The following is a 110,424-nucleotide window of genomic DNA, read 5'->3' as shown; positions in this document are numbered from 1 at the left end:
TACACCTAATAGCTTGTACCTCTTACTCCCCTACCCCTATCTTTCCCTTCCTCCTTTTCCTCTCCCCACTGGTCACCACTAGTTTGTTCTCTCTATCTGTGAGTCTGGTTTTTTTATGTTATATTCACTAGTTTGTTGTATTTTTTAGATCCCACATATAGGTGATATCACAGTATTTGTCTTTCTCTGTCTGACTTGTTTTACTTAGCATAATGCCCTCCAAGTCCATCCATGTTGTTGCATATGGCAACATTTTGTTCTTTTTTATGGCTGAGTAGTATCCATTGTATATATGTTCCACACCTTCTTTATCCATTCATCTGTTGTTGGACACTTAGATTGCTTCCACATCTTGGAAGCTGTAAATAATGCTGCAGTGAACGGTGGGTTGCACGTATCTTTTTGAATTAGTGTTTTGGGGGGTTTTTTGTATGTATACCCAGGAGTGGAATTCCTAGGCCATATGGTAGTTCAATTTTTAGTTTTTTGAGAAACCTCCATACTGTTTTCCACAGTGGCTGCTCCAGTTTACATTCCAACAGTGTACGAGGGTTCTCTTTTCTCTACATCCTCGCCAGTATTTATTATTTATGTTCTTTTTGATGATGGCCATTCTGACAGGTATGAGGTGATGTCTCATTGTGGTTTCGATGTGCATTTCCCTGATGATTGGTGATGTTGAGCGTCTTTTCATGTGCCTGTTGGCTATCTGTATGTCTTCTTTGGAAAAATGTCTATTCAGGTCTTCTGCCCGTTTTTTAATCAGGTGTTTTTTTTTTATGTTGAGTTGTATGAACTATATATTGATATTCTGGATATTAACCCCTCATTGGTCATATCGTTAGCAAATGTTTTCTCCCATTTAGTAGGATGTCTTTTCGTTTTGTTGATGATTTCCTTTGCTGTGCAAAAAGCTTTTAAGTTTAATTTAGGTCCCATTTGTTTGTTTTTGCTTTTATTTTCTTTGCTTTAGGAAACAGATCCAAAAAAATACTGCCACGATTTATGTCAAAGAGTGTTCTGCCTATGTTTTCTTCTGGGATTTTTATGGTTTCCGGTCTTAACATTTAGGTCTTTAATCCATTTTGAGTTTATTTTTGTATATGGTGTTAAGAGAGTGTTCCAATTTCATTCTTTATATGTAGCTGTCCAGTTTTCCCAGCACCACTTGTTAAAGAGACTGTCTTCTCCACTGTATATTCTTGCCTCCTTTGTTATAGATTAATTGGCCATAAGTGCACAAGTTTATTTGTGGGCTCTCTATTCTGTTCTATTGATCTATTTGTATGTTTTTGTGTCAGTACCTTAGTGTTTTGATTATTGTAGCTTTGTAGTACAGTCTGAAGTCAGGGAGCATGATTCCTTCAGCTCTGTTCTTCTTTTTTGAGACTGTTTTGTCTATTTTGTGTTTCCGTACAAATTTTAAAATTATTCTATTTCTGTGAAAAATGCCATTGGTATTTTGATTGGGATTGCACTGAATCTGTAGATTACCTTGGGTAGTATGGGCATTTTAACAATATCAATTCTTCCAGTCCAAGAAGACAGTGTATATTTCCATCTGTTTGTGTCATCTTCAATTTCTTTCATTAATGTCTTACAGTTTTCAGAGTACAGGTTTTTTCCCCTAGGTATTTTATTATTTTTGATGTGATGGTAAATAGGATTGTTCCTTGATTTCTCTTTCTGATAGTTCATTGTTAGTGATTACAGATGCAGCCAATTTTTGTATATTAATTTTGTATCCTCCAATTTTACCAAATTCACTGATGAGGTCTAGTAGTTTTCTGGTGGTATCTTTAGGATTTTCTATATATAGTATCATGTTATTTGCAAACAGTGATCATTTTACTTCTTTTCCAGTTTGGATTCCTTTTTCTTTTTATTGCCTAATTGCTGTGCCTAGGACTTCCAATACTATGTTGAATAAAAGTTGCGAGAGTGGGCATTCTTGTCCCTAATCTTAGAGGGAATGCTTTCAGTTTTTCACCATTGAGAATGATTTTAGCTGTGGGTTTGTCATATATGGCCTTTATTATGTTGAGGTATGTTCCTTCTATGCCCACTTTATGGAGAGTTTTTTTTTATCACAGTGGATGTGGAATTTTGTCAAAAGCTTTTTCTGCATTTATTGAGATGATCATTTGGTTTTTATTCTTCAGTTTGTAATTTGGTGTATCACATTGATTGATTTGCAGATATTGAAAAAATCCTTACATTCCTGGGATGTCCCACTTGATCATGGTGTATGATCCTTTTTTTTTTTTTTTTTTTCTTTTTGCTGTATGCGGGCCTCTCACTGCTGCGGCCTCTCCCGCCGCGGAGCACAGGCTCCGGACGCGCAGGCCCAGCGGCCATGGCTCACGGGCCCAGCCGCTCCGCGGCACATGGGATCCTCCCAGACCGGGGCACGAACCCGTATCCCCTGCATCGGCAGGCGGACTCCCAACCACTGCGCCACCAGGGAGGCCCTGTATGATCCTTTTAATGTACTGTTGGATTTGGTTTGCTAATATTTTTGAGGATTTTTGCATCTGTGTCATCAGTGATATTGGCCTGTAATTTTGTTTTTTGAGATATCTTTGTCTGGTTTTGGTATCAGGGTGATGCTTGCCTCATAGAATGTACTTGGAAGTGTTCCCTCCTCTGCAATTTTTGGAATAGTTGGAGGAGGATAGGTGTTAACTCTTTTCTAAATGTTTGATAGTATTCACCAGTGAAGCCATCTGGTCCTGGACTTTTGTTTGTTGGGAGTTTCTAAATTACTGATTTGTTTCATTACTGGTAATTGGTCTGTTCATATCTTCTACTTCTTCCTGGTTCAGTCTTGGGGGATTGTATATTTCTAAGAATTTGTCTATTTCTTCTAGGTTGTCCATTTTATTGGCGTAGAGTTGCTTGTAGTCTCTTAAGATCTTTTGTGTTTCTGTGGTGTCAGTTGTACTTCTTTTTCATTTCTGATTTTATTGATTTGGGCCTGCTCCCCCCCCCTTTTTTTTTCTTGGTAAGTCTGGCTAAAGGTTTATCAAATTTCTTTGTCTTTTCTAAGAACCAACTTTTAGTTTCAGCTTTTAGATCTTTTTCTTTTCTTTCTTTTTGTCTCTATTTTATTTATTTCTGCTCTGATCTTTACGACATCTTTCCTTCTACTAACTTGGGGTTTTGTTTGTTCTTCTTTTTGTGGTTCCTTCAGGGGTAAGGTTAGATTGTCTGAGATTTCTCTTGTTTCCTGAGGGAAGCTTGTATCACTATAAACTTCCCTCTTAGAACTGCCTTTGCTCTGTCCCATAGAGTTTGGAGCATCATTTTTTTTCATTTCCACTTGTCTCTAGGTATTTCTTTATTCCCTCTTTGATTTCTTCAGTGATCCATTGATTGTTCAGTAACATATTGTTTAGCCTCCACGTTTGTGTTTTTTGCAGTTTTTTCTTTATAGTTGATTTCTAGTTTCATAGCATTGTGGTTGGAAAAGCTGCTTGATATAATTTTAATTTTCTTAAGTTTACTGAAGCTTGTTTTGTGGCCCAGCATGTGATCTATCCTGGAGAATGTTCTGTGTGCACTTGAATTTGTATTCTGCTGCTTTCAGATGGAATGTTCTATGTATATCAGTTAAGTCCATCTGGTTTAATGTGTCATTTAAGTAAGGCCATTGTTTCCTTACTGATTTTCTGTCAATGGATGATCTGTCCACTGATGTAAGTGGGGTGTTAAAGTCCCTTACTATTATTGTTACTGTCAATTTCTTTCCTTATGTCTGTTAATGTTTTCCTTACATATTTTAGGTACTCCTGTGTTGTTTGCATATATATTTACAATTGTTATATTTTCTTCTTGGATTGATCCCTTGATCCTTCTTTGTAGTGACCTTCTTTGTCTCCTGTAACAACAGTCTTTATTTAAACTCTATTTTGGGGAATTCCCTGGTGGTCCAGTGGTTAGGACTCCACGCTTTCACTGCAGGAGGCCTGGGTTTGATCCCTCATCAGGGAAGGAACTATTAATCCCACAAGCTGCATGGCGTGGCCAAAAAAAAAAAAAAAAAAAAAAATCCTGAAGTCTACTTTGTCTGAAAAGTATTGCGACTCCAGCTTAGTTTTGATTTCCATTTGCATGGAATATCTTTTTCCATCCCCTCAATTTCAGTCTGTTATGTGTCTCTAAATCTGAAGTGAGTCTCTCATAGTCAACACATATGCAGGTCTTTTTTTTAATCAATTCCGCCACTCTGTCTTTTGATTGGATCATTCCATCTATTTATTTACATTTAAGGTAATTATTGATATGTATGTTTTTATTGCCATTTTGCTAATTGTTTGGGGGTTGTGTTTGTAGTTCTTTTTTTCCTTTCTTGTTCGTGATTTGATGACTGTCTTTAGTGTTGATTGTATTCCTTTTTCTTTTTGTATGTGTATCTGTTATAGATTTTTATGTTTTTTTGTTTTAATATTTTTACTGAAATATAGTTGATTTGCAGTGTTGTGTTAATTTCTGCTGTACAGCACAGCGACTCAGTTTTACACATATATACATTACTTTTAATATTCTTTTTCATTATAGTTTATCATAGGATATTGAATATAGTTCTCTGTGCTATACAGTAAAACCTTGTTGTTTATCCATTCTGTATATAAAAGCTTACATCTGCTAACCCCAGCCTCCCACTCCATCCCTCCCCCACCCACCTCCCCCTTGGCAACCACCAGTCTGTTCTCTATGTCTGTGATTCTGTTTCATAGATAGGTTCATTTGTGTCATATTTTAGATTTCATATATAAGTTATATCATTATGGTATTTGTCTTTGTCTGACTTCACTTAGTATGATAACCTCTAGTTGCATCCATGTTGCTGCAAATGGCATCATTTCATTTTCGTAGCTGAGTAGTATTCCACTGTATACGTATACCACATCTTCTTTATCCATTTATCTGTTGATGGACATTTAGGTTGTTTCCATGTCTTGGCTATTGTGAATAATGCTGCTACGAACATAGGGGTGCATATATCTTTTTGAATTATAGTTTTGTCTGGATATATGCCCAGGAGTGGAATTGCTTTATCATATGGTAATTCTACTTTTAGTTTCCTGAGAAACCTCCATACTATTTTCGACAATGGCTGCACCAACTTACATTCCCACCAATAGTGTTAGGAGGGTTCCCTTTTCTCCACATCCTCTCCAGCATTTATTACTTGTAGACTTTAATGATGGCCATTCTGACCAGTTTGAGGTGGTACCTCATTGTAGTTTTGATTTGCATTTCTCTAATAATTAGCAATATAGAGCACCTTTTCATGTGCCTATTGGCTATCTGAATGTCTTCTTTGGAGAAATGTCTATTTAGGTCTTCCGCCCATTTTTCGATTGGATTTTTTGTTGTTGTTGAGTTGTATGAGCTGTGTGTATATTTTGGAAATTAAGCCCTTGTTGGTTACATAGTTTGCAAATATTTACTCCTGTTCTGTAGGTTGTCTTTTTTTTTAATGGTTTCCTTTGTTGTGCAAAAGCTTGTAAGTTTGATAAGGTCCCATTTGTTTATTTTTGGTTTTATTGCCTTGGGAGACTGACTTAAGGAAACATTGGTACAATTTATGTCAGAGAATGTTTTGCCTATGATCTCTTCTAGGAGTTTTATGGTGTCATGTCTTATGTTTAAGTCTTTAAGCCATTTTGAGTTTATTTTTGTGTATGGTGAGTTTATTTTTGTGTATGGTGACGGTCTTTTCACCACTTGCTGAAGAGACTATCTTTTTCCATTGTATATTCTTGGCTTCTTTGTCAAAGATTAATTGACCATAAATGTGTGGGTTTATTTCTGGGCTCTCTATTCTGTTCCATTGATGCATATGTCTGTTTTTGTGCCAATACCACGCTGGTTTTTTTTTTTTTTTTTTTTTTTTTGCGGTATGTGGGCCTCTCACTGTTGTGGCCTCTCCCGTTGCGGAGCACAGGCTCCGGACGCGCAGGCTCAGCGGCCATGGCTCACGGGCCCAGCCTCTCCGTGGCATGTGGGATCCCCCCAGACCAGGGCACGAACCCGTGTCCCCTGCATCGGCAGGTGGACTCCCAACCACTGCACCACCAGGGAAGCCCTACCATGCTGTTTTGATTACTATAGGTTTGTAGTATTTTCTGAAGTCTGAGAGGGTTATGCCTCTGAGATTTTTGGTTTGTGGTTACCATGAGGTTTTTATGTAGCAGTCTATATATATACGTAATTGTTTTAAGTTGCCAACCTCTTAACTTCAGATGCATTTGAAATACCCTACATTTGTACCCTCCTCCCCTCACGATTACTGATTTTTTTATATAGTTATTTTTATTTATATTATCTATTTTGTTTTGGCTGCATTGGGTCTTCGTTGCTGCGCGCAGACTTTCTCTAGTTGCAGTGAGCAGGGGCTACTCTTCGTTGCTGTGTGCGGGCTTCTCATTGCAGTGGCTTCTCTTATTGCAGAGCATGGGCTCTAGGCACACAGGCTCAGTAGTTGTGGCTCGCGGGCTCTAGTGCGCTGGCTCAGTAGTTGTGGCGCACGGGCTTAGTTGTTCCGCGGCATGTGGCATCTTCCTGGATCAGGGCTCAAACCCATGTCCCATGCATTGGCAGGCAGATTCTTAACCACTGCACCACCAGGAAAGTCCCCAATTAATATTTTTGATATATTTTACATCTGATTATTTCGTGTATCCCTTAACTGCTTATTGTGGGTTTAGGTGGCCTTACTGCTACGTCTTTTAACCTTCCTACTAGCTTGGTGCGTGAATGATTTCCTACCTTTACTGTATGTTTGCCTTTACTGATGAGTTATTTCCTTTCATAATTTTCATGTTTTTAGTTGTGGCCTTTTCTTTTTTTTTTTTTTGGCAGCAGCTCTGTAACTTTATTGGACAGTCAGCAGTTAGTTCTCATCCACATTAACTGCCTGTAGGTTTTTGAAAGTGGTGACAGGTACACAGGTAACCAGCGCATAGAGCTTGTGTGCTGAGTCTTCCTCTTCTTTCCGTTTTCTGGGCAACCGCACACGGATACGGTATGGGACAGTCCTTATTCCCTTGGCCCAGACAGCTTTGTTGAGCCTGGTGTCAATGCGTACGTCTGGAATTCCCATCTCCTTCATGGCAAATTCCCGTATTTCTCTGAGTGCCCGAGGGGCACGCTTCTTGAAACCCACTCCAGGGATGCGCTTCTGAATGTAGGTGGTGTGTTGTTCTCTGGTCACCACCTCGTCGATGGTGGACCAGCCCTTCTACTTGCCGCCCTTATTTGCGGGAGCCATCGTGCCCGGCCGGGGTTAGAAAAAACTAGTTGTGGCCTTTTCTTGTTCACTTAGAGGTTTCTTTAACATTTGTTATAAAGCTTGTTTGGTGGTGCTGAACTCTTAGCTTTTGCTTGTCTGTAAAGCTTTGTTTCTCCACCCAGTCTGAACAAGAGCCTTGCTAGGCAGAGTCTTCTTGGCTGTAGGTTTTTCTCGTTCACTGTAAATATATCGTGCCACTCCCTTCTGGCCTGTAGGGGTTCGGCTGAAAAGTCAGCTGATAGCCTTGTGGGAGTTCCCTTGTATGTTGTTGTTTTTCCCTTGCTGCTTTTAATAATCTGTCTTTAATTTTTGCTGTTTTAATTACAGTGTGTCTTGGTGTGTTCCTCTTTGGGTTAATCCTGTGTTGGACTCTCTGTGCTTTCTGGACTTGGATGACTGTTTCCTTTTCCAGGTTAGGGAAGTTTTCAGCTATTATGTATTCAGATATGTTCTCAACCCCTTTCTCTCTCTTCTCCTTCTGGGACCCCTGTAATGAGAATATTAACATGCTTGATGTTGTCCCAGAGGTCTCTTAAACTGTCCTCTTTTCATTGTTTTTTCTCTCAGCATCAGTGGTTTCCACTACTCTTGTCTTCCAGCTCGTTGATCTGTTCCTCTGTATCATTTAGTCTACTGTTGATTCCTTCTAGTATATTTTTCATTTCAGTTATTTTTCATCTCTGGTGGTTCCTCATATTTTCTGTTAAAAACTCTAATTTCTTGCACTGTGCATCCATTCTCCTCCTGAGTTTTTTGATCATCGTTACAGTCACTACCCTGAACTCCTTCTCGGGTAGATTGCTTATCTCCACTTCCCTTAGTTCTTCTTCTGGGCTTTTATCTTGTTCCTTCATCTGGAACATGTGCCTGTCACACCTCATTTTGCCTAGGCTGCTGTTTGTATTTTTATGTATCTGGTAGGTTGCTTATGTTTCCCGACCTTGGGGAAGTGGCCTTTCGTAGATGTCCCATACATCCCAGCAGTGCACTCCCCTCGTCACCCCAGCTATATGCTCTAGGGTTTCCCCTGTGAAGGCGGCGTGGGTCTTTCTGTTGCGCCGGGCTATGTGGGCAGGCTCGCTTGGCCCTCGCCCAGTTGGTTGCCAGGCTCTGCCTTGCGTGGAAGCTGCTGGCTGCTGCTTGGCAGGGCCAGGTCACAAGGCGGCTGACGGCGGGGCCCCAGGGGGCCCCAGGGCTAGTGCTGGCTCACTGGTGGGTGGAGTCAGGGTCCAGGAGACTCCAGGGCGGTGGCTTGCCCACTGGTGGGTCCTGGGGTTAGTGCCAGACTACTGGCAGGCAGAGCCGGGTCCTAAGCCTGGTTGCAGGACCCAGAGGTCCCAGAGCTGGTGTAAGATCACTGGGCTGGGGGTGGTCAGGTTGTTCCTAACACAGTCAGGTGCGGGGTGTCCTGAAGCGTGTGCTGGCCTGCTAAGCGGCCAGGGCCTGGGCCCAGCTTGTCCCAGGGCAAGGTCTGGCGTGCCGTGGGCGGGCTGAGGGATTGTGGTTCTCTTGCATCTGGCGTGTGCCCCCTGGTGGGGGTGGCAGGGCCTGGGGCTGGTGCCTGCTCACTGGGGCCTGGAGCTGAGTCCTGGGCTGTCTGGTGGGCAGGGTTGTCTCCAGGCAGCCTGTCTGCTGCTGGGTGGGGCTGTGTCCCAAGCCAGCTGTTCGGCCGAGGGTTCCCAGCACCAGTGCCTACAGGCTGCTGGGTGGGGCCCAGTCTTGGCGCCAGAGGAGCCAGAGGGAGGATCCCACAGCTGTACCTGCCAGCACCAGCATATGCACGCAGGAGGCCCAGGAACGGCTGCTGCCAGCATCTGTGTCCCCAGGGCGAGCCGTAGCTGCTTCCCGCCTCTCCAGGAGACTTTCGAAGACCAGCAGGTAGGTCTGGCCCAAGATCCCAGGAAATTACAGCTTTTGCCCCGGGTCCCGGAGCGTGGGAGACTGTGCGTGCCCTGTAAGAGGGAGGTCTTTCTTTCCCCCAGCCCTGTGGAACTCCTGAAATTAAGCGCCACTGGCCTTCAAAGCCAAATGCTCTGGGGGTGCATTTTCCCAGGGTAGGACCCCTGAGCAGGGGGGCCTGATGTGGGGCTCGGAACTCTCCCTCCGGTGGGAGAACCTCTGCCACGTTAGTTTTTCTCCAGTATGTGGGTCACCCACCTGGGGATGTGGGCCCAACTGTATGGCAGGTCCACCCCTCTTAACTGTCTCGCTGTGGTTCCTTCTTCATGTCTTTAGTTGTAGAAGATCTTTTTGGTAGGTTCGGTCTCTTTCACCGACGACTGCTCTGTAGAGTTGTGATTTTGGTGTGCTCGTGGCGGGGGGGAGGTGAGCTCAGGGTCTTTGTACTCTGACACCTTGGCTGATCTCCAGCTCCAGTCTGGCCGAGAGAACTTTCTGCACTGATGGACGCAGGCCAGCCGAATACAGTAGCCCACTAACCTTGTCTGTTGACCACCAAAGACAGTCAGTGCAGCCAAGAAACTTTTCATTTCTTTTCAAATAGGCTCGTGTTTAAACAGCCACACGTGGCTCCTCCCTCCAGGATCTGCATCCCGACACCAAGCCCACCCCAGCCCTTGAAATGAACCACTCCAGACAACGGTACTTTTCCAATTATAGCTTTTTTTCTTTTCTTTTTTTTTTATGAAAAAGGTCACACAGAATTCGCCAACAAACAAAATTCCAAAAGAAACTTAAAAAAAAAAAAAAAAAAAAGGAAAACAATAATTCCCCCCAAAAACAAAACCGAAGTCTGGCTTTTCCTTCCCTTAAGATTGTCTGGACGAGGCCTCCGGTCCCCCGGAAGGCGCGGGGGCTGGTAAGTGCTTTCGTGGGCTGAGCAGGGCCGCAAGCTCGCCGGCTCCCTCTCCCCTCCCTCAGCCTCTGTCTCCCTAAGTCCTTCTCCATCCTGGGGGCGAGTACAGTACACCTGGGCCGGGGGGCGCATGGGGTGAGGTTGGGACAGGGGGCCCGTGAAGCTGGGTGCTAGACACGCTCATCTAACAGGAAATAAAAAATAATATTCTGCACGTCAGAATGTGTTCGCTTTTTTTTTTATAATTTCATAGCTATTTTTTTCACAGTTTTAAAAAGTTTATATTTATATATATTTATATATATTTATCTTTATATATATAATTAAAAAGCTGACTCCATTTGAAGGCGTATGATACAGGGGAGAGTCTCTTGGTACAATAAAACTGTACAGGTTAAGAACTGCCGCCTCCCTCCGGGTGTGGCCGGGACGAGGATTTCAGCACCATGGGGGTTGTCTGTAGTGTGAGGGTCTGGACCAGCGGGGTGGGCCCTCCCCGGGGCCTCGGGGCACGCTGCCCCCTCCCCCTGGCACCTGGCCGGTGCTCCTGGGCACCCCCCCGGCACCTGGCTCTGTTCCCCAAGTCCAGGCCGTCCTGAGAGGGTAGAGGCCGGGCCCTGGGCAGGCACCCCAGAACAGGCCTGGCCTGGTCGCTGAGGCTGGGGGGGCGTGGGAGCGCCCCCGTCCCACGGTGGGAGGCTCGGGACGGGCTCTGTGCCGAGGGGGCCGGGCACTGGGAGGACCCCCAAGCAGCGGGAACCCCTAAGCGAGCGTCAGGTGGGTTGCTCGGAAACCCCTGCCCACCAAATCCCCAGTTGGCACCGGCCTGAGGGCACCGGGACCTGGCCGAGCGCTTACAAGGTGCTGGGACCCCCTGAGGGGCCGGCAGAGCCCTACCCTGATCACGAGGAGCCCTCTCGTGGGGGCACCGAGGGGTCAGGAAGGGGGTCTGGACGTGTGCACATGTGCGCACACACGTGCATGCATACGGGCACACACATGTACACACTTACGCGCCAGGCTGTCCATGGGCACACTTGCATGCACACAACCAATGCACGAGGCCGCCGAGCCGTGGCAGTGATGGTGAGGGCCCCGCCGGGCCGGGCGCTCAGCAGAGCACAGGCACGCCGTCGGTAGAGAAGATCATGCCTGTGGTGGGCTCGTAGGTGCCCGCCAGGTAGTACAGGCCCTCGCTGTCCTGGTACTTCTTGGTCTTGAGCATCTGCTCGTACTGCTCCAGGCCCACCACCAGGCACTTGTGCGACACCGTCTGCACGTCGTTCTCGTCCACGTGGGAGGACTGGTACAGGGCGCGCTGTGGGCACACAGGCGGGCGTCAGGGGTAAGACCCCTCCCAGGCCCGAAGGACCAGAGAGATCCCCAGAGAGAACTCGAGAGACACAGTGGCGCTGAGGACGAGGATGGACAGAGACCAAGGGAGAGACCCAGAGACTAGGAGATCAAGAAACACAGGAACAGACACAGACCGAGACACAGAGACCTGCGGAGTAAGAGACCAAGGGTGACAGACCAGGAAACAGCAGCTCAGGGTCAGGGTCAGAGAGACGGGGCGGGGAGGCCGAGGGAGCCTGGCCCCTCCCGAGGCCGCGTGGGGAGGGTTCTCGGAGGCCCCACCAGCGCCGCGCACTCTCCTACCTCCATGAAGTCCTTCCTCTGGCTGGAGGCTCGCAGGGCTGCGGGGAGGCTGCGGCCGGACTTCTGGTCCCAGTGCTGTGAGCGCAGACCAGGGGCTGCGGTGAGCCCGGGCCCCGCCTCGCCTGACGCCTGACCCCGACCCCAGGGAAGGGACTGCCCCAGCCATCGCCCCCCAGCACGGCCCGATGCCGAGGCCCCGGCCCACCTGGCCCTCGTGGAGGCGCTTGCCCGGGCTGGTCTCCTCGGGGTGGTAGAACCACTTGACGCGGACCACCATGTTGCTGCCCCACGACTCCCACATGCTCTGGATGCGGCCGATGTAGGGCAGGTTGGGGCGGCCGGCGGACAGGAAGACGGCGCAGTCCCCGATGCGGATCATCTCCTTGCCGCGCACGATGGCCTTGTAGAAGAGCTTGCGGGCCTTGCCCTTCATGCCGCGGCGCTGTGGGCGGGCGAGTCGGCTCAGGGCACGTGCCCCGTCCCCGCCCCCGCCCCCCCCGACCCCGGGGTTCCGCAGCAGCGGCGCCAGGGGAGAAGCCCCCTCCCTGCTTGCTCTGATCGGGGAGCCCTCGCTCATCCCCTTGGCCGGCCGGGTTTCCAAGAGAGGCTCCACGTGAACTAAGGATCCTGCAGCTGGGAGCGACTTCCAACTCCCCGTTGCGGAGCCGTGTCGGCCAACGGTGCCGGCGGGGCCCCAGGGACGCCCCACACGCGAGCGTTCGTGCGGCAGACGCCACAGCCACTGCTGGGGCCCAGCAGGATCCCCGCTCCTCCCACTGGTCCTGACACCAGCCCTCGAGGCACAGCGGCCCCTGCTGGCCCCCAATTTCCACACAGGGACCGAGAGGTCCCGGGAGGGGACATGGCTGCGTCTCCGGACAGAGCACGTCGCCCCCCCCCCCCACGCTGCCCCGCACGTCGGGGCTACAACGAAGCACGTTCACACAACACCCCCCGGGGTCACGGAGCCGCTTGCTCACGGCACAGCCTCAGTCTCCACCACCCCGAGCAGCGCGGGGTCTCAGTACCAGTCAGCCCCGCAAGCGGCCGAGCAGAGGTGAGGGAGTGGGGCGTGGGCAGCGTCAACCCCACGCACGGCCGATTGCCCCGCCCCACTCCCCCACCCCCCGCCCATTTCCCCAGGAAAGCCACTAACAGATCAGAGCCCAGCCCGGCGGGATCCAGCACTGGGCCCACGTCTGCCGGACCCACACTGTGGCTGGATTTCTTTTTTTTTTTTTTTTTTTTTTTTTTTTTTTTTTTTTGCTGTACGCGGGCCTCTCACTGCTGTGGCCTCTCCCGTTGCGGAGCACAGGCTCCGGACACACAGGCTCCGCGGCCATGGCTCGCGGGCCCAGCCGCTCCGCGGCATGTGGGATCTTCCGGGATCGGGGCACGAACCCGTGTCCCCTGCATCGGCAGGCGGACTCTCAACCACTGCGCCACCAGGGAAGCCCTGGATTTCTTTTTTTAATTCACTCCACAAACATTTCCTGAAGCCGCCTCAGTGCCCCCGCCTGGCCTGGCACTGGGACACACAGATGGGCAGGCTCCAAGGAGGGAAGAGACCAGCCATCAGAATCCAAAACCCACCGCCAGGCAGCTCTGGGACCTGTCACTGTCCCCAGGCAAACACGGAGAAGCCAGGCCTACGCAAAGCTCCGCTCTGCCCTCCAGTGGAGCCAGCGCGCCTTCTCCTCGACTAACCTGTAAAACTCGTTTCCCTTCTCGGACTGGCCACTAGGCGGCGCCAAAGCGTTTTTTGCCTTTCTTTTTTTGACTAAACAAGAAAAAACCCACATGCTAATTTCCTACCTTATCCAGCTGTCCCTTTTCTACTTTTAATTCACTGGGATCCCTGGTGAGACTTTTTTTTTTGGCCGCATCACAGCAAGTGGGATCTTAGTTCCCCGACCAGGGATCGAACCCGTGCCCCCTGCAGTGGAAGCATGGAGTCCTAACCACTGGACTGCCAGGGAATTCTGTGACAGACATTTTAATGTCCAGGTTTCTTACGTGTTCTGTAAACTGCTCAAATTATTTTCAGCTCAAGGCATGGTACTGATTCAAGGTGACAAGGACGGCTAAGATCTCTAAACCAACGCATCTGACAGCAGGTATGGTAGGCATCCACGGCTACTCTCCTCACAGATCTCCCTTGGTCCACAGAGTCTGCAGTGGGGCTGATCCCACCCCTGTGGCCAGCACAAGACTTGGTCTGGCCAATGCAAACATCCCATCCTTCTCCTGGCCATTGTGATTGGCTCAAGGGTGCACTCGGGACCTAAGCCAAAGACGCGCCACCAACTTTAGCTTGAACCCTAAAAAAGACACCTCCTTCCTGCTGTTCACTTCTGAGCTGGTAGAAGGTCAGCTGAAAGCTGCTGGGGCTGCCTGTTGCCAACAGGAGAGGGGCTGCTGGAGAAGGAGACCAGTATAGAGGAAGGAAGGAGAAACTCAAGCCTGGAGCACGGGCCCGAGAGTGGGTCTGAAGACAGCCCTCAGGTCCCTGGAACCAGCTGTACCTGAAGCCGGGCACCGTAGACTTTTCTATTAAATGAGTTTGGCCCTGTGCTCTGACCTCTGCAGCAGCAAGTGCCCCCAGCAACACTGACACTGGAACGTGCAAATGGAAGATGCTAAGATAAGGAACTGGCCAGTCACCGTGGGGGCAGGCTCAGAAGCCATCACTCCTTGATATGGCCCTGGATAGAGTGCCTGCCGGGATCAGAGCTCCAGAGGGGCTGCTCTGGAAGGTCTGAGTGTGGCTCGTCAGGAAAGATTCTACAAGAACCTAACACATTCAAGTTTGCTGTCTCAAGTGGTGGCCTTGCTAAGAGAGGCTCTTTCAGCCTGGAGCCAGCAATCGGGGGGTGGGGGACGCGCGTAAAGTCCGACAACTCATGCCTTGCAGGGTCGGAGCAGCAGATCATCTGCCCCAGGTTCAAGGTGGTGCCGCAAAGGCAGGGCAACCAGAAGGAGAGCAGGAGCTGCGGGGGTTGGGGGAGGACCCTCCCCGACTTCCCACTCTGCAGCCCTTGCCTGACCAAGGCAGGGAGTTCCCCACCCTACTCTAAGGAGCTTTTGAGGGTGCAGCCTGTGGCAGGTGGAGTTGTCCACCCACCCACCCTCGGGGATTCAACTGACCCTGGGTGGCACAGTGGGGAGCCCTAAAAGGCTGCTAAGACAGAAACCCCCAAGCTAGTCTTGATTCAGAACATCCTCCAACTTCTCCGGCCTTGCTAACGCAGCCAGGGAGCTGATACAATGCAAACATGCCAGAAGCTTCTTAAGCGGTACACTGCCAGAGGCCCCGCAAGCTCATTGCTGTCAGCCCCCAACCCCTAAAACCTGCCTGGCGGCACCGGCATTAAAAAGGTCCAGACCCAGCCGGGTGCCTCCTCCGGGCCTGGCTCTGGTGTGGCCTCGGAGGACCGTGGACCAGGGCGGCAGACGCCGTGGGGAAACCCGACGGGCTGCACCCGTAGACAAGGAGCCTGGCTCATCCTGCCCAGGGGCATGGGATGGACTGGTGGCCTCCAGGCTGTTCCCCTTCTGCACACAGAAGCTTCTCGTGTGTGCGTGTATATGCAGGTGCGTGCACGTGTACGTGCATGCATTTGTGTGTGTACACGTGCGTCTGCTTGTGCCCAAGGCACAGGGAGGGCTCCTTCTGGAGAACAAACACCCACCTACTACAGGGGTGGCCACATGACTCAGACCCAGTCAACCAGAACGTTCTGCCTTGCGGGCCACACTGATTAGCTCAGGGGCAGGCAGTGACCCAGCCCGGCCAAGAGAGGGAAAGAAGTACCTTCTGCTGCGACTGCTAATTAGCCAGAAGCCCTGAGCCATTCGTTTTCAGCGGAAAATGAAGCAAAGGCAAAAAAAATCAGGCTGTGTGGCCCTGCGGCATGGCAACTAAAGGCCTGCACGGTAAGTGGGTCCTGCAGAGGCTGGCTCTGGGTCCCGGGGACCAGAGGCAGTGCTGCTGTGTGAGGGGCAGGACTCTGGTGGAGTCAGACGGACTCCACACCCGTCACCCCGACTCTCTGCCGTGGGGCTGCTGGGAGGCCAGAGAAAGACACGTGGGGACGACCCCGCCCCCAGATACCTGGGTGGGCTTGCCGAACCACTTCCAGAGCTGCCGGGCGGGCAGGAAGGCGGCGATCTTGGGCCGGTTCTCCACCGACGGCAGGCGCTGCCGCTTGGCCAGCTCCTTGGTGGTGGGGAGGTGGACGCCCTCCCTCTTCTTGGGCCGGCTCTTGGCCCCGGCCTGGGCCTTGGGCTGCACGGGCTGCGGGGGCTGCGGCGGGGGGGCCTGGGGCGTGGGCACGGGCGCCTTCTTGCCTGGAGAGTGGGCCGAGGAGCGGGCCTTGCCTGCCTGCTTGGGCGCCTTGCTGGCGAGGGCCGGCGGGGCAGAGGGCCCGGCTGCCGGGGCTGGGGCGGCCTCGTCGTCTGAGCTGCAGGAAGAATCGTCGGTGGTGGAAGAGGACGAGGACGAGGAGGACGAGGATGAGGACGAGGAGGAGGATGAGGACGAAGAGGAGGACGAGGAGGATGAGGACGAGGACGAGGACGAGGATGAGGACGACGAGGATGAGGACGACGAGGACGACGAGGACGAGGAGGAGGACGAGGACGAGGACGACGAGGACGAGGAGGCCCTCGAGCTGGAGGCGCCGCAGTGCCGGCCGCCGCCGCCCTGGCCGTCCTCCTCTCCCTCCGTCTCAGAACTGCTGCTGCCACTGTCGCTGCCGCTGCCGCCGCTCTCCGACTCCTCGGCCCCGTCCTGCTCGGCCTGGCCCTTGTCCGGGCTCTTGGGGCTCCCCAAGTCCTCGAACGTGAGCGCAGCCCCAGGCTCCTGGGCCAGGTCGCCATCCCCGGCCTTGGGCCGGGCCGCCTTGGGCTCGCTGCCGCTGGCCCCCGGGGGGTAGCTGCCCAGGCCCAGCAGGCCCTTGGGCTCCTGCCAGCCCCCCGCCCCAGCGTCCTCCCGCAGAAGCAGGGCCTCTTTGGCCTTCTTGCTTTTGGGCGACGTCACACCCTCACGGTCCAATTTGACGAGCAGCTCGGCCTCTTCCCCGGGCCTCCGGGCGCCCTTGGTGGCTGACTCCTCGGCAGCCCGGGCCTTCTTGGGCTTGGGGCGCGTGGCGGGCATGGTGATGGGCATGGCGACGAGGGTGGTGGGGGCCAGGGCCGCGGCGGGGGCCGGCAGCTCCCCAAAGGGCTCGGGGGCCGGGCAGCTGGTGAAGGCGGACGGCGCTGGGCTGGGCTGTCGGGGAGCTGGACGAGCCTTGGGGGCCTTGGCCCGCTTGTCCACGGATTCTGGGGGGCTCTTCTTGGAACCTGGGGTGCTGATGGGCTCCAGGGCCAACGGGGTACTGGGGACTTCATCCGTCGAGCCCCCCTCCTCCAGGACGGCAGCTCTGTCTAGAAGAGAGAAGGAAAAAGGCCAGTGAGGCCAGGACTTCGCGAGCCAGCGGGCCCGTCCCCATCCCGGCTCTGCCGGGTCCTGAGCAGGGCTGGGGCGGCAGCCTCTCGCGCCTTAGTTGTCCACATGCGGTGGCCCCAGAGTGGCCCCCGGGAGCCTGGGCTCTTAGCCCAAAGCACTTTGTTCTGGACTCTGGAGGGAACACAGCTGGCTGGATCTCAGCTCCGCCTCTGACAGGTCAACACGCCTCCCTGAGCCTCAGTTTCCTAATCTGTCACAGGCTCCAAATAGCCCTGCAGCGCCAAGTTCCCGCACAGGTGGGGAGCGGTGTCTGTGCAGAGACCCTGTGTGAGCAGCAGGGCCCAGGTCCCGGCGGCCCGGGCACGGCCAACGTACCGCTCTTGGCTTTGGTGCTGGGCTTCCGCCCGCGCCCCCGGGCCTTGGCGCCAGGCTCCTCGGACCCTGGCGCGGCCCCGTCTTTGCTCTCCCCGGTGTCTTTGCTGGTCTTCCGGCTGCGGCGCTTGGCACTCGGCACCAGGAGGGCGGGGGATGGCTCAGCACCTGTGGGGCAGGACAGACAGCGGCTCAGGCCCGGGTCTCCGCTCTCCCGGCCACAGGAGTGTCATCTGTCATAGGGGGGAGGCGGGGGGAGGAACCAGACGACACCGCGTGGCCGACCCCACTCAGCCTGCCCACCTAGGCTGCACGGTCGGGTGGGAGGCCCATCTGCAGGGACGTAGCTTGGGTGTCTGCACATGCACGCGATGGGGGCTCCTTGAATAAATGACCAGGGTGTGGCTGACCCTGTGGCTTTAATGATCCATTTGGAGGGTTCACGGAGACACTGGACGCCTGGAAGGCAGGCAGTCCTGGGTCCGAGTCCCGGCTCCGCCTCTGACCAGCTGAGGGACCCTGGATAAGTCATTTCACCTCTTAAACCCGAGGTTCGTACTGGCCAAAGGGGATGGTATTTCCAGCCACACAGGACCGGACAGAAATGAGCGCTGTCGCGGACACAGAGCCTGGAACCGTCCATGACAGTTACCGATCCCTCCCCGGCCTGCACTGCCCAGCCCGGGGCTGGTCTCACGAGTCTCGGGATGCAGATCTGGGGAGGCCTGGGATTCCCCCGTCCCGAGACCATTCTGGGAGCCCCCACCCACACTTTCTGCCATTTCCACCCCCTGTGGGTGCAAATGGTCCAAACAGCAGACAGAGCCCAGAGCCAGCCTGGAGGGGGTGGGCCCCCACCAAGCGGCAGGACCACCACTCACACTGGATCTTGTAGTCGGGGGGCAGGAGGCGGATGTGCGAGAGGGGGATCCTGCCGGTGTCTCCGTCATCGAACTCCACGGTGATCAGGTCCCCGTCGTCCTCGAGGCCCAGCAAGCCTGTGGGAGGAGGGGCAGAGTCAGGCAGCTGGGAAGCAGCCCCGGGAGCAGGATGCACGAGGGCGGGTACGCAGCGGGCAGGACGTGGGCTTCAGAGCCTGGCGGTCCCGGGAGCACAGGCTCCCAGTCCGGCCGAGCACATGGCTGTGTCCACTCATCCCGAGACCCTCCCCAGATCAACAAAGGATGGGGCTGGGGTCACCCCAGCCCCATTCCCAAGTGCTGGACACTGAGCCCAGAGCCCTGAGGCTGGAGCTGTGGGCTATCTGACGGGTGAAAAGCCACAGGTGCTGGTACTCAGTGACCCTAAACAAAACATCCCTCCCCCAACCATCAGGAGGCCCTGCCCACACACAGCTTCCAATCTGCTTGCTGAGGATCACCAGTGACGCAAGAACAGCCTCCAACAAAGGACAGCACAGAACAGAGAGGCACAGACACAGAGCCCACAGGGAGAGGAAGGGAAAGGCACAAGGAAAGGGAGCTGAAGAAACCTAAAATGGAAACAATATGTCCCCGGAAAAAAAAGGAATCCATGAAAACAAAAAGAGGTTATTTAATTAAAAAAAAAAAAAAGAATATTTAGACAATAAGAAAGAACTCTTAGGAATAGTATAAATGACAGCAGAAATATCAAAAATTCAACAGAACAGAAGGACCAGAAGGCAGAGGTGAGGAAATCTTCCAGAAAGTAGAACAAAAAGAGTTAAAAATGGGAAAAAAGATCCTAGTCTTAAGGGCCACCAGATGAGTGTGAGTTCCAGGAAAAAGAGGGTAAACGAGGGAAGGAAACTCTCCAAGAAGTAACATGAGAAAAATCTCTAGGAACAAAGGAAATCTGCTTCCGAATCAAAGCCCCCTTCCCCCAAATACCCAGCAACCCACACCCACACACATAGAGAGAGAGAGAGGCCACATGAAATTCCCGATCTAGGAATAATGAGAAGATTCTGAGTTTCCAGAGAGAGAAAAGTGGGTCTCCTATGAAGATTTGGGAATAATCCTGGTGTTGAACGCCTCTGACATCAGAATCTGGATGAACAGTGACTTTGAAAAGGTGAAGGAAGATTATTTCCAATGTAGAATTTATACCCAGCTCAACTATCTCTAAAGAACAGGAAAGGATAAGGAGACCTTGGGCACACGTGTACTTGAGGAATTTACCTCCCATGGACCCTTTTTCTCCGAAAGCTACGGAAAGGTCCTCTGCCACAAGGAGGGAGAGAGACAAGGAAGAGAAAGACACGGGCTGCAGCACAGGAGAGAGCGAAATGGACTTCTCAGAATGATGGTAAGGGGGACTCCCACGAGTGACAGCCGTGAGGTAGGCCTAGAAAGCCGTCAGCCCACAAGGCTCAGGGGCCAGAGAGCCCCAGGAGAGCTAAACGGAGGTGAACTGTTACCCTTGGAAGAGAACTTCCTGCCCAGCATCCCTGTTCCCATCTCCTGGGCATGTATGGATGATGTCCGGCGGCCGAGAGGTGGACTGTCTTTGGCGTCTGGCTTTGGCTGGGGGCTGTAACACACACCCAGATCCCCGGCTCCCCGATGTGTTGGTTCTGCAACAGCTAAGTATGCGCTGTCTGCCTGCCTGCCGGCTTTGTCTGTCTGGCATCCACACCCACATCTCCTGGGCGACCTGTTATTTTGTCTGCCCAGCTTCCAATCTCTTATTCTGCTAACAACGTCAACTTTCCTTGGGGAAGCGGCCTTCCCTTCTCAGTCCACAGGCAAAAATCAGGAAGCTGCCTTACTCGTTAGCAAGGACGAGCCTAAGACCTATGACCCACGTGAAATCCATGTGACCCAAAAGCCAGTTCAGTGGGACTCCATCCTAGAACCCAGATGGGAAAAGTGGGAGATTCTCTGATGACAGGATTTGTTCAGAAGGTGAGAGAGAGTCCCCAGGAGCGGGGGGTGATGACAGCACAGCTGAGCATGGCTGACGGACACTGGGAGCCTGAGTCCCGATGACGCTGTGGAACAGTGACTGGGTCCAACCATGCCCAAAGCCCTGTAAGTCTTCACTCAGACGAGCCGATAAAACTCGGTGCCTAAGACTGTCTGACTTGGGTTTCAGGAACCAAAGGGATCCTTGCCGACACGGTGGGAAACAGGGGTGCCGGGGAGGGTCTCGGGGGAGGGTCTCACCTCGGACCACGGTGCCCGGGTAGAGGCAGCGATACTGCTGGCTCCAGTAGGCTGCGATCCTGGTCCCTTGCGGCAAGAAGCGAGTGGAGGCCGGCCTCACGTCGATGATCTGGGAAGGCGAGGGGCTGAGCGCGGGCGGTGAGCAGGAGCAGCCCCGCGCCCGCCCCCCCAGCCCCGCCTCCCCCCCTCACCGCCTCCTGCAGCAGCTGCTCCAGACAGTAGATGTGGGGCCGGTTCCCGCGCTCGCCCTCCACCACCACGCGGTATCTGCGAGGCCAGGGCGGTGAGGTGTGAGGTCCTAGGGGAGCCGCCACGCCCCCGACTCCCAGCCCTCCCGCACCACGGGGACGTGCCGTCGGAGCCTGAGGGTCTGCTGACCGGTGGCATCAACTCGGGGCCGGTCTGTCCCCTCCGCGCCCCCGTTTCCTCGTCTGCACAACCAGGGCTCACAGATCCAGGAGAGCCCGGCGCGCCCTCTCCTGCTCCTTCCCGCTGAGCCCCACCTGGGGGGCCCGCCCACGCCCCCCTGGTCCTATGCGGGGAAGCCACGGCTCAGAGAGGCGAATCAACGCATCCACAGAGGCCCAGCAAGGCTCTGGGTGCAGGACTGGGCAAGGCTCTTAGGCTCTGAGCGGAGCTGCCCCGCCTGGCGCCCACCCGCACTCACATGTCGGGCGAGTGCACCGTCTGCACGTGCCCCGCATACAGCAGCTTGTCGTCCATGGGGATCAGCACGCGCAGGCCGTCCTTCAGCTCGTCCTTGTCGATGATGCAGGAGCGAGGGGCTGCGGGAGCGGGCTCGGGTGAGGTGGGGTGGGAGCGGGGTTGGGGGCGGGGGGGTCAGCCTGAGACCCTCCGTCCCGTCCCCTGTGCCCTGCCCCCCAGGCCCACCTGTCGCCCTGTCACCCCTCTCAGAGCGGAAGGCCCAGGGTGCCCACGGGCACACGTGCATCTGTGTGAGCAGCTGTGTGCCTGCAGATGGGCCTCGTGCAGGGCGGTGCATGCGTGCCAGGTGTGCACAGCCCCTCCCCTCCCAGCGTGTCCGCAAAGATCCCAGGCAGGTGGGAACCGGGGTGACACCCCGCAGGTGCTGCCCCCCCTCATCTGAAGACCACCCCTCTCTGAGCCCCAGCATGAGGCGATGCGTCATCAGAGCCCGTCACGCCCCTCAGCCAAAGCCCTGGGACCCCTTCACCAGCTCCTCCTCCACCTGGGATGCTATCTGTTCTGGTGGACACAATCCCCCACAGCTGGGCTGTCAGCGCTCCCCGCCCCGACCAGGCCTCTGCCCAAGGCTGCCACTCCCCATCACCGCCCCAGGCCACGTCCCCTCCTGGGACCCCCACCCCAGACTCTCCTCAGTTCTCCCCCTCCGGGCCCGACCACGCTGCTTCAGCCTCCTGGGCCTGCTCTTCTTCTGTATAGGACCTTGAACCTGGGCCCTCCCTGCCATTACCTCACACAGAGAAACCCAGATGGCTCGCTGGGGTGGACGGAATGACGGGCCCACTTCTTGGTCCCCGCCTACACCCACACCCCTGCCATGGCTTCACCATGGGTGGAGTGGACTTCCCACCTCTTGACCTTGGGCGTGGCCACGTGACCTGTTTTGGCCAATGGACGAGGGTCGAAGTGCTTGAATCTGAACCGAGCGAGGTCTCGGGAGGCCTCACTGGTTCCCACGCTCCCTCTCGAGCCTCTGGCAGCACAGCCATGAGAACAACACACCCTAACCAGCCCAGCGGTCCAGGTGGGGCACAGCTGTCCCTGCATTGGTGGACCCATAGCCATCCCGGTATCATGGGAGCAAGCCCAGCTAAGGTCACCCTGCTGTCCTGTTGACAACGTACTGCCACCCTCCACTGAGTCTGAGCATTTGGTTGTTACACAGCAATAGCTGACAGATACACTCCCAAGCAGGTGACAAAGCTCCTCAGGGCTGGCCCTGCTCCTCCTCTTGATCCATCCCCACCGCCACCTAATTCATGTCCTCAACCTCAAGCTCCAGACCCCCAGGTCCAAGTGCCTACTGGATGTCACCTGCCTGGGATGTCCTCCAAGCATCCCAGACTCCAGCCAGCAAAGCCCAGTTGCTCCCCTCTGAGACCCGTCTCGATGACAGCTTCTCCCCACCACCTGCCAATACCCACCCACACCCCTTCTCTTCCCCTCATCTGCTCACACAGCCCATGTACTCTCCCTCCTAACGCACTCAAACCGCCCCCATCTCCCTCCCAGCTGCCCACTCCCTGCCCCTCCCCATGCTAGCTCAGGCCCTAGTAACTGCCCCAGGAGAACCTCCTGCACCCCCATATTCCAGGCTCAAGCCAACACAGCATCGTGGGCACTCACCGGGAGTTAGTGGCCTCTCCACAGCCCCGCCTCGTGGCAGGTGCTCATCCTCAGAGAAGCTCGAGTCCTGGTTGGGCTCAAAGTCCTCCTCGGCAGCCATGCTCTCCATCAGCTTGCTCACGGCTCCCCCCTTCCCCCGGTTCTGGGGACAGACCAAGAAAGACCAACGGCTCAGGACCCGGCAGCCCAGTCCTGCCCGGCTAGGACCCGCCCTGGAATCCCAGGGTCACAGCCAGGCCACGGTGGAGTCTGCCACATGGGGGGCTGGGGTCCCAGCAGCGCCTCCAGCCACAAGAGGGTCTGGGGGCGTGGGGGTGGGGCACACCCAGGGACGCCTCCGTCTGTCAACCAAGCAACGCAATTCACCCGAGCCTGGGGCCCCATGGGAAGCCTCACCTCCTTCTTCACCTCCTTCCCTTTGGCTTTGGCCTTGCTCCTCTTGGCAGCGGCCGGAGAGCTGGAGTGAGGGGCCCGGGCCTCGGGGGGCAGGGCGGGCGCACGGGGAGGGGCCAGCGAGGCGGGTCCGGCCTCCTTCCCCTTCTTCTTCTGGGGAGGAAGCGACAGAATGGCCGTCAGAGGGCAGAGGGGGCCCAGGCCCCGCCGCTCACCGTCCAGAGAGAGGACACGACGCCCGCCCTCTCCTGGCAAGGATTTCTGGTTTCAATCTTGTTTTATTACTACTATATATTACTTGTAAAAAAAAAAAAAAAAAAAGACAACACCGAAGTGTATATATGTGAGCTCCTCTCCAACGATCCCACCAACCACAGAGGTAACGAAAGGGACTAATAACAGCATAGTGTGTCCTTCCAGAACTTTCCGCAAGCACACATAACCATGTAAACATGCGGGCTATGCAGATACATCTGTGCATACACAGTACTTTTTTTTTTTAAACACAGATGGGAATTTACCAAAAATTCTGCTTTGTAACTTTTTCCCTCTAGTATGTCTGGTAGACACGGAGGTGGTGGCCTCACTTTTTATTCTGAACAGCTGCCCAAGGTGCCTTGATGGGGGGACCCGAGATTCATCCGACCACCCACCTCTGTTTTTTCCTCTGCTGGATGGTGCCAAGAAAAACAACACTACCCATTAGTTCTACGGGTCTATTCCTGGAAGGAGCATTCAGAACCGTATACCCACTGCCCGACTGCTTCCAGAGGCCTGTGTTGCTTTCCTCTTGCCCCAGAAGTGTGGGGTGCCACATCCACACCAACTCAAAGCCCCCAGGGTGGCTCAGGGACGCTCCCCACGCTGGGGCAGCGGAAACTGGGCCAGCGTACGGGGACCATGCGTGACTCCACTTATCAGAGCACAGGAGTGGAAACAACCTAGGTATCCAGCAACCTGGTGTGTCCGTAGATACAGTTACAAGCTTTCATCACAGAGGCTGAGGGTCCTGTTCTGAGGAAGAGGTGGGCAGCACAGGAAATGGAAGTGGTGATACTTTGTACAAGAAGCAGGTTCAGGCTACAAAGGTGACGGGTGGTGGGGGCAGGGGTCACTGTATCGTTTCAAAAGCAACGTGCCTAACGACCAACGACCAAGTCACGGGGCCAGGGGAGATGGAAAATTAAGACACAGAAAAAAGGAAGACTGGGCGAATGTTACCAAGACAACAGCAGAAGTCACAGCTTCCACATCAGACAAGTGAAATCCAAACCCAACAGCATTCAAAGGAAAAAAGTGGGAAATGTTAGAGCGATCAAAGGTATTCATTTTAATCTCTATTTGGGGGGAGAAATAATGTATTTTTTATATATACACACACATTATATTTTCTTGTTTCTGGTGCATGTTTTAATCCTGTGCACATTTCTGAAATCAGATTGCATCTTGGGGGTTGAAGGACTGTTTGTCATGTGGTTATGTCTTCTCTTCCCCTGACTTCTGTTATTAAACAGACAGCTTGTCTTATGGGGCACATCTTTGAAGCTGTACACATAGTGGGGCAAGAGAAATTGACAGCAAAAAAAAAAGTTATCTCTGTATGGAATTTAATTTTCTTCCTTTTCTTTATCATGCAAATTACTGTTACAATCAGATAAAACTGGTAACTTTTTCTTTCCCACTGACCAGAAACCCCATTTCTGGGAAGTTTTTTTTTTTTTTTTAAATAAAAAACTCCAAAACTGACAAGTTCTGTACATAGAACAGAGATGTTCATTGCTGTGGTAATTACAATGGCAAAACACCATCATCAACCAAATCACCAATAGCTAGCATGGTTGATGGTGGGAGATGTTGAAAACCACAGGACAGCAAGATGGTGGAATGTTATTCAGCTATTTAGAGACAGTGATTTTTAAAAAAGTAAAATAAATGGTCATGCCATATGGGAATGCACAAGATCTAACGCCAAGTGTAAAAAGCAGGATACAAAAGTGTATCTCACAAAACTATGAACACTGGTTGTTCCTGGAGTGATTTCCTTGGTGTCTGACTTCTCCTTCGGCTGACAATTAATCTGTTCTGTTCCAGTCTCTGACTGTGTCATCAGAAGCCTTGGATCAGGTGAGCGAGCCCCTGGTCCCTCTCCCCAACAGAAGGTGCCATCTTGGGAAATGCCCAAAGAGGCCGGTTTGCCCTGTGGTTAAGGCCCAGGCTCTGGCGCTAGACCCCCAGTGTTGAAAGCTCAGCTCTGATGATCATTAGCTGCTGGGCTAACTGGGCAGGTTCCAGGACCACCTGTAAGGTGCAGTTAATATGAGTAAGTAACCTACCTCATATGGCTTTGTAAGCAGTCATCTGTGACGTCAAAAAAGAAATATATATTTGGTCCCTGCCCCTGTTCCTGACACAGAGCTCCTAAAACCCTTTGAATTTCCTGGGTCATAGGAGCGAGCGCCTTTTGTTCTAATAAGGTGACTCTTGGTGAGCCCCTATATGGCTTCAGGATGGGGCCTGGTCACCAGAAGGACCAGCCACAACTAAAAGCTTGAAACTTTCAGCCCCACCCGCATCCCCCAGGGAGGGGAGAGGGGCTGGAGGTTGAGTTACTAATGGATCATGCCTCTGTGATGAAGCCTCCATAAAAATCCCTCAACGACGGGGTTCAGAGAGCTCAAGGGTTGGTGAACACGCCGAGGAGGGCGGTGTGCCCGGAGGGGGCATGGGAGCTCTGCACCCCTTCCACCCACCTTGCTCTGTGCACCTCGTCCATCTGGCTGTTCCCGAGTTGCATCCTTTACAGTAAACCGTTAACAGTAAGTAAAGTGTTTTCCCGAGTTCTGTCATTCTGGTGAATTATCGACCGGAGGAGAGGGGTCATGAAAATCCTTGATCTATAGCCGGTTGGTCAAAAAGCACAGGTGACAACCTGGGACTTGCGACTTGCATCTGGAGTGGGGATGGGGTGGGGGCAGTCCTGTGGGACTGAGCCCTTCACTGTGGGGTCTGCACCAACCCCGGGGAGTTAGGGTCAGATGTGCTGTGAGCAGAGGCAACGCGTTTCCCTTTACCAACACATTAAGTATACATGGCAAAGTGGTTAGAACACGCCTGGCCCCTACCATGGGTCACCCTGTATAATCATCATCATTATGTATTATTGGAGCGCCTTCTCTCCATGGATCAGAAAAACCTGAGGTGGCTTCAGCCGTGAGAAAACAAGAATAAGAGATCCTTGCGGATGACACTGAAATGCAGTCCCTTCCTCACTACCACCCACTATCAGGAAATTGATGTGGAGTCTGGTCCCTTTTTGTGGCTTTGTCTAGAATGACACTGTTATTTGAGGGTTTGCCTTCCATCAGGGACATGGAGAAGAGAGGCCTGAGTCAGACACCACTGTCGCGAGCTGGCCATTAGGTCTGAATGCGACCACCTTAAGAGCAAACTACTGGCCGTGAGCTTCCTAGCAGCCAGTGCAAGAAGGTAACAGGTCTAAAAAAAAAAAAAAAAAAAAAAGAAGGGTAACAGGTCTAATCATCACTGAGTTCTTGAAAAGCAGGTGTTCTCAACCTGCGGTGTCTGTGGAGAGAATTCAGGGACCTCTGAACCTTGGATGGGGAAAAAGAAATCCCATCTCTATTTTCTCTAACCTCTCAAGAAATGAGGTTTTCCTTTGGGTGTGAGAGCTAAGACTCTGTCACCAACAGCAATCACTGTCATGTAGCGCATGACAGTTACGGCAGAGACCTTGAAATATCATCTGAGCTCATCAGTTCACACGACAGCACCTGCTAGCCCGGCTGCCAGGTGTCCTTATCAAAGACGCTCATCAAGGGGCACCCAGAGGAGTGCCCATCACAGAGGTCGTCGGTAGGTGGGTGACCGCGTTTCAGGGTCACCACCGCCCTTTGGGGTCCCTGCGCCTCGCCCAGGTCTGAGAACTCTACTCCGAGACAGGAGGTCCAAGGGGCCCCGCCCCGCGCCAGGCCCTACCTTCCTGGGGTCCTTCCTGTCCTTCGCGCGGCCGGCGTCCTTGCGCGGGCTGGGCGGGCCGGCCTTGCCGCAGCGGCCGGGCTTGGTGGCAGCGGGCGCCACACTGCTGGGCGTGGGCACGGCCGAGGCGTCGTGCAAGAAGATGCGCTCACTGCGCCGCCGCGTCCACAGGTCGTCATCGCTGGCCTCGGGCCCTGCCTCCAGACCAGGCTCCTTGGGGCCCCGCGGCTTGCGGGCCTTGCGCCCCTTCTCGGCCGCCAGCTTGGCCTTGTCGGGGCTGCCGGGGCCCCGGGTACCGGGCGCAGCCAGGGCAGGACCTGGCTCCCCCAGCCCCTTCTTGGGTCGCAGCAGCCCGGCAGGCGACCGCTTCCGCACCTTGACCTCGCTCTCCGAGTCTGTGTACTCGAACTCCGTGCCTGCACATGGGTGAGGGAGGGGCTGTGGACAGGGGCTCCCGGGCCCCCACTTCCCACCCACCCACCCAGCCGCCCTGGCCACCAGGAGAAAGGCCACAGCCCAGCCCTCCTGCAGGGGACCGTGTCACCGTGGGAGGTTTCAACCCGTCTCGGGGAAGGAACCTGAGGCCCAGAGGAGGAGGGCTTCCGGCTGCGCGCTTGTGAGCGGCAGACCCTGCTGGCCCCTCCCGTCCCAAACCCCTCCGGCTGCCCAGACTCTGCTCTGGACCCCTCACCCCAAGAGCATCGTCTGGGCACGTGAAGATTCCTGCCTGGGCACGTGTGAGCTTCCCCGCTCCTCCTGTGCCTCCACAGGAGTCCCAGAAGCCAGGGCAGGTGAGCCGGGGAGGGCCCACACCTGTAGGGGCGGCAGCTCTAAGGGAGGAAGGTGGGAAAGCCCGCACAAAATCCCCGAGCCCAGAGGGGCCTCCGCCCTGCTTCCTGGTGCCACTTCTCAGAGCTGGGAGGTCCCTGACACACGCTCCCCTTTCTAGAGGACAGGCTTCCCCAGAACCCACACAGCCCTGGGGCCCCGTCCCTTCCCACAGCCGGGGGCCCACTTCCCTCTGCCGCAGGGCGGCCCTGAGCCTAGGGCCCAGCTCCTGGGCTCCTTGAACGCACAACCTCTCACCAGGATCCGCTGTTCTCTATCCTTTTAAAGCCCCAGGTCTTCGCTCCTGCTGGCCCTCTGCCCAGAGCACCATCTCTGCCCTGACCTCTACCTGGACAGCTGCAGCCTCCTCTCTGAGAAGACCCCTCTGCGTCCTGGGGAGTCCTCTGGCCATCCCTCCATCACCACAGGCGCACAGCACACTGCAGAGGTCCCGTCTGTGTTTGTCTGCCTTGTCCTGCTCTGCCCCCAGCAATAGATCCCCGAGTTCTCCTGGAGCCCATAACACTGTACAGCTCAGAGCCTGGCCCAGAGCTGGTGGCCAGGGAAAGAGTCTAAACGAGGGGTTAATGGTGCTTCTCCCCGTGGGGAGAATGAGGAGGGCCTGCCTTCTCCAGGCAGACCCCGGGGATGAGATGTCCGTGACAGCCCTGGGCTGACCACCCCAGGCCTTCGGAGCCTTGAGCAGCCAGCAGCCTGGCCACAAAGGCTCCTGCGGGACGCCCAGCCCCATCACCCCAACAGATGCAGCCGCAGTATCAAGGGTGGGGCCGGGAGGAGGGCGCACTTGCAAAGCTTAATGATCCTGTTAATTAATCTTTTGTTAACAGAGCTGTGGGGGGAGAGGGCTGGGGGCTTTCGTGGCTGATTAGGGTGCAGGCCACAAGACACCACCGGCTTTGCCAGTCCTGCTTTTGGGTATGACAGATGACAGCCCCCTGCAGAAAACCTAGATGCACACAGAATAGTGCAAGCACCTGCAGAGGGAGCCAGGACAGGACAGTGCACAGAGCAGTGACCAGGAGTGGACGCTCGCTTGGAAGAGGGGAGGGCGGAGCCTCAAGGGTAAGATCGCGTCAGAAGACACATGTTTATGAGACCCATGGGCAGCACAAACACTGCGTGGCACAGAGGAAGCGGGCTCTGTCAGGGTCCTGCGGTGGCGACAAGCATGAGGCCCGGAGACAGGGACGGATGTGCCGTGGCCTCGCTGCGGGACAGGACGGAGCAGGGAGCAGAACCTGCGTCCTGTGCAAATGCCTCCTCCCCAAAGAAACAGGCAGCGAAAGAGGAACAAAGGAACAAAGAAACAGACCAAAAAAACTAGACAAAATATAATGAAGAAAAGAGTAAAGACCCAAACAGATGCAAAGTCAAGGGATAAAAAAAGACATACGACGTGAATAGAAACCAAGGAAGAGCTGTAGTGGGTACACAGACATACCTCACTTTACTGCACTTCGCGGATACCGCATCTTTCTACAAATTCAACATCTGTGGCAGCTCTGCATCGGGCAAGTCTATCAGCGCCATTTTTCCAACAGCGTTTATCCACTTCGTATCTCGTGTCACATTTTGGTAATCCTCACAATATTTCAAACTTTTTCATTATTATTATTATAGTATATTATTATATTTGTTATGTTATATCTGTCATCAGTTACCTCTGGTGTCACTACTAAGACTCACTGAAGGCTCAGATGATGGTTAGCAACTTTTAGCAATGAAGTATTTTTTAATTAAGGCATGTGCCTTTTCTTTTAAACATAATGCTACTGCACCCTTAAGACTACAGTATAGTGTAAACGTTAACTCTGATACGTACTGGGAAACTAAAACATTTGTGTGACTCGCTTTATTGTGATGTTGGCTCTATTGTGTTGGTCTAAACCCACAATTATCTCTGAGGTATGTCTATACTTTTATCCAACAAAACAGATTTTAAGGTAAAAATCTAGAGACAAAGAAGGACATTTTAAGATGATGAAACAGTCAATCCATCAGGAGAACATAAACAAATGTGAACATAATCCAGAAACATACAAAAAAGATTATACACCATGACCAAGTGGGATATATCCCAGGAATGCAAGGTTGGTTTGACGTTCTTTAAAAAAAAAAATCTTTAAATCATTAAAAAAAAAAATGTAATACACCATATTAATAGGATAAAGGATAAAAACCACATGAACACAATAACAGACACAGAAAAAGTAACTGACAAAATCTAACACCCTTTCATGATAAAATCACTCAACAAATGAGAAATAGAAGGAAACTTCCTCAACCTGACAAAGGACATTTATGAAAAACCCCACCAGTAACATCATACTTAATGGTAAAAGAATGACTGCTTTCTCCCTAAGATATCTAGAGGGCAGGAAAAAAACCCAAACAAGACAAAGATATCTATTCTCACCACTTCTATTCAATATTGCATGGGAGATTCTAGCCAGAGCAATTAGGCAAGAAAAATAAAAGGAATACACACTGGAAAGGCAGGCATAAAACTATCTCTATTTGTAAATGACATGATCTTGTATATCAGTGGTCCCCAACCTTTTTGGCACCAGGGACTGACTTCACGGAAGACAACTTTTCCACGGATTGGAGGGAGGGATGATTCAGCCGGTAATGCAAGCCATGGGGAGAGATGGGGAGCGGCAGATGAAGCTTCGCTCACTCACTCGCCCGCCACTCACCTCCTGCTATGCAGCCCAGTTCCTAACAGGTTGCGGACCAGTATCGGTCCACGGCCTGAGGGTTGGGGACCCCTGTTGTATATAGAAAATCCTAAGGAATCTACTAAAAAGCTGTTAGAATAAATGAGGTTAGCAAAGTTGCAAGACACAAGATTAATTTACAAAAATCAATTATATTTCTATACATTAGCAACGAATACTCCAAAAATGAAAAGAATTCCATTTATAATAGCATCAAAAAGAATAATTACTTAGAAATAAATTTAACAAGAGAAATGCACGACTCATACAATGAAAACTACAAAACATTGCTGAAAGAAATTAAAGACCCAAATAAATGGAAAGACATTCCATGTTCATGGACTGAAAAACTTATATCGTTGAGAAGTCGATACTCCCTAGTATTATCTACTAATTCAACACAATTCTTATCAGAATCCCAGATGGCTTTTCTGCAGAAATGGATAAACTGATCCTAAAATCCATACGGAAATGCAAGGGACTCTGAAGCACCGATCTTGAAAAAGAACAACAAAGATGGAGGACTCATATTTCCCAGTTTCAAAGCTTCCTACAATAATTCCCACAGTAATCAAGATAATGTGGTACTGGCATAAGGACATACAGATCAATGGAATAGAACTGAATGTCCAGAAATAATCCTTCATATTTATTTTCAACTGTTCAACTGATTTTTGACAGGGGCGCCAGGAGCATTTGATGAGGAAAGAACAGACTTTTCAACACATGATACGGAGGCAAATGGATCTCCACGTGCAAAAAACCCCTACGTCACTCGCACACAAAAATAACTCAAAATGGATCACAGACCTAAATGTAACTCTCAAACTATAAAACTCTTAGGAGAAAACAGGACTAAATCTTTGTGACCTTGAATCAGGCAATACTTTCTGACATATAACACCAGAAGTACAAGTGACATCAGAAGAAATAGATAAACTGGATTTCATCAAAATTAAAATTTTTTGTTTTAAACAACACTATCAAGAAAGTGAAACAGGGACTTCCTTGGTGGCACAGTGGTTAAGAATCCACCTGCCAGGGCTTCCCTGGTGGCACAGTGGTTGAGAGTCCGCCTGCCGATGCAAGGGATACGGGTTTGTGCCCCGGTCCGGGAAGATCCCACATGCCGCGGAGCGGCTGGGCCCATGAGCCATGGCCGCTGGGCCTGCGCATCCGGAGCCTGTGCTCCGCAACGGGAGAGGCCACAGCAGTGAGAGGCCCGCGTACCGCAAAAAAAATAAATAAATAAATAAAAATTTAAAAAAAAAAGAATCCACCTGCCAATGCAGGGGACACAGGTTTGATCCCTGGGCCAGGAAGATCCCACATGCCACGGAGCAACTAAGCCCGTGCACCGCAACTACTGAAGCCCACGCACCCTAGAGCCTGTGCGCAGCAACTACTGAGCCCACATGATGCAACTACTGAAGCCCGCACGCCCTAGGGCCTGTGTGCCGCAAGTACTGAGCCTGCATGATGCAACTACTGAAGCCCGTACGCCTAGAGCCCGAGCTCCGCAACAAGAAGCCACCGCAATGAGAAGCCCATGCACCGCAACGAAGAGTATCCCCGCTCGCCACGAACAGAGAAAGCCCAAGTGCAGCAATGAAGACCCAACACAGCCAAAAATAAACTTTAAATTTTAAAAATAAATAAATAAATAAATAGAATAAATGGGAAGTGGTTGTAAATTATACCCAAAGAAAAAGGAAGGAAATAACAAAGAGCTAAAATCAATAACTTCTAGCCACGCTGATCAAGAAACAAAGAGAGGAGAAACAAATTATCTGTATCAGCAATGAAAAAGGAAACATCACCACAGACCCTTAGGACACTGAAAGTATTAAAAGGGGAAATTCTGAACTCTCTGCCAATACATTTGACAACTTGGATGAAACGGATGTTTGGGGCAAGTGCAGAGGCCTGAAGGTTCTGGGATGGCTGATGCAAACAGGGGTGGGGTGGAGGCTGTGGACAGGATGATGCTGTCTGAGCAGCCACTCTGAGGGTGGAGGGTCAGACAGGTGCAATCTGTCCAGAGGGAAATGGGAGCCAGTCAGAGGTCCTACACAGAGAAGTGGCCTGGTCAAGTGTGAGCTTTGAGGAAAAGCCCTGCAGCTGCTTCTGTGTAGAGAACACCCAAGAGGGTAGGCCTGGATGGAGCCAGGGCGGAAGCCCCCAGGGGACAATGGCAGAACATGGGGGTAAGAGAGAGAGAAGGGGGAGGAAGGGGGCAGGGCAGGGCCTGGAGCCTGGTGTGGACTCCGGGGAGACAGTGAGATCACCCCAGAGATGGGGTCTCGGGAGGTGGTGCAGGCCACTGGGAATGGGCTTTGGTCCTGGAGCCTGTGGAGTGCATGAAGCCAGGACAGCTGGGGGAGGCCTGGGGGGCAGCAGGGTAGCACCCATGCCCATTTTCCTGGCCCCAGCCCCTGCCAGGAGGGCCTCACGTATACCGCTAAGGCTCAGAAAAGGGCAAGGAGGCTGGAGCAGCCAGGCCAAGGACCTGCCCCTACTGAGGCCGGGCGAGCTCACAGCCTGAACACATGCAGGACCACCTCAGTCGCAAACACCATCCCCAGGTGAAGGTGGGCTGGGTCCATGTTGGGAGAATTGGCCCTGTGAGAATGGGAGGGGGCCCAGGAGAGGGTCCCAAGACGTCTGTATATCCCAAGAAGGCAAGGATATGCTTGGAGATGCAGAAAGAGGAAGTGGGGCCAGGATAAGGCTGAGCCTCCTGCCTGAGTGTTAGTGCCGGCTGCCTGTCTGCCCATCCAGGCAGTGGGAAGGTAAGCCTGGCTCACAGCGACCCAGCACCTGCCCCCCCCACCCACTGATGACCTCCTCCAGGCTGCGACCCCAGGCCCCATGAGTCCTGCCCTGTCTGGGCCAGCACATCTCACTGAATGAAACCCCTCTACCGCCCCAAGTGTAAGGAGCTTCCCCTTCGTCCAAAAGGCTGCGTGGCCTGTTCCTTCCACCTGCACCTTGATTTCCTCTACATACGCTTAGCCACCTCCCACTTCTCCGTCATGGCTCAACTGGAGCATCGCCCACCTGGGGTGGCCTCCCTGACCCCCCAGCCTGGATCAGGGGCCTCCCATGGGCTCCCACAGCCCCGCGGGCCGCAGGTCTGAGGCCTCTGCTTCCTTGAGCTGCCTGACCCCGGGCACCTGAGGTGGGGGCATCAGGTGCTGTTCATTGGCAGCATCAACAGTGAAGGTCACCGCACAGTTCTGGAGACCCCTCACAGGGAGTGGCAGGCCACAGCCGCCATGCCCAGCGCCCTCTGCTAAGGACACGGCTGGCCCCGGAGGCGGGGCTCCCGGCTTATCTGAGCCTCGGATGCCTCATCTGTAGCCTGGGGCAGCGGTACCCGACTCCCTGCAGCCCACCTGCTGGTACTTACCCATCAGGCTCTGCCGCTCCTCCTTCTTGCGGGCCTTCTGCTTGGCCTCCAGCTGCACCACGGACAGGGACGGGCCCACGGTGGGGCTGGGGAGGGCGCTGGCTGCAAAGCGGGCCAGCAGGCCCAGCCCGCTCTCCTCCAGGCCTGGCGACAGGGCCCGCTCCCGGGCCCCCAGCCTATAGCCTCCGGCAGCCTCGGCCTCCTCCTCGTCCAGCTCGTCCTCCTCGTCCTCGTCCTCCTCCTCCTCGGAGCTCTCATCTGGCGTGCAGAAAACAGGGAGCGAGTCAGAGCCCTGGCCTGGGCCTGCGCCACCCCCCACTGCCCCCCCCCCAGCTGGAGCGCCAGCAAGGGGGCCTTGGCTCCAGCCCAGCTTCTCACTCCTCGCCAGCCCACAAGTCCCCCCGATGGCCCGGTGCCCCCATCAAAGCGAGCCCAAGACCTGGGCATCCTGGACAGCCCAGAGGTGGGCATCAGCTTTGGGAGTCGTGTGTTTCTGCAAGGGGAACACCAACATGCGCCTGTGCTGCAGGGAGGGGGACGGACACACGGACAAGGACTGGAGACAGCACTCTCCACGGTCTCACGCGCACGCACGCGCACACACACGCCCCGACGCACAACGTGAAGGCTGGGGAAGGGGGCAGGAGGGGAGAGGAGGAAAGAGGCGAAGGCGGGGCAGAGAGGGGAGGGCGGGACCTGGGGGCTCGGGCGGAGGCTCTGGACACAGGCGCCTGGGGGCAGTTTCACCAGCAGGAGGCCTGGCGGCTGGCAGCAGGAGAAGGTGGAGTTTGGTCTCTTTTTGGGGGGTGGGGGGCTCCCATGGTGGAAACCCTGAGCAGGCTCTGGGGTCCAAAGTTGACTCCCAGCAACTCGCCCGCACTGGGAAGCCTGGGGCAAATCCCCGGCCCTCTCTGAGCCCGCTAGCTTCTTATCTGTGAAAATCTCATCTCATCGCGACCCAGGGATCCACAAGCGGGACCCACGGGAGCAGGAAGGGGGCAGGGGGCAGGTCCACTCGGCTCCAGGAGGCCAGGCTCGGCACAGTCAGGGGCTCAGGCAGCACAGCAGGATTCGAACCCGGGGCGGGCTGGCTCATCACCCACAGTCTAGTGGAAAGAAAACTAAGGAAGCCTGTCTCCCCGGTTGAAGAGAGACAAGTTTCTCCCCAGAAACTGGCCTCTACCGCCCGAGGACCTGCAGCCCTGAGCCCAGCTAGGGCCATCGGGACAAAAGAGGGGCAAGCGGTGGGCTCGGTGGCCACAGCAGAGAGGATGACGTTCCCTGCATGTGAACTAAGCCCTCACCAAAAAGAGAGACCTTCTGGAGGTACAGGCTTGCTTCCTGCCTTTCCAGGGACACAGCCCAGCTAACCCCACAAGGGCGGCGTGTGGGGCGACACCCAGTACCTCTGTCAAGGAGCCACCGAGGGACACCTGCCAAGGGATGCCTGTCTGCCCAGGGCGCTGGGAGTGTGAAGGTGGCTCTGGGGCCGCTGGCCCAGGCCTGGGCCAGGCCAGGATGGAAACAACTCTCCAGCAAGAAGAGGCTGGAGGAAAATGAGCCGTCATCTCTCCGTGTCGTCTGGGGGCAGGGAGTCTGGGCCCAGAGGTGGACAGGCCCTGGACGATGGCCAACTCCACATTCTCCTGCCTACGCCCCGAGACGCCTGGCTGCTGGAGTGCAGCTAGCGGCCGAGAGCGGCGGCCCCAGCGGTGCCCGTGAGGACGGGGTTCCGTCTGCCCGTTCACCTGAGGGAGCCCTCAGTGAGGGACGCAGACAAGAGCTCAAGGAACGCCCGGAGGGAGTCGAGAGAGGAAGGAGGCAGAGAGAGAGGAGGTTTGTTAAGAGGAGTGAGAAGACGGAGACCCGGCTCCCAGAGCGATGGATGCAGCGGGATGGAGGCCAGCGGGGCGGGCAGGCGGCAGGCAGGCAGTGCACACTTGCGATCCATTCACATTGCGGACGTCACATGGCTCTGTCTCCGCCCAGTGGGCCACAGCGGCAAAGCAGGCTAAGTGTAGGCAGACTGTAGGCAGCGCCCGGGTCCCCCACCTCAGGCAGGCCCCCCCCGGGGCTGGCCGAGCTGAGCAGGGGGTGGGCGGGGGGCTGGCTGGGGTGGGGCACGGGGTTGGACACGGGGCCAGCTTTCCCTTCTAGAGGTGGCCTTCCCGGGGCTGCTCAGGTGTGGAGACTCCAGAACTCTCTCCTGCCCAGCATTCTCTGCCGGCGGGGTTGGGCTGGCTCTGGGTTTCTGGAAGTCTGGAATGTCCACATCGGACCCCAGAAAGCCAGCAGCGGCCCCCAACCCAACCCAGCACCCTGAGATGGAAGAACGGTTGGAAAGCAGAGGGCCGAGAAAAGGCGCGCCTTCCACGAAATGCTGATGCGGGCAATCGTGGTCTCCTGAGGCCCTCCCCGCCCCCTGCTCCCGAGAGCCTGACGGCCCACCAGGGCCGCCTCCGACAGCGGCTGGTCTGCTCAGGCCAGGGTCCGAGGGGTAGGGGCAGCGGAGGGGGTCTCAGGACCAGGAAGGCCTTTCTGGAGGTGTCCACACCTGAGGCGACAGAGTTTGCCAAGGGCAGGGGGAGAAAAAGTCCCAACAAAGAAACCCGCGGAAATGCAGAAAAACTTTTTTCCATAGAAAAAACTCTGGGTTCAGTACGTGGGGTTGGCTCTTGTCACTCAGTTTGGTTTTCCAAAACCCGATCCATAAATGCCAAAGCGATCCGCTGCTGCTATAGCCGATGGGGGCAAACCCCGAGGAGGGGGGGGCAGAGGGGACACAGAGAAAAGGGTTTTGCCTACCTACGGAGCAACGAGCCAGGCTCGGACCCAAGCTCAGTGACCCGCTGCGCCGTCTGCCCTACTCCCAGCCTTCGCTTTGCGTCCAGAGTGCAGCGTGAGAGCAAATGCAAGAGACCAAAACAGACATTCAAAGCATCATGGGTAGGGGTCAAGGGTGAAGGTATGGTCAAGCTGCTGGGGGAGAAAGCAGACACACTAGAAAAGCCAAGCCAATTAGGTGTTTTAGTACCAGATGTCAGTAAGGCCCTATTACCCAAATATCCCTTTCAAGACCTACCAGCGGTCTGGGTGCAGTGGGGACCCCCTCCCCTCGCCCCCTGCACGCCCCCTTATCTGGGCTCCGTCCACTGCTGTGTCTGGCCCTGGTTGGCTGGACCCTGGCTCCCTCTGCCCATCCTGAGCAAAGGGCCCCTCACTATGAGATCTGCGGGGCTGCCTGCTTCTCTATGGGGTCTGGGCTGGAGCACGAGAGCTCCAAAACTTGGAAGCTGGAACTCTGGCTTTAATAGGGGGGAGGAGGCATAGGGGGCCAGCCCAGAAGACGGGAAGAGGGGAATGGCGAACTAGCCAGACTGGTCCACAGAGGCCCAGGTTGGGGGAAGCCTCGGAAGACAAGGCTGGCTGGAGAGCTAGTGGCCCGGGTTGTATGAGCTCAGGCACGGCAGCAGCACCGGAGAACGAGAGCCCCCGGAGCACCCGGCCCCCGTCCATGTCGTCTCCAGGTCACCCAAAACGTATCCTAGCCAGAGCGTCAGGGTCTAGGCTCTGAACCCCAGGTGCTGCTACCCAGGCTCTGGGATCCCTAAAGGGGGTCCACCCTGAGGCAAATCCAAAAGCAGGGCGAGAAGCACTTAAGCATGGGCTGGCTGCCCTCCCCCCCCCCCGCCCCAGGACATTTGTGACTGGAGGTCCTGGAAGGCTGAGACACTTCCAACCCCAAAAGGTGAATTCTGACGTTAGGGAAATGAGAGTCAGGGCGCTTACAGAGGTCCCTGAGGCCAACCTCCTCTTTGTAAGTGAGTTTGAGAGCAGACGGGCCTGGGACTGAGCCTGGGACTCGCAGTGAGCTTTGCCCCCCAACACGGCAATGAAGCCTTTTGAATTTCACAACAAAACTCAGGGACAGCAAGTGGTCTTGACCCTACACTGCCTACATGCCCTTCGAAACAGAAACATGCGTTAGAAAATGAGTGTTTGCAAATATTTTTTAACCACTGTTGCGTAAGAATAGAGCTTTAAGAAAACAAAAGACAAACAAGCAGCTTAAAAAAAAAAAAGGATGAAGCTGGAAGTGAAAGCAGTTGACTTTAAACCTGAAAAATGAAAGGCATGCCAACAGCTACCAGGGATATTTGAATAATAGAGAGAGCGCAGACTGCATTATTCCATCCACCCCTCCTGGGGTAGGGGTGGGGAAGTGGGTGAGGCGGGCAGGAGGAACAAAATGAGGGAAGCGGCAACCTAATGGTCTAGTCAGGACACAGCAAGAGAGACAAGGCACACGGGTTTAGTTAAAAATGAACTCGATATGTTTAATAAAGCTTGGTATTACCAAAATCGCGGTACAAAACATCAAGTCACACGCCCACACGACAGAATTCCATTTACAAAATGTCCCCGAGGAGGGAGGCCTCCACGGGCCCCTCCGGGAGGACCCACCCAGGCCTGCGGTCCAGGGGGCAGGGGAGGCGACAAGAGAGGAAGACTAAAAACAGTCCATATAAAAGCTCAAAAAGAGCCAGCCAATGGTCTCATCACAATGATACGGGTACAAAAAAAAAAAAAAAAAAAAAAGACTTGGTCTGATACAGCAGGCTACGCTGCCAAGAACCAGACGGCCGCCCTGGCCGGCCATCCCGGCGGCGCCGCGGGCGCCCCCCCTCCCCCGCCTCGCTCGCGCTCGCTCTCGCACTCACTCTCTCGCTAGGAAACACGGGAGGTATTGTGTGTTTGGAGCTAGTAACCTTGGTCAAACGAGTCCTCCGAGGAATCGCTGAAGGAGGAACGGGCCTCGACCTCTTGAAGCAGCAAACAAAACGGCTGCTTCCTGCCGGCGGCCGGCTTGGGCTTCAGAGTCCGGGCGGCCGCCAGGCCCCTCTTGGTCAGCTTGGGGCCGCCGGCCGGCTTGCTGCTCTTTGCCACCATGCCGCACAGGATGGAAGATGTCAGTTTGGAGCTGGAGGGGCCTTGGGCAGCCCACTCGTCCTTCAGGAATTCCTCCTCTTCCTCTGAGTCCGTATCTGCAGTCAAAGTAGTTTTTAATAAAGATAAGTCACAGGGCGCGGGGGGAGGGAGGGGGCTGGTGTCTTTCTTCCATTATTCTCAGCGCTTTTGAGAACAATCTCCTGCTTGCCAGACAGAGAGGTCCAGATGCCTACCTGCCGTGGAACCAGCGGAGTTCCGCCGCCTGGAGCTCTCCTCCCAACCTGGGCCTCGCCTCTCACCCGCGAGGCCTCTGAGCTGCAGGCGTCTTCCGTGGGTTTGGACCCAGGCTCCTCCTCGGCCGGCTGCGGCCAAGCATCCCCCACCACCCGGCCACTCTCAGGAAGGTCTCTGCCCCGGGCACAGAGATCACCGCCAAGTCCTGTCTACCCCATGGGACTGCAGCCGGCCCAGAGGCCCCTTGTGGGGAGGGACGACGCCTAGGAGGGGAAGGGCTCAGTTAGAGCCATTCTTTCCCATACACCAGCTCCCAGCGGTGTGCAGGGCCAGCGGGCGCGGGCTCACGAGGGCGATCGTGCGCCCCCGTTCCCAGCCCCCTGCTCAGCAATGTCAGGACGGCGGCTTGAACAGTTACGCCAAAGAAACAGGCAAATGATGTTGCAATGATATCCGGGCTGCTGTCCCCCCACCCTTTCCCTATCGGAGAGCAGGGTTACCAGTACACTGCTGCCCGCTTCCCACAAGTCTCCAACCTTACTACACGGGGGAGGCTTTCCTGAGAGAGACCACCCAGCTCTGGGGAGGGGGGCTGTCAAACGGGCACAGCTCTGGCCCCTACCAATCCCACCCCGGACATATACCACTTTGACCCGTTTTACACGTGAAGCTGTTAAGCAAGACTCCGTTGGATGGAAAGGCTCTGCAGTCAAAGGCTGTGGTCCCTTGATCTGGTAAATCCACCCCAAACGTGGGCAACATTAATGGACGCAGCTACAGCTGTGGCACACCAGCTCCCTCCAAGTCCAAGAAAAACTGTGTGCGCGTGTGTGGTGTGTGTGCGTGTGTGGTGTGTGTGCATGTGTGGTGTGCTTGGGTGCGGTGTGTGTGTGCTGAGTATGTGTGTGCGGTGTGTGTGTGGGTGCGTCTGTGGTGTGTGGGTGTGGGTGTGGTGTGTGTGGTGTGTGGGTGTGGGTGTGTGCGTGGGTGTGGTGTGCGTGTGTGGTGTGCGCGTGTGTGTGGTGTGTGCGGGGGGGTTGTGTGCGTGTTCGGGGACAGGGGTCCTCTGGCTGCCTCCCCCTCCTCCTCCTCCTCCGTCTACGCTTTCCACTCTACAAGGAGGGAGCACACAGACGAGCCTCCGCCCGTGTGCTCCATCCTGTCCTTCCTGAGGCCACAACCCAGGCTGGAGACGTCCGAGCGTGAGGAGGACCAGCTTGGCTTCTCCCCAGAGCCCACCAAGCACGCCACCCGACCCCTACAACCCAACGTGGAAAAGCAAGAGAGCAGCGTGCTCTCTTCCCACCTCCTGCAGGCGCAGCACCTCTGCTGGAAGCACCCCGACCTCTTCGCCACCGTGCGTGCGCTCTCCACGACCGCGAACGGCGAAAAAGCCAACGTACGAGAGAGAGACACGCTCTCTCCACAGCCAGCTGCATATCATAGCCGCCAGCTAACTGGAGACAGGCCTTCCGACCTCCCTGTGGCAGTGACAACCCATTTCTCTCACGGGGACAGTGCAGTTTTAGACAAAGGCCTAACAGGTAGACCCGCACTTGGAACGCTGCCTTGCACGCATGCGCACATCCGCTGCAGTACACTCAGCGGCTCAGAGACCTCAGCTCCTCTCTGGCCTCTAGCCTGTACCCCGCCACACCCACCTGCGAGTGGGAGGAGTGGCGGATTCTTCCAGCAACTCGCCAGGCCACATCCATCGACCACTGTCCCCTGAAAGATCAAAGGAGCAGCAACCCTCCCCCACTCTCTATTCAATATTCCAAAATGAACAGAGGAAAGCCCTTCCCTCCTCCTTCAGGGCTGCAAGTCCCTAAAACTGGTCCACAGTGGCCAGGGGCCTGGGCCACGCTGCTCGACTCACACCCATCCAAACGCGAGGGCCGGGAAGCTTCGGCCATCGAACACGTCCTCAGTACCTAAGGCACCAAAGGAGCTGCTTGCCCCAACGCCTATCTGAGCATCAGCCCTGGAGACGCGGGGCAATCAAATCCGCGAACCTTAAAAATAAACCAAAAAATCCCCCAGCAGCAGCTTAATCTCATGCCAGGTGCCAGGTCCGGCTCTTCTCCCACGTGAGCTCACCTAGGGCTGCCAACAGCCCTCTGTATCTTAACTCCAAACCCATAAAGACATTCTCCACTTCTTCACTGTAACCTTAAAGAGATCCTTTTTGTTTTTTTCGGGTTTTTTTTTTTGCGGTACGCGGGCCTCTCACTGGTGTGGCCTCTCCTGTTGCGGAGCACAGGCTCCGGACGCGCAGGCTCAGCGGCCATGGCTCACGGGCCCAGCCGCTCCGCGGCATGTGGGATCCTCCCGGACCGGGGCACGAACCCGCGTCCCCTGCATCGGCAGGTGGACTCTCAACCACTGCGCCACCAGGGAAGCCCAAAGGGGTCCATTTTTTACACTTCACGTTCAACACCCCCAACCCCGTTAACTCGGCGGAGCCAGCCAAAGGCCCAGTCACACAGGTCCAGGCAGTCAACAATGAAAAAGCCTGCCACCCGCCTCACGGCCTGGGCTCGCCTCGGAACCAACCCCGCTGACAGGGGCCAGGAGGCAAGAAGCCCCTTCCTGGCCTTGCTGCAGCGGGCACGGCATCGACACCCACCCATCCTGGGCACTGCGCGTTCCGCCCACAAGTACTTATTGAGCACCTATTACATGCTAGACGGCGGGCTTTGGGCCACCAGAGGCCACAGAGAGCCGGCGGGGCGGCGGGGCTCGCGTGGGGGGCAAGGCTGCCCGGCTCCGGAAAACCATGCTCCCCGAGTTCCCAGAGAAAGCAGCTCCAATGCCACAGGCTCCGGTTAAAGCTCAGTCCCTCAGTCCCACCAGCTGTTACGTTTCAGGGGCCCGAAAGCCGCCTGGAGCCGGCGGCTGCTGTGCGGGCAGCGCCCAGGCCGCGCCCATGATGGCAGGACGTCTTGCACAGTTGAGGCGGACAGGCTGGGCCTGACCCCGGCCCGACCTCAGGATCTATCCTCGGGAACAACACGGGCTAACCACTTGGAGAACTGTCGCAGAGACAAAGGGAAATACGGCCCAGACAGCCCTGGCGTGCGCTCCATAGATGCTGTTCTCACTAGCACCGGGCCCAAGGACAGCCAGCCAGCCGCCTGCGGGCCATGGAGTCCGGGTTATCTCTAGGGTTCTCACGACCAGCCACTCCAGGCCCGAGAAGGGGCCAACGCTATGGTGCCCGGCCTCCACACCCACGGCTTTCGGGCACCGAAAGGGCGGGGGGGCTTTCCGTTCCCACCCGCCCGCCAATCACGAGCACCCACCAATCATAGGTGGCCGCCCAGCGGCACCCGCCAATCACAGGCACTTCCGCTTCTGGCCTGGGCGGGGCCCGCACAGAAGCGGAAAAGAGACCATCTCGCTTTCGAGGCCGAGAGAGGCGGAAGAGAGACGTTTCGAGCTTTCGAGGCTGAAAGAGGAGGAGGAGGAAAGAGAAGGAAGGAGAGAAAGAGCGGCCCTGAGGCGGCGCGGCCCGCTACTTACTGTAGGAGTAGCTGCTCACTTCCGAGGCGAACGGGGAGTGGGCCGACTTGGGCTGGCCTCTGGCCTTGAACCCCACCTCCATCTTCCTGGCTTTGGCGGCCCTTTTGTGTTTACCTTCTCGGGAGGCTTTCAGAGACAGGCTGAGGCCTTTGGCCAGCGCCTTCCTGTCCTTGCCCAGCAGGCTGTCGTAGGGCGTCAAGTACCTGCCGCAGACCCCACTCGTCTTTGACTTCCCCCCAGAAGTGTCCGAGAACTTGAAGGGCGACTTCAACTTGTCCTGCTTTGTGAGGGAGAGGGCTTTGTCCAGCTTGCTTGCCAACTGCTCTTGGTCGCTGGCCATCTTCTTCTTCTTAATCTTTAGCTGGAAAGGGAAGTTGGGAAGTCACAGGTTAAGACGGCTGACCAAACACTGGGTCTCCACGCACGAGCTCTGACGAACCCCAGCTCCTTCTCCCTGCCTCTGTGGCTTCTGGCAAGTCGCTTAACTCCTCTTAGCCTCAGTTCCTCTACTCTGTAAAATGGGGGTAATTACGCACAGGCCTCAGTGGGCTGTTCTGAAGACGAACTGAGAAAAGGCACATGAAGCACTTACTAAATAGCCGTCACTGTGGTCACAGTTCTCAGTGACACTGGCATTGCCACTGGCTCTCCACGGCGCTGCCTGGTGCCTCCTAGGGGAAGCGCTCGAAGCAAGCACCGCTGCCGCGGTGTGGGAGAAGGCGGCTGGATTAAGGGAGGAGGGATGAACCCAAGATGGAAAACCCAGATCACAGCACAGCTGATCTGCTTATCTCAATCGCCTAAAGCAGGTGATGAAGACGGCTGCACAGCACAGCCTGAATCAGCCCATCCAGCTAAATGGGCTAAAGCTGCCGAGAAAATGTCTTGAGTGTGCCCTGGATGCCTGAAGCAGAAAGAACGATTAGAGATTTCACAGATAAATTCCTGCTTGTGCGTCTCTCTCGTGGGCTGTAGTCCTTTGTTGTTGAAACCTGCCGTTTCAATGGCCCTCATTTGAACACTCTATCGCTATTTACTTTAATCAGGTAACAATTCATAAGGAGAGAAAAGCTGGGATAGCGTCAATTAAAGCACGAAAGTGTCCTTCACAATTCGAGAGTACAGAAGATCCTGATGTACAAGCTGGCTCCCTCCCCTGCGCCTGGACCCAGTCTCCCCTATGTGAGTCCTTCCCTCTGACTGCCGAGTCAACCAAAACAGCCCCCTCCCACAGGGCCTTTACTGGGAGGGATGACAAGGAACATAAGCATTTAGCAATGAGGGCCTTAAGTGGACGATTTCAATGCTCTGCAGAAAGAAGAAAAATCAAGGTGCTGGCTCTCACCCCCTTACCTCAGGACAGTTCACAGAGGAAATTACAACGGCATCAAGCCCTTGTTTCCTCGAACTACAGAGTGGTGAAGCTGCTCATTAAACTCATACTGCGAAACAACAGAGTAATTGCATTACTTGCTCAAGACCTTGCAGTCTCTCTTCTCGGCTTCAGCACCGGGTCACGGAGCACACACACAGGAAGTGGCACACACACAGCTCCACCTGAGGCTGTGTCACTGGTGGTCTCTGACCTCCCCTGAGCCTCACTTTCCCCCTCTGCACAATGAGGAACATTGGAGGAGAGTCGCTCTGGCCCTAGGGCAACCACCTCCACGGTTTCCGTGCAGCAGCAGGGCCAGCAGGCCTGCCAAGGGAGCGTGAACTCCGGCACCCCCTTCAGACCTTCCGCCCCAAGCCAGCATCACACCTGGAAGACGGGGCGGGGTCACTGACCTGACTCATGAAGTCCGAAGAGGCTTCGTGCTCGTCCCAAGGCTGGCTCCTCCCCCTGGCTTTCCCGGCCCCACCAAGGGCATCGTGGTCCTCCTCAGGCCCCTTGTGTCTCTTCCTCAACCCTGCTCCCAGCTCACAGTCGTCCGAGGTCAGCAGGGGCTTGCCGCTCAGCCTGAAACCCAGATGCACCAGCGGTCAGCGCCCTGGCCAGGCAGCACTCACGGGCTGGGGGCCCGCCCTCGTGGCCCTGAAGGGTGGGCTCTGGATGTCGACGCACAGACCGTGGTGACAAGAGTGCCGAGTCTGGGGAGACGGAGCGTCTAGCAGTATGGTGCTGGGATTCTGGGAGACTTGTGAAGGAGGCAGAATGAGAGTTTAGTGCGGAAAAAAGAAGAACTTCCTGAAAGCAGTGTATCCGCTGCTGGCCTCTTTCTCTCTCGTGCTCCTTCACATACACACTCATTACACGTATCTTTACACCGTCAGATACCTCTGTACCAAAACATGCCGAGAACAAGGATCGGGAATGCCGCGGAAATCCACCAGGACGGGAGGGGGATTAAGATCAAGAGCTTCTATGAAGGAAGAGCCGCTGGCTGGTCTCCTGTACCCCCAGGAGCATAAGCAGTCGGGCCACGGTCCTGGTTCGAAGGCCTCTTTTGCCTGCTTTAAGCTAAACCCTCGCAAGTAATAATAATAATAAATAATTTTTACTTGGTACTACGTGTCTTGTTCGACGTCTGTGCTTTATACTTGAACCACAAAACAATGCTGTGTTCTATACACTGCTTTTTATAGATGAGGGAACTCATCTATAAAAGCTGTCACCTGGCCCACGGTCACAATAAGAGGCAGACCTGGGACTCGGGCAGGAGTTGCATCCGCTTCCGGGGTCCACGCGTAACCCGCGGCTCTGCGTGTTAGCGGCCCCAGCCTCTGCTCTTGTCCCCAGGAGCCGCTCTCCCCCGCTGCTCGCCCCGTGTGGCTGCTGACAGGGTATTTCTCCCTCTCTCCGTCCTCTCCTCAGTCAGGAACAGCCAAGAAGGTTACATGCAAGATGAGGGGCCCCGGGCCTGTCTTCTCCTGAGAAGAGCTGTGGCCGCCCCACCGCGCCTCTCCTATGCCTTCGAAGGTACCCTGTGTGGCCCCTCTGCTTCCTCAACGAAGCCCTGGCGTCCGCCTGCCCCGCTGTCCCAGGCAGAGGTGCCCTCCAGCCCCTTCCCATTCAGCTCGTGCTACCCCGCGACGCCCTGGGAGGACGCAGCACCATTCCCACCCACACGCGGCCTGGAGGGGGCGCTCTCGCTCCAGCCGCACGTGGCTCCTGCTGCTCCCCAAGGGGCCTGTCCCCGAGTGCACGGAGACGGCGACCCCAGTCCCAGGGAGCCAGGAGAACGGGAGTGACGCCGTCCGGCACAGAGGGAACCAAGCAAGAGCAGAGCGCGGCCCTCCGCAGAGCGCGGCTCGGGAATCAGCCCCTAGCCATGGAGGAAGCAGGTGCGGCAGGGAGACGGGCCCAACGCCTGGGTGACACTCGACACGCTGGCTGGGGTGGGTCTGCCTGTCCATTCCACGCTCGCCCTCCTGGCCCGCCCGGGGCAGCGTGCCATGCTGCCCACGAGCCGCCGATGCAGGTGGGTCAGAGCCTGAGGGACGCGAGGTCCCCGGCGCCCACACAGGCCCCGCGCAGGCCCGGGATCCTCCCCTCCGAGCTCTGTGCCAGTCCCCGACCCACCGAGGGGCCAGCCTTACTTTCCGCTACGGATGCGGCTCTTCCCTCTCTTGCGGGGGGGCGACAGGGCGCTCAGGGCGTGGGTCCGTTTCCGCGGCCTGCCAGGGCCTCTGCGTGCCAAGCTTCTATGGGGGTCCTCGCGCCTGTCCCTTAAAGAGAATCACACGCTTGGCTGTGCACCCGGGGGGTGGCGGGGCGCGGAGAAGGGACGCACGGTGCGCACACGTCACTCGGGGCCACGCACACCTGGCGGCCTGCCTCAGCCGCCCTCCTGAGCGCGGCGCCTACAGAGCCCAGGCCGCGGGCCGGCGGGGCACACTCACTCGGAATCGCGGCGCCTCTGCAACTTCACCAGCTCGCGCTGCTTCTCCTTGTACTGGCGCTGCACCTCCGCCAGCCGCATCCGGAAGTCCAGCTCCATGGCGTCCATGCTCTCCAGGGAGGACTTCATGGCGTACATCTGCGGGGAGGGGCGGGTGAGGACGCCGCCCTCGGCCGGGGTGCGGGACCTCACAGCGGAGACCAGGGGCCCGGGTCACACCTGACTTCTACCCCTCACGAGCTGTGGCCTTGAGCAAAACGGACTGCCCGGCTGCACGCCAAGGACCGAAAAGCCAACTTCACAGGGCTGTGTCCAGGCCGAATTGGCCCGTAAGGACCGCTCAGCCAGAGCTGGCTGTTGGATCATCTGTCGCGGGCACAGGGAGACGAAGCCGCCTGCCCAAGGCCCACGGGCGGCAGGGGCGCAGCCAGGTCTGCTCTCTCTGAGCCCTCAAGCTGTCACCCACAGGATGCGCTCTTGACACGTGATTACATGATAAACCTGGACCCGGGAAGAGGAGACTTGCAAGGGACCACCCAGCAAACTGGTGGCAGAAGCTGGGTGCGGAACAGGCCCTTCCTAACACAAAGCCGGCCAAGGCCCGGGTGAGGTGGCCTCTCTGGGGGCACCCCGCGCCCGCCCCCAGCCCTCCAGGCCTGGCCCAGGACACCTCACCCGCTCGTCCTTCTTCTGCATCCAGCTGTACTTCTTGTTGGGGTTCAGTTCCCGTGGAAGCCGCAGGTTCTTCAGCGGGTCCACGAAGGGGCCGTCCAACACCTCCTTCAGCATGTGGCTGCTGGCCGCCAGCAGGCTCTCCAGCGAGGGCCGCACCGCTGGGCCCCGCTCCACACCTGCCGGAGGAGAGATGTGAGCCCGAGCCCCCGGGGGCCGGACTCACAGGCACCACGGCCCACCCCTCAGGCCCCCAGAGGGAAGAGGACGAGGCCCAGAGCAGACTCATGGATGGCCTGAGGCCACACAGGCCCCCCGGGATGCTGACGGCCCCGGGGCCTTTCCCAGACACCGGAAATGGGCGCTGAGTGAGAACAGGTAGGAGTGCGGGACACACGGTGCTGTCCCGTTCTTCACAACACACTTGTACACAGACTCACGGAGGAGAGTCAACAAAGGCCGGCAGAGCTGTTCTCTAGAACTGCGCTTCTCTTTTTGCTTATCTGTCCTTAAAACCTTCCATGAGGAATATGCGTGGTTTTCATGATCAGAAAAAAAGAGCCCCGGGACTTCCCTGGTGGCGCAGTGGTTAAGAATCTGCCTGCCAATGCAGGGGACAAGGGTTCGAGCCCTGGTCCGGGAAGATCCCACATGCCTTGGAGTGACTAGGCCCGTGTGCCACAACTACTAAGCCCACGTGCTACAACTACTGAAGCCCGCGCGCCTAGAGTCCGTGCTCTGCAACAAGAGAAGCCACCGCAATGAGAAGCCGGCGCACCACAATGAAGAGTAGCCCCCGCTTGCAGCAAGTAGAGAAAGCCCTGGTGCAACACAAAGACCCAATGCAGCGAGAAAAAAGAAGAAACAAGAAAAAAAGAGCCCCACAATAAGTTTTGTAAACTGTAAAAGTAACAAGTGCACATGATAAAAACCACAAACCAAGCCGAGGGTGTGACGAAACAAAAGCCTTTCTCCTCCCCAAAACACAGGTCCCTCCCTGGAGGTGCCTCTGCTGACAGTGTCTGGCAGGTGGTTCCAGAAACTTCTATACATATTCAAACATATGTAACACGCAGGCATCCTTTATAAATTTAAAAATGGCATCAATCAATAAATACCGTATCGCACTCTTTTTTCTACTTAAAGTCTCTTCACATTAGCACAAAAATACAAACGTGTTCACATTACAGCTTGAGCCTTACAAAAAGTGCCGTTTCTGTAAGTCGAAAACACTAGAGTATCAGCAATTTTATATGGCCAAAGGCAGCAACAGCAGGCTAGAGTTCTCTTGTATTGATGAGTTTTAGCGTATCTCCGTGATCCCCCACTGATGGCATTTAGGTGGCTCCTGAATTCTTTTGTAGGGAGCGGGCAGGCACCGTGTAGGACATACGCTGCCTGTGCAATTAACGTCATCAAGGTATATGTGTTTATCTCTGATAAACATTCCAGATGCCCTTCAAAGAGACTGAACCCAGATCAGGATCTCAGCAACGGTACCTGAGAGCCTGTTTCTCCACAATCTTCTACTAAAGTAACAGGAGCTTTCCTTGTTCAACTGATGTTTTTCTTTGTGATCTAACATATGATCCATTTTTGTGAATATCCTACATGTGCTGGAGGGAAAGATTGTATTCCTTACTACCAACTGCACAATTCCCTAAAATCGACAATGCAATTAACAATGGCACTGCCCAGATCAGGGCTTCTGAACCCTGGGGCCATTCACATTTCCATGACTGTTCTCTGCTGTGGGTGGCTGTCCTGGGCATCGTCGTAGGGTGTTAGCAGCGTCCCTCACCTTTACCCACTAGATGTCAGTAGTACTCCCCTCAAGCTGTCACAACCAAGTGTCACCGGTGGCCAGTTCAGTCACTGGTTTTTTTTTTTTTTTTTTTTTTTCTTTTTTTCTTTTTGCGGTATGCGGGCCTCTCACTGTTGTGGCCTCCCCCGTTGCGGAGCACAGGCTCCGGATGCGCAGGCTCAGCGGCCATGGCTCACGGGCCCAGCCGCTCCGCGGCATATGGGATCCTCCCAGACCGGGGCATGAACCCGTATCCCCTGCATCGGCAGGCGGACTCTCAACCACTTGCGCCACCAGGGAGGCCCCAGTCACTGGTTTTGCTTTTCTGTCTTTACGGACACTGAGGCCACAAAGCAGAGAACCCCCCCCCCCCCCGCCAAGGTCCTCCGAGCCGTAAGATCTCTTAGTTGCTGGGGGAGGGGGGCCTGCTCCATCACAGGGGGGACCAAAGAGCGACTCCGTCACCTCCTTCACCCTCTGACACACCAGCTTTGCAGGGGCCCCCCAGGACTGACAGCCCAAGGCAGCCTGATGACCCGAGGGCAGCAGCTGTGGGGTGGGTGAACTGTGTGCCCCCAAATCCACGTGTTTAAATCCTAACCCCGATACCCCAGAATGTAATGTCTTTAAAGACGGAATCAAGTTAAAGTGAGGTCTTTAGGGTGGGCCCTAACCCAACGTGACTGTGTCCTTATCAAAAGGGGACATTTGGATACAGAAACACGCAGAGGAAGGCCATGGGAGGACGCAGGGAGAGGCCGGCCAACCACAAGCCAACAAGGAGAGAGGCCTCAGAAGGAACCAACCCAACCTGCTGACACCTTGATCTAGAACTTCCAGCCTCCAGAACCATGAAACCACACACTTCTGTCATTCAAGACCCCCCCCACCGACCCCCGCCCTACCCCACCCCACCCTATCTGTAGTATTTGGTACAGTAGCCGGAGCTAATACACCAACCTTGTGGCTTTACCAATGTGAAGGTGCCAGACGCGCACTGGAACCCCCATGGGACCAGGCGTCAGTCACAGAGGCTACGGCGCTGCAGGGCGGGAAGGACGGCCAGCACGCCCGGGGACGCCCAGGTTCGCTGACTGTGGGCGGCTGTGCGCAGCAGGAGGGGCAGGGTGGGAGGGCCGGTGGGTCCAGGAAGCAACACGGGCTGTGGGAAAAACGCTAACGGGCCCAGGAGCCTTGGGCCTGCCGTACGAACCGGGACCACTCACGGCCCAGCTCCGTACAGAACGTGCAGGGGACTGATGCTCAGTGTCCGTCAGCGACCGTCAAAGGGGGAGGGCCACCGGGGCCCCCCTCGCCCCTGTGGTGCACACACCCCTGCACACTGGTGCCTCCAAGGGCACGTTCCCGCCCCGACGCTGCCCCCAGCCCTGGGGCCGCAGACTCCACCGCAGAGCGCTGAGGGCATCCCAGACATCCACCTCAAACGTCCGTGTCCACACAAGCTGCTGGGCTTTCCCCACACATGCTCCCCCGGCCCCACCTGCCCAGCTCAGAAACTGGAATTCTCGTCTTCCAGCGGCTCAGGCCACAACCCTTGGCATCGTCCTTTCACACCCACGCTCAGTCCACCAGCAAAGCCTGCTGGTCGCACCTCAGCTTCCACCCAGAACCCACGTGCTCCTCGGCTGTGCACCCCTCGCCACCCTGGGCCTGGATGGAGACGAGAGCCTCCGCCGGGGTCTCCCCGCCTCCGCCCTCACCCCTGCGTCAGCTCTCCACACAGCCCACAGAGGAACCGCACGTAAGTCTGATCCTATCAGCTCAACTCAAAACCACCTTCCTACGGCCTCTCATTTCACTCCAAGTGGAAGACCTCCCCGGGGTCATCCCTCACCCAAGTCATCCCAGGGGCCTCCTCACCACCACTCTCCCCTTCCGACGCTGCTCCTGCCCCTGGCCTCCTTGCCTTTGTTCTAACATGACACACACAGTCACCTCAGGGCCTTTGCACTTGCTGTTCCTTAGGCCTGGCTTGGTTTTCCCTAGAAGAATCTTCCTCTCCCACCCATCAACAGGGGCTTCCCTGGCCATGCGCTGTAGGAGACCACCCTTCCCACCCCTGCCCTGTCCCCTTCCCGGCCTTTTACCACCTGACAGTGCTGAGGGCTGCACGCAGATGGCCTGGTTCACCGCTGGCCCCCAGCACCAAAACGGTGCCAGGTACACAGTAGGAGCTGCATGACTAGGTGGATGAGGTAGGAGTGTGAAAAGGGGCCAGAGTGTGCAGAGACCCCCAGACCGGGGGACCCGTCCTCAGCCCCCTCCTCTCCAGATGCCCCTGGCCCTCTGTGGTCCCCACTGAAAACCCACCAGTTGGTAGGATCAAGAGGGTTTTTTTCATTTTCTTCTGGGAAAAAAAAAATTTTTTTTTGTACCAAACTATTTAAATGAGAGAAGAGAAACAATGAACTTTAGAACAACAACAAAACAACAGACGCCTGAGGGGCAGTGGGTGTCACTCATCCAAGCTTCCTGGAATGGGGCATTTGACCCTGAAAATGAAAGAACCTTGAAAATATGGCCTGGTTCTGGCCCAGCAATTCCACCCCTGGGAACAAATCCCTGGGAAAACAGAGGTGTGGACAAGGATTTTTCTTCAAGAGTACTCATCGCATCATTTACAGCAGCTAAGAAAGGAAGAAAAGGAGGGAGGGAGGGAGGGGAAGGAAGAGAGGGAGGGAGGGGGAGGGAGAGCGGGAATAAAAAAGAAGGCAGGGCTTCCCTGGTGGCGCAGTGGTTGAGAGCCCGCCTGCCGATGCAAGGGACATGGGTTCGAGCCCCGGTCTGGGAAGATCCCACATGCCACAGAGCAGCTGGGCCCGTGAACCATGGCCGCTGAGCCTGCGCGTCCGGAGCCTGTGCTCCGCAATGGGAGAGGCCACCACAGTGAGAGGCCCGTGTACTGGAAAAAAAAAAAAAAAAAAAAAAAGGAGGCAAATGAAAATGCCTGACAATCTAGGATTGGGTCATTGAAGGCTGGGGCCTCCACCAGGCAGAAAACTGTGTAATCCCTAAAAAAACAATGTTTAAGGGCTTCCCTGGTGGCGCAGTGGTTGAGAGCCCGCCTGCCGATGCAGGGGACATGGGTCCGTGCCCCGGTCCGGGAGGATCCCACATGCCGCGGAGCGGCTGGGCCCGTGAACCATGGCCGCTGAGCCTGCACGTCCGGAGCCTGTGCTCCACAACGGGAGAGGCCACAGACAGTGAGAGGCCCACATACCGCAAAAAAAAAAAATGTTTAAGAACACACAGCTTTGAGAAATGTTTAATAAAGCAGATACTAAGTGACAAAGGCAGGTTACAGAGCGCTGTTTACAAAATGACCTTGACTTTGGAACTGTGTGTCTGTGTAGAAGAAATTTTAGAGAAAATACACCGAAACGCCCAGCGCTATTATCTCCTCCCCAGCCAGGCCTGGGCCCCTCCTCCGTGCCGCTTCTGGTCCAAGCGTGGGCTCGCGAGGCTGTGCCTGACCCACACGTCTTGGAGCACCTCAATCTCTATGTCGAATGTCAGTGGTTTTGTGCCAGCCCAGAATTCATGGCCCCTTCTGCTGAAGGCACTCCATTCCCTCTGAGGACCGCCCCTCCCTACACCCTGGAAGTGGCTGCCCCCCCATCGAAGGCTGGGCATGATCAGCCTGGTCCATCCCATCTCCTGGGCCACAGGGTTTGCTTCTGCAAAAAGCATGAACCCCAGTCAGCCAATCATTGACAGTGCATCACAGCATCTTTGCCAGAGCTATGTGGAAAGAGGTGGCCTCTTCTGTGTGTCTACTGAGCTGAGCAGGACCATGGGCTTGGGAGAAAGTATCAGTGACCACCATAAAGGCAGTGGGCCCACCTTGAATGAAGCCAACAGAAAGAAGTGAAACAACGGGGGTGGGGAGAGACAGGGAAGAGGGAAAAGAAACTCCTTGGTTTGAGCACCTGGATCCAGCCATACCTGAAATATTACCTAATTACTGACATACTTCGGTTCCACAAGCCAATAAATTTCCCCTGACTTTTTCTAACCAGTTAAAACAGAAGTCTTGGTCCCTCACAACCCAAAGTATCCTGATACTAGAAACTCACCACTGACAGAACAAGCAGAAATTTCACCACTAAGAAACCCAAAAACTGGCTGCACAACGTGACTGTACATAACACCTCTGCCCTGTACACTTAAAAACGGTTAAGATGATAAAAGTTTACAACATGTATATTTCACCACAGTTTTTTTAAAGTGCACACGAATAAACCACATCCTGAAGATTTTGAAATTTTTTAAATCCTATTTTAAAAAATTTTCCTTAAAAGGGGGGAAGGCGGGAGTTCCCCGGCAGCCCAGTGGTTAGGATTCCAGGCTTTCACTGCCGTGGCCCAGGTTCAATCCCTGGTTGGGGAACTGAGATCCCGCAAGCCACGCGGCCTAAAAATAAATAAATAAAAAGGGAAAAAGCAAGCCACAGAGGCCCACCGCCCGGCATGACTCACCTGCCACCTCCTGGCTCCTCTTCTCGAGCTCCAGCTCGGCGATCTCGCTCAGCAGGGTGATGCCGTGCAGGAAGCTCGGCTCCAGCACAAGGCTCTGCACTGCCTCCAGCCTCTCCAGGGCTGGGGCTCCGGTGCCCGGGGAGGGCAGAGGCCTGGCCTGGGGCAACTCTGCCGCAGCCGCTAGGGCATTCATGCCAGCCAGCGGGTCCTCCAGGCTGGGCGGGAACTGATCGGAGCCCGCTTCCTCCAGGAAGCAGGCGCTGCCGGGCACAGGGGCGGCCTCCGGGGCCTCCAGACTCAGGCACTGTCCCTCCCCAGGGGGCACGTCACAGTCCGGCAGTTCCAGGCTGGGCCGGGGCTCACTCGGGGCCACCTGGGCCAGATCTTCCTCGGGAGCCGCCTCTGCCACGGGCACGTCCACGGGCACCTCCACTGGCTCCTCCTTAGCCTTGACCAGCGGCTCAGGCGTCAGCCGAGGCCCCAGGTCCGGGGCGGCCGCGCTGGACTCTGTCCGGCCCGGTGAATCAACCCGCGCCTCGGCCCCCTCGGCAAAGTCCGGGCACCCGGAGGGCTCCGCGGGCCCCTGGCCGCCAGCACTCAGCGCCTGGGCCTGGGCCTCCAGCAGGCCACCCGTGCAGCCGCCCGCCGGGCTCGGGGCCGCCAGGGCTTCCTCAGGGGGCAGCGTCAGCGGCGACTCGAGGGAGGGCAGCTCTGCGGGGCCTTCGTCCATGTCCTCCACCTCCGCCTTCACCTCCCGCTCCGCCAGCGGTTCTTCGTCCGGGACCTCCCGCAGCGGCTCTGGGATCTTGGATGGGGACAGGCGGATGGGCTTGTCCTCAGGCGAGAGCGCCAGGCGCTCGGGCCCGTCGGCCGGGAGCGGCACGTCGGGGGCCAGGCCGTCAGCATCGGCAGCCGCCGTGGGCTGCAGCAGGAATGGGTAGGGCCTCCCGTAGTGTGGTGGTAGGGCTTGAAACGGGTACCTGGGTGGGATGTCTGCCGAGGACACCAAGGGTCAGCGGGGGCCCCTTCTCCTGCCATGTCCGACACCCCCGTATGTCCCCATCAACACCCACCCACCAGCCACCCTCTCTGCTAGGCCAGCCTGCGGGGCGGGGATCCTTCCAGATGGCATCTGAGGAACCCCAGGGCCTTTCTGCATGTCTGGGCCACAGAGAGAAAAACTGGCCACCATCCTGTCCCCGAGGGTCTTCAGGTCTCAAAGGCTCTTTCTCTGGTCCCTCCAGCCTCAGCACTCAGCACAAGGCTGGGCCAGAAGCACATGCTCAGTAAGACCCCAAATGGTCCCCACCAAGCCGGTGCCGACTTTGCCCTCCGTCCCACAAGAACCCACCCACCCCATGCCGTTAAAGCAGAGTTGGAGCATCCAAGTTGTTCAAAAAATAATAGTAATACAGGGCTGGCTCCCCTTCCTCACTTTTTTACTCTGAACTCCCACCCTTGAGTGTAATATCCCTGAGGGCAGGATGGTGCACAGCTGACTGTCTGTAGTGTCCCAGGCCCAGCCCAGAGCGGGGCAAGCAGCAGGGGCTCAGTAGGAACCAAACCGGGGGAGACAGACGCACGGAGCACCCTCACCCTGCACCGGGGCCAGGCATGTGCTCCACACTTGACCTGACTAGCAAGACATCAAATCTCCCCAGAGAGGGGCAGCCACCTGCCCAAGATCACACACAGCATTCCGGTGGCAGAAATCTGAACTTCGGAATTCGAACTCAAGTCCTCCCACAGGAAGAGGAACACAGGCCTCAGGCCCCTTCAAGGCCACCTGCTGCATGTCCCGACCAACACAGGACACGGGAAGAGGGCATGTGTGTGCATGCAGCGTGTGGGGTGGGAGTTCTACTCAGAATACACTGTTTTATCATCAATGCAACAACACAGCACCTACTATGGGCCACCGCTATGGTGCTAAATATCCTGCAGCTCTTACTTCGTTTAATGCTCAGAGAGGTCCTCCTGAACTTAGAACCTACTTCTAATGTTACACCCATTTCCCCTGACCCTACCACTGAGGGAAGGCTAGAGAGAGATGACGGCCAGCTGTGTCCTCGGGCATTCATTCCAGAGCCCAGCGGTGAGCCAGGTACACAGTAGGTGCTCAACACAGAAAGAAGGATTGACAGGTTGAAGGAATGAATGAGTGTATGACCACGTGGGGATCTGTTTCACCAGCTCCTACCTGAGAACAAGGCCTGGAAAGGGCTGGGGGCTCCCTTCTCCAATTCTAAGTCCTTCTTCTCGACGACGTTCTCAGGGGCCTCCTCCTTGCGGGTGAGGCCAGGGGTGGGCGGCGGGGAGGCAGGCGGCGGGCTAGTGGGGTGGGCGCTGGGTGTGGCGGGGTAGGCGTAGGTGGACGGCTTGGACACATCCTCCAGCTTCTGGATGACCTTGGCCTTCAGGGCAGCCACAGGGGAAGCGCGGGGAGATGGCGGTGGACTCATGGCCTTGCCGTAGGTGCCCGCAGGGCCAGCGGCCAGGCCAGGGGGCTTCCGCGGCAGCAGCCCGGGGCCCGAGGCGCCCAGGCCACCCTTGCCCGCGGCGTCCAGGCTCCGCTTGCTCACCTTCTCCTCCATCTCCGCCCGCTGCTCCTGGGCCTTGAGCCGCTCCTGCTGGGGAGGGGGCCGGCAGGCAGGGTCAGCGCGGCAGGACCCATCACCCACCACCTGCCCTGTCCCCGGGGTCCCCGCGACCCACAGAGAACCTCAGACGGGGTCTGGGACTGCAGGCCGCCCACACCCCCAGCCCGAGACTGACATTCCGTCACGGTATGCATAATCAGCACAGCATTCCTTGTAGAATTCCAGCAGACGGGGCTAGGCGGCCCTCCGGTCTAGACCCAGGCCCCTCTGGGACCCTCACGGTCAGGGCGAGGGGGGCCGGTGGAGGTGTGAGGCCCTTTCATGACACTAGGATAGCTACCTGCACGGAGAACTCACTACCTGCGGGCACTCTCCTGCCTTATCACATCTGGGTCTCAGAACACCTCAAAAGGTGGGCGGGGGGAGGCTTTCCCAGTCTTTGATGGCTTGAGGAAGGCTCACGAACAGCCCGTGCTCACCAGGGGCCAGGCAGTCAGTGCCCAATCACACGGGGAGGAAAGGCTCCATGCCCCAGCCACCGTCACGGTTGTTAAATCTCACTGAACAACCCGATGACACAGAAATTACTAGCAACTCCATTTCCACAGGAGGAAACTTGGAACCCAGAGAGGTGAATTCACTTGCCGGAGGGCACACAGCCAAGCGTGGAAGAACTAAGGTTCAAACCCAGGGCCCCACTGGCTGCCTGTGTCACCTCGGTTGACTCCTCCAGAGCAGCTGCTGCACAAGGAAGGAGGGGCAAGGCCAAGCAGAGGACAAATGTCCAGGAACACCTTCAAGGAGGCAGGAGGGCTGTGAGCTTTCGGCAGTCCACCCACACGGTGGCGACACCAAGTGTTGCCCATCTTACGGAATCAGGCAGCATGGGTGGAGGCCAGCCCCAGCCCGAGAGGGGAGCCCAGGGCCATCAGGCACCCAGCGGGGCCAGGCAGGGCTCAGGAAACAGCGGGAGCCCACAGGGATCCCTTCAGTTCCCATGCAAACATCTCCAGTCCACAGGACCACCTCTCCCGCCTTGGTTTCCCCATTGCTACCTGCACCCACCCCTTGCCAGCCTCTGTCCACCTCTCAGCCTTGCTCACAGCATGCCCTCTGCCCAGAGGGCTCTTCCACAACTAACTTCTTCAGGTCTCTGGGCAGACGCCACCTCCTCCAGGAGGCCCCCCTGACCACCAGCCTCCCTCGTTTTCTTCTGCCTCCGGCACGGGTCTCCAGCGCCCCCACGGCCCTCCTGTGGCCACGCCCACCCCAGCTCACCACCAGCTGGGCGCTCCTCTGCAGTTCCAGGGCCTGGGCCGCCTGCTGCTGCAGGTACAGGAATTCCTGCTGCCGCAGGAAGTGCTGATGGGAGAAGAGCTGCAGCTGCTGGGCGTGCTGCAGGGAGCTGCGGCCCGGGGGGTACAGGGCCGGCCAAAGGGGTGGCACTGCGGCCCGCTCCATCAGCTCCGCTGGGGGCAAGAAGACAGTGAGGCTGCACCTACCGCCTGGCGTCCGTCACCCCATTTCACAGGTGGGGAAGCTGAGGCAGAGGTGGGCTCAGCTGGGCCTCCAGTTGCTTCCTGGGGACGGAGAAGCCTGTCCTCCTCCCTTGGCCGTGGGCAGCCACATCCCAGGCCCGGGGCCCACGTGGGGTCTCCACACCTTCTCCTACTACACCCAGTGGTCTGCAAAGTGGATTCCTGAGGGGTGGGGGCACCAAGGCAGAGGGTCCAGGCCTCCCACCAGGGCAGCCCTGCTTGGGTTCTCCCACGTGGGCTTTCTGGGTAGGAACTCATCAAAACAAGGACCCCTGTGGCTTTATGACACAGCCACCCTATTCTGCTAGGCGGACACCCCCTGCCACAGGAGGACAGTCCTCCTCCCACGGCGTTTGGGACAGTCTCACTGTGGAAGGCCATCACAGCCCCTGCCCCCAGCCACGGGGCCACCACTTACCAAAGTGAGGCAAGTGATCACTGGGAATGACCACCAGCTGGCCCGACTGGGGGTCCCTGACGAACTGGTAGGCCGACGGCAGGGAGCCCCCCAGGCCGGGTGGAAAGGCAGGCGCCATGCCCTGGTGAAGAGAAGGGGGGCCCAAGCCTAGGAGAGACCCATGCCCGAGTCAGCGCTGGGGACCCGGGCCCAGCCTACTCCCCCATCCTCCACTTCCTGGGCCTCCAAGCAGGAAGCCGAGGGTAAGGGCTGTGAACACACGCCCAGCCGCCTGCTCTGGGCAGTGCCCAGACAGCCTTGGCCAAGGGCCCACGATGCTGGTGCCATTAATAACGGCCCTGCTTGGGCAGAGAGGGGACTGAACTACAGGGAAGAGAGGAGGGGTGCTGTCCCTGCACCAGCCACCGGTGCCGTGCTCCAGAAGCAACACGTCAGGCCTCCCCATCCCGGCCCACCGCCGCCCTCCCGCTCACCGTAGGGGTGTCCAGCGAGCCACATGGACGTGCTGCCCGAGCGGGGCAGCCAGGGGTGCGTGGCCAGGTGGGCCGCAGGGTCAGCGGACCAGCGACCGGAACCTGCCAGCGCCGGACCCCCAGTCACCATGAGGTTGGGGTTCAGGCCGTTAGCAGCACAGCTGGTGGGGTGCAGGCGGGCCAGGTCAGCCAGCTCCTTACTTTCTCTGGAAGCAAACAGGGGCATCAGGGACAGGCCGGACGGCCCCAGGGACGGGTGGGAGAGAAGGGGTGCCGCCCCAAGTCACCGGGGGACACCAGGCTGCTGCTGGGCCAACTGTGCACCCGGTGGACAGAAGAGCCAGCTGGGGCTCGGCAAAGGGCCCCCGGGGCCTTCCTCGGGAGGGTGTCCCACACTCTCAGAACCACCCCGCAGCCAGGCAGGGTCATCCACCCTTGCCCTGGGGCTCCCAGGCCCTCACCTGAGCAGCTTCTCCTGGTCCCGGTCCAGCCGCGCCCCTAGCAGCCGCTCCTGCCGGTGCCTGGCCCGCTCATCTCCACAGTCCTCGTCGGCCCGGCTGTGCCCTGGGTCGGGGGGACAGGCAGCAAGTGAGGCCCACTCAGGGCCCCAACAAGCCCTCAGCATCCGAGCGGTTCCCTCACCCTGGCCGGATGCCCTCCGTGCCCAGAAACGTCCCTCCGTCGCCCCTCAAAGAGCCTACCTGGAACTCACACAGGTAACCGGGATATCGCAGTAAAACATCGTAACACGGATCCAGTAACAACACGGTATGAACCGAGTGGCATTCGCTGACACGGTTTTACTACTTTATCACCGGAAAGGCAGGTTCTGGGGGTGGGTCAGGACAGAGGGGAAACCACAACCCAAAAAAGCGGTCGCTGTTCAGAAGCACAGCAAGGCCCGGATCACGGGAAATCAGCTTCCCCCCCTGAGGCCCCGTCATGGTTCTGTCTGCTGCAGACCTGTGGCTGATGTTTTCAAAATCAAGACGGAAAAGTGAAACCAGAGAACGCTACATGTGTGTGGGTGAGTGGAGGATATGCGGGCTGCCATCCGGCTCACCCACCTTTGCCCTGGTGCCCAGGGGACGTCCCTCGACCCGTGGCTGGTCCAGCTGCACCTCCCATGAGCCCCCCGCCTTCCCCAGAGCAGAGAAGGCAGGTCCTCAAGTCCCGGCCAGCTCTGCAGGGGCAGGAGCTCGTGGAGGGCACCCAGGGTCCAGCCCTCCTCACCCCACCTGCCCAGACACTCTTCCTGAACGTTTTCTACACCAAACAGAAGTCAGTGCGCGTGTGGCCGCCCCGGGCCGGCTAGGGCCCAGGAGGCGGGTGCTATCACCAGCAGAAGCCACTCAGCAGGCAGCTGAGACTCTTCTCGAAAGAGAAACCGCCGAGGCTGGACTAACTCCTTCTCTAGGGTCAGTCATGCTGGACTGGTGTCCTCCCACCCAGGTCTCGGGAGGTACACCCGGGGAGGAAGCCGCTCCCAGGGCCCGGGACCTTATCGGTTATTACCCTGCTGGAGACAAGCGTCTGGGGCCACCTTGCCGGGGCCCCCCAGCAGTCTCCCCACTCATGGTCCTCGTGGGCGGGGACCCAACTTGGAATGCGGCCGTCGGCCATCTCCCCATCGTTTCTCCCCTCCTGCACCCCCAACACCAGGAGCTCCCGAAGAACAGAGCCCCCAGGAGAGGCTCAGGGATGCAGGGGCTTCTCCTTCCCCTTCAGGAAAGTGGAAACCCACAGCCCCAGAACAAAGGAGAGAAGCCCACGGGGAGGGGCAGCCACACAAGCCCACGTGCCTGATGGACCATGCACACGGGGTGGGGTGGGGGGGCAGGCAGCCTAGAATCAGGGAGGGTCGCATCCTGAGAGGCAGCTGGAGATGGACCAGGGGCCACCGGGGGCGGGTCTGCAAGTTCCAGAAGCCACTGGAGCAACAAGGAAGCAGCGTGTGCGCTTAAGCAGAGAAAAGCCAGCGAGTTGGGGCACCGGCAGGGCAGGAGTGGGGGTGGGCGAAGGAGTCTTCTTGCCAACCTGGCCCCCATGGGTCACACAGGTGCGTCCCAGGCCACCCACGAAGTCACCCCATGCAGGCCCTGAGCTGAGTCTTCTTGTGCCAACACCCGGTCCCCACGACTGTTCCCAGCACATTGGGCAGGAAGTGCAGGAAGCAGAGGGGAAAGGCGGGAGGTGGGAGAACAAGCCCGCGCCAACCCGGGGTGAGACCCAGTGAAGGTGTCCCGGCCTCCAGTGTCAATGTGGTTCCCAAATCCAAGGGGACCCTGAGCCCGCCGACCCCCTCCATGAAGGACTGGAAGGGGCCCCCCTCCCATCCCGGGCTTTCAGGCAGGGCCATCCAGAGTCCTTCAGCTGGACTGGGAAACCAGAGCATGTGTCTGAGCTTCCTTCTCCTGCGGGGATGGCCTCCCAGGCCCACAGAAACCCCAAAGACCCTCCCGCCCACTGGCCACGCTGGGGTGGCAGACAGGCTTTGGCACAGAGCTCCTGGTGTCCCCAGAAGGGACAGGCGCCTGCAGTGTGGCCTGCCCCCCAAGACCCCTGTCCTCAGGCCTGATGCCTCTCCACTGCCCTGGCTGTCACCACGCAGGCCCTCAGGGGCTTCCCACCCTAGGTGCCACCTGAACCAGAAACCTGTATGCAGGCCCGCCCACCTGGGAGCACCCACCACCCCCAGGGTCACTCACGCCAGAGCCCCAGACCCCTCCCTCCAAATACAGCTGATCTCCAAAGAAATGTGACACGCCCTCCACCACCTGGCCCCGGGGCACCACCCCCGTCCTCCTGCGCCAACCTGCTCCCTCTAATCCCTGCTCACACCTGTCCCTCCTACGGAGGGCCAGCCCCATGGAACCAAGCCCTTGGGCCTGACTCATGCTGCCCAGCTGTCCCCTCCAGTGCACCCCCAGCCTCTCTGCCCTCCAGTCACACTCAGGACCACACACGCTGTTCCCTCCACCCAGAGTGTCCTTCCTCTGTACTACGCAGCCTCCCCAGTAAGAGCTCAGCTCATACGATACCTCCTCCAGGAAGCCCTCCCAGACCACCTCTCCTCTATCATGCTCCTTTATTTGTCTCCCTCGTAGCACTGAGCACAACACACAGCCGTTTTGCTTGTTGGTTGTTCACCGTCTGTCTCCTCCTCAGACTGTGCATTGTTCTCGTTTGAGCAGTCACACTCCTGGCTGTCTACCTCTCTCCTGCACAATGCCTGACACAGAGGAAGCTGCTCAGCAAATACGTGGGAAGTGAATAAATGAATTCACGAGGATAGCTAGAGGAACAGTGAGCTATGCAGAGAGAACAAACGGCAGGTGCAAAGGCCCTGAGGCAGGAGCGTGCCAAAGAACATCAAGGGGGCCACGGTGGCTGAAGAGAGTAATAAGGAAAAGAGTGTGCAGGTGAAGAGCGGGGTACAGGCCGTGGAAGGGAATATGGTCGAGATTCTGTTCAAGGTAAAAGGAGAAGCCAGAGGAAGCTCTGAGCAGGGATGAGACATGATCTGACTACGGCTTTGAAAACCAACTTCCCTCCAGCCACCTGTGGACAAGCGAACCAGAGGGCCCATCGCCTCTCTGTGCTGAGCTCCAGGATGGCAAGGGACCAGCTCCTCCAGCAGGGAGGCGTGTGGGGCAGAGGGTCAGCTGCTCCGAGGTCCCACACACCCAGGACCCCTTCACCCCAACCCTCGAGGCATGAGCTCTGGAGACGTCCAACATTTCAAAGCTGCTTCTGTGCCCTGCACACACTCATTCAGTGGTCATCAACCCAGGAGGTGGGTTCCAGCCCTCATCCCATCCCAGATGAGGAAACTGAGGCACAGGAAGGTAAGCTACCCAGGCCACACCACTGACTGACAAGGAGGCGTCAGGCTAGCATCGCGGTCTGACCGGGTCTTCCTGACCACCAGGGTGCACACCCCTCCACACGCAGAGCCCGCACAGGGCGGGCACTGGAGAAACAGCAGCCCTGCTGCCATTGCCTATCCGCAGCCCTGCCCCAGGGCCCACATCCCCAGCACTGACAGCCCCTCCGTGGGCCACATGCTCTAATCCGGCCATAATGGCAGAGGCTCAAGCTAAGGCCCGGTTCCCATGGCAACTCCCTCCCGGACTCCATCTGAGCATTTCTGCAGATATGGCGACCACCAACTCCGGCCAATTCTGTGCTTTCCAGAGTCTGGGGTCAATACCACCGCTTACACCCGATGCAACGCCAGCTCTGCCCGGTATGATGGGCAGCAGGGCGGGGTGGGGGCGCCATCATGGCCCCCCAGATTTGGTCCCCAATTCGACTCCACCATAGAGGTGATAACGTGCAAGATGGAGAGATGGGAGGCACAGGTCTGGGCTTAAGGCAGGCCCTGGGTGAGCCCTCGGGGCATTTCTCATAAAAGGATCTCGGGCTCATGGCAGAAGCTCTGAGCCCTTAAGGCCCTGAATGGAAACAGAGAGAAGGAAGGCCTGTTTATGAAGCACCTACTACGAGCGCCTCAGCCCACCTGGCATCAGGGAACGAGGAGGCCCTCCCTAGCGCCACGTAGTAAATGGGGACACCAGGGCCCAGAGGACTTAGGCCTCAGGTTCAAGGTCACGCAGCTGCCAAAGGCAGAGCCTGGATGTGAACTCACTGACAGGCAGAGGGCTCACTCCACAAAGTAGGAGCCGGGAGGTCAGGAAGACCCAGGAGCCCCGGGCTGACAACAACCATTCAGCTGGGGTAACGCCAACTCCTCCCCTCCCCCAGGGTCATCCAGATTGGGGAAAAATCACCACTTCTTACAGGCATTTTTTTTTTAAGGAGAGTAAGACTCCATTCACTTTCTAAGGGTCACCAGCAAACAGAAAGGCAGTCTCAGCCCAATAATTCCTGAAGGTCTCGTCTCAAACTGTCCCATCCTCTCTCTCTCCCCTCACCCCGCCCAGACACTTGCACACACATACACACTCACACACACACATTCTCACCTGCACTCTCTCACACACACTCCCTCATACACATTCTCCCACACACACTCACAACCCCATGGACACAGGTCCCTTGGGCACGGCCAGGTACTCCGGCCACCAGGATGAGTTCTGGGGACCAGGAGTGCTAACTGGGGTGCCATATCATGTCACACGAGCATTCTTCTAAAAAAAGGACCCCAAAAGATCTCTTGCCTACCTAGCGAGCAGGCTTCTCCACCACCCAGCCGGCCACCTCCAAGCCAAGGGCCAATGCCCAGACTTTGAATCCCAGGCTAAGGCAGGGCCTCATGTGAGCCCCTGGGGTCAGAGGACGGGCCTCCCTGGCTCCAGGGGGGCTCCACACAGAACAATGGGCTCAGTTCAATAAACATTCCCTAAGACATCACTTGCTCTGAGCCTTCTAGCTGGATAAAGACCACCTGCAGCTGTAGTACATTCAGATGGGCAGTGACCGGGCAAGACCCAGGGCAGCCTTGAGCCTCACCAGGCTCCTCTGGGAGGGCAGGGCTGGGGCTACGGGTCTAGGAAGCAACTGTGACAGGACACAGCACTGGCCGCTCACTGCGGACGGAGGCTGAAGCCCAGGCAGGAGTCAGTGCAGGCGGGCACAGGAGGGCCAGGCTCAGGGAGGGATGGGGACACAGGGCACGTACACCCAAGATGCCCGTGTATCTTGGAAAATCTAGGAGGCGCAGGGAAGCCGGTCGCACGGGGGCCGCGATGTGAGCCAAGCCTGAGCTTGCGGCTGGCGAGTCTGGGAGCGAACTGGGGGCGGGGACAGAGACCCAGGGAGGAAACCCAGGCCAACTGCTAAAAAGTCACATGAGCTAGGGGCAGCGGGACACAGCCTTCCTTCCGGGGCCCTTACCCCAGCCTGCCAACACCCCACACCTCAACACACTGACCACGGCCTGAAGCAGCGGGGCAGCCTCAGTGCCTGACCCACAGGTGAGGCCCTCGGCTCAATTTTGGGCTCTGGGCAGCCCAAGTCCAGAGTTCCAACCAAAATGCCGCAAATAGCAACTCTCCAAAATCTCAGGAAGGAGTCCAATGGCAAAATATGCAAGGGACAAACGGAAATGTAACCGATCAACCAAGTTCTGGAAAGATATTCAACTTTACTAATAGTTAAAAGAAACACACCATTCCTCCCTACAGAACTCGACAACGATTGTTTCGGGTTTTTTTAGTAACACTAAAACACAACTCTGAGGAGTCTAAAACAGAACAGACTGCAAACAAGCATATAAACTCTCTAACTACCTAAGTCACAAAGGCATTCAATGTCGAGACCACAGGAATGTCGGGGCCCTAGTTTCTATCTGTCACACTCAGTCACTTATCATACACCTACTATGTGCTAGGTACTGGGAACACTGAACTAGGTCAAGTAAGGCACAGTTACCTCCCTCAAGGACCTGGAATTGAAAGCTTAAAGCGAATTTATTCGTAGGAATCTATTCTTAGAAAATGACTCAAAGTATCAGTGAGGCGCAATGCACGAAAATATTCAAAGTAACTTCCTAAACACAAAAACATCAGAGAAGGGAAAACTAAAATGCCACGAGGGAACGGCGGTGCATGCTCTGGACAAAACACCAAAGACCATTAAAAATGATACTTATAAAGAGTTGGCAAAAACAAGAGCCCGCCCACAAGGGAAAAACACAAGACCCAAGATCACAGTGCACTGGAGGCTCTGCAGATCAAACGGGAAAATGAATCTGGGGAAAGAGCTCCAAGTGTCCAGGGTGGTGGAAAAAATCTAATGGTCCCTTTCCTTCTTTCTCCTCTCGTGCATTTTACACATTTTTCTATGTGTGTAACAGAAAAAGCAATAACAGCCACAGCCCACAAGTAGGATAAAGGACAAACAGTCCCAGGAAGGTGGGAGAGAGGGGTGCAGAACAAAAGGAGGCAGGTAGAAGCAGAGAGCAAAGGTGGGGAGGTGAAGGGGGAAGAAAAGGTGAGGGGTGGGGGTGGGACCCGTGACCCACCTTTGACGTTGCTCAGAGACAGGGAACGCTCTTGGTCCGCCAGCCCAGGCACCAGGCGGCCACTGCCACTGTCCTTCTGCCGGGCCACGGCCACCGCAATTCCCACGGGTGGGTGTCGCACCTCTGCCTCACCCTGGGCACCGGAGCCCTCGCGTCCGAAGGCCTTGGCGCTCTCGGGCCTCTCCGGGTCCCGCTTCAGCTGCCGGCCCCCAGCCGCTGCAGGGCCCGCGGGGTGCGGGAGGCGGGCCTGGGCACGTGGGGCAGCCGTGGGAGCCGGCTCGGGCTTCATGGTGCCCAGGCCTCCGAAGGGGCTCTTCTTCCCGCAGCCGCCGGGGCGCACGGCCACGGCCTCGCGGGCAAAGCTGCCGCTGTATTTGATGAGGCTCTGCATGGCCGAGGCCTCTCCCGGCCCGTGGGCCGCGGCGTGCAGTTCGGCGCCCGGCCTGGCGCAGGTGGCCCCGGCGCGGGGCAACGCGCCCCCGGGGTCCAGGTAGGCCTTCTTGGAGGCGGCGGCGGCGGCAGCCTCCTCCTCGGCACGGCTGGCGTGGTGGTGCTGAGCGGCCAGCACGGCCATCTGCGTTGTGGCGAAGTTGCCCAGCTCGAAGGGTTTCCATTTGTGCTCAGGGCCGGCGGGAGGGGGCGGCCGCCCTGGCTCTAGGCCGAAAAGCTTGGCGGCCTGCTGAGAGGCGGAGGCGACAGCGGGGCCGCGCGGGGCGCGCTCGCAGGGCCGGGGCTCGGCCTCGGGCTTGAGCAGCTCCTTGGCGGGGAGGTAGGCCCGGGGGTCCGGGGAGGAGCGCGCGGCCCGCGCTGGTGGGGCCTCGGAGGGCGGCGGCCGCTTGAGCGAGCGGATCACGGAGCTCTTCTCGCGGAGGCTCTCGGGTCGGTCGGGGGGCGGCCGCGGAGACCCGGGCGGGGCCTGCAGGACGCCGGGCCTGCCCGCCTCGCGCTCCCGGGTCCGGGCGTCACGCGCCTGCGACGCAATCTGGATGGGCCCCGGGCGCTCGTCAAAGGCCTCCACGGAAGGCACAAAGGTGGGCGCCACCACACGGTGCTCGCGGCCCGCCTCGCGCGCGGCCGCCACGGGGAAGATGGTGTAGACGCCGGCGGGGGCGGGCTGCGGCGCAGCGAAGGCGCCGGAGGCGGCGGGGGGCGCAGGCGGGCCCTTGCTTACGGGCGGCGGTGGGAGCGGCGAGGGGCAGGGGCAAGGCCCCGGCAGCAGGGCCTCTGCGCGCCGCAGCCGTGCGCTCTCATCCTGGCGCGCAGTCTCCTTGGAGCCGCGGGCCGCCTCGGCCACCAGTGCGGGGAGCCCCGCGTCCCCCGCGCCATTGCAGAGGCTCAGCGACGGTGGTGGCAGTGGCGGCGGGTTCTTGCCCTTGGACTCGGTGGTGGCCGTGCCCGGTGCCCGCGGGGGCCCGGGCTCGGCCAGGAAGGGCGACAGGCGCTCTGGGAGGCGCGGGGGCCCGCGGTCCTGGCGGCCCTCCGCCCGCGCCTCTTGGGTCAGGTCCACCACGCCGCGGGGCCCCGCTGCCTCTTCACGGGCCCGCGGGTCCTTCTTGCCGAACAGTGGGGGCGGCTCCCCGCCGCGGCCCATCCGGTCCTTGGCTGGACCTTCCCGAGAAGAGCCTTTGGTCGAGGCGCCCGACGAGTGGCTGCCTGGGGTCCTGGAGGAGGGCGCATGAGAGTGCAGGGCACCCGGAGCTCCAGGGGCGGGCAGGTAGAAGCCGTCTGCAGAGAAGAAAGAGCGCAGCTGTGAGCGAGTGCCCCCTCCGCCGGGGGAGAGGGAAGAGAGGCCCCAAAGGGTGCCCTAGACCCCAGGGCAAGGAGGAGGGCCATGCAGAGCGCAGCCCGGGAGAGGGCAGGCTCTGGAAATGGATAAAACCAAGCTGAAACCCCGCCTTGGCCACCTACTAACCTTTCTGAGCCTCAGTTTTCTCATCTGTGAAAGGGGGAGAGGCCAGAATTAAGAGCTGCCCAGAGGGCCCAACAGGATTAGATGAGGGCAGGACAACTAGAAGGCTCCAGAAGGCTATGGGTAGGCCCAGAGCGCCTGTGGGGGCCCTTGGGGGCTGGGGTCTTGGGAAACACAGCTGGGAAGCTGCCTGGAGTACTGGGTAATGGTCCCTCCCAACCTCATTCCGCAGCTCCCCCCAGTCTCCCCACTCCTGCCCTCTGACCTTTCTGGGTATCGAAAATGCTGGGCTGGCCCAGCTGGCTGAGGAGGGGGCTCCCGCTGCTGGGGGGCTCCAGGTGGTTCAGGTGGAGGTAGGATGGGTACAGCCCGCTGGGCAGGTGGGAGAAGCCTGCAAGAGAGAAAAGAAGCCAGCTGGGACACCTCATGCCTCCCACCGGGAGCTTCCTTCCACCCTCTGCTTCTTGGAAATAACGTGTCTTGGCTGTCAGCCCCCTGGTGCTGGGAGCCCTGAGGTTTACCACCAGCTCCCACAGCAAGGATTGCCCCCTCCCAATCCTGGCACTCCAATCCCAGGCAGCCCCCAGGGGCTAGGGCTCTCGAATCCCCCAGGAAGAGAATCAAATTGGACCCAGCGCAGGGCAATGAGGATGATGAAGATAGAAGGCAGTTCTAATCACAGACCAAACCCTTTCAACTGCTCTGCCTTTGTTATTCTCATTTAAATTTCAAAGGAAAAAAACCTGTGAGGCAAATACTCTTAATATCCCCATTTTACAGATGAGAAAACTGAGGCTCAGAGAGGCCCACTTGCCCAAGGTCCCCCAGCAGAGGAGCCTAGCTTTGAACTGAGGTCACCAGAACTCTTAACCTTAGCCCAACATGGACCCAATTGAGTGGTTTACTGGCTTAACTTCTCTGCTGTGTGACGCCAACCAAACAGGTCGCTTGCCTTCTCTGAACTTCAGCCTACTCAGCATCTCCAGCTGCTGGGTCTCCCAGGCAGGTGCTTCTAGGAAAGAATTCCTCCTGCCAGGGGTCCTCCTAACCTCCCACAACCCCGTCCACCCCACCAGTGATGCCCCAGAAGAACCAGGGCCTTACAGGGTACAGAAGACAGGAAACGGAGGCCACGGAGAAAGAAACAAGAGGCCTAGAAGAGTACACAAGGAATGGAGGCCCAAGAGCCGTTCAGCAGGGCCCAGAAGGCCAGACAGGTGAGCAGGTGCTGGGGCAATGGAGGAGGATCCTGCCTCTCCTCCTGGGCGGTGGGTCCTACAGGACCTCAGACCCACTGGTGATCCCTGACGGACTTGGGTCCCCCATGCCCCCCAGTCACTCCCTCTGAGGCCAGAGATGCAGGACCCGTCCCTGGCCACGCTGGGCGCACATCTTCACCCACAGCCCCACCTGACAATGACACTAACAGCAATCACAAAACGATAAGGAACACCTGATACACGTTATCTCACTTCATCACTGAAACAACACTCCTGGGTAGGCACTGGTTCCCGCTACTTTCTCATCTGTAAAATGGGCATAATAGTCCCTCCTCATGGCTTGTTCTGAGGATAGTGAGTTCAAGGATGCAGTTCTTTGTGTTTGCTATCATTACTATTATTACCGGTATTTGCTGGCAAAGGAGAAAAGGGAGTCAGGCTGATGACACACAGGCACCAGAGGCAGCCTCTGCCCCTCAGGCCCCTCGAGCACCCCCACTCTGGGCCGGTGGAAATGGGAGGCTCAGATGGGACCCCAGCCCGGAAGGACTGCCCACCATCCCAGACCTAGAGGCAGGATCGCCCCCTCCGTGCGGGGCACGCACAAGTCAGGACAAGGACGGAAGCACTCGGTGACAAGTGGCAGAGAAGGAAGTGGGGAGACAGTGGGCGGCGAAAGGCCCAGAAAAGCCTGAGCCTGCAACAGGCACCCGACCCAGGAGCACCCCAGGGCACCCAGGAGGCAGCAAGAGCGAGCCAGCACCCAGCAGCTAAACTCCACCGGAGCCCAAGGTGGAGGAGGAACTCAGCGTCCCCCAGGCCCATTCCTTCACTGACAGAGGGGAAACTGAGGCTCCACGGAGGCCCAGGATTTGCTCTGGGCTGGCAGGAAGCCAAGCCGGCAGACCTCCCCACGTTTAGGGGCGTCACCGCAGAACAGCAACGAGAGCCCAATGGCACCTGGTCCCACTGCTCCCACAATGACAATTACTGACGAGCTGACTGTGCACTGAGGAGATGGCGGGCACAACAAACCAGGCCCTGCCCTCAGAGCTCACTGGTGGGGAAGCAGGTATCTCACGGAAAAACGGATGAATGTGTCATCACAAGTGGGAGGTGGAACCGGGGTGGGGTGGGGGGGGGTGTTTGAGCCAAGCCCTGGAGGAGGAACAGGAGATAGCCAGGGAGCTGCGGTGGGGGCTGCAAGCGGAGTAAACAGCACGTGTAAAGGCCCTGGGGCAGCGCCAAGAGGGAGCGCTGAGCATCTCAAGAACAGCAGGGAGGCTGGATGACCAGAGCTGGGCCCCACAGGCCACAGCATGGAGGAGTGACCGTGGAGACAGAGGGGAGGGGGCAGACTTGAGAAGTGCTGGGGACAGCGGCCCAGCGCCCTCGGCCCGCCCGCCTGGCTCGCTCCTTACCTTCGTGGGCATGGGCGGCCCACAGCTGCACCATGGGCAGGTTGCTGGGGGTGGGGGAGCGGAAGGAGAGGTCAGAGGGCAGGGGCACCGGGCTCCCATGGGATGAGGCCGAGGGCCCCATCCCGCTGGCCACAAAGCTGCCCAAGAAGGCCTCGCCTGCAGAAAGAAGGGGGGCTGTCAGGCAGCCACCAGGCCACCGCCGCCCAGCCCACCGCCCCGAGATCCCCGCCTCTCCCTGCTTCTCGAAGCTGACACTGGCAGGGAGACCAAACAAACCTCCTCCGCCCCGCCCCACCCCAGCCCCTTGGACTCAGGACCACCCTGGGTCAACTCAGCCAGACTCAGGGCTTGAGAAAACTGCCCAATGAGACCCCAGGTGCCTCCAGGGCACCCGACACTCTTGGCAGAAGGGCGTTACCACCCCCAGACCAGAGGGGGGATGGTTCTCCCCATCTGCACCCGAAAGCTGAGGCTCAGTGCGGGGTAGGGACCTCCGGAGGCCACAGAGTGACGAGGTGGAAGGGGGCTCAGGTTCTGAGCTTCTGGACCAGCGAGGACACCAGAGAGCTGGAGAATGGCCTCCAAGGACCCCAAGGCAGCCCTGGACAGGCCCGGACCAACCCCTCAGCCAACCCTGTGCGGGAGGAACCATGTGCCCATTTAACGGATGAGGAAGCTGAGGCTCAGAGATGGGAAGTGCCTGATCCCACAGCCTGTGACCAGGGGCTCTGAATGCAGCCCAGCAGCCTGTCCCAGAACTACAGGGAATGAAGGAGAGCAGTGGACAAGGGAGGACTGTCCCTTCAGAGAGCAGAGCTCCTCCTACTGGGGCCCCTCACATGGGGGCGTGGGGGCCGACTGATGCCAGGGAGGACAACCGGCTAGGGCCTGGGTGGAAGCCGCACCCACCCCTGCCACGCCCCATTTGGCCAGGCCCCCACCCGCAGGGGTGGGTCCTCCCTCCTGCCATCCAGGCATGCTGCCCCTAAGCTCCACATGCCCGTCCTTCAGGGCAAGACGCTGGCAGGACCCCAGCTCACAGGCCGGGGGAGGCCTACGAGACCTGGGCAAGCGGCTTCCCTTCCCTGGCCTCTGTTTGCTTGTCAGCAAAATGGGGATAATAATAACGCCTCCCTTGAGAATTGTAGTGAAGGAAGAAGCATGCATTTAACAATAATAATAATAATAAACAGCAGCAGCGCCCGTTCACTGAAAGGTGCCAAGCCCAGCTCTGGCCACTGAGGTAAGAGCTCCCCAGGTGCCCCTCAGGTAACCTCTCCAAGCCCACCCACACCCTCTGAGTCCCCACAGGCCTCCACGCAGGGCCTACAGACCCGCCCTCACCACCTCCCCGGGGGCAGAGGAGGCCCAAAGGTCCCCCCAGGCCCTTCAGGGCGCACACAAGGGGCAGGGCCTCCTCTCTGTCGCCCAGAGGGGCTGGCGTCAGGCAGAGCGATGGGAGAACGCCTGGCACCACGTGGCATCCCCACCACCCCGCGTCCGGGCCCCCCATCCCACCCCCACCAGCCCCCTCACCGGACTCCAGCGCCAAGCCCTCGGGACCCAGGGCCATGGTGGCCGGTCAGTCGGCCCATGCAGCCCCAGCCCGGGCAGCGGGGCCTCCGGGCCGCCAGGCCCCAGGCTTCCTCCTCTGCGGGCGGGGGGGTGGCCGGCTCCGGAAGCGGCAGCCAGGGGTTTGCGCAAGGGCTTACATCAGCCGCCGGCTCTTCCTGCCCTGGGCCTGCCCCTGCCCGGGCTTGTGAAACCCGCCCAGCGGCACCCCAGGCCTGGATGCCACCAACAGCTCCCGCCTGCCACGGGGCTCAACGGTGCCCGAACTCCCTCCCCCGGGCCCGGCGGGCAGGCCTGGGCCCTCCGAGAGCAGCGGTGTGCAGCTCCGTTAAATGGGCGTGCCAGCCCCCCTCACCGCCAGGCCCAGGACAGTGGCGTTTATTTGCACAACTTCACTCTCCCCACCCCCTCCCCTAATGATGCTCCTGAAGCAGCGGAGGGGCAGGGCTCAGATACATGAGGTAAACCCCCGGTTGCTGGGACTCCCTTCCACCTGACCCCCCCGCTCATTCCCACCTCGGGGCCTTCCCTGGGCCTCAGAGAAGCCCTCCGCCCGGGACGACGTGGAAATGTAGACCTGTGTCCCCCAGGAGCGGAGTCGGCCTCCCCCGAGGTGCCCAGGGCCTGGCACACAGCAGGCATCAACTCTTGGCCTAAGTGACTGCACTGTGTCTGATCCTCGCAGGGCAAAAGCAGATGGACACGTCAGGATTAGGAGAGAAGGCAAGCACAGCTCCTGACACCTGAGGACGCATGTGCCACTCCGGCTGTCCTGCCTGGTCCCCCTAGGGTGGAGGACAAGCAGCTGATCCCCCAACCCCACGCCACCGGCATCTCCGGACTGCCTTCTGAGCTCCACACCCCCGCATCCCTCCCCCCGGAGTACCTGGAGCTCTCCTCTGAGTCTAGGGACACATCCTCCACTCCTCACACCCACCCCTGGGGACACAGCGGTGGCCTCCTGGGTTCACAGGGAAGGGTGGAGACCTCCGGGCTCTGGGGGGCAGTGACAGTCAAGCCAGAGCGCACCGCCTTTCCCTAGACTTGGCTGGAAATCCTCCAGCACAGCCTGGGGTGGGAGGGGTCTCCATCCCTCTCATCCCAGACTGAGGTCAAGGCCTGGCCCCCCTTCCCTGGTCCCAGGCTGCCCCCTGGTGACCAGAGGCCTCCGTGCCACCTGCCCACCCACGTGAGTATCTCACTCCACGACTGTCCAAGCCTAGAACAAACAGTGAACCCGTAATAAAGTACCATTATTCATAATTAGGAAGGGGGACCTAACCCAACTTCAACAGCCAGCGGGCTTCACATGGAGACGCTCATGGAATCTTCCCACAGGCCTTTCCTGGGGCACAGAGAACAATCCCAAAGCCACCCAGCCCTGGCCCAGGGGCAGAGCCAGGGCTGACCCGGAGCCCAGCCGTGCAGCCCACACCCCTCCTACAGGGTAGCCACTCGAGGGCCACCAGGATTCCCCGTGGGAGAACGTGCCCACTGGCCTGCCCGCCATCCTGGACAGACCAAAACCTGGTGAATCAATGACACCTGTTCTAGATATTCGCTGGACACTCCAGGAGCCACTGGCCACTTGTGGCTACTGAGCACTTGAAACATGTGGCTGGTGAGACTGAGGAACCGCATCTTCAATTTTATTAAATTTTAATTAATTTAGACTTAATTTAGCCACAGTCTGGATGGAAGGCTCTTCCCTGCTGGAAACCGGAGCAGGGCAGGGACGGGACCTCTGACAGGCCGGGCCCCCATCATGGACAGAGGCGCGACAGAGGCGGGGCGGGGGGCCCAGGGGACAGTGGAAAACAAACCCTGGCCCCAATGCCCACGACTCTGTGACTCTGGGTGAGTTACTTCACTTCCTCAGGCTGAGAAGCAGGATAACAGGAATCTCTCTCCTCCAGGTGGACGCACAGATTAAATGAACTCACGTTTGTGAAACGCTTTCATGAAGTGCCTCGTTAATTATAGCTACACAACCTGGGGTTTGAAGAAGCCCAGCAACTGCTCCAGGTCAGGGTCCAAGTGGGACTATCCCCTCTACCCAAATTCCATCTGTCCTTCCTTAAAATAAAACTTTTAATTCTGAAACTAGAGAGAGCTGGTGGTTGCCCATGATGAATGCACTACCTACCACGGAAGGGCATGCTTGCAAATAATTTATTGCGCATTACGTGAATTTCACCTCGATTTAAAAAAAAAAACATGTAAGCTCCTCTCTCTGCCTCTGAATCCAACACTGCATCTCCCTGACCTCGCTGCCCAGGGCACCCCAGGGCCCAGAGGTTTCCAGGCTGGCACTTCCTGTCCTGTGGCTCACCCTCCCACAGCCGTGGGAGTGAAGGAATCGTTACCCCCATTTTACAGACTAAGAAACTGAGGCTCAGAGAGACTGTCTGGCATCACCGGGCCGGGGCAAGTCGCTCAGCTGGTGCTACAAGCACACTGCACAGCAAGGCCTCAGCTCAGGAATCCCACCACGCCAGGCCCTCGGCTCCAGACCGGCCACTGTCCCTCGGACCCTGAGTGAGGAAACCCCCTCACACAGGGCCTGGCCCTCGGAGGTGCCTGGAAAATGGTTTTCCCCTTCTCCGGTCCCAGTGAGAGAGGAAGGATGCCCCTGGGGCAAGAAAGGCAGTCCCGAGGCCTGGCTATGGGGCAATGTGCCCGTGCCCCTACCACTGCCCGGGGGAGAGGTCCAGGTCCCTCTGGGAATATAAGCAGCAGGGAGCTGGGCATGGGCCCCCCACTCCACCCAGCCTCGGCACCCCCCCACCAGGACTGAGCTAACAGGCCCTCCCAAGCTGGGACCTGCCAACATCCCAGCCCCTGCCACCCCGTGCACTGCATCTCGGGAACACAGCAGAGAGCCATGAGTTTGGGGGAGCAGGCCAGCCTGTTCTCAGCCATCGCCACCTCCTTCATCCACACTGAGAACACAGGAAGGGCTTCAGGGCTTTTGCGACTCCAAGGCTGGCCAAGGTCACCAGGAGGCAGAACTCGAATCCTGAAAAGGTGTTTGCTTCCTTCCTTGCTCCCCTCACTGCTCAGGCAGGGCTCCCAGGTGCTGGGGGCTTGGGAATGAGGCCCATCTGGATGAACCCCACAGGGGGGCTGCACTACGCTCACCTGCTGGTCCCCAAAGAGGGCAACGGTGAGGTCATCTTAGCCGGTCAGTGGAACCTTGCCTCTGTAATGGATGGAGTCACTGGGCTCCTTCTAGAAACTGCCTATATAATAGGTACCTGAAGTCCTCGCTGGTGGGAGCGGGGAGGGGGACTTGGATGAGATCATGGTGGGTACAAAGGTCTGGTAAACAATGAAGGACTCATAGGACTTTATCACAGGCTTGGGCGGGAATATGGAACAGCACAGCCCCACCGGCTGCACCCCAGGGCCTTTGCACCTCAGCCTGGAATCCACTCCTCCCTCCAGATACTGCAAGTTATCTGTATGTACCTCACTCCCTTCTCTTGCAGCCCAGGTGACAAGGGACGAATGTGGCCTTCCTGCCGTCACTGCAACCTGCCCCACCCCCACCTCTTTCCTGACTTATTTTTTCCACCGTGCTTATCACCACTTATCAGACCATATACACATTAGCTCCTTCTTTATTGTAGTTCCTTACTTATTGTCCCTCTCCACCCACTGGAACAGGAGGAGGCAAGCTTTCTCTTGAAAGGGCCAGATAATAACTACTTGAGGCGTTGCAGGCTTATTCTGCCTGCCTGACAATACTTAAAACTACTGGGCTTTGTCCCAGTGAAACTTTATTTACAAAAGACAAGAGATGGGCCAGATTTGGAGGCAGTTTGCAGACCCCTGCCTTCCAGTGTAGGTTTACACCATCCCCAGTGCCCCCCTGTGTAGCTACACTGTACACAGTAGGTGCTCGATTAATATTTATGGGTGGGAGAGATGGGCAAGGTCATGATCAGCTAGAACTGGATGAAGGACAAAGAGGAGCCTTTCCTGGGCCCTACTTCACAGCCAGCGTAGGGCTTCAAGGCTTCACTTCATGCTGTCTCTAATCCAACCACCCCCATGCCACCCTCCCCCCAAACTACCCACCCCCACCATCAACTCTGGGAGGGAGAGATTCTTGTCCCTTTTACAGATGAGGAAACTGAGGCTCTGACTCCAAAATCTACACTTTTCCACTCAGCCACAGCACCCGGATTCGAGACCCTGTTTTCATCTCTTCACTCCCAAAGATCCCCTCCACAACCAAACAAGAAACAAATGTTTTCCCTTCGTTTTTTTTTTTTTTTTTTTTGCGGTACGCGGGCCTCTCACTGTTGTGGCCTCTGCCGTTGTGGAGCACAGGCTCCGGACGCGCAGGCTCAGCGGCCATGGCTCACGGGCCCAGCCGCTCCGCGGCATGTGGGATCTTCCCGGACTGGGGCACGAACCCATGTCCCCTCCCTTCCTATTTTAAAACGTTTTGGCCTCGCAAAGGAACTGCATCCCTTAAGATGTCACCAAAGGCTATCAGAGCATCTCATCAGCATGATCAGCTCAGGGTTATCACCCAAAGAAAGAGCCCATTCTAGCCCAGAGCACAGACATGTGAGTTAGCCGTTTCTATGACAGCCGCTGAAAATAGTCCGAGGACCCTCTGGATAAAATGACCTTCCGGGCTTCCCTGGTGGCGCAGTGGTTGAGAGTCCGCCTGCCGATGCAGGGGACACGGGTTCGTGCCCCGGTCCGGGAAGAACCCACATGCCGCGGAGCGGCTGGGCCCGTGAGCCATGGCCGCTGGGCCTGCGCGTCCGGAGCCTGTGCTGTGCAACGGGAGAGGCCACAACAGTGAGAGGCCCGAGTACCGCAAAAAAAAAAAAAAAAAAAAAAAAAATGACCTTCAGACTCCCATTCATCCCAAGATTTCTGTAATATCTAAGCCTATCTCATAAAGAAAGAGCCTTATCGTTCAATAAGAATCCCAAGCAATTCACAAATGAAGAACAGTAAATAGTAGCCGAATTCAGGAAAACGTTAGTATCGCAAACAAGTATCGAAACAGGATGACATCATTTTCATCTATCAAATCAGCATATTTTTAGTTTGATTGTGGGGGGGGGCGTGTGGAGCAGCAGAGGGAGGGTGAGGACAGGGCCAACCCATCCCCAGCTTTTGGAAAGCAAATCAGCAGGCTAGCAAAGCCCAGACCCACTTCTGGGGGTCCCCCTCAAGGAAATCACCTTTGTGGGCAAAGATGTACTTATTAGGATGCTCACTGCAGCCAAATTGATCGAGAGATTTAATGCAATCCCAATCCAAACCCCAGTAGGGGCAAAGGTTGGGGGAGGGGAAGGGGCTGTGAAAATTGACAAACTGTCTCTAAAAGTTACATAGGAATTGAAAGTCGGGTGAAAAATTGAAGAGATTTTTGCACACCCATGTTCATAGCAGCGTTATTCCCATTCACAACAGCGAAAAGATGGAAGCAACCCAAGGGTCCATTGGATAAACAAAACGTGGTCTATCTTTATACTATGAAATATCATTCAGCCTTAAAAAGAAAGGACATTCTGACCCCTGACCCAACATGGATGAACCTTGAAGACAGGATGCTAAGCAAAATAAGCCAGACACAGGTCAAATATTGTTATGATGGCACTTCTAGGAGGTCCCTGGAGGAGCCAGATTCATAGAGATGATGAGAAGTAGAGGGTGGGGGGCTGGGGGAGGGGGATGGAGGTTAGTGCTTCATGGGGACAGAGTTTCAGTTCGGAGGATGGAAATGTTCTGGAGATGATGGTGGTGACTCTTAATGGTGGTGACTTGACTGATAATGTGAATGTACTTTATGCCACTGAACCGTACATGTAAAAATGGTTACAATGGCAAACTTACACGTATTGTACTAGTTAAAAGAAAAAGTTATATAGAAACACAGAAAATCAAGACTAGCCAGGGCAACCTTCAAGATGAAGAATAACGTGGGAAGACTTAGGCTATCAAATACCAATAATGCAGCTGCTGTGATATCGGCACATGGGTACATGAAAAGGCCTATGGGGACAGGACGGTTCAGAAACAGGCCCACCACTGCACAGGGTAGAAAAAGGATGGTCTTTTCAATAAACACTGCTGGTCCGCCTGGACACCCATATGGGAAAAGCCATGAATCTTGACCCCCTACTTCACACCATACATAAAAATCCCTTCCAGGTGCACTGCAGAAAGGCAAAAGGCAAAAGATTATAGAAGAAAACACTGAAAAGGCAAAAGCTTCTAGAAGAAAACACTGGAAAATTCCTTCGCGACCCAGGGGCAGCCAAAGCTTTCTTAAAGACCACATTAAAAAGCACTGACCATAAAGATAAGACTGATATACTGAAGTACATGAAAATTAGGAATGTCTATTCATCACATGACACCATTAGGAGAATGAAAATGTGAGCCACCTCATGGAAAAAGATCTGTGCCCCACTGAAGGGCTTGTATCCAAAATATATAAAGAACGCCTGAGAATCAACAAGCAAAAGGCAGACACCACAATGTAAAAACGGGCAAGATTCGACAGGAGAGTAGCAAATAAGGACGTCCAAGTGTCCAGTAAATCCATGACAAGGTACTCAGCCTCATAAACCATGGAGGAAATGTGAATGAAAACTTCTGCACACCCACCAGAAGGGTTAACGTGTCAAAAAGGAAAAATGGACAATATTAACACACAGCCAGAGGGAGCATATATTAGTACAACCATTCCCAAAGAGTTTGGCAGAATCTAGAAACCTTTCTGACCCAGTAATGCCCTCGCAGGTCTGTGGAGAAAGATCGCAAAATTGAAATTCAAAGATCTTCTCACCAGTGATTGCCAAAACTGGAAAATAACCCAAATGTCCAACAAGAGCTGGATAAACAAATTGTTACATTCTCACAGGCGGCAACCCCTTCAGCAAGGAGGAGGCACTACAGCGACCAGGGCAGGATAAATCTCACAACCTCACACCCAAGAGAACACACTATATGCTTCCACAAACGTGAAGGGCACCAACAGACAATTCAGAGCAAGTGGTTTAAGCCAGGATAGGGGTCACCTTGGGACAAGGTGACAGAACAGGGCACCTGGGTTTCCTTCTTAACCTGGTTGATTGCGTTTGTGAAAAAAATAACCAAACTGTACGTTTATGATCTCTGCTTATTTCTGTGTGTCCTTTAAGCCCCAATAAAAAATATCCTTTAGATATTTTATCCTTTAGATATTTTAGAGGGAGGCCAATCTCAACACAAGCATGAGTAATTTTCATGGAACTCTCACACGGACAAAATTTGCAAAAACAAAAACAAGTAAATAAGTTAAAATGAGCCCAGAAAGGAAAAGGGAAAGAGAAAGAAAAATTCTCATTCATACCCCATCTCTCCCCAGCCCCTGGCTTTCTCGCCAGAGAGCTCAGGTCTGGCCCCTAGATCTCACACTTCCTGGCTGTGTGACCTTGGGGAGGTGACACAACCTCTCTGAGCCTTACTTTCCTCTAAAGTAAAATCGGGAGTTCCCTGGTGGTCTACTGGTTAGGATTCCGGGCTTTCACTGGCGTGACCCAGGTTCAGTCCCTGGTGGGGGAACTGAGATCCCGCAAGCTGCATGGTGTGGCCAACAAAAATAACAATAAAATAAAATAAAATAAAGCTCTCACCTTTAAAAATAAAGTAAAATGAAGGGTAGACAAGAAAGGAAAGAAACTGTGACCGCGGCCGTGCCTGTGTCCTCCGCTTCATGGCACTCCCCTCCCCCCGAGGAAGGTGACACAAGACAGACCAGCAAGGCTGAAGGACAGAGCTAGAGGGTGGGGGGCTTACCTTGCACATTCTTGGTGCTGTGACTGGGCCACAGGACCTGTGGCCACTGAAAACGTCCCCAAGCTCCCATCCGTGCAGTACACGTGGCTGAGAATCTTGAGCTGCAGAGGTTCTTCCTCTGAGCTAAGCAGAGGCTCAGAAGCCACAGGCTAGATTGACCTGCCCCGCCCACCCAGGAGGGGAGGGGTCCAGCTGGGCCAGAGGGCTGGCCCGAGGGGCTTTATTCCTCCAGCTCCCTCATCCAGGCTAAGTGTTACCTCCAGCCTCCCTCCCCTCCCACTAGAGCCAGCCCTCACCCCCAGACGGTCAGATCCCAGCAGGCACCTTTTAGCCGCCCAGACCTCCCAGCTCCTCCACAGCAGAGGTCACAGCAAGAGAAGGGCAATCTGGGTTTAACTCCAGCCCCTCCCCCAGCCCAGAATCTGGGCCCCCTGTAGGCTAGGACTTTGCCTCGCTCCCACCAGACACCCAGCCCACAAAGTAGGTGCTCAAATCTAAATAAAGGGGATCCCAAGGCAGCCCAGAGTGGTCAAGGCCTCAGCCTTGCCAATGATATGCAAATGCATCCACCCCAGCCTCGCCCCAGGGCTCCAGGCTTTCTCAATTCTAAAGCAATTACAGAGGATTTCCCCATTGATTTCTCTTTCCCCTAAAGGAGGTCCTGGCCTAGAGGAAGTAGAGGTAGGGATGGAGGGAGGGCCTTCTAGGAACTACGGGCCAAAAACAGGGCAGAGTCCTAGTGGGGAAGGCGAAGACAGAGAGGAACCAGGTCTCTCCAGCACACGGGCCAGGGGAGGAGAGGCGGCCGAATCCCAGGGCACTGAGATCTAGTATGACAAATCCTTTCCTAGAGGACTTCCCTGGCGGTCCAGTGGTTTAGACTCCACGCATCCACTGCAGGGGGCACCGGTTCGATCCCTGGTTGGGGAACTAAGACCCCGCATGCCAAAAAAAGAAAAAAATCCTTCCCCAGATGCCAGAACACCCACAAAAACGGCAGTAACACGGTTTTAAAAGGAAACATTACTGCGCATGAATGGAACCCTTGAGGATCTTGGGGTGGATTCTCACGGCTGGTGTGGGGACCAAAGTGAAAATAGGATCTGAGTACAAATGCTCATCCTTAAAAGGTACACTCAGCTCTTGGAAGAGGGGCGGCCAAGTTTAAACTCCTTGGAGGCTGTTAACAGGACTCCAGCCTGGGAGACTGAGGAAGACAGAAAGGAAGACCTACAGACACTGTCAGAAACTTCCACAATGGTCAACAAGTCCCCCCCTTGGATCCCAGTCCCATCAGCTTGTTAGCGCCTCTTTCTTAAATATGAAGAGACACCAGAGAACCAGCCACCAGACACCTGCAGAGTCTCCAACGTGAAAGACCAATGAACAAAAAAGACCCAGAGGAACAGAGACCATGCCTGAGAGAAGAAAACTCCAGAAAAAAATATAATTAATATCCTGCAAGTGATGAGAACTAATGTATCCATGAAACAAGAACAGGATGCGATTGAAAAAATAAAAGGGCTTTCCTAGTGGCACAGTGGGTAATAATCCGCCTGCCAATGCAGGGAACACGGGTTCAATCCCTGGTCCTAGTCCGGGAAGATCCCACATGCCACGGTGCAATAAAGCCCATGCACCACAACTACTGAGCCTGCGCTCTAGAGCCTGTGAGCCATAACTATGGAAGCCCACATGCCTAGAGCCCATGCTCTGCAACAAGAGAAGCCACCGCAATGAGAAGCCTGCGTGCCGCAACAAAGAGTAGCCCCCCTCGCCACAACTAGAGAAAGCCCACAAAGCCCACGGGCAGCAACAAAGACCCAACGCAGCCAAAAGAAATAATAAACAGATATTTTTTTTAAAAAGGAGCATCCAGATTATAAGACAGAGCTCCTAGATATTAAAAATATGACAACTTAATTAAAAAATCAAACTGCACAGTTAGAAGACACAATTGAGACCATCTAGAAAGCAGAAGAGACAAAGAGATGGAAAATAGCAAAGAAAGGAGAAGAAAAGTAGGTGTTCGTTCTAGGAGATCCACTATCTAATAGGGGCACTAGAAAGAATAGCAAAACAGGTGAGAAGCAAATCATAAAATACCAATAAAATTAACAGTAATTCCAAAAGTCTTCATTTAAAATGTAAAAGGTAAGCACTATTACTCGTTTTACAAAAGAAAAAACTGAAGCTTACAGAGTTAGGTAACATGTCCAAGGCCATGTGGCAAGTGGAAGAGCATGTGTAAGAATTTCAGAGCCAATGCTCTATAACTATTACGTGGTTCTAGAAGATTTTAGGCGTTTGTAAAAGGGAAGACAAAAAGTTCACGTACAAAGATCAAGAATCAAAATAACATCACACCCTCAAAAGCTGCACTGGAATTTAGAAGGTGTTGCAGTTCCGTCAAATTAGTTCCAAGATGCCCGTCAAGCGTGAAGGTAGAATAAAGGCATTTTCAGGTATACTAGGCCTCAAAAACAATTGCCTTCTGTGTATCCTTTCACAGAATGCTACTGCAAGATATGCTCCACCAAAACAAGGAAAGCAGGAAAGAGGAAGGAATGAGAATCAGGAAACAGGAGATGCAACACAGCACAGAGGGACAGTGAGTCTGAACAGGCCCAGGCACCAGACAAACCAGACTAGAGCAGGAAGAAGAAAAACTGCAGGAAGGAAATCTCCAAGAAAAAAAAGATCCAACAGATCTAACCAAATGAAAACTATACCAAGATATGAGAAGACAGAGATTCTAAGAAATTCCTGCAAATGCGGGGGAAAAAGAGGCAATTAATAACTCAAGGAAATAAAGAAATGAATTTTATTATATCACTTGGCTCAAATACAAACATTTACAAATCCAAAGCCATAATAATAAAACTGATTTAAACAAAATTGTGTTTCAGGAATTCCCTGGCGGTCCAGTGGCTGGGACTCTGTGCTTTCACTGCCAAGGGTCCAGGAGGGCCCAGGTTCAATCCCTGGTGGGGGAACTAGGATCCCACAGGCTGCGTGGCACAGCCAAAACAAAAAACAAAACAAAAACAACAACAAAATAAAACTGTATTTCACAAATATTGGGAGGAGAGAGGAAGGAGGAATGGGGGTGGGGGATGGCGTGAGGCAACGACGACAATCAACATTTACTAAGTGCTTATTATTTTCCAGATACTGTTCTAAATGCTTTACATGTATTAATGATTTAAGCCTCATAACAATCTCATGAAGTAGATACTATTATTATCCCCATTTTACAGATGAGAAAACCAAGGTAGCAGAGGTAAAGAAACTTGCCTACGGTCTCACACTAATAAGTGGGAGAGTCAGGATAGAGACTTGGACAGTCTATGCAAAATCCTCATCTTCTATAGAAATCAATAAAGAATCTCAAAATCTAAAGCATAACTAGCGGGCTTCCCTGATGGCGCAGTGGTTGAACGTCCGCCTGCTGATGCAGGGGACACGGGTTCGTGCCCCGGTCCGGGAAGATCCCACGTGCCGCGGAGCGGCTGGGCCCGTGAGTCATGGCCGCTGAGCCTGTGTGTCCGGAGCCTGTGCTCCGCAACGGGAGAGGCCCCAACAGTGAGAGGCCCGCGTACCGAAAAAACAAAAAACAAAAAACAAAAAAAACTAGCAGTAGAAGCAGGGGATTACAGAAAAATATGGATGAAAAGGCCAAAAAAGAAAAACAGCCAAGAGAATTTAAAGGGGGCATCAGGAATGGGGAGACAGGAGGCAAGGGATTGCTGGTTCTCTTTATAATCCTTCTAACACCATCTGACTTTTTAAACGACACCTAACTTTAAAGTTTATACTCCACATAAAACAGAAGTGTATACTTTCACTAGGTGAATTTTACAGGATGCAAAGTATTCCTCAATAAAGCTTAAAAAAATGAGGGAAAAAAAGTGTTTAAGATGCAGGCACAGGGACTTCCCTGGCAGTCCAGTGGTTAAGAATCTGAGCTTCCAGTGCAGGGGGCACGGGTTCAATCCCTGGTTGGGGAACTAAGATCCTGTATGCCGCTCGGTGCGGAGCGGGTGGGGGTGGGGGGGATGCACGCTCAATTAGGTACTACTACTTACTCACCAGAATGAATAGAATTTAAGGAAACCGACAATATCACGTGCTGGGAAGACAGGGAACGGAGTGCACAATGGTGCAACCATTGGAAAGCTCACAGCTACAAAAGCTGAATCTACACATACTCTGTGACCCACCAATTCCAGTCCTAGATACTATATACACAGCCGAAGAAATGTGTACCTATATGCACCAAAAGGGCATGATCATAGCAGCATTATTCATAGCAAACACTGGAAACAACCTAAATGTCCATCAACAGACAAGAGTGATGTGAATTGCGCTGTATTTACGAGGTGGAATACTATACAGCAACCAGAAACCACTTACACTGCTTCACACCTCAGATACGGATGAGTCTTACACACTGGTGTGAGTGAAAACAGCTAAAAATCAAAAGGGACATGCTGCACGATTCCATTTACAGAAAGTTCAAACACAGGAAAAACTAATCTAAGGTAACAGAAATAAGAATGGAGTTGGGTGTGGGGTGGATAGTGACCAGGAGAGAGCAGAGGGAACCTTCTGGATGCGGGAAATGTCCTGATCCTGAGCTGGCTGGTGGTGACATCAGTGTGTTCATTTTGTAAAACTTCAAGTACTAACCACTCAAGATTGAAGCATTTTACAGAGTATCCATTACACCAAAAAAGGAGAATAATAAAAATAATGGGTTCCAGTTGGCACCCTGGAGTCTAAGGAGCCTGTGGACCATACAAAGGGGCTACGTACACAATTTCAGAGGTCCTCAGAGAGGACCAGACTAGAGCCAGGGATTCGTGAGTCACCGGTTAAGGACAATTTTAATTACGGCAATCACTTTTACTGTAACTTTTGCACAGGGCTATTCGTATGCTAGGCACTTCAGTACCATTAATGGACCCATTTCATAGATAAGAAAATCTAGGCTTAGAGTCATCACCCAGTAAGTGGAGGAGCAAGATCTAAACTCCAGAAATCTGACCTCAGCCCCAAGGCCCTCCTGCCCCCAGCAGTTATCTGGAGATTGCAAGATGAACCTAAGCTGGTGCATAAGGCCCAGAACATGCAAAATTATTACTGAGAGTGTGTGAAGCAGGTTTTTTATTCTGGGCTGAGGGTCCATCACTTTCATTAGCTCATAAAAGAACCTGGGATGCAGATGGTGAATGCATTCACAGCCTGCAAAGATGGTTTGTTTCTGTGATTCCGATCAAATGGCCTTGACTTCCTCCAAAGTCAGATGCCAGGCCTCTACGGGCGGCTGGTGTGGCAAGGACCCTAGCCCTGGGGGCCACGACTGGCCACTGGCCAGGGGTCCCCACTGCTCCTGAGGAGGCCCAAGACCTGTCCTGAGCAGCTCCCATAGGTGCCCTCAAAAGCTGGGCTGGGAAGTAAAAAGGACAGGTGAGGTTCATGATGGGGGTGGATTCTGGGTGAAAGACAGGACCCCACACGACCAAAGACAGGGCTCGAAGTGACCAGGTGGCAGTTACGTGAGATCAGACTGCAGACTGGTCCACGCCAGGAGCCAAGAGCACCCTGACCTGGCCACATCCAAATCAAGAATGCTCCGTCACCACCAACTCCTCAAACCTGTTCCTCCCCGTTCCTCCAGAAGGAGCACTGACCAAAATTCCATTTGTTGTCCTCCTCGTCTGCCCCTCCGCATCGATCTCAGCAGCCCCACCTCCAGCCTCCCTCCCTGGTCACTATCACCCCCCTGACAGCCTCCTCGCCACGGACAAGTTCCCTCTTCTCTCCCGTCTACTGATCTCCAGCCATCCAGATTAATTTTGTTAAATGGCCATTTGGAAATCATTTCAAACTCAAAGTCTGAAATAGTACAACTAGCAAATAGTCCAACTGCCATATGACCTTCCCCAGGTTCTGCAATTGTGAACTGCTTTCTCACCCTACGTGTGAAAGGGTGAGAAGTTGATTTATTTGAAGTCATTTGAGATTTATCGTTGTCTCCCACGTCTAAAAATTGTAGATATTGTTTTTTTCTTTTCCTGAGCCATTCCTGAGAGTACCTGCATTCATCAAGTTCCCTGCCTCTAAACATTTCAGGGTTCTTGCTTTACATAATCACTTTACAGTGATCAACTTCATGAAACCTGATATTCACTTGATGCTATCGGCTAATCGACAGTCCATATTCCAATTCTGTCAATTGCCCCAGTGATGTTCTTTAGAGCAATTTCTTCCCTGATCCATGATCCAATCGAGGGCTATATATGGCCTTTTGCTGTTAGTTTTTTCGTCTCCTTCAACCAGGAACAGTTCTCAGCCTTCGTCTTGCATGCCATTGACATTTTTTAAGAGTCCAGACTAGTTCTGTAAAATGTCCCTCAATTTGAGTCACTCCCTCCATTTAAAACCCTGGCTTCTCATTCCTCAGAGTTTGAAATTCCAAGACCTCATTACTGGCCTTCAGGGACCTGCAGGGTCCCACACTCCCCCCCCCCCCGCTCCCCCCAGCTCCGGCCATTCTCAGGGCTCACAGCCCCTCACCACTCCTGCCAAAAAAGTCCCTCGGTATTTTCTTTCCTTCACAGTCTCTCTCTTTAAAATGACTTCCTTCGCTGACTTATGTTTACTGCCCGGCCCCCACACGCTAAGATGGGAGCTCCAATGACGGCAAAGATTTCTGTGTTTGGTCGCCGCAGATTCCCAGGGCCAGAGCAGTGCCTGGCAGACAGGAGGCACTTGGAAATCCTTTGCTGAGTAAATGAACAAGTGAGGAAAGAAGACAGCGCTGAGGCTGAGAGCTAAAGAACCAAGAGGCTCAGAGAGCCAGGGGGCTGTGGAGGCCCTTCCAGATTCTAGAACGTTCCCCAGGCCTCCCCTATGCCTCTGCCCAGACAAGGATGCACCCAGCAAATCTCCCTTATCTTGGGGATCACATCACTCCACCAGCCAGTCCCACTGATTCATCTTCTTAAATCAATCTCAGTAGGCTGACTGGATTCCAGAGACAGCTGATCAGACCCTGGAGAGCAGGCCCACAGCCCGCTCTTGTCCACTGGCCGGTCCAAACTGCAGGGCCTCCCCATTCTGACCCTGGGTTCCCACCCCCCATTCACATATCCTCCAGGGGCCAGCCCAGGGTGTGGGGTCGGGGAGAATAAACATCCAAGCACAAAATCCTGCTAATAGCTCTTTAATTGCGATGGAGAGGACCCAACCCCAGAACAGAAGAGCAGGTCGACCAGGTGTTGGTCACTTACTTGCCCATTTCACCGACTGCTGTGAACATTTTAGGGCTCACATACCTATCAATACTCAAGACTACTGGAAAGCTAACCGGGATCCTCTATCCCAAACCCCATTTATTCTTGATTTCACCTCCTCTTCTGCAGAGGAAGGAACCATCACTCTCCACCCAGATCCACGATGCAGAAAGCGGTCTCCCAACCCCCCTGTCAATACCTGCTTGAATAGGGTCCCAGCCAGGGTCCCTTCCAGCTGTGAGCCCTCCCGGGGCAGCTCCCTCTGCCTTGGAAAGCTGGATTCACCCGGAGTTCCCGCCCACGCTGGAGTGCAGAGGTAACTGGCCTCTCCAGCTGTGTGACCTGAGGCAAATAGCTCAGTTTCTCCAGGCTTCCCAGTACAAGCATAAACAAATAAAGATGCGGCTGATAACGTTGGCAAGACTTAGGGAGCTGACAGCCAAGAAGGTGATGCGCATTGGAAGCGGAAAATTTAGCACCTGCACCCCGCAAGAAAGGCGGGGACGGGTGCTGGGTTGAGAAATTTGTAATCCTGCCCCGCCCCAAGCAGTGAACGAGGAGTAGTTCCCCACCGCCTGGCTAATGGGATTAGCACCGGGCTTGGTCTGGGCGTTGGCCCAAGGTCTGGGGGTCCCTAGGTCTCAGTGCGGCCACTCGACCGGCGGGGAGCAAGAGGCAGCGTCAACCCCCCACCCTTCCCTGCTGGGTGAGCGAGCACCGGCCTGAGTGGCGGCGCTTCCCGCGCCCGGCTGCTCATTCCTCCATGACCTCAGCCGCCGAGCACGCAGAACTCAGGCAGGTCCTAACTCAAAAGGCCGGCGCGGGCCTCTGCGGCCACCTCCCGCTGGACTTCCTCGTCCCGCCTGCCCCTCCACTGAGTCCCTTCCCCCCGTGCCTCAGCCTCCCCATCCACCTAATGGGTATTAGGTGGCCTGGTTGCTGCGGTTGGGCTCGGCGCGGCCCTGGCTTCCTTGAGTGGTGGCTGTTTTCCCGGCTGCTTCTCATTAGAACACTTGGCCGCTGCCAGGCCCCAGCCAGATTGGAGACCGGGAGTGCGCGGCGCCCTCTCCCAGACTCTCGGAAAGCGAGTGAAGGCCCTGCCGGCCGGAATGACTGGGGTCTCACTTCTAGGCCACTGAACCCTGCACCTCTCCGGGCCGGGCCAAGCCAAGCGACCTTAACAGCGCAAACACAAAAATTACCGCGGCCTCTGGGCGCGCGCAAAAGGGAACAGCCTGAGCGGCCCTTTGTACCCCAGGGCCGCCCCCCAGCCCTTCCTCTAGGGTCTCCGGCACCCCTCCCTCACCGGAAGCGCACCACTTGGGAGAAAACCCTAGCCCTCAGCGTGGCCGGCCGGGCAGAGCTCCTGGGGGACACGCGCACCCCAAGGCCACGACCCGGTCCTCGGCACCCCCCCGGCAGGCGGGGATCTTCGCGCTCCCGGCCCCCCCTGCCCCCCGTGCGTGCCCCTCCCCCGCCTGGCGCCTCACAAAGGCCCTTTGTCCTGCCGAGCCTTGGGACTCTGGTTCCTGAAAAGTTCCAAGAGAAAAATCAAAGAGAGGGGCAAAAACAGCGAGTGCTGCCGAGCGGGCTGGGTCGGTGTGGCAGGGCCAAGGCGGCTGCTGCGGCCCAGAGGTGTCCCCTCCAAGACCCCAAGGCCAAGGGAGCGTCGGAAGCTCCCCGAGAAATCACAGGAATCCTACACTACGCTTTGTTGTGGGAGAGATGGATTTTTTTTTTTTTTTTTGCGGTACGCGGGCCTCTCACTGTTGTGGCCTCTCCTGTTGCGGAGCACAGGCTCCGGACGCGCAGGCTCAGCGGCCATGACTCACGGGCCCAGCCGCTCCGCGGCATGTGGGATCTTCCCGGACCGGGGCACGAACCCGTGTCCCCTGCATCGGCAGGCGGACACTCAACCACTGCGCCACCAGGGAAGCCCGAGGTGGATTTTTTAAAAGTTGAAGCGTGGGACGCCAGGCACAAAGCTGGAGGCAGCCGGGGGAGGAGGAACCGGGTTTTCTGCGGCGGCCGAAGGCAAATCTGGAGGTCCCCGCGTCTTCCTTCCCACCCCGCCGGACTGGAGCGGCCGAGGCCTGCGTGGGGCAAGCTTCTCCCTCTCCAGTGTGGTCCCCACCGAGCCTGGGCAGCCCCTCTCGGGAAATGGCAGAAGCCACCGGGCCTTCTCGGCCACCTCCTCCCGCGCTTCCATGTCAGACCCACGGTGTTCCCTCCGCCGATCGAGCCTCGCGGATCCGCTCCTGCGCCACTTCCTTCTCCTAGCTTCGGGATGGCGACTGCCCAGGATCTGCATCCCTGCCTTCACGCAGGAAAACGGGTCCCCGGGGCCGGGGTTGCTGCCCTCCTTCCCGGGGGGGTGGGGGGGTGGGATGATGGGTCTCCTAAGGGCCGCCGGCCGCCCGCCCCCCGGAGGCCGCGTTCCCAGGGCTGGGGTCTTCGTCCGTCCGCACCCTCAGGCGCCGGGGCTGGCTGGAGACCCCGCACGAGAGTCGAGAAGCTAAGGACCGAACCCGGGCCCACAGCGCCTGAAAGAATATTTGCCACGAAAACTATTCCGGCTCTGGGAGCAGATGTCTCAAAGGGTATGGAGTTGATCTATTCTTTTCTCGCCCAGATTTTGAAAACTCCAGCCCAGGCTCGAGTTGCAGGAGACCGGGGTTTGGAATCGCCCCTGGTGGCTCCGGTTTCGGCAGACTCGAGCGCCTGAGGAGGGCCCGACGCGCCGGGGAAGGCAGCTGAGTCGCGCGCCCCTCTCCACCGGGGCCTCCAGACTGGCCTCTGCCCCGGGTCCAGGGGTCTCCCCGGCCCGGGAACTGAGCCTGCCCGCAACCCGTGGGCACCCAGTGGACCGGCCGAGGAAGAAGGAGGAGCCGAACCCCCGTTGCGAACGCCGGTGGAGGTGGGGGAACGGACCTAGCACTTTCCCCGGCCCGCCCTCCCAGGATCCCGAGACTACAGGGGGCGGGCACCGCGCAAGGCACTTACCCGGGTGCGGGTGGAGGTTGAGGCCGGCCATGTACTTCCCGGGCGGCAGCGCGCCGGGCAAGCCTGAAGCGGGCAGGCGTCCGGCCGTGGCGGCGCCCACGCGGTGACTGTCCATGGCCAGGCCGGACAGCAGCGGCGGCGGGGGGCCGTGTACAGACCGCGGGGGCCCGAAGTCTCGGCCATCCATCCTCCGCGGGAGTGCCGCGGCCAGGCCCCCCACCCGGCCCGCGGGCCTAGTTCAGTGGGACCTAAAAGTTCGGCCTCGACGTAGTCCCAGAGTCCTCGGGCGGCGGGGGCTCCGCGGCGTGCATGGCGGCGGCGGCCAGCGGGTCTTGCGCTCGGCGGCGGGCCTGCGGCCCGAGGCGCACAGACGGCCGGTGGTGGGGCCCCTCCGGGCGGCCAGGCGGAGCTGCGCGAGGCGGCGCACAAGGCGTCTTGGCGGGGAGAGGAGACGGGCCGCGGAAGAAACAGAAGGGGGAAAAAGAAAAAGGAGGGGAAAAAAGAAACAAGTTCAGAAAGTCGTCTATGCTGTTCGGGGTCGGGGGCTGCCGATGTGGTGGCCAGAAATGAAATCGGGAGTAGCCCCTTTTCCATAAAAAGTTAAATTCCATGCTCCTTCCTTCGGCGGCATCGGGCTCACGGGCAACGGCTCAAAAGGTGGCCGGTGGCGCGCTACGCCCCAGCCCAGACTCTGCCTCGGCAGCTCACGGGTGCTCCCGAAACTGGGGAAGGCCCCTCGGCCGCGCCCCGAGCGCGTCAATACAAACCTCCGAAGTGTGTTGGATTCCTGGGCGTCACATGCTCCGGGGTTTCAAACAGTGAAACCTTTCCATGAGCAGTTCGAAATGTCTCCCTAAACACTATGTAACTATCTGATCTGGAAAGTTTAATACTTAACCTTTGGGAGCCCTTGTCTCCCTTTTCTGAGTTTGGTTCCCCTGAGCTCGCCCCGAGCCGCGGAATTAGTAGTTTTTTCATGAAAGAGGGTGCTAAGCGCGTTTATTATTTTTAAAGAGACTCATCGCCCCCTCTTGCCACCCCCCTCGGGCCACTGTGAGTCGCAGAGCCTAAGCCCGAAGAGCCGAGACGTGGCATTCTCGCCCGAGGACTGGAAAGTATCCTTCAAAACAAGCTTTGGTTTCATTTTCCAACGCCCTGGCCTGGGAATCCTGCGGCCCGAGGACGTGGCCTGGCGCGGGGAATTTGGGGGGCGTCAGAGGGGAAGGGAGGGACTCAAGGGTCTCTCGCTCCTACCCTAGCTTGCCCCCAACCCCAAAAATAACCTACAAAGAAAACCTTCGCGTCGCGGGCCGACCAAGGGGCGCCTCCCCCAACGTTGGGCAAATCCCCCTGTAGTTCCAGTTTAAAGCTGTTTATTTAAAAGATTTGCCGATTCCCGTGGGGGCGGGAGGCAGTCTGGAAGCCAACCCTGCCCTCGCTCTCCGTCTGCCCTCAGCAGCTCGGATTCCTGATTCCAAGAGGCCCGGGCGCTCCTAGAGCCACCGATCAAGCCAAAGCCAACGGCTCCCGGGTGGCCGCCCTGCGCCCCGCGACCGGCGGCCAGGCCCCGGAGCTGCAGACCCTCTCAGCCGCAACCCCCCGGCGTCCTCCAGCCTCCCTCCCCAACTTTGCTAAGGATGCTTATTTTAACCCGGTTTTGGTTACAAACACCCCCTCCCTCCCTCGCTGCCTCCCATCAGGCTCTGGTTACCAGATCCGCGTTTACTTTAGAAAAATCTAAGATCGCCACATCCGAAGATACATGTCAGGCGATGAGCTTTCCGTGATTTAAAAAAAAAAAATTCTTTGTGTAGCTTTCTTTTAAAAGCCAGCGCTTCGGGTCATGCCCCAGCGCCCCACTTTGGGGAAGTCGGGGTGAAGCCCCCCGGAACACCCTTCCTCTGGTAGAGAAGCTGGCTCGGCCATCTGCGGGCTCTGCTGCGTTCTCCCTACTTTTCTCCCCCTCTTAAATGCAGTTAAAATGGCTGAATTCCGGCTTTTAATTAAAAACAGCCTATAATCGAAAACGTCTAGGCGTCCCTGGCTCCCCCACCGCCTGCCGGGAACCGAGAAGGGAACCGACGCCCCTCGGCCCGGTTGGGCGGGCTAGAGCAGGGCTGGGGGCTCAGGTGGGCGCCCGGGGCGCAGGGACTTGCCCCCACCCCTCCCGGGGCACCCCACCACGCCGGCCCTGGTCCCCCGATTCTGTTCTCGGGAGCTGGAGGGCTGCGGGTATCCCCGGCGCACCCCGAGGGGGGGAGGCGGGGTGGGGGGCCATCTGGAGAAGTTTGGAGACCATCGCGCCCGGCCAGGGGCAGGCGGGTGGCCCGGCGGCGTACCTGGCGCGGCAGGGCTCCCGGCTCCAGGCGACGGCGACTCCGGTGGCGGCCCCGGCTCCCGGCGCGGCTAGGCGCCGGTGCTGCCCGCCATCCCGCGGCCGCTGCTCCCCTTCGCCACCCGCAGCCGCCTCACACTTTTTGCCCGCCTTTCCTTTTTTTGGTAGAAAACCGCTCCCCGGGCCGAGCGCTCGGCGCGCCAACTCCTCCGCCCTCCCGCGGCCGGGCTCCCGCAGCCCCCGGAAAAGCCAGCTTTCCTCCCGCCGAGCTCCCCGCTTTTTAATAAAATCCAGGTAGCGCCGGTTTAAAGAATCCCAAATCTCCATATACAGCCCGGGATTGGAAAAGGTACATTACACAACCCCCCTTTCAAGTTCCTCTCGCTGGATCTAAAAAAAAAAAAAAAAAAAAAAAAAAAAAAAGCCGCGGGGGGGCGGGAAAGGGGAGGCTGGGGGAGGGGAACACTCTCCGGCGAAGAAACACGCATTGTTCCCGGGTGCCCGCCTCCCCCCAGGCCTGCCCCCGGCCGCCACCCATTGGCCGCTCGCGCCGCCAATCACGCGCATGTAAACACCTTGGCCCTCAGCCATCCCTATAAAACCAATTACGGACCAAGGGGCTCCAGCAGTTTCCAGGCTCCCCTCGGTGGGGCTGAATGATCAAAACTGGTGGTGAGAATTTTTCCGGGCCGTTTCTAGGCAGCCCTCCCCCTCCACCAGCTCGGACCCCCCCTCCTCCTCCTCCTTTTTCCTCCCCCCTCCCCCAGCGTCTGGGCTGAGTGATCAAAATAGAGGAAGATGGTTGTCGCCGCAATCCAGGGCTTTGCAAGGCGCAGTTTAATGGGCCGCCTGTCAGCTTCCTGCTCGCAGGAGGAGGTGACAAGCCGAGCGAGCCGGGAAGAGCCAGAGGCCCGGCGGGCTGCACCCCGGGCCGGGGCCCCCAGCTCCCCACCTCCCCTGGGGCGCGCCTTCTACAACGCGCGGTGGAGACGCCAAAACGGACAAGGGCTGCTTTTTCTCTCCTCCCCCCACCCCACTTTAAAACAAAGCAGCGATTCATTCCCTCCCCGAACTGCGCGGTTGGGTGGGATGGGCAGGCGAGAAGGCGGTTTTCCTAGCCCCGGTCTGCGGGTTCCTCCCTGAAACGCGGTGTCAGATGGTTACTGATTAATATTTTGGAGAGGCCGCGGCGGCGGGCAGCGGGTGAGTCTCTAATCTCCTAAAAGGGGTTCCTATAGAAACGCGGGCCAGGGCGCGCCCCCCGCTCGGCCCCGGCCGGGGCTGCGGCGCTTTGCACCGCGCCCCTCCCCAAAGGCTCTCTTTGCGTGGGCGCTCCCCTCCCTTTCTCCCCCCCACCAAAAAAAAATCAGAGCAGAAAAAAGGATTAGATCGGCTGAGCGCGAACTGACTCCCTCTCGATTCTGACATTTCAGCCTATTAGCATTTCTCCACGGGGCCTTCTGAAACCTATTAAAGTGTAATATTAAAAACCTCTTGGCTGGGGGCCTCTCTCGCCTTCCATCCGCCGTGCCCCCTCCAGGGAGGGCGAGACCGGGGGAAAAAAAAAATCTGTTGAGCTCAGAGGAAGCAGCAGCCAAGCCCAAAAAGTGCTTGGCTGGCCGCGGCAGCCGGAGGGGGAGGGGAGCCCCAATCCCCCAGACTTTGTACTTTTATTTTGCGCTTTCAGCAAAATCCTTTCTGGGTTGAGTAGCGGGGAGCTGCCCGCGGCAACCTACTTGGCTGCGGGCACGAGGAGTGCGGACGCGGTCGGAGGGGCAGTCCTAGGGGCCCGCACCCTCCGCAGCCCCGCAGGGACCCGTGCCCGGCTAGGCATTACGTACCCTCAAAAGGAAGCTTGGAGGGGCAGAAATCCTTGCCGATCCTACCTCAGAGAGCAACCGCGGTGATTAGATTTTAATTAAAACTAGAGAAGCCCGCTCTTTCGCCCTGCGCTGCGGACTCAGCGTTTTCGCATCGTTTGTTCTTTTTTTTTTTTTAATCCATTTTTAAGGCAACTTTTCTGGAGGGGGGGAAAATGAGCTAGTTAGCGCCCATTCGTTCTATTTTCTTTTCTCCACTTTTAGAAAAAGAAGGGGGGTAGGCTTGGAGAGCGAACTGGGGGTGTCTAATTTAATTCCAGTATAAATTTGAAGAAAAAAGTTCAGCCTCTTGAGGGCAGTTTCAAGTTGCCCTTCCTGGAGCCTCCTGCGCTGGTTTCTAGGCTGCCCTCTTTTGGAAGCTGGAGCTCTGCGGGGGGGTGGGAGGGAGGAGTGAGAAGGAAAGAAAGCCACGAAAATAGCTGGAGCCGAGGGGAACGAGCGGCGGAGCAGGGCACGCAGGTCTCAGTGGCGGTCGGGGCGGCGGGAGGCTCCCGGTGCAGCCCCGGGACGGCCAGAGCAAAGACGGAGAGGAGAGGGGGGTTAGAGAAAGGAGGTATTGTGTCTATGTGCCTTGGGGGAGGGGGGTGACTGCAGAAAATAAAGTAAATGCAGTTGAGCTGCACGAGGCTGCTGAAAGCCAAGACGGGGGAAGGGGCCGTGCGTGGGGTCGCAGCCCGGGTGGGCGCAGAGTGTCCTCCAGTCTTATCCAGAGGCCTCTGTGGGTTCCTAGTAAACCCTCCCACTCCCGAGCCCCCATCGCTCAGTTTTCAGACCCCAGACACTGAACCTCCATTCCATTATCCCCCGCCCGGGATCTGGAATGTTTTTCTTTGTTTTAATATAGCTCAAGAAAAAAACATGTATGTTGAGAAAGTTGGGGTGGGGAATACAAAGGACTTGCAGGGTGGAAAAAAACAAAAGCCTATTTTTATAAATGTTTAATGTTTTCACTCCTGGATGCTCAAGACGCCGTAATTTTGACGGCGGGGTATGTGTGCCATAAATCATTTAGTTGCTAATAAAAATTCTGCCTGTTTGCCCTGGATTTGCCAATGGCGTTTGCATTTTCCAAGTGTGCGTCTGGATGGAGTGGCGAACCAAGCCTGCATTTCATTAGGGCCGAGGTTCGGGGCAGGCGAGGCCCCCTCCCCCACCCATACCTCGGGTCTTTGTGGGCTGCAGCCCCCTTGCGCTCCCCTCCCTGCACATACCCGTACCCGCGCGAGCCGCTGCGCGGCCCTCCCGCCAGAGCTCGCCCTGGTGCAGGGCCTAGGAACGCGTAGGTGGCGGCGGCTGCTCCCGGTTCCCGGCCGCGCAGCGGGGCTCCCCGGACAGACCCTGCCCGGCAGTGCCGGTTCTCCGAGCTGCAGCTCGGGTGGGGGCGCGAGCCGGCCACGCCGAGGAGCCACCCGCCTCGGACGCCCTACGCACGCCCCGATCTTTGCCCCCTCCCGGCCCGCGCCCCGCTGCCCGGGTGCCCGCAGTCGCTGGGCAAGCAGCGGCCGGGAGCCATCTTTAGGGCGGGGGACGGATCCCAAGCCGAGTGGTGGGCGCAGCCCAGGCTCCTTCCAAGACCCTCGCCATTCGAAGAGGGCATCGGGGACACCCCTGGCTGGGCTTCAGGGTCTGGGGAAAGAAACACCCTCCCCGCTTTGGTGGCCACAGAAACGTAAAAACCAGACCGGGGCGCGCTGCGCGGAGCGGATAACAACGCGCAGCCCGCAGTCCTCCCGGGTCCCGCCGCCATCTTCCACTCCCTCCCCCCACGTATTTGTGTTTACTCGGCAAGATCCGTAGCCAAAAGGAGTGTGTTGACGCAGTGTGTGTGTGTGTATTTTGTACTAGCTGGGCGGAAAATCGGCTGAAGGGGGGAACCTCCTTGCAACCCCAAACCTCAGTTCCCAGAGAACCCGCCCAAGCCAGCGCTTTTGTCCGCGGCCATCCTGGGCCGCCAGAAACGAGGCCTTTTGTATATTCCTAGGCCTCCAGCTCCGTGGACGCGGCCTGACTGACAAAATTATTTCGCTTTGTTTTAAAACCCAAGGACAGGCCAACCTTGGATTCAGCTCCTCCTGGCTACGCCTTTGTCACTCGCGGGCTCAGTCCCCAGCGCCTCGGTCAATCCTGTCCTATTCAGGGCCGAACGCGGCGCTCCCCGGAATCCTGGTGTGTCCGACCGTTTGGACGCGTTCTCCCCCACCCCCTTCCCCAGAAAAGAAACCCGCATCCTTTCCTAGGCGAGGACACCCGAGCCACCTCCACCCGTCGCCCCGAACGGCCCTTCGCGGTGGGGACCGAAATCCCCGTGCCTCCACCAGCCTCTCAGTGAAGGGAGCCCCGGGCATTCGCCGGCCTCTGCTGCCCGCTCAGGAAGCCGTGACGCTGTCTTTTAAGCGCCAGTTTCCAGGTTCCAGGTCCGACAACCAGGGAGCTCCTGGCCCGGGTGCCGCTAAAACCCGGAGAGGCCCCGCCCGGGAAAGCCAGGCTCGCCCCATCCCCTTGCTGGGACGGGCCCAGTCACGACTCAGCGCCGAGCCGAGGTTCGGCCAGCGCAGCCGAGATGCGTCCCGACCCGCCAGGAAGACCAAGGACGCGGCGCCAGAGCCACGAAAGCCGCAGGGACCAGGGGGCACGGCGGGCAGAGGCTGGACCGAAGTGCCAGGCCCGGCCCTGGCAGATCCCGGCGGCTCTCGGCTCCGCCTCCGGCCCTGGCCTCTTCCCCCGGCCGGGTCGGGTCTTCCACTCTACTGTTTGGCTCTAAGGGAGACACTCTCCGTGCGCAGGGGGTTGGCTGCGGCCATAAATCTCGGCGCGGGGCCCTCCTTCCCGCTGCACGCACGGGTACTCCCGGTCGTCGACCCCGCGTCCCTACCGCACCAGATGCCCTGCTCTCCAGGTCAGGGCCTGGGGGCCCCGAGACTGCGCAGGGAATCAAGCCAGAAGCTTCCCCTTTCACCAGAGAGAGGGAACGGCCCTGTCCACTTGGTGCCACCATCTTCCATCCCCGCGGTCACCGGACCCTGAGGTGGCCTGGGCCTCACCGCATCGCTGCCTAGGGTAGGGGCGCCCGGGCGGGGTGCTTACTCCTAGGAAGGCTGGGATGGGCGCGCGACTACCCACCGGAGGCCAACTCCGGCTCTACCTGTGCCACCGAGGGGCGACATGAGGGTCACAGTGGCTTCTCAGAACTCAGCCTGCCGCCCCTCTCTGCAGACCGTGCTTTAATCCTGGGCCGTTGTTCCGCCCTTGGAGCCCTCTGAGGGCACACCATGCGGGAGGGGGACTTTATTTGTGTGCCTCGAGGACCAAGTAGGGTGTCTGCAGGCGCCATGCCTGTAGTTAGGGGCTCATCTGGTTCCCCACCCGGTGCCAGCCCATCTTCTCCTCCTTGCCGGGGATACCTCCAGCTTTTCCCCGTCTGGCCCCAGTTTGGCACCCTGATCGGCCACCCGCTTTGGCGCAAATAGGCAAACCATCGGGAAAGCAGGAATTGGCCCAGCGCTGGTAGCAGCCTGGTTGGGGCGGCAGTCTTTCTACCCCGGGTCGGGGAGATACAGGGGTGCAGATCCAGACAGGGTGTATTTGCAATAATAACGCTTAATGTCACCAACTTTGTCTCTTTACCAGAGGGGCGGGGAACAGGCCTTCGTGCTGGCGACCTGCATCAGGCGGTTTGCTCTATTGATGGGGACAGCCACCTCCGAACAACCACCACCTCTTGCTCGGGACTTCGGGTGGGGACAGCTGCGGAAGGGGGAGGCATTCACCCCTCCTGGGCGCCTCCCGAGAGCCTCACTGTGTCAGTGACACGACGGCAAGCTGGCACGTGGCAGATGCCGGAGGCGGAGGGTTTGGAAACCTTGCTGGGAAACACTCACCCAGAGAGCTCCTTCCTAGAATTTCTAAAAGCACATGTGGAGGGACCGAGGCCCTCTGGCCGAGCCCAGGAGAATTTGAGCACTCGCCTGGGCGGCAGAAATGCCGCCTGGGAGTGGAGAGGCGGCTGAGCCACATTCCAGCCGCGCCTCCCCCTAGGCCCCAGCCCCGCGGCGCCCCCGGAAGCGCCTCCGAAAACAAAGCTCTGCGGTTTCAGCCCAAGGTTAAAGTCCACCGTGAGCATTTTTTTCCCCCAGAATCCAAGAGCGATTGTGTTTCTCCAAATAAACCACCAATAAATCAGCACTGGGGCCGCCTGCTGAGGAGCTCTGCTGACCTTGGGGAATGGATTTCCTGCTAGACCCGTCAGAGGACAGGCGTGGGGAGAGGGACACCGTGCCAGCCGTGCCCCCTCCAGAGAGAAGCGGAAGAGGCACTGGCCAAGGGCAATCATGGGGGTTTAGGTGGTACTGGTGTGCCCGCAGGGGACGGGGCGGCAGTGCCGGCTTGTGGGGATGTTACCGTGGGAGGTGGTCGCTTTGGGGGACGCTGACCGCGTGTTCACTGAGCGCCCAGGGTCCCCGCCTGTTCTAGGCGCTGGGAAAGAGACACGAGGGACAGAAAAGGCCTCTTTGGGGGCCTTCTTTGTCCGGGTGTGCCTGGGTGTGTTCCCAAGCCAGTCTGTGCGGTGTGACTAATGGGATTTATGTATGTCAGCACCAGGGTGACTAATGGAGGGCCCGGCAGCACGTGTGTTTGGGGAGGGGTGTGCCTGCCGGGGGGCGGGGGGGCGTCACTGTACCTTGGGGGGGAGGAGGGGGCTGCCCGGTCCCCTCCTCGAGGTCCACGTCTCCTGCTGCTGGTTCGCAGCTTTGTTTGGGCCTCTGAACCCCTGCTTGGCAGGCCTGTGCATGCTGAGAGTTCTGCAGCAAATTCCTCCGCCAGCCTGGCCCCCAGAGGCGCCTCTATCCCTTCCCACTGGCCTGACCCACGTGGCCCCTGCAAATCCAGCCCGTCCCACCGCCTCCCACAGCAGAACCCTCCGGCTTCCTCTCTTTCGGTCTGAAAATTCCTTCCGATGCAAGCCCCTGCTTCGTGCAGGCTTGGACAGCCCTCTGACATGGGTATTGTCACGCCCATTTAACAGACCAGAAACCAGAGGTTCAGAAAGAGAAGCAACGGGCCCACACAGCTGAGACGTGGCAGCTTCCTCAGCTAAGCCAGGCAGGGCGCTGGGGATACGAATGTGGAGCCCCCGCATCCCTGGGAGCCCCCATCCTGACCAAGACTAGCTTAGAGAAGGTAAACGGCCAACTACACTAACCCAGCCTGCCATCCCCTTTCCTGTCCTGCCCCGTCCAGCCTCTCCACCTTCTCCTGGGGCCTCTCTCCTGCCCTCGCCTGGGGGGGAGGCAACAGAGGTCAGAGGTTAATGGGAGCCCATTTGGCCTGGGCCTAGTGAGGGCAGGGCGAGGTCAGGCTGACCCAGGGAGCCTGGCCCGCACTGCCAGCTGGGAGGGGGCTGCGGTCGGGAGTTCAGGGGGCCGGGGCTCCCAGTTCTGGCGGAGCTCGGGCTCAGGACACACCCGGAGAATCCCATCTCCCGTCCCCCTCTGGGTCTCCTGGCTTCTGACACACACCCCAGTCTCTGGGCATTCCTCTGGGTGTCTGCTCCTTGCCATATGCGTTCTATCCCACACATCTGTGCCCCTGTTAGAGACACACTCGTCAAAAGGGTCCGTGTGAGCCACAGAAGTGGGGTGACTTCCCAAAGTCACCGAGCCTGGGTGGCAACAAGCAAGCCAGCCAGGTTTCGGCCCAGCTCTGCACCTCCCGTGCTCCCCGCCAGTGCTCCGTGGCCCGTGGTGGCATCTCCAGCAAAGGGACAGCGGGGCCTAACCCTTCTTCCAGGTCTCCCGGGAGTCTCCCATCCCCACAGTCTCCCAGGATCTCTCTCTCTCTCACACATACACACACACACAGGCGCGCACACGCGCGCTAATCTCTTCACCCCCTCCCTCTTTTTTTTTTTTTTTTTAATCCTTCTTTGGCCTTTTCTTTCAAACAGAATATAAAAATATTTCCCATGGCTGCAGCTTTGAAAGCTTCCCTTGCCTTCCTGCCTCTCTCCCTCACCCCCACCCCCATGTCAGTCCATTTCCAGAGTCAGCAGAAAGTCAAAAACAAACCCAAAAAGATCAAACCCGACAGGCCCCCCTTCCCGCGCCCCTCCACTTTCTCTGCATGTCTCCGGCTGTCTCCACCCTGGAAAGGAGCGGGAGGTGGGCCCCCCACTATACACGCACACATGCACTCGCATACTTTCTGTGCCCACAGGGAGTCTCTTAAGAACCTTCTAGAGCCACCCTGCCAGGAAGTCCTGCTTACATGGTTCCTTCTGCTGGAAATACGTGGGTTCTCCCCCACCCTCCCCGGAAGTCCTGCTTACATGGTTCCTTCTGCTGGAAATACGTGGGTTCTCCCCCACCCTCCCCTGTCCAGCCCGGCTCACCCGGCCTAGCTCCCCTGGACCTTCCTCTGGGAGGCCATCTGTTGTGTGTTGACTACCCCCCAAAATTCAGATGTTCAAGTCCTGACCCCCGATACCTCAAAGTGTAATGCTATTTGGAAATAGGGTCGCTGTAACTGTAGTTGTGATGAGGTCATATTGGAATAGGGTGGGCCCCAATCCAATATGACTTGTGTCCTTATAAAAACAGGAGACAGACAGAGGCAGAGGCCTGGAGCACATCCTCTCTCACAGCCCTCAGAAGGAACCAGCACTGCCCACACCTTGATCTTGGGCTTCCAACCTTCAGAGCTGAGAGAGAATACATTTCTGTTGTTGAAGCCACCCAGTCTGTGACCTTTTGTTATACCAGCCTTAGCAAACTAATACACCATCCTAATTTTTTTTTTCTTTTTTCGGCCGAGCCACATGGCTTGCAGGATCTTGGTTCCCCAACCAGGGATCGAACCCACGTCCTCGGCAGTGAAAGCGCAGAGTGCCAGCCACTGGACCGCCAGGGAATTCCCATACCATCCCAGATTTAAGTGCCCACAAGAGTCAGGCAGGAAACGCAGATGAGCAGAAGTGGGACAGCGTCCAGAGGGGATGACTGGTCATATCGCAGACGATAGTCCCCAGGAGGCTAGATCTGCTATTGTTCGTGGGAAGCTGGTGCATGAGTCAGAATGCGCTAGGTTATGCAGCAGTGACAAAAATCCCCATCTCAATGGCTTATCACAACACATAAAATGTATTCTCCCTGACACATTGTCTGCTCTGAGCCTGGGCAACCCTCCAGGGCAGCTGAACTCCATGTGGTGACTCAGCACCCCAGGCCACTTAAATTTCCTGAGTTGACCACCTCCGTGTGAGGCCATCACAGGGAAGAGAGGATCATTGCACAGAGGACTTTCACTGCTAGAACATTTATCATTCCTTATATTTATCCACTTATGTTTAACAAATACTTACTGGTCAGGCTCTGTGCTAGGCCCTGATGATAAACTGGTAAACACAGTGGACCAGAGTCCTGTCTTCATGGAGCTTACAGTCCAGTGAGAGGGCCAGTTGGTTAACAAAGAACTCTTAAGGGTGGTGAGCACTGCCAAGGAGCAGGCCCAGGAGCAGTGGGAAGAGCCAGACCATGCAGGGCCTCAACCTAAAGCAAGAAAGATATGTTTTCAGTGGGTCCCACAACTAGGAAGACCAGAAGTATAACACCTTCAGGTATGGATGGATCAAGGGCATACACTGCCCCCTCCCTCTCAATTATAATTCCCTCTCCATTGGACCCATTCTCTCCTACAAACATCCATTTTCTCTATGTGGTAGGATATGGCCAACCTCACATCTGCAGCAAGAAAGAGGCAATGCCCCAGGAGTTTATCGGGAGAGATGGTAATGCTGGACAGAAAACAGACTGCAGATGAGCTGTCTACCCATTACACTCTTCTCTAAGGGCAAGATCTAATCAGACCTGAGGAATGACTGATGAATGAAATTTATCACAGAGCCTTGCCCGAGAGGCAGAATTTCACCAAGGGGATTGTACTGGCCACAAACTTTGCAGCTTCTCCAATCGCTCCGCCACCTTCCGCTCCCCCTCCTCCTCTTTCTCCTCCTTCTCTCGTCTCTCTGTCTCTCTCAACACCCTGCCCACACCGGCACATCAGGTCACAATTCCAGTTCCAGATGATTAAATGCCACACTGTGGGGCATGAGGCCTGGCTCCCCGAGTGGCTGTCATGACACATTGTATCTATGAGGACAGCCACACAATGTGTCCCCTTCTACTCTGTGACCTTGACATTCCTCCCAGTGGAGGTAGAACCTTGTGTCTCTAACCAGACACATGAAGTGACACTGTGACTTCCAAAGCAAGGTCAGATGAGGAGACGCAATGTCGCCCCTTCCAAGCTAGGGTTTGAACTCAGTTCTGTCCGTCCCTGGCCGGGCTGCCCTTGCTGGGGGGTGGTGACTGAATGGCCACGGGAGGAAACAGGAGGGAACTGTGGAGTCAGCCTACCTCGGTTCAAGTCCTGATTCTGCCATTCGCTTGGTATGTGACATTCACAAGCCATTGCCCCTCTGAGCCTCAGTTTACCTGTCTGTAAAGTAGAGCTGAATGAACCTCCTTTCCTGGGATCAAGTGAGAGTGTGTGTGCCTACAATGACCATGCAGATGGCCCCGAGATACTCATTCTGAACACTAGGAGGCGCTCAGGTAGCCAAGGGGGCCTGGAAGCCCCGTGCCCCAGGTGACCAGCGCCTCACTCCCTCTACTAGTGAGGGCTGGGTACCAAGCAGGTGCTCAAGAAAGGATGGTTTCTTGATGGCACTGCATGGACTGTGGTCAGCCCTGTCCCCAGGCCACTGCCCTAGGGCTTCTTGACCAGGGCAGGACTAAAGCCAATTCTATTGCTTGTCTGCAGCCACCATGACAATGGCCATAAACTAGGTGGCTGTAGACAACAGAAATTTATTCTCTCACAGTTTAGACCAGAAGTTCAAAATCAAGGTGTCAGCAGACTTGGTTCCTTCTCGGGGGCTGTGATGGAGAGTCTGCTCCAGGCCTCACTCCCAGCTTCTGGTGGCGACCAGCATCCTTAGCATTTCTTGGCTTAAAGCTGCATCACTCCGATCTCTGCCTCCGTTGTCACAAGGCTGTCTTTCCTTTGTGTGTGTCTTCACGTGGCGTCTCCTCTCTGTGTGGGTCTGTCTCTGTGTTTCTTCTCCTCTTCTTATAAGGATACCAGTCATATTGGATTAAGTGTCCACCCTACTCCAGTGTGACCCCATCTTAACTAATTACATCAGCAATGACCCTATTTCTAAATAAGGCCACATACTGAGGTTCCAGAGGGTAGGACTTTACCCTATCTTTGTGCAACACAATTCCACCTACAGCACTGACCTTGGGCCCTTGCCCCTCTGCCTTATCCCAGCTCCAGGACACAACTCAAAGCCCCTCCTGCAGAAGGACTGGGGTCCTCCAGCCAGCCATGATGCAGAAGGGGAGACTGATGTCTCGGGGTGTAGGGGCAGTGCTCACATTCCCTAATCGGAGGGCCTGCAATCAGAACCTGCTGTGACTGGGGGGGGGTTCCCCTGGTCAGACGCAGGGCAGGCTGGGAGGAGCGGGAAGTGAAGTTGCCCACCCAGCAACCCTTGACAGACACTAGAGTGAGGTCATCCACTTCCCCTGCTGGGTTCTACACCATCTCTGGGGTCCCTGGCAGGCTGAGCCCAATAACACACCCTGAGAGGGGGGAGAGAGAGGGATGGACTGGGTGTTTGGGGTTCATAGATGCAAACTGTTACATTTAGAATGAGTAAACGACAAGATCCTACTGTATAGCACAGGGAACTATATCCAATTTCCTGGGATAAACCATAATGGAAGAGAATATTAAAAACAGAATGTCTATAGGTGTATAACCGAGTCACTTTGCTGTACAGCAGAGATGGGCACAACATTGTAAATCAACTATATTTCAATTTGTAAAAAATTATAAAAAAAAACCAACAACAGGGCTTCCCTGGTGGCGCAGTGGTTAAGAATCCGCCTGCCAATGCAGGGGACACGGGTTCGAGCCCTGGCCCGGGAAGATCCTACATGCTGCAGAGCAACTAAGCCCGTGCGCCACAACTACTGAGCCTGCGCTCTAGAGCCCACGAGCCACAACTACTGAAGCCTGCGTGCCTAGAGCCCGTGCTCCACAACAGGGGAAGCCACCGCAATGAGAAGCCCACCCACCACAACAAAGAGTAGCCCCCACTCACCGCATCTAGAGAAAGCCCGCGCACAGCAACGAAGGCCCAACGCAGCCAAAAATGAATAAATAAATAAATAAATAAAATTATTTTTAAAAAAAAAAAACAATAACACGCCCTGTTCTGGCTGCGTTTCCTTGCCTATGTCACTCCCCTGCCTTCCTTGGGCTGCCCCTCCACCAAGTAAACTACCTGCACTTACATCCTGATGGCAGGGATCTGCCTCTGAGGGGCCCCTCCTACAGCCACCTCCTGCTGACCCTGCTCCAGCCACGTCATCTCCACCCCCGAGAGGCCAACAGGGGCTCAGGAAAGGCCGCCTCTGCCTGGGTCACCCAGGCTGCAGCTGGCAGGCCCAGAGGTCCTCCTGCACAGCCTTTGCTGTGGTGTAGGCAACAGCACTGCCATACCTTGGGACCTTGTTCTGATGTGAGGCCCGGGCAGGGGAAGGGACTCGGCCAAGGTCACGGGGCGGAATGGTGATGGAGAAGGGATGTGAACCCATATCTCTTGGGAGCTCCTGTCAAGATGGTGGAGTAGGAGGATGTGGAACTCATCTCCTCCCACAAATACATAAAAAATACATCTACAGGAGCTTCCCTGGTGGCACAGTGGTTAAGAATCCGCCTGCCAATGCAGGGGACACAGGTTCGAGCCCTGGTCCGGGAGGATCCCACATGCTGTGGAGCAACTACGCCCGTGCGCCACAACTACTGAGCCTGTGCTCTGGAGCCTGCGAGCCACAACTACTGAGCCCGCGTGCCTAGAGCCCGTGCTCTGCAACAAGAGAAGCCACCACTATGAGAAGCCCACGCACCGCAACAAAGAGTAGCCCCTGCTCGCCGCAGCTAGAGGAAGCCTGCGCACAGCAACGAAGACCCAACGCAGCCAAAAATAAATAAATTAAGAAAGATCTCCACATAACTGGGTAGGATGAAAGGGAAAAAAAAAAAAAAGAGGAAACGGGCTTCCCTGGTGGCGCAGTGGTTGAGAGTCCGCCTGCCGATACAGGGGACACGGGTTCGTGCCCCGGTCCGGGAAGATCCCCACATGCCACGGAGTAGCTGGGCCCGTGAGCCATGGCTGCTGAGCCTGCGCGTCCGGAGCCTGTGCTCCGCAACAGAAGAGGCCACAACAGTGAAAGGCCTGCATACTGCAAAAAAGAAAAAAAAAAAAGAGGAAACAGGATGGAACCGGTGCTCCTGGGAGGGAGGTGAAAAACAGATCTCTGACCATCTTGTTCCCTCCCAAAGGCCCCTATCACCCCTCTTACAATCATCTCCTACGTGTTTGTCATCCCTACAAGCCTCTTTATCAGCCCACTTGCGCTGCCACAACAAAGACAGGGCAGCTTAAACCACAGAAATATATTTCTCACAGTTCTGGAGGCTGGCCATCCAAGATCAAGGTGCCAGCAGGGTTGGTTTCCTCTGAGGCCTCTCTCCTTGGCTTACAGACGGCCGTCTTCTCCCTGTGTCCCCACATGGTCATCCCTCTGTGCATGCTTGTGTCCTGATCTCCTGTTCTTATAAGGACACCAGTGCTATAGGATTAGGGCCCACCCTACTGTCCTCATTTTAACTTAATTACCTCTTTAAAGGTCCCTTCTCCAAATACATTCTGAGGTACCAGGGCTAGGACTTCAACATATGAATTATGGAGGGGAAAATTCAGCCTGTCTTAGTCCATTTGGGCTGCTGTAACGAAAATACCATAGACTGGGTGACTTCAACAACAGAAATTTATCTCTCACAGTTTGGAGGCTGGGAAGTCCAAGATCAAGGCACTGGCAGATTTGGTGTCTGGTGAGGACCCGCTTCCTGGTTCACAGATGGCTGTTTTTCACTGTGTCCACACATGAGAAAAAGGACAGAGGGCCCTCTGGGGTCTCTCTTACAAGACCACTAACCCCCTTCACGTAGGCTCCACCATCATAACTTAATCACCTCTCTAAAGCCCCCACCTCCTAACACTATCACTTTTGGGCGTTAGGAGCTCAACATACGAATTTTGGGGGCACAGACCTTCAGTCCATAATACAGCCCATGCCAGGGGCCCTTTGCTTTATTATCACTCTCTCCCCCATGCCCAGCCCAGTAGACCTCAGTGAATGTCCACTCAATGAATGAGTGGAATGGCGTCATTTTGGTAGGGTTTTCAAGGATGAATAGAAGTTTACTAGGCAGGGAAAGCAGAGACAGGCACTCCAAGCTGGAAGAACAGCCTTGCTAAGGTTTAGAGGGCCCCCAGCAGGGTCTGCCTGGCTCGCAGATAGTATGCTGGGCCTGTGGGAGGGGAAAGAGTCAGGCAAGGCCTCCCATCCCAGGCAACTGGCTATCCTGGGTCAGCACAGATGACAGTGGCCCTGGGATGCACACTGCGGCCCTGCTGACCTCCTGCCCATGAGCTGGGCTTGTCCACGAGGAGCAAGGCCCTATCACCTCGGCCCACGGGAGCCCAGCTCCAATGATTTTATTTTATTTATTTATTTTTTAAGACTTTTTTTTTTTTTTTTTTTTTTTTTTGCGGTATGCGGGCCTCTCACTGTTGTGGCCTCTCCCGTTGCGGAGCACAGGCTCCGGACGCGCAGGCTCAACGGCCATGGCTCACGGGCCCAGCCGCTCCGCGGCATATGGGATCCTCCCAGACCGGGGCACGAACCCGTATCCCCTGCATCGGCAGGCGGACTCTCAACCACTGCGCCACCAGGGAGGCCCAAGACTTTTTTTTTAATTTTGGGATTTTTAAAATTTTTTTTTAATTTTTTTATTTTTTTAGTTTTTATTTTTATTATTTTTTTTAAATTTATTTTTGGCTGCATTGGGTCTTCATTGCTGCACACGGGCTTTCTCTAGTTGCAGCGAGCGGGGGCTACTCTTCATTGTGGTGCACGAGCTTCTCATTGCAGTGGCTTCTCTTGTTGCTGAGCACAGGCTCTAAGCACGCAAGCCTCAGCAGTTGTAGTACGCGGGCCCTAGAGCACGCGGGCTTCAGTAGTTGCAGAGCACGGGCTCTAGGGTGCAGGGGCTCAGTAGTTGTGGCTTGCGGGCTCTAGAGCGCAGGCTCAGTAGCTGTGGCACACAGGCTTAGCTACTCCATGGCATGGGGGGGATCTTCCTGGACCGGGGCTCGAACCCGTGTCCCCTGTCCACTGGCAGGTGAATTCTTAACCACTGCGCCACAAGGGAAGTCCCATGGAGATCTTTCTTGTTCTTTCAGGTATTTGAGGTCTTCTGCTAGTGTTTAGTAGGTGTTCTGTGAGAATTGTTCCATCTGTAGATGTATTTTTTATTTTTTTATTTTTTTATTTTTGGCTGCGTTGGGTCTTCGTTGCTGCGCACAGGCTTTCTCTAGTTGCGGCAAGCGGCGGCTACTCTTCGTTGTGGTGCGTGGACTTCTCACTGCGGTGGCTTCTCTTGCTGTGGAGCACGGGTTCTAGGCGTGTGGGCTTCAGTAGTTGTGGCACATGAGCTCAGTAGTTGTGGCACACGGGCTTAGTTGCTCCACGGCACGTGGGATCTTCCCGGACCAGGGCTCGAACCTGTGTCCCCTGCATTGGCAGGCGGATTCTTAAGCACTGCGCCACCAGGGAAGCCCCTCCCACGATTTTAGGTATCTGTTTTCCCCTTCATGCCTGGGTGGGTTGAGTGGTATTTATTCGAACTCTCATTTTATTGGTGCTGTGTTGAAGGCAGAGGAATCCTTCACGGAGGGTTTCTGTGCTCTTCTGGCAACAACTGCATCTTCATACACAAGGTACAAATTACGTGTCAGCTCAGTTCATCGTCAGCCAGGAGCTGCCCCCAAGCATCAAGCAATGGCGGCTCGGAATGTTCTGGAAGCCAAGTCTGGCGGGAGGCAATGGCAGCCTGAAGGGTCACGGTTCCCAAAAGGCACTGGGGACAGGGGATGTGGATGGGGTACAAAGGGGGGTGATGGGGGAACAAATCCCACTTCTGTGATCTTGGTCCGGATCAGTCTTCTCATCTGTAAAATGGACTCTGATGTGAGCGTTTGGCTCTGGGAACCATCCATATCGCTCTCCACGGGTGTCGTCGCCCACTGCCTGGCTGAGCCTGGCATGCTGGGGGCCATCTGTGGGCCTCCAAGGACGGAGGCCGCAGTGCCAAAGGAAACGAGAAGTGAGAACAGAGGGACGGGGGTGGCGATGTGAGGACGTGGCCCCAAGATCCTTCGACACTCCTACTGGAAGGTGGGGTTCCTATCTCCTCCCCTTGATGCTGTGGCCTCCTTGACCGCTTGACAGAATGCGACAGAATGGGCAGTGTTCCGGGTCTGGGCCAGGCCTTCAAAAGCTGGCAGCTTCCATTCTTTGCCTCTTGGGGTGACACTCTTGGAACTCAGCCACCACCCTGTGAGGAAACCCAAGCAGTCCCGAGGAGTGCCCATGTGGAAGGCGACCTCCGGTCACCAGCCTGCATCCACATGAACCACCTTGGAGGTGGGTGTCCAGCCCCAGTACATGTCCCAGCAGACACCATGTAGGGCAGGGACGAGCTGACCCTGCCGAGAGCTGCCACGCTACAGATTCACAAGCAAAACAAATGATTGTCGTTGTAGTAAGCCACTAGTATTGGGATGGTTTGTTACGTGGCAACAGATAACTAAAACGTGGGGTTCAAGCTGAAAAGAGTTTCTGAGGCTATGCTTCACAAACCCACAGGAGGCCTCTACCCCAGGCCACCCACCTCCCAGACTCGCCCTGTGGGTACCACTGCAGTGGCTGGTAAGTGCTGGTAAATGTTCAGTGGTGGACGGTTCTCAGGGGTGGACAGGAGGGAAGCCCTGATTTGTAGCATCTGCCAATCTTCGTGCTGTAAATACTCCCAACTTTGAGCTGCCACTGAATGCAGCAGTTGGGCAGAGATGAGCAGTGAGCCACGTTTATGTGGTGTGTTTACAGATCCAGTAAATGGAAACAGCCTCAAAAGCACAGAAAAGAGTAAACTGTGGGAAAATAATTAGGAAATGATGAGTTTTGAGTCCTCACCATCTTTGTTTTCCATATAGCTTATTTAGTTGTAAGTTTCTGTCACCTAACTTTTAGTCGTAGCCGTGTTTAGCAACTAGTTTACAAGATTCCTACAAACTGCAGTGAGCCCTCCCAAGCTGGTAGGAGCCAGCTCAGGCAGAGGCCCGGAGGTGGGAGGGGTGAAGGGTGCTCAGCCACACGCAGGACAGACACAGCCCCCATCTTCCGAGGTCGCAGCTTAGTGAGACATCATGAGTTTCACTGAACTCAACTTGCCCCAGACAGAGGGTGGGGAGTGGGAGATGAAACTTGCCTTTGGTTCCACCCTCCCTGCCCCAGGCCCCCACTCTGCTCTAGGAAAGCCCCTTCCCCAAGGGCAGCCCCAAGGACCAGGCCTCCACGGCCCCCTGCACAGTGAGGTCAGTGGAGACCCAGTGGAACAGGAGGACAGGAACCAGAAGGCTCCATCGTGTCTGAAGCTTAGCTACTAAGAGCTGAGAGCTGGAATAACTGGAGGCCAGGGGGCTGGAACCATCTGAAGGTAGATGCCAACCATCAGCTGGAGGGTAGGACTCCAACCTTTGCATTCTGGGGGGACACAACTCAGCCTGTGACACCCCCTGAACCAAGGTCTGAGTGGCCCTAGAAGGTGGCTGCAGAAAACCAACAGGGAAAGGGCTCTCCAGGCGGAGGACGCAGCCTGGGCAAAGGCCCAGAGGCTTGGCTGAGCTTTGCCTGATCATCATCTCACCCGCTCCCAGTTTATCTCACTTGGCCCCAGCCAAAGAGCTGGAACCAGAG

General features: G+C 56.3%; 2 protein-coding genes and 1 pseudogene across 13 annotated transcripts; 1 reads left to right on the top strand and 2 right to left on the bottom strand.

Moving 5' to 3' along the window:
- Positions 1–5,379: 5,379 nt before the first annotated feature.
- LOC309817082 (large ribosomal subunit protein eL31-like) lies at positions 5,380–7,365 on the bottom strand (annotated as a pseudogene). Its single transcript has one exon. The product of its transcript is annotated as a large ribosomal subunit protein eL31-like (transcript).
- A 2,537-nt stretch (positions 7,366–9,902) lies between these two features.
- On the bottom strand, positions 9,903–93,180 carry TNRC18 (trinucleotide repeat containing 18). 11 transcript variants are annotated; one of them, XM_082645724.1, is made up of 30 exons: positions 92,596–92,990; positions 90,257–90,690; positions 70,563–70,718; positions 68,187–68,312; positions 66,013–67,737; positions 59,486–59,588; positions 59,025–59,230; positions 58,552–58,698; positions 57,874–58,064; positions 56,196–56,625; positions 53,996–54,988; positions 47,696–47,871; positions 47,022–47,158; positions 46,719–46,847; positions 44,967–45,138; positions 43,179–43,539; positions 39,239–39,514; positions 34,470–34,727; positions 27,489–27,904; positions 23,496–23,645; positions 23,100–23,241; positions 21,415–21,532; positions 20,939–21,014; positions 20,748–20,856; positions 18,480–18,596; positions 17,602–17,766; positions 15,889–17,204; positions 11,980–12,216; positions 11,775–11,849; positions 9,903–11,433 (listed from the first exon to the last, which is right to left on the bottom strand). In XM_082645724.1, exons 2-30 carry the CDS (start codon positions 90,441–90,443, stop codon positions 11,227–11,229), a joined length of 8,901 nt encoding a protein of 2,966 aa, XP_082501850.1. In that variant the 5' UTR covers positions 90,444–90,690; positions 92,596–92,990; the 3' UTR covers positions 9,903–11,226. The 11 variants fall into 11 exon arrangements, with proteins under 11 accessions (XP_082501850.1, XP_082501855.1, XP_082501854.1 ...); XM_082645729.1 differs by having other exon boundaries at positions 56,196–56,622; XM_082645728.1 differs by lacking the exon at positions 92,596–92,990 and adding an exon at positions 91,968–92,301.
- A 209-nt stretch (positions 93,181–93,389) lies between these two features.
- LOC309816784 (uncharacterized protein) lies at positions 93,390–98,664 on the top strand (the record flags this gene model as incomplete). The annotated part of the gene is made up of 4 exons (XM_082644553.1): positions 93,390–93,574; positions 95,790–95,991; positions 96,317–97,528; positions 98,099–98,664. The coding sequence occupies 3 exons, from the start codon at positions 93,390–93,392 to the stop codon at positions 97,493–97,495; spliced, it is 1,566 nt and encodes a 521-aa protein (XP_082500679.1). The 3' UTR covers positions 97,496–97,528; positions 98,099–98,664.
- Positions 98,665–110,424: the final 11,760 nt, after the last annotated feature.

Source organism: Mesoplodon mirus (genome assembly GCF_964341445.2).
Source record: "Mesoplodon mirus genome assembly, chromosome: 15".
NCBI lineage: Eukaryota > Metazoa > Chordata > Mammalia > Artiodactyla > Ziphiidae > Mesoplodon > Mesoplodon mirus.
Note: the sequence above shows the minus strand (reverse complement) of the source record. Positions and strands in the feature narration are given on the sequence as shown.

What these genes read in the sequence shown, in the direction of transcription:
- TNRC18 (XM_082645724.1), bottom strand. Translation starts at nt 90,443, where the DNA reads ATGGATGGCCGAGACTTCGGGCCCCCGCGGTCTGTACACGGCCCCCCG. An exon ending in CAACCTCCACCCGCACCCGG is followed by an intron (nt 70,719 to 90,256) that starts GTAAGTGCCTTG and finishes TTCTTTCTGCAG; the next exon opens with GCGAGGCCTTCTTGGGCAGC. An exon ending in GTCTCTGAGCAACGTCAAAG is followed by an intron (nt 59,589 to 66,012) that starts GTGGGTCACGGG and finishes CCCCCGACCCAG; the next exon opens with GGCACAGCCGGGCCGACGAG.